The sequence below is a fragment of the Ylistrum balloti genome, unplaced genomic scaffold (assembly GCF_031769215.1).
Source record: "Ylistrum balloti isolate Yb309-2 unplaced genomic scaffold, AGI_CSIRO_Ybal_v1 Utg369658, whole genome shotgun sequence".
Classification (NCBI taxonomy): domain Eukaryota; kingdom Metazoa; phylum Mollusca; class Bivalvia; order Pectinida; family Pectinidae; genus Ylistrum; species Ylistrum balloti.
This window is the reverse complement of record NW_026781910.1, coordinates 692591-836769: the sequence shown is the minus strand read 5'-3', so window position 1 is coordinate 836769 and position 144179 is coordinate 692591. Positions and strand designations below refer to the sequence as shown.

The window sequence follows — 144179 nt, the reverse complement described above, 5'->3', positions numbered from 1 at the left end:
CTGATTAACGTAAATTTAAAAAAAAAACGAGAATAAAAACAAATAAAATCATAAATTTGAAAAAAAAATGGTATTGCATTCACTAGATACGTTGATATTTGTAAGATGTTGATTATTGATTATCTTTCGGTTTATCCTTCACGTATACCATGACGTTGTGACTTAAGCTATGGTTTTCATAATTTTTTTAATGATTTCGAAATTTTAACATGTATTCAAGATCTTATTTCTCTTGACGTGTATCTATTTTGATTCCACTTTGCATTCAAGTCGTTATCAGTTTAAATAAAGTATCACCGGAACCTTGTTACAGTATTTCTGGTGTTGTGTTTCAGATTGCTGTGACATTTCATTCATTATGGCTATTTCTATATCGGACATTTATATCCTTCATTAAGATGTGATAAAAGTAATGAGATTTAACTTGTTTTTACATCTTATAAAGTAGGAGGGCGTTGCCTTTGGAGTAGTCCATTAATTTCTATCAAAGATATAAAATAGACGAGAGGTTAAGTTGTGCAATTGTGAATTTTTAACTGAAACATATCAGCAAAATTTAAAATGGTGAATATTCATTCTACAGTTAGCAAATAATGGATCATAAATGAGTTTTTATTTCAAATATGGTTTTATGAAACGAGTCTTATTTTTTGGGGGGTTTGTTTTTGTTTTTTGCTTTTTATCTTTTGTTTCATGTCTTATGGAAGGCAAAAGTGAACAAAGGCATGCGTCATTGCCCATATCGTGACATCACAATCGATTCCTGCTAGCGCAGTAAACATCAAGGGGTACGTGTATATTACCCTAATGATATTGTAGTCATGTATATACTAAAAGATTCGACGGTCGAATTCACTGGTTAACAGGCGGATTATGTGATAGAAGTAAATTGATATCAGCAAAATAATCTACTGATTTTTAATTATTTATTCATTTATGGTTTTTTTTTTTTTTTTTTTACTTTGTAAGAAGCAAACATAATTAAGACGAAGTAGATTATCAGTGCAGGAAACAGGACCCGACCCCACTACCACAATATCCCTTGCGTGACATACATCACGGTGATGTGACACATGCACCTCCTATCTTTGATATCTCTTTGGGTCGAGAATCGAGATATGGTATTGATTGTACTGTAAATTTGCAAGCGGAAATGTATCTTACAATCCATAGCTATCCTCACTCTGTCCTCGATACTCCATAGGTTACACTCACTATCGCTCTCTGCACCCCTGAAACATATCATACACGAGGGTCTAAAATTAAGCAAAGTGGAAACAATCTATAATAGCTGCGCGGAAATAACTAAATATTATAAACGTTTATTTGAGAAAAAGAGAAACATTTTCATAAAACTGAATCCATAGCATAGCTTAATTTACTAAGATTCAACATTAAGCTTCATTTCCGACATTTTTTTAAATTGATAAAGCTTTAATTTGGTAAACTGACCAACCGGGAACACTAGAAAATCTCATTTTAAACGTTTGCTGAGAGACGTAGGACGAACGTATTCGGTATTCCCATGTAACTGACCTCCCATTTATCGATTAGGCATTTACCAATTGCTTTTCAATTGAAGTTATTATCATAAATGTAATTGATATTTTTCATTTAAACAATAGCTTATAAGCACAAGAGTTATCAATGGTGATGATGTTTTAACAAAAAACAACTTGTTACTTGGAATTGAAATAAAGAACTAAATAGGAAACAGCTGGGAATTATAGGATTATATAACAGAAAGTAAGACATGAACCCCCACAATTTTATGAAGCAGAAAGCAAACATACAAGTTGTATACTCATGTCGCATTTTAGTCCTATCTCTGTAACGGGTAGCTGATAAGATCAGTTAGAAAATGCATGATGGTTAAAATAATACAGAAAATCTCAGCCATACGGCATTTGTATTTCTACTATCGTCTTTGTGTTGTTCCTGATTATACAAACTATAAAACACTCTTTTTATTCTGAATATAAAACACAACACCATCTTTATATTGTTGTCTATGTAAAACATTACACCATCTTTATATCGCTGTGTATATAAAACATAACACCATCTTTATATCGCAGTGTATATAAAACATTACACCATCTTTATATTGTTGTGTATATAAAACATAACACCATCTTTATATTGTTGTGTATATAAAACTTTATATTGTTGTGTATGTAAAACATAACACCATCTTTATATTGTTGTGTATATAAAACATAACACCATCTTTATATTGTTGTGTATATAAAACATAACACCATCTATATTGTTGTGTATGTAAAACATAACACCATCTTTATATCGCTGTATATAAAACATAACACCATCTTTATATTGTTGTGTATGTAAAACATAACACCATCTTTATATTGCAGTGTATATGAAACATAACACCATCTTTATATTGCAGTGTATATAAAACATAACACCATCTTTATATTGCAGTGTATATAAAACATAACACCATCTTCATGTTGCAGTGTATATAAAACATAACACCATCTTCATGTTGCAGTGTATATAAAACATAACACCATCTTTATATTGCAGTGTATATAAAACATAACACCATCTTTATATCTTGTAACATAACACCATCTTTATATCGCTGTGTATATAAAACATAACACCATCTTTATATCGCTGTGTATATGAAACATAACACCATCTTTATATCGCTGTGTATATAAAACATAACACCATCTTTATATTGCAGTGTATATAAAACATAACACCATCTTTATATCGCTGTGTATATAGAACATAACACCATCTTTATATTGTTGTGTATGTAAAACATAACACCATCTTTATATTGTTGTGTATGTAAAACATAACACCATCTTTATGTTATTGTGTATATAAAACATATCACCATCTTTATATTATTGTGTATATAAAACATAACAACGTCTTTATATTATTGTGTATATAAAACATAACAACGTCTTTATAGTATTGTGTATACAGAATGTAACACAATCTTTATATTATTCGAGTGAATATAAAACATAACACCATCTTTATATTATTGTGTATATAAAACATAACACCATCTTTATAGTATTGTGTATACAAAATGTAACACAATCTTTATATTGTTCAAGTTAATATAAGACATAACACCATTATATGATATCTGTATAAAAAAATCAACAGTAAATGACGATCTTTAGTGTCTAAAGGACCCATTGTATATAAACTGTTGATCAGCTATCGTGAGATATACGCTGTATGATACATTTAAATTTGTGTAATAATTTCTATACTGTGATAATCTGTTATGCCGATTACAATACAGGTATGTACATTGTACATGTTATCTGATATAGTTTTACGTCACTTAATATTCATGGTTAAAACAAACAGCCAAATACCGTACCTTATACTTACTTAGCGATACTTAGCGATAATTTCTGGTACAGGATTTTAAGTCCTCTACACCAGACTCCTTATTTGTTTGATCTGGCTGTGTTTCTCTCACACCACCTCCGATGTTTATATTGGCTCTATAGTTGTCATAAAGGAGTTCTTGGTCTTCCCAATACTTGTCCAGTCTGTTCTTGAATGCATTTATAGATGGTGCTGTCACAATATGTTCGGGTAGGCTATTCCATACTGGCGCACTTCTGAGAGTAAAGTAGTTCCTCCTCATTTCTGAATTGCTTTGCTGGGGGTATATTTTAAGTGAGTTCCCTCTTCTCCCTTGACGTAGTGTCTGATCTTTCCATAATTTCACACATTTTGTGGCTTTGGGGTCATAGTACTCATGTATGATCTTGTAAAGCTCTATCATATCTCCCCTTACTCTTCTGTAGGCCAGTGTTGGTAGTTTTAGGGTCTTTAAACGATCTGGGTAGGTCATTCCTTTTAGACCAGGTATCTGCTTGGTTGCTCTCCTCTGTACTCCCTCTATCTTATCTATATATTTCAGCTTGTATGGATACCATAAAAACCGTATAAAAACGAGATAAATTCACAAAATAGATTCAAATAGCGAAAATAGTGGTAAAAGGTTATATGTACCCATTAAACTCCAGAACATTCTCTTGTGTATATTTGGTACTGTACAGGTGTATGACAACACGGAGGTAGATCTTTAGATCGAACCATTTTCAATTTAGCCATGTTTCAATTTTGATATCATTGTTGTTTTGATTTATTCATGGACATGCTACACTATTTGCGACAGGCTGTGAATCTAGATAGATGCGTTAAAGCACAGTGAATACTGTAAAGTCCAAATTTTGGTATTAAATTCTACTTTCGTTTTCGATTTATTCCAGAGTGGCCTCCCCTGTTGTGACACGGATTGCAAACCGGAAGAAAATAATTTGTAATGTAAGTAGTTACGGCTTCTTGAAATTAGAATATGTTATGGGCATTCTCTGTCGTTTCTGCTCCACTTCAATGTAGACGTGGTTTTGAACATTACTACATAAACAAAAAAGAGGTTTGTATGGTTTTCAGGGTTGGTTAAACGTCACGGTCTGTGAATTGTCGAATGTTTACATTATGCAAAGGTCAGAATATTAGGCAAACATAAGCAAATCCAGATATAATTTTTGGAGGATTATTTGTTTGGAATTTCGGATATTGTATAGGGAATCGTTTTGTAGATATGATCGGATATCATCTGATCAAATGTTTTGATCTATCATCTATTTTCAATCGCTTAACCTGATAATTCCATTTTTATTGTCATATCAAAGGTTAAAATTTACAGAGACACCTTCAACTTTCTGTTTAACTTACCTGGTAACCAATTCAGAGTAAAGTTGTGTCATAACAATATCATATGCAAGAACTATATCACATGGATTTTAATTAGAAATATATCGAAAATAAAGTTATTCTGTTTCAAACAATGACTCAATTTTGAAATTTCTTGATTTATTACTTGAAATCGGTTTTGTAACATAAACCAAGCAGAATTATTGATTATAATTATATATATATCTGATCATTAAACCAACACTGATAAAGGGATTTTGAAACAAAGTACCAGTCGAAAAAGCTTGTCAGACATGTTCTGTAATTGTCAATTCCAGTGGGTATATTTGATGTATCTTTATATATGATCATATTACATATGTAATAGGACGAGTAGTGAAAATCACTCTGTATCTGCTGGGATTGAACCAGCAACCTTTTAGTCGTCAGCCAGACACCGTATACTGCTTGGTCAGAAGGAAATTTTAACCAGCCATGACTTTGAATGCTGATAGACCTGTACCTTTTACTACTTCCTCTTTCTTTGTCTCAGGAGATCAAATTCTTCAGTGACAAGGAACCATCTTAATTTCCTATAGCTTCTACTATTGGAATGATCAGTGACACAAAATCTGTAATAGGAAACTAGAAGAAGTAATAAAATTCACCCTCTTACTGCAGGAAAAGCAATATTGTGGTCTTCAGCTAGCAGCAGGACATTCCATTATTTGACAATAGCAAAATTTCCACAAGCCAACACAAGTAAGATGACCAGTGCTCTCAATATCTACACTACTAATAATAAATATTTAATGTTTCATTCAGGTAGTAACTAAAGTTCCCTACTGTACTTTTCTCTTTATATATACATATATACCCCAGGCTTAGATCTTAGTGTTGTGCTGATTGGTCACATTTCAAAAATTGATTGAAAAGGGGTGCATAGGGCGACAGTGAGTGTAATTCCTGGTGTATCAGGAATGAGGTGAATCTAACAGTTATGAGTTAATCAGTTAAATGAAAATTGTAATCAGAATGCTAACAGATAATAATTATGTAATCTAAACTGATTGCAATAAAACTTATCTATCCATTTCAGTGATATAACATACAACACAATTTGTTGTCAAATTGTATATATGCAGAATCAGAAATCTGAAATTTATGTATCTACTTTACATGTATGACCAATTCATTGTATACAGAGGTTGTCATCAACTATATTAAGTGATGTAAACATAATTAATTGAAAATATGTAACCTTGGTAAGGTACTAGCTATTATTGTCTACCAACTCCTCAAGGGAGAAATATTAGAGTAAGTCAGAGTTCTTGAGTTCAATCCAAACTTGAGCCATTGGAAAAATAATTGCCTCTGTTACCTAGTTGTCATTTATATGTGTGTCTGGCTTAGGAAATAGTGGCACATAGTGACAGCAGAATTCCTGCAGACTTAGTTTAAGAGAATTTCTCTTTTGATCACTGGGTAAAGTGTTTGGCTAGCAAATTGGAGGTTCTGAGTTTTATTCCATAACGAAGATCAGGAAAAATAGCTTCTTCTTTTTATTTATGGCATTAATGACAATTTATCACATGTTTCAATGGAATTGAGTCATGAAATAATGTTAATGAAAAAGAATTGTATGTATTGAAAGTTTACATGGCATGATTGTTATACAAGTTAATTTGAAGAAGTGTACAGCAATCTGAAAATATGACAAAATCTAATGGAAAATGGTTCTTTCTTGATAGAAGCAAAAAATTGAGATTTACAGACTTTGATATTGTAAAAGGAGAAGTATGCAAAATAGCATCTTTACAAACAGTTATTTTTATAATGTACTTTCTTTTGACAGTATCAAAGATTTTCCCAGCATATACATGTAGACCCCTACCATCTTGTCAATGTCGGAATCTTCAAAGGAAACATGAGATGTGTGTTTTGAGTTCCATCTTTGTGAAATATTCACATATGAGTGACAATGGCTACAGATGCAGAAATCGCCCGAAAACTCCAACTAGAAGAGTTCCAGCAAGGGGACAGTACTGATCCAGATGCACAGTTGGCATGGCAATTGCAACAAAGTGAAGTTTCTGAAGTGGATGAATTGGACTCTGGATCTCTACGCCTCGACCAGCTTTCACCAGAACCTGTGTCACAGTCTTCGGACACAATAGGCTATGATCACCCAGTATTAGATGTTTTGAGTCCCGATTGCGGACGAGTTGAGATTGAATTTGAGCAAGCTTCTGCTCAGAGTGTACCCCATGTGAATATGTATAGTGTACAGGATGATGAGAGATTTGCATTTCAACTGGATGAACAGCTAAAACTTTCTCAGGAACAGGAGGATGCCGTTTTGGCACAGAAACTTTTTGAAGAAGAGGAAAACCATCACTCACTGAGTAGGGTCACACGACCCCCTACATTACCCCGCAGGGAACCACCTCAGAGAAACCGACCCCCAAGACATTTCCTGTTAAATCCTGTACATGTAAGTTCAATATGTATATATCAGGTGATGTATGTTAAGTATTAATCATATTGATAAATCCCCTTCATTTTGTTTTTCAAGAAGACGATAAAGAGTATGATTTTGCAGGATGTTTGTAGGTATATCTGAACAAGTGTGCATTCATATTATGATATCTGTGATAAATGTCAATTGTTGACAGACAAATTAACATGGCAGAGTTTTAAGGGTTGTGGTGGATAAAGATGATAAGGATAGGAGATGCAGATTCCACTATCTATATTTCACTGGGAATGTTTTATTTCCTTGTGCAATATACAACTCCAGTCTTTCCTTTTAAATTGCTAGGTTTCATGACTTGCAGTTTTAAGTTACCATCCTATTCTCTTTTTTTTGTTCTTTTGTTTTTTTTATACATTTATGGGACTTCCTTTATACATTTCTTTACTTTTGGCTCCTAACATTACTTAAAAGATGACATAGTTGTGTATAATGCAATGATGTTCTGTATAATACCTGCACACATGACTTTTATACAAGCATTTGTTAGAAAGCCTACCAGGATTAACTTTAAAAAAGAAAAAACTTGTGTGAGTCAGTTATCCATGAGTAACAGTGAGTCAGTTATCCATGAGTAACAGTGAGTCAGTTATCCATGAGTAACAGTGAGTCAGTTATGCATGAGTAATAATGAGACAGTTATCCATGAGTAACAGTGAGTCAGCTATCCATGTGTAACAATGAGTCAATTATGCATGAGTAACAGTGAGTCAGTTATCCATGTGTAACAATGAGTCCGTTATCCATGAGTAACAGTGAGTCAGTTATCCATGAGTAATAGTGAGACAGTTATCCATGAGTATCAGTGAGTCAGTTATGCATGAAATGTTATGAAGCATGGAAATCCCTTAATCACTACTCTTTTTTTAACATGATAGTCAGAAATCCTAACTGACAATAATATGCAATATATTTCTTTTTTTTTTTTATGCTCCTCAAAAATGTTTGATGGGTGGGGGGAGGGAAGGGGGCATGCCTTGTCCGTCCATCTGTCTTTCCATGCATCCTTTCATGTCTGGAGCATAACATTGGCCACAGTTAAAGGGTGGTGCAGTGTACAAAATTTAGGGCCCTTGACCTCTCAGTTATAGTGGTACTGCCCTTTCTTAAATGTTCGTGTCCAGAGAATATCTTTGTTTGCATATACACTAGGATAACAATACTTGATATGCACATTGATCATGCTAAGACGATGTGCACTGTAGCAAAATCAAGACCCATGAACCCTGAATACAGAGTTATTGCCCTTTGTTCAAATTTTGTGCCATGAGCATGGCTTTGTGTTAAATCTAGTGTCATGAAACTTTATGCCCTTTTGGTAAAACTTTGTGTTCAATAAAATCACTTTTGGGGAGCATTTATCAGTTTCACCAATACTCTTGTTTATAATTTGTTTTCAGGGAAGACATCAGCTGTTTGACCCTACCTTCAGTCCATCTGAATCTGATATACCATTAAACATTCGTGGTAGGTATTAATTTAACATTCAGTATGCATGCTATCATCTCCATATCAATCTTGAATGAAGTTGTTATAAAAAATATATAAACTTAAAGTAAAATAATTTATTTTGTAAAATTTCAAAAACCGTGAAAATTTAAAAACATAATTTCACAGAAAGATGCAAAATCATCTTCAGAACACAAAGAAAAAGGTGGAAATTAGTTACAAGTTTCTCATTACAATCAAATTTGAAATTTGAAATCAGAAAACTCAGTTTTTTGCTCCCAGCAAAATTGTCTCTTGATCTTAGTAATAAAGACTTCAGAAACTCAAATTTGAAAAGCTTGAAAAGCTCTGATACAGTAAAAAATTAGTGCTGGAAATCAAAACCCTACTTAAAGCACCTCTTAACCTGAAGTTGTAAACATTTTAGACATAAATAACACATTGAACTTCTGACAAAGTGTTTTGACAGATCTCGTCTCAGTACTTTGTTATCATACACCATCCTATGCCCTGTTTATCAAAGACCACTCTATGCCCTGTTTATCATAAACCATCCTATGCCCTTTTTATCAAAGACCACTCTATGCCCTGTTTATCATAAACCATCCTATGCCCTTTTTATCAAAGACCACTCTATGCCTTGTTTATCATAAACCATCCTATGCCCTTTTTATCATAGACCTCTCTATGCCCTGTTACCACTTCAAAATGGCATTTTGAAAATAGCTGTTTTGTTCTCATAAAGCGTCAAATGCTATGAGCTTTATTTCCTGATAACAATATATGATATGGTTGTTATGGTAATAAATAAACCAAGTACAGCACAACTAGCTGTAATGTAAATGAATATTGAATATCAGTCAGTATGTCATATTTAACGCAACATTTTGTTAATGTTTCAACCTTTGTTTGAAGTCACATGCTGTAATTTTTCAGGCCATCATCACCATCATCTACCAAGACCTGATCTACAACGGTCAACAGTAAGTTTGTTTCAGTTACTCTTCACATGGCTTACTATCATATCGCGTCCTCATTCCTAATCAACGTCATATCTCAAGAAGCTCACAAAAGATTTGGTTTGTATTTACACTGCATTATCATAACATAACTTCTACACTTTATCATATTAACTTGGTCATCTGTCAAGGTTAAAGAGTCAAAGGTCACATATGATAACTTTTGCAAACTCATCAAACAATGAATGCATGCAGGGAGCAAGACATTTTCTAGTTTTTAACAATCGAATGGAAATTAAAGAAATCTTATTTTTTTTAAAAAATAAATGCACAAATTGATATTTTTTGTTCAGCAGCATGTATGCATGTAATGTGAAAGGCCAGTGGCATTGCACCACCCAACAACCTGTAGATTTAACTGTGACAGAACCCATATCTGTTCAAATTGATGCTTTTTTTTTTTTAATAAATTAAATGCTATTTTATATAAAGAATGTTTTTAATAAAAGTTATATTGAATGGTGGTCTGAAAATAGTCAATATTAAGTCTTATAGATGCTCTAAAACTATGATGGTTAAAGAAATTTTTTAACAGCACAAAAATGTGTTTTGGTGTTATGTTTTTTAAACCTATGGAAAGATTATTGAATTCTGATTTACTAAAGAGCAGACAACTCTCTATTTTGAAAACACCCTTATGGCATAACCGACATATCTGTTGGTGGAAACTCTGTTTTTGACAAACTGGTATGCTAAGAGTGTTAGTGTGAAAAATGATATGTCGGAAAATATTTTCTATTTTTACCTTGAATTTACACAGAAATAAAGTACATCTACAAATTTTCTTCATTTTCAAGGTGTGGTCAACTCAGTTCAATTATCTATTTATACACCAAAGATTCAGGATACACCTACTCCCCTCATTCCTTTAAGCATTGAACCTTTTTTCCAAAAAAAATTCAGGGAACAAAATATTTTCATAAAATCTTTCTTACGTTTTACTTTTTGTAAATCTGAGGCGGACACCATACCTCATATATTTTGGGAATGTCTAAAATTTCAAAATTTACTACAGAGCTTGGAAATCCTCTTAGAAGCACTTCTGATACCTTTCACTTCAAATAAAGAATCAGTAATTTTCAGTTTCTGATCAATTAGAAATGAGGTCAGTAAAATTGATAATGAAATTAACATCATTATTAAACACTACATTTACAAAACTAGATGTCTTTACACCACTTTCAACATAAGTGCTCCAATCAGTTTATTAAAAGTCCGCCGCAATGTCAAAATACATAGCAACAGCTAACGGTGATATATCTCTTGAAAGTTACAACAGAGAGAAGGGAAAATGGAAAAAACTGTTACTTATTTAGACTAAAATTGAATAGAGCTCTGTCATTTCTCTCTATACCCACTCATATCTGTTAATGGTCTTTTGAACTCTGTTAGCAGGTTTAGAGCAAATGATTTCAATAAAGCCATTTAATTTTATACTTTTTTATTGGAAGGCATGTCTGTCTCTTATCTGTCAACACTTGTCCCTGTGTCACTTTTTGTTTAGATGTCTCTGTGATGTCTGTCTGTATGTTTATCTAACATTACTTGCTTATGTGTTTGTGTCCACTACTTGTTTTTGTCTGTCTTTGTAATGACCTGTCTGTCTCTATTTCCTTTCTTTCAGAAAAAACACAACACTATTACAACTAGTTTTATTTCTGTGTTCTAAACTGACATCTTGGATCAATTGAAATATTATGCATTAATTAATAACTCTCATACTAAGGTATTTCTTTGTGTATAATAGATTAATTGATAGTGTGAGAGGTTTTTATATACATGTATAAACACTTCTTTACATGTTCATCATGTAAAGAGAGCAATATTTGTATATTTCATACACTCCCTCGTCTAGCTATTAGTGTCAACATATATATTCTAGCTGTAATCTTATTCCACTGTATTTCGTATTGAACTCATGCTAATTTCAGTTTCATTATTTTGTTTATTAATGTGGATGTGCTAAGAATCATTGCACCAATTTCCCAAAAATGGATAATGTACTGAAATTTGATTGCCGCAACTTAGATATATCAAGAATTGTCATATTTTGTTTATGAGTAAGTCTTGGGATAATGAAATGTTACATACACAGGTATCAAAATCAGGTCTAATGATGCAGTTGATAGAGAGCTTTTACGTTTTTTTCTATTTTTAGGATGAAATGGTTTTGTCTCATTTTACATATGTCTGTATTTTGCAGTTTGGTGTTATGATGAGAAACAATATATTTCCAAGGAATATGCTGCCGCCAGAAGACGTAGATTTAAATGACTATGAGGTAGACTGCTTTTTTTTTTATTGATGTTCTTTTTCAAAATTTGAATTTCAGTATCACACAAAGCTTTTTGATAACTGTAATAACATACATCAAGGAAAAGATGTTCAAAATGAAAAAAAAAACCTACAAGTACTGAATGTTTGAATTTTATTGTATTACATTGTATACTGAAGAAGTAATTTACAAACGATTTTTGTCCACTGATATTCATAAATAAATGTATCCACTATAATTTAACTAAAAAAAAATTGTCTGATTAGTTTATGATATTAACCCCTACCTGATCAGTTTATGATATAAACCCCTGTCTGATTAGTTTGTGATATAAACCTCGGCCTGATCAGTTTATGATATAAACCTCGGCCTGATTAGTTTATGATATAAACCCCTGTCTGATTAGTTTATGTATAAACCCCTGTCTGATCAGTTTATGATATAAACCCCTGTCTGATTAGTTTATGATATGAACCCCTGTCTGATTAGTTTATGATATAAACCTCGGCCTGATTAGTTTATGATATAAACCCCTGCCTGATCAGTTTATGATATAAACCTCGGCCTGATCAGTTTATGATATAAACCCCTGTCTGATTAGTTTGTGATATAAATCTCGGCCTGATTAGTTTATGATATAAACCCCTGCCTGATTAGTTTATGATATAAACCCCTGTCTGATTAGTTTGTGATATAAACCCCTGCCTGATTAGTTTATGATATAAACCCCTGCCTGATCAGTTTATGATATAAACCCCTGTCTGATTAGTTTGTGATATAAACCCCTGCCTGATTAGTTTATGATTTAAACCCCTGCCTGATCAGTTTATGATATAAACCCCTGCCTGATTAGTTTATGATTTAAACCCCTGCCTGATCAGTTTATGATATAAACCCCTGCCTGATTAGTTTATGATATAAACCCCTGCCTGATTAGTTTATGATATATATAAACCCCTGCCTGATTAGTTTATGATATAAACCCCTGCCTGATTAGTTTATGATATAAACCCCTGCCTGATTAGTTTATGATATAAACCCCTGCCTGATTAGTTTATGATATAAACCCCTGCCTGATTAGTTTATGATATAAACCCCTGCCTGATTAGTTTATGATATAAACCTCGGCCTGATTAGTTTATGATATAAACCCCTGCCTGATCAGTTTGTGATATAAACCCCTGCCTGATCAGTTTATGATTTAAACCCCTGCCTGATCAGTTTATGATATAAACCTCGGCCTGATCAGTTTATGATATAAACCCCTGCCTGATTAGTTTATGATATAAACCCCTGCCTGATCAGTTTATGATATAAACCCCTGCCTGATTAGTTTATGATATAAACCCCTGCCTGATTAGTTTATGATATAAACCCCTGCCTGATTAGTTTATGATATAAACCCCTGCCTGATTAGTTTATGATATAAACCTCGGCCTGATCAGTTTATGATATAAACCCCTGCCTGATCAGTTTATGATTTAAACCCCTGCCTGATCAGTTTATGATATAAACCCCTGCCTGATCAGTTTATGATTTAAACCCCTGCCTGATCAGTTTATGATATAAACCTCGGCCTGATCAGTTTATGATATAAACCTCGGCCTGATTAGTTTATGATATAAACCCCTGCCTGATCAGTTTATGATATAAACCTCGGCCTGATCAGTTTATGATATAAACCTCGGCCTGATTAGTTTATGATATAAACCCCTTCCTGATCAGTTTATGATATAAACCTCGGCCTGATCAGTTTATGATATAAACCTCGGCCTGATCAGTTTATGATATAAACCCCTGTCTGATCAGTTTATGATATAAACCCCTGTCTGATCAGTTTATGATATAAACCTCGGCCTGATCAGTTTATGATATAAACCTCGGCCTGATCAGTTTATGATATGAACCTCGGCCTGATCAGTTTATGATATAAACCTCGGCCTGATCAGTTTATGATATAAACCTCGGCCTGATCAGTTTATGATATAAACCCCTGTCTGATCAGTTTATGATATAAACCTCGGCCTGATTAGTTTATGATATAAACCCCTGCCTGATTAGTTTATGATATAAACCCCTGTCTGATTAGTTTATGATATAAACCCCTGCCTGATCAGTTTATGATATAAACCCCTGCCTGATCAGTTTATGATATAAACCCCTGTCTGATTAGTTTATGATATAAACCCCTGCCTGATCAGTTTATGATATAAACCTCGGCCTGATCAGTTTATGATATAAACCCCTGTCTGATTAGTTTATGATATAAACCCCTGTCTGATTAGTTTATGATATTAACCCCTGCCTGATCAGTTTATGATATAAACCCCTGCCTGATCAGTTTATGATATAAACCCCTGCCTGATTAGTTTATGATATAAACCCCTGCCTGATCAGTTTATGATATAAACCCCTGTCTGATTAGTTTATGATATAAACCTCGGCCTGATCAGTTTATGATATAAACCCCTGCCTGATCAGTTTATGATATAAACCCCTGCCTGATCAGTTGATGATATAAACCCCTGCCTGATCAGTTTATGATATAAACCCCTGTCTGATTAGTTTATGATATAAACCCCTGCCTGATCAGTTTATGATATAAACCCCTGCCTGATCAGTTTATGATATAAACCCCTGCCTGATCAGTTTATGATATAAACCCCTGCCTGATCAGTTTATGATATAAACCCCTGCCTGATTAGTTTATGATATAAACCCCTGTCTGATTAGTTTATGATATAAACCCCTGCCTGATCAGTTGATGATATAAACCCCTGCCTGATCAGTTTATGATATAAACCCCTGCCTGATCAGTTTATGATATAAACCTCCGCCTGATTAGTTTATGATATAAACCTCCGCCTGATTAGTTTATGATATTAACCCCTGCCTGATCAGTTTATGATATAAACCCCTGCCTGATCAGTTTATGATATGAACTCATGCCAAACTCTAATTGAATTGAACACAGCTAGACAGTTATAAAAATTGTATGTAAAATCATTTAGAAAATATTTTTATATGATGACATTTTTTTGTTGGGACAGAAAACATTCTGGTCACATTTTTTTTTATTTTAGATAGTTTTTTTTGTTTAAACTGTTATAGCACCAAGCAGATTACTCATTAAAATGTTAGCTCATATAATGGCATTCTGTATACCTAATTTGCTATAATTTGTCCCTATTAATGCAGGCACTCTGGGAGCTAGCAGAACAAATTGGTGATGTCAAAGGTAATGGAGTGACACAGGAAGTGATCGATGATCTCCCCTCTCATGCATTCAAGAAAGACATGCATGGAGCTACGTCTCAGAAAACTGATCATGAGTGTCGCATATGTCTGTCCACATTCAGTGAAGGAGAGGCTGTCAAAACTTTACCATGTCTGCACATGTATCACCAATCCTGTATAGATAACTGGTTAAAGGTCTGTATGTCAATATGTCTGCCTTGTAGTGATTTAGGGGAGAGTGTCAAAATTAAATAGATCTTGTATCAATACTAATTACTGCATACCTGAATATCAGTACATACATGTATACTGCATTTAGATATAAGAAGAGTATCATCAGAAAATAAACCTTTTCTCAATATGTACAACACATACAGTACTGGGTATTAGATGATGGTGCCATCATAACACAGCCTGACATCTTCTGATCATTGTGCTTTGTTACGTTTAAGCTGTATTTATATATGCCATCTGGTTTTGCCCCACGGTGGACTTTATTAGGGCAAATACAGTAATTAACAGAGTATGTCAGGTTATGTTGTAATTGTGCCTCCTTGTTCATATATCTAAGTCATATCACATGCAATCTACCTGCATACTTAAAGGTATTTACACCTTAACAACAAACCTGAAACTCTACCAAGAACAAGCAAGGAAGTGGCTTTTCTCTCTCATTTCTGAATTCTTGAAATTAAAAGAAATATAAATGAACACATCTGTGTCTTGGTGTATCAAAATCCATTTCAAAACATTCATATACTGACTAATGATTTAAACATGCATGTGTCCATTTGTATCAACATGTCTGTTGTGTAGACGTTAAACTTTTTGTATCCATCTAAACATAAAATCTTCATTCACATGCTATTTTAAGGAAGTCTTCATATAAATGAGCCCCAATCTATCTGTTACTGTTAGCAATATTTGTTTCATTTACTACTTACAGAGAAAAGGAGACTGTCCCATTTGCAGGGAACATGTGAAAAGAGAGTCCTGAATGTGATTTATTACATGTCTCAATTTCTTCTTCATCATCGTCAACCCAGTCATGGTACAGTGCAGCTCAAGATGTCATCTTCATGATCAGTTATATCATGGTGCGATATTACCACAGAAGTTCAAAACTTCATACTCTTCAGAGAATACAACCAGAGACGTGATTCACTAAGATTTCTGAGGACTTTGTTATAGATTATAAGCCTTTAGTATGATGTCCGCCCATCCTGATCTGTTATATTAATTGTATGAATTAACATTATCCATCATCAAATGGAATGTTAAGCATGAGCCAAGCAACTAAACTAAGCAAATGGTCTGTTTATATAGATAAGACCTGATTGCTGTTACTGATGATTAATAATTGTATACTGTGTTTATGGCATTGTCTTTTTTGTGGGTCTAATATGTCTTAGATGACACATGTTTTACCAAGAATCCAAAATATTCAAAGATACATTTTGTGTATGATTTTTGACTGATGTCATGTTGATTTGTAGAAAAATGTTTTATGATATATTCACCTGATGTCATATTTGAGTATGGAACATGGTTGACATGGTTTTATTGTTAGAATTGGTAAAGGGTCAGATAAACATAAAGTTATGTATAACAGCTTTAGGACAATCAATCAGAGTTCTACAAATGATTTTTAATCTGGTCACTTTCAAGAGATTTATGTCATAAAGATTGCTCTTATGTTTGTTTAAATATATGACCTTGACCTGAAAGTTTCAAGAAGCCATAGTTCAAATTTTCATTTGAAATTATTTGATATAATTCATTGAATTTATATGAAAGTCAAAATTTAAACAAAACAAAGAAAACTGGCTGAAGTATGAATTCATGTCAATGAGATTAATAAGCATAAAAAATAGCAATAACCGTATGTCTGTGGCAGTAAGCCCATGTCTGGTGATAAGCCCATCTATATATATTGCTTTCAGTAGAACCATAAATCAATCTTATTGTCCTGTGATAAGTCCATCTTCTGAATATCAGTGAAAAGTGATGTGTTGACCTCCTGGGGTCCTGTAATATGCCCATCCCCAGATTTTGAGTAAAAAGTTGTGTTAGACCCCAGGGCTTATCATATATTTAGAAATAATAGCGTAATTGACAAAAGTGAATAAAGAGTAAAAACCTCTGTCATTGATGATCTAATATGCTGTTATTTACAACACCTCATCCTTATGTGACAAGCCTGTGTAACAACATTTACCCAATCAGATCTGTGTAAATTGTTGATCAGTTTTTAACCATGCCAGATGAAATGCTGTTTACAAAATATAGCAAACACGGTCCGATCAAACAGTTTAGTTCTGTGATAAATGGTGGTGACATTAGATAACTGCACTTTACATGTGATGTTGTCCTGTATATTAGGAGCTTTGCTGAAGTTGACCTTCAATTAGTAATCTTTGAGTTTGTTTCATGTGAAGATATGCTGTAAAATCTGTTTTTTTTTTTTTTGTGGAGGGTGGGGGGGGGGGGGGGGGGGGGGGGGGTGGGGTGAGTTTTTTTTCAGTTAATTTGTGGATATATTCAAAGTCCACAAAATTATGAACAGATAAAAGTTGACATGTGCTAGTGGATTTTGCAAGCAAGATTTATCACATGCCAAAGAAAATGTTTGTTTTTCAAAATCCAATAAATTTGAGCTACACAAAAATGTATCATTTTACTACAGATAACAATATTTTCTGAAGTTTTTAATGAGTTGACAGTATACAGAACTAGAAACATGTGATGTATGTTTAAGTTTTTATTTATCTATGTACAATGTCAACATTTATCAATACATACATGACTGTATTTGTGTATATATATCACACAGTGTAAAACCTTCATTAAATGGTTTTTATGAAACAATATGAATGTTTCACTGAACATCTCTAAAAAAGTCGTCAAAATCTCTCTCCATCATGTTCACCAGTTACAGAGAAATCTATCTGCTGCATATTTATAACTTAAAGTGAAATCTTCTTACAGTGTATTTACCAGTTACAGAAAAATCTGTCCATTGTGCGATTGTACCATTATACAAAAAATCTTCATACTGCATTATTACCAGTTAAAGCTAAATCTCTGTGCTGCATGTTAACCAGTTATAGATAAATATCCCTGCAGTATATTTACCAGTTCTGGAGAAATCTCCCTACTCTGTGTTTACCAGTTATAGATAAATATCCCTGCAGTATATTTACCAGTTATAGAGAAATCTCCCTACTCTGTGTTTACCAGTTATAGATAAATATCCCTGCAGTATATTTACCAGTTCTGGAGAAATCTCCCTACTCTGTGTTTACCAGTTATAGAGAAATCTCCATACTCTGTGTTTGCTAGTTATAGATAAATATTCCTGCAGTATATTTACCAGTTCTGGAGAAATCTCCCTACCCTGTGTTTACCAGTTATAGATAAATATCCCTGCAGTATATTTACCAGTTATAGAAAAATCTCCCTACTCTGTGTTTACCAGTTATAGATAAATATCTCTGCAGTATATTTACCAGTTGTGGATTTATCTCCCTACTCTGTGTTTACCAGTTGTGGATTTATCTCCCTACTCTGTGTTTACCAGTTGTGGATTTATCTCCCTACTCTGTGTTTGCTAGTTATAGATAAATATTCCTGCAGTATATTTACCAGTTCTGGAGAAATCTCCCTACCCTGTGTTTACCAGTTATAGATAAATATCCCTGCAGTATATTTACCAGTTCTGAAGAAATCTCCCTACTCTGTGTTTACCATAGATATATCCCTGCAGTATATTTACCAGTTATAGAGAAATCTCCCTACTCTGTGTTTACCAGTTGTGGATTTATTTCCCTACTCTGTGTTTACCAGTTGTGGATTTATCTCCCTACTCTGTGTTTACCAGTTGTGTATTTATCTCCCTACTCTGTGTTTACCAGTTGTGGATTTATCTCCCTACTCTGTGTTTACTAGTTGTGGATTTATCTCCCTACTCTGTGTTTACCAGTTGTGGATTTATCTCCCTACTCTGTGTTTACCAGTTGTGGATTTATCTCCCTACTCTGTGTTTACTAGTTGTGGATTGATCTCCCTACTCTGTGTTTACCAGTTGTGTATTTATCTCCCTACTCTGTGTTTACCAGTTGTGGATTTATCTCCCTACTCTGTGTTTACCAGTTGTGGATTTATCTCCCTACTCTGTGTTTACCAGTTGTGGATTTATCTCCCTACTCTGTGTTTACTAGTTGTGGATTTATTTCCCTACTCTGTGTTTACCAGTTGTGGATTTATCTCCCTACTCTGTGTTTACCAGTTGTGGATTTATCTCCCTACTCTGTGTTTACTAGTTGTGGATTGATCTCCCTACTCTGTGTTTACCAGTTGTGTATTTATCTCCCTACTCTGTGTTTACCAGTTGTGGATTTATCTCCCTACTCTGTGTTTACCAGTTGTGGATTTATCTCCCTACTCTGTGTTTACCAGTTGTGGATTTATCTCCCTACTCTGTGTTTACTAGTTGTGGATTTATCTCCCTACTCTGTGTTTACCAGTTGTGGATTTATCTCCCTACTCTGTGTTTACCAGTTGTGGATTTATCTCCCTACTCTGTGTTTACTAGTTGTGGATTTATCTCCCTACTCTGTGTTTACTAGTTGTGGATTTATCTCCCTACTCTGTGTTTACTAGTTGTGGATTTATCTCCCTACTACATGTTTAAATATCAGTTGTAAAGAAAAATACCTATAACAGAAATATAAACACTAGTACTGTAGGAACCATTCTGATTGGTGTGGTTTGTTTCCAATTTAAACAGGTGTGAAGCCATTGTGATTATTTATACTGGTATACATTGTAAGTGCATACTACTTTTGTCTCCTGCAACTTTCAAATTTTATTTTAAAAAATCACATTGTATACAATGTTTCTTTAACAGAAGCAATTTTTTAAATTTGAATTGAATTTGAAAGAACAGATCATTCATTCATGTCAATGTGTCACAATTTAAAACTCAAACTACAGTAAACATTCATATATTTTATGTTTAAGATTTTTATTAACTGCATTCTGTTTGAAATTTTCATATTTAACTTAAAATTTGTAAATCAGTTACTCTAAACATACATATTTTGTGATAATCTTATTTAAGCTCTCTTTGCACTGAAAGTATATATAATTACACTGAAATATGACTATGTTAATTGCAGTTTCTATATTGTGTTTAAAAAGTAATTATTTTGGGCACTAATTTGCCAAAAAGTGATAATGCACTATAATTTATTTGTACTATATTAAGTATGTTTACAATATCTGTCGACTCTTTAAAAAACTGTATGTCAGGCAATATTTGTGAGGGATTTCTTTTTGCGGTTGTATTTGTAGAAACTTTTATTTTCCAAATTTTCATCTTTTAAAAAAATCAATTAAGTCATTTATAATCAATATCAATATTGAAGTATCAGCAGCTGAATTAAACATTTGTGAAATAAAGCATGTTTGTTAATTATCATTCATAAATTTTGGTAGCTTCTGGTGATTTGGATAGAGGAAAGAATGTTGTGGAGTTGACTATATAGTAACTAAGGCTAGAGGAAGGAATGTTGTGGGGTTGACTATAGTAACTAAGGCTAGAGGAAGGAATGTTGTGGGTTGATCACTGGTAACGAAGGATAGAGGAAGGAATGTTGTGGGGTTAATTACTGGTAAGTAAGGATAAAGGAAGGAATGTTGTGGTGTTGATCACTGGTTGTTGTGGGGTTAATTACTGGTAAGTAAGGATAAAGGAAGGAATGTTGTGGTGTTGATCACTGGTAACTAAGGATAGAGGAAGGAATGTTGTGGGGTTGATTACTGGTAAGTAAGGATAAAGGAAGGAATGTTGTGGGGTTAATTACTGGTAAGTAAGGATAAAGGAAGGAATGTTGTGGTGTTGATAGCTGGGGTTGATTACTGGTAAGGGATAGAGGAAGGAATGTTGTGGTGTTGGTTACTGGTAACTAAGGAGAGGAAGGAATGTTGTGAGGTTGGTTACTGGTAACTAAGGATAGAGGAAGGAATGTTGTGGGGTTGATTACATAACTGAGAAATAAGTTAGAGGAAGGAATGTTGTGGTGTTGATCACTGGTAACTAAGGATAGAGGAAGGAATGTTGTGAGGTTGGTTACTGGTAAGTAAGGATAAAGGAAGGAATGTTGTGGTGTTGATCACTGGTAACGAAGGATAGAGGAAGGAATGTTGTGAGGTTGGTTACTGGTAACTAAGGCGAGAGGAAGGAATGTTGTGGGGTTGATTACATAACTGAGAATAGAGGAAGGAGTGTGTGGGATTGATAACTGGTAGCTAAGGATAGAGGAAGGAATGTTGTGAGGTTGGTTACTGGTAACTAAGGATAGAGGAAGGAATTTTGTGGGGTTGATCACTGGTAACTAAGGCGAGAGGAAGGAATGTTGTGGGGTTGATTACTTAACTGAGAATAGGGGAAGGAGTGTTGTGGGATTGATTATTAGTAACTAAAGAGGAAGAAGGTGTGTAGTGGGGTTGGTTACTGGTAACTAAGGCTAGAGGAAGAAGAAGTGTAGTGGGGTTGGTTACTGGTAACTAAGGATAGAGGAAGAAGAAGTGTAGTGGGGTTGGTTACTGGTAACTAAGGATAGAGGAAGAAGGAGTGTAGTGGGGTTGGTTACTGGTAACTAAGGATAGAGGAAGAAGGAGTGTAGTGGGGTTGATACAGTTTTACAACTTTCTAAAATGGCTTTGAAATAGAGGCTGGTATTGTATTCCAATTTCACCAACAACATGATACAACTCAAATTTCTTCATCTTTTTATTATGTTTCTTTATTCTTAAAAAACACAAAATACATTGTATAATCATTTTCATTTCAGCACACTCAAATCTTACTACATTACACAATTTAATGAAGGAGAACAATGGTGAATTGATATGCTCACAAAATATATTAAAAAAAAAAAAAGAAAAATCACAGCAATTACAATTATGAAGCAACAAGAGTTTTGATAAACAAAAGCTCCATATCAAATCCAAGTACACATGAAATCAAGGTTCTATCAGCTACTAATCCTTCTCTCACATCATTTAAACACATAAACATAATCTTAAATAACATTTAGTAATCAATGAGGCTGTTTCAAAAACATCTACAAGGAATCTCCTATTTTTTAAGTGCTCTTTTGATTAAAATTCACACCCTACCATGTACTTGGCACAGTTTCCAGATTGTACTAGATTGTTTAACAGGACAGTAAATGTGTACCTCAAAAGAGTATGCATGTCCCTGTGACTGCTTCATATGAATGAGGTTGGTGACAATTATATGCTGACAATGTAATGATTATGCACATCTTACATACAGTCTCCATGATCAGTGAGTTACTCTGGTGAGCAAGTACATTTCTAATGCTGACCTTGACCTTCATCATACTGATGTTTGATGTTTTTTCCCACTCCATACACAGACTGGGTTGGGTCATTTTGAGATACAATTTCCAAATAGGAGCTGGTTACAACCTCATTAAACATCTTGCAGGAGGCTCACCATGTGCTTATATCCAAAAACAACTGGGGTGAAAGTGTTTTGCCCAAGGACAGCAAGAGTGATCTGTGACCTATCTTTCTGAGAAACATGAACTATCCTAAGTAGATCATCACCAGAGGCTGTAAAGTCTGATGCTCTATCTACCAGGCTATTATGGATGACAGTGATGTACAAAGTATTCCATTTAATGTTTAGCTGAAGTCACTTTACTGGTAATATCATTATTTTATCTCTATGTACTGTATATACCTAACTAGTTTTATATCAAGTGATTCTACATGTTTCCTTAATATCACACATTATTTCTACTTTTTCCAAAATGGCTAGACGATAGTAAAAATATGATAATATGAAGCTTGAAAATAATGTGTTCTTCCAAATTTTAAAGAGAGACTAGGGAGCTGAAGGCTGACTCAGGTATCTGAATCTCTTCCATAAGGAAGGAAGATCAGGAACAACACACATGGTAAAAAGGTATTAGGAACAACACACATGGTAAAAAGATATCTGGTAACAATACAGATTTGATGACACTCAATGGGACTCTTGAACGTCTTCAGTGACTTGGTCTTTTACAGCAATCCAAATGAAGCAGTAGTTCTAAAAATTTAAAATTAATTTTAACTAATTGATTCAATGAATTGTACAAAGACAGTAGTCTGGATATCAGATTTTATAGAAAGAGGAATTACTCTGCAAAACATGTCTTTTTAATTTGAAAATATATTGCATAGTTGACAATTATGTCATCTGTCAATCAAGTACAAACTTGAAATCCACGCCCTAGTTTAAGAGAAATAGTCTACATGAACTTTTGTCTAAGATAGATGGATGGACACCCAGATTTTTCTTTAAATTGTTTATTTTATTGCAAGAAGTAGAATTATGTAGACCAGTTAATAGAGGAAAAGAACAATGGATTTACAGAAAACCTTCTCAAAACAATATCAATCATGGTACAATGATAGGATTCATTATGTTATCTTTGATTTTTTACATATCATTAAGGAAAATAGAATGCATGCACTGAACACAATAGAGTATTTCTGATATTTAAACATAGTTAAACGATGTTCACACTAACACATAAATGTAAATAATATGTAGCATAACTTCTTAAGTCAAAGGTTAAATCAGTGGAAGTAGTTTAGGAAGAACACTGATACTGATATCATTTATATGTTCTAAAAATAATTTTACTTTGATTCATAAAGTAGAGAGGTTGCTAAATTATCACTTTTTTTTTCTTTTAATTATATTAGTATAACAAATATTTTTTACTTAATACTTAAATTTTCTCATTAAAATAAGAATACCAGATATGTCGTTTCATACATTTGCTAAAAGCTCAAGTGCAAACTTAATCATATACCAATTTTGAATATAAAGGTTTCAAAGTAACTACCTGGAATATATGAGGTATACCAGAGTATGCCTTGGTACTGGTGAATCATCAGCTTTTGTACCGATGTGGGTTAACTGATTGGAGAATCATGGCTTAGTTACATTGTATCAAGTTTTTAAGAAAATATTGGCTAAACAATGAAAACAATCACAACGGATAACACAAAATCTATATGCATAATCTGACCGACAAAATTTTAAACTGATTTCTATTTTACTTATAACAAACTGATCAATGATCAGACTTGTGTATTAAACCATATTTGATATGCATTTCACCATTTCTCTTTTTTTCCAGTCATTGATGTATTGACGTACTTTGTCCTCTACAATACTTGTAATTAAGATGCTGATGGGAAACCAGAAAATAATTCCAATGTAAAGCAGGGTCTCATCAGGTGAAGAACTTGACGTTATGATACAATGGGTACATATGAAGTAAATCTGTGGAGAGGATTTTAAATATACCAAACATGCATAACAGCAGGACCCCCTCCCCACAAAAAAGGAGCCATAAAAATATATAAACTATTGACAGTTACCACCAAATACAGACATATAAATCATCCAATTAATCATTATAAATAAAAGAACTTCATATACAAACAGGATATAAGGGGTATCTTTCTTTAAAATTTGACTTTAGATTGATCAAAATAAAAAAAATCAAAGACGTTATTTACCTTCCAAATCAAATAAAGAATACAAGCAGCCTAGATTGTATAACATTTACTTGTATAACATATACAGACATCAATACATCTTGGATAAAGCAGCAAAAACACAAATGGTCCTGAATCTGTAGAAAACAAATTTGATTGTTGCAAATCAAAATCTTAAAGGAAAGACTCCAATTATTTTTCACTGAGGGAAATATTAGGTTGCACAACATCAAGATTAATTTTTGGTAAAGTAATTTTCATAATTCTCCAAAAAGGTATATCATTTGGGGTGGTCCTGGATAATCTAGAGTGCATGACACCGGCAATCTGGTTTTAAAACATTTTATCTTTTTTTGTATAAACAATTTTTTATTTTTATGGATTATAACATCTTTTTCTATAATGTTACCAAGAACAGAGCCAGCCAATATTTATCGAGACCATAATATAATAAAATTTCAAATGCCGCATTTGGATGTCAAATATGCCATAAATGTTACATAAACAACGTAATGTATTCTTTATTGAAATACGATTTGGTAATGGGCCATGTTGTGAAACCACAACAATATGACCTTGGAGGTATTTACTAGGTATCATGGCAGTGCTAAGATACTCATTTTTGCTACTCTTCAGTGTTAATAAAGATGAATATTGGCAAATAATAATTGGTACATTTTATGTCAACAATTGTAAATATGCATCTGCATTTAAATTCTGATGTCATTAATGAATGATCATTTCAACAACAATTCCACACTGTATTATTTTTATTGTCACTGGATTTATTGAAGGACAGCAGCAATCAAACAGCAGGCTCTGACCAGGGTCAGGCTGACCTTAAAGATTTTATTACATACCTGCTGAATCATGAAACAAACCCAAACAATCGCAAAGGAGTTAGAAATGATACAAACAGACTAGAACTCATATCCATGACCTCAGACTAGAACTTATATCCATGCCCTCAGATTAGAACTCATATCCATGCCCTCAGATCACTAAAAAGGATACTCAGAATGTTACAAATCCTTATTAGAGGCAATCAACTTGCTTCATATATAGTTCAAGTATATATGTAATATATGATATTTGTACAAAGTATATTCTATTATCAACAACATCTTCATCCTCAAAGACATATCTTATCTTGCCCACCGTGGGTAGGTTTAGTTGGGCACCAAATTCAGCAGTAGAGGGAAACAATAAAGATTAAACTACGACTTGAACCTAGGACCTCTGAACTATAATCCAACACCATATCAGGCCATCAGTCAAAAACACACACTTGTTATGCTTCACTTGTATGACAGTATCAAATGCCAAATACACGAAGTTATAACAGGAAATCAAAATTTTTCTGACAAAACTTTCTTGCACAGAGATAATTTCGAATACTTCTGGAGAGACATAGACAAACAGCACAATTACACTATAAAATCAGTATATTTGTACATACAAAAATACTACATACAGGGAGTGTATTGGTATACTACACATCACAAACGTACAGATAAACATGTATATCACAATGTCGGCATAATAGTTGATCATACATCCTCACAAAGCAGTGTTCTGATTAATCATTCAATGAATATTCAGCAAGTTAACTTATTTAACTTATGTTATTTCACTTTACTAACATTCATACTCAAGTCTTGCTGGAATAACTAAGGTAAACAAACCATTACAAAAAGAATCAATCAACATGTCTCTTCTTTATCAATGTCCTTTGCCAAATCAAAACAAATTTGTTCAGTCTAGTTACACATTACACAAGCAAGGTAACACCTACATGTTTATTTTGCTAGAAATACATCTCATAATTTAGCATGTGAATACATGTTCAATATTCACATGCTAAATTATGAAAAAATGGTTTTCCATGAAGAGCCAAATATGGCCAAGAGAATATTTACATCTGTTAAATAAAAAAAAAAAGAAAGAAAAAAGTCGCATGGAATCTTCATAAAAAATCCAGATAAAAAGGACAGAGTGAAAATGCTGTACACGTTTTGGTATGGGTGCTAATATAATCTTCACCTACAAAATATGATATCACTTATTCAATTATATATCACTTCATACTAATAAATTTAAATAAGTTTTAACAATAAATTGATTGAATTAAATTAATAAATTGAATTGGTCTGTGATTACTCTAGGCCAACATTTTATCAGAAAATTTCTCCCCAGATATTTCATGAAAAAAAATTTCCCCTAATTTTAAAAGATAACTTCTTTTTGTAAAAAGATTTCTCTAAAAATGAATTTATGGTGTAAAATTGTGTAAGAAATTTACCTAAACATATATATATGTGTTGGTATTACAATTGTTTGTCAACTCATTAAGAAATATTTAGAGTTATGTCAATTTCATTTTTTCACTTTCATTTACAAAACAAAAATTAGAACAGGGAAATCTCCCCTCAATCAAGAAAATATTTCATAAATTGATCCCTGTTAGTGATATCAATTATCACAAAATAACTCATTGATGTCTCTAATTCATATCATTATATCATTTTGTGATATATCATTTATCTAAAAAGGTCGTTTTGTAGCCAACCACTAAAAAGGATCTACATTTTACTTAGTGATAATATCTGTTTAATAAGTGACATCACATTGTTCTAAAATGCCACTGAATATTTAAAGCCTAAATAAGTTGTAATAACACCTACATGTACTGTAAACCTTCAATATATACAGCAGTTCAACTACCAACAATCAAATACCCATACATGTCCCCTGAAGAAAAGTCACGTAGAGAAGTGACCCATCCATGTCATCATAAAGATTCATCAATGTTGAGTTGATGAAACAGGAAATTGCACTATAAAATATCTAGACACCTTTTCATATGGTTCAATTTTAAATTTCTTTACCCAACACATTTTCTTTCCCAACATTGAACTTCCTGGATAAGAAACCTTATTGCACAATTCTTGGTATTAACAAATATTTTCAAGACTTCTATCCAAATGATATTGTAATTATAACTTAAACACAGTGCAACAATGACAAACCCTACTACACCAGATCAAGGATGTAACAAATATAAAGTATTTATTCGAGAAGAAATGGCTATACTTAATGGTCACTAACCATTAACAATTCCTATATCAGGGATGTATACTAGGGGTGTTATGATACGGCTAAAGTGCATCGTGGTGTATCATGATACATTATGACTATATCACAACATAATTAATCACCTTTCATTATTATTAGTTTTGCCATTAACTGTGCATCTATGTTCTTAAATGGATTACTATCACAATCTTATGTTACCAATTGATTCACAGTTTCAAAATGCAAACACTTCATTTTTACAAGCACTTACAGGGTCACACAAACACTTCATTTTTACAAGCACTTACAGGGTCACACAAACACTTCATTTTTACAAACGCTTCATTTTTGAAAGTGTCTAAGTTATTAATGAACATGCAGGGCCATTTCATGTTAAGATAAAGGTTTTACTTATAAGAAACTTAACAAATTAATAAATAAAAAATGTTGAAAATGTGATATTATGTGATATACCAATATGTGTTTTTGTAGCATGATATACATAATTTATACCAGTATATCAGTATATCATTACAGCCCTAATGTTAACACACTCCCTTCACTTCTTTGTGAAACAAGAAAAAACATAAGAAGGTAGAAAACCGGGACATAAAGGGTAGGGATGATTTATAACATCTAATGAAATTAATCTGCACCTGTCTAAAATATTAGTTCAATTCATGTACATTATTAGTGGGTCAAGATTTCAAGTAATGGGTGAACAGTCATTGTTGTTATGTCTTCAATGGTGGAAACTAGGTAGGATTCTGCACCCCTCATCTAGTTATTTCAAAGTATGTAAGGTGATTGATGGAAACATTTTGTGTGTGCCAAACACATTATTAAGTTTTAGCATAGTGAAAACAATGGTTAAGTAAAACTTTGCTATATTAACATCATTGTACTACAAAACTGCCATTTGTCCAGTAAAATCTTGTTACACTCCAAACATTCATTAAGTAAAACCTTGTTGTATTGAAAACATTCACCCAGTAAGGCCTTGTTATAATGCCACCAATTGTTCAGTAAAACCTTATTATACTGCCAACACTGTACTAAAAAAAACTTGTTATACTGCCAACTTTCATCCAGGAATACATTCTCATACTGTCCCATTTAGCCAGAAAAACACTGCTCTACTACCCATTTTCACTCCAAAATCTTTTTATATTGCCAATATTTGCCCACTGACCATTTTGGGTTTCAAGAGTGAATACACTCGGATTACACGTAGAAAGGACATGAAAAAGGAAACCATGGGACTTTGATAATATTAACATTTTGCTATACACATATCACTTGAAATCTGACAATATCGTAATTCTCTTGGGAGTAGAAATGAGAAAACTATGAGCATACTGACAGGCTTCCATGGAAGGAATTTCCATATCACATCATTTACATGGAAGGTGATTTGTTCCTGAGGATAATTGTTTAATTATCTAGCTGTCCAACATCTACAGGCGAATTTTACCACTACAAATGTCCCTATACACCTGTGATGTGATTGGTTCATAGCTGCCACTCTTCGAGTTCATATAAAATAGTCTGTCCTTCAACTTGTTAGGGTCAAATCCTTCCTGTCGTAACTCCACCTTTTTCAACTTAAATGTCCCTGTAAAATCAACAAAGATATTCTCAATTCAAAATTCTGTACATACTGAAACCACAATAAGAATCTACATATATTGAGAAAGCTTTAAAGGGACATATCTGATGTTAAATAGCAGTATTAGTAGACAATCTGTTTCAGATTTTTGTGGTTGTTGACTTATCCAGCATCCTATAACATATGAACTACAACAAATAGTAATCACCTTAACAACTCTTACAAATCGCCCTGCCTAATATTACCAAATTACTTCCTACTAAAACATTTTTCTATGTAGTGCACTTCAAAATAACAGTACATTAAACTTATATAACATAGATACAATTTTATCACATCACTATAATGTAAACATAAATTGTCTGATAACAAGAGTACCACATGGTCTACACAAACACTGCATATTTAAACAATTATGATAAAATAATGTCTTCAAAAGTTAGGTTATATTGTAAATAAATGTACATCTTTTGGTTAAGACTCAAAAAAATATACCTGTGTATTTATTTAACAGGTTTTTCCTTTCACTATTAAAGTCTTTCAGTCTTTCAGTGGGTGAGAAAATCTAATCCTGTCTCATATATATATGTCTTATCTCTAAATACCCTGAATATACATTCCTAAAGTAGGTGTATATACACATGCAACCTGTGATCCTGGTAGCATGAGTATATTTTATGTAATGACCTTAAGGCTTTACCATCCTAATCTTTACATATCAATTACATCAAAGTCAATCATGATCCCAAGAGAAACAGACCAGGCTTTGAATGGAAAGACCAACAGACACCATTTCAATATGGCAACCAGAGCTTTGGTTAATAAACAGACACCATTTCAATAGGCAACCAGAGCTTTGGTTAATAGACCAACACCATTTCAATAGGGCAACCAGAGCTTTGGTTAATAAACAGACACCATTTCAATAGGCAACCAGAGCTTTGGTTAATAGACCAACACCATTTCAATAGGGCAACCAGAGCTTTGGTTAAAAGGCAGACACCATTTCAATCGGCAACCAAAACGTTGGTTGACAGACAGACACCATTTCAATAGGGAAACCAGAGCTTTGGTTAAAAGGCAGACACCATTTCAATCGAGCAACCAGCACTTAGTTTTACAGACAGACACCACTTCAATAGGCAACCAGAGCTTTGTTTGATAGACAGACACTATTTCGTAATCAAAACGAATATCACATCTCTGATGGACAGACAGACATCATTTCATAATCAATAGGGTAACCACATCTCTAATGGACAGACAGACAAACATCATTTCATAGTCAATAGGGTATCCACATCTCTGATGGACAGACTGACATCATTTCGTAATCAATAGGGTAACCACATATCTGATGGACAGACAAACACCATTTCATCTCATGTGACATAAAAATGTCATAATCATTCGTCCTAATATGTAATTTGTGGAGTAGGCCTAAAGTGACTTCTGATATATTACAGGACACTTACCTGTAGTGGCGACAGTTTTTAACAGACGAACAAACACAGGCCGAGCATATGAGGCAAGACACTTCTGTAGTTCTGTCTGTAGGTGACGTAAATCTAAATTGTCATTTTGATCCTCAATAGCTACCATTCCTGCTCTTCCTTCTACGCCTGAGGAAAATCAAAAATGTTAACACCTTGTTAAATTATTTCAGATCACTCCGATGTAATATATAGTAGTGATGAGATAAATACAATCATCATTATTTTGTAACTACCCAGGCATGTGACAGTGAAATTGTATCAAATATTTATGTACATACATATACTTTATATACTTACACAAATCCAAAAAATAATATTCAAGTGTTTTGTTTATATATTCCCATGAGACAGAATCAAAAGGTTTTCTTCAAAGTCTATGATAAGAAGCACTTGTAGTACAGTGTATACTGTTTTCTTCAGTAAAGTTCATTTATTATGTCATAAATGAGTCTAGTATTTTCCCTATGTAGCACCCTGTTAAAAATCATGTTTGACCTTGTACATGTTTACCTAAAACAGACTTTACCCTATTTGCCACAACCCCTGATGCTATTTTGTAAATAATATTTGAAATGTTATAGGTCACCAGTTTTAAATATAATGTCTAGGTTTATCTCCTTTTGGTATGCAAGTAATAATACCCTGTCTATGTGTAATAGAAAGTTTGTTTTATTATAACCAATATTCAAGGACCTAACAACAAAGTTTCTCATTGTTTCCAGAAACATCTGATAGAATTCTGCAGTAAAACCATCCAAACCTGGACTCTTATCATTTTTCCTTTTACAATTGCATCTCCGGGTATAATAATACCCTTTTATCTTTTAATTCTGGGGGTCAGATGGGGTCAATATGTGCATAACATTGAAATGTCATTGTATACTAACAATTCTAACTAATGTTTAAGGACGGACAAGTGTCATTGGACAAAAGGGTATCACAATAGATCACCATGAGACCTTTCTTAGGTGACCTAAAAATCTAAACTAACCTGTTTAAATGGATTACTCTTTCACCAATATATCTTAAATATGCTCATGATGTTTCCGAAATATATCATCTATCACACACATTTTCTCTAGCTTTTGAATTACTTATGTTTATAATTACTATGTCTGGTTTCAAAACTAGATTAAAATCAGCACAGTAGTAAAAAGCTGGGCTATCATGATTAGGACCATACAAAGTAATTAGTGTTACTCTTTGAGCCTCCAATACTAACGTCAATAGCTAAAAGATTACCAGTACCATCTTCCTTTTCCTTGTAATTTTAAAAATAAAAATCATTGTTCATAAATATAGCTAATCCCTAAGCATTAAAGTCAATAGCTAAAAAATCATTAGTAACATTCTTCTTATCCTTTAAACCTAAAATTCAAAATTATTGTGCCTAAATATAGCTACTCCCCTTATGTTACATTTATATAAGTTATAACAACATTCAAAGCCCCAATCACTTCTATTAATGTTTTTTCCCCCCAATTTTAAGATGAGTATCCCGGAGACAAAAAAAATATTACACCATTTACTCTTCGAATATGAAAATAATTCTTTCCCTATAAAGTGATCCTCCAGGCCCTGACAGTTTTAACTGAAAATTGTGATACCATTAGCAGCCTGCAACAATCATAAAAAGTTGAACAGTGTAACAAAAGACGTCTGAGAGAGACACTTAACTGAAGAGGGTCAGTGTACTACAAGCAATTTTGTTTACAGTAAAACTTCACAAAAAAATCTCATGTTCGAATGTTATACAATTAGTGACAAGAAATATATTTTTAAGAACATTTCAAAAAAATCTTGTTATAGTTATTTGAAATTATCCTGTAAAATATGAAGATGATAACAATATCCCCATACCTGGTACTTCTACTCCATATACAACCGAGTCACAGAGTTTGACGATGTTACTGATGACAGCTTCCACCTCCGTAGTAGACACATTCTCGCCACGCCATCGGAATGTGTCGCCAGTGCGGTCCTGGAAGTAGAAGTAGCCAAATTGATCCATGATCAACACATCTCCTGTGAGGAATGCCAAATCACCTTTCTTGAAAACATTGGCACAAATCTTCTTGTTGGTTGCTGTCTTGTTAATGTAGCCATCAAATTCTCGTAAAGCATCACCTTTCACAATCTTCCCTACCAGCTCTCCTCGTTCACCTACAAGCAGATTTACATTTTACAACATAAACCAAATACCTATGATACACCTCATTTGTCATGTTTGTAGAGAGTTCCAGATAATAAAGAATTAATGGCCGTTTTCACTCAGAATGAAAATCTCTGCCTTCCAAATTAGACAATGTCCTATTGCCAAGTACCTGTTTATGATGTGTGGAATTTCAATAGATTACAATTGTTATTTACTTCATAACTATATTTATCACCTAATTGCTCAGTAAATATACTCATAAAGTAATATGTGTATTATCTCATGTAACAAAGCCAGTTGAGAAGTTAGGACTATCCCAATATCTATTTCTGAAACGATGTCACACACTCATAAATTAAGCTTTTACATAATACTGACATAACAATGGCCACCATATATATATATGTATATAAACATGAGAGGATTATTTAGTTAACAAGGAAAAGTACATTTTCTGCAATATCTGTCATAATTGTTGTTCATTTCCTTAAAAGGAAAACAGTTGTTTTCATCCATTTATATGTGACATATGTAACACATGATAATTTCTCGTTTATGCTTGCTAAAGACTCAAAATCTTTTTTTTTTAAACTTCTTTCATAATCCACAAACCAGTATGAAATGGAAACTGATGTAAGATACTGTAGTACTGTATTGTGGGCAATCCCTTTACACAGATAGTTGTACTGTATTGTGGGCTATCCCTTTACACAGAGAGTTGTACTGTATTGTGGGCTATCCCTTTACACAGATAGTTGTACTGTATTGTGGGCTATCCCTTTACACAGATAGTTGTACTGTATTGTGGGCAATCCCTTTACACAGACAGTTGTACTGTATTGTGGGCTATCCCTTTACACAGAGAGTTGTACTGTATTGTGGGCTATCCCTTTACACAGATAGTTGTACTGCCTTTACACAGAGAGTTGTACTGTATTGTGGGCTATCCCTTTACACAGATAGTTGCACTGCCTTTACACAGAGAGTTGTACTGTATTGTGGGCTATCTATTTACACAGCGAGTTGTACTGTATTGTGGGCTATCTATTTACACAGATAGTTGTACTGTATTGTGGGCTATCCCTTTACACAGATAGTTGTACTGTATTGTGGGCTATCCCTTTACACAGAGAGTTGTACTGTATTGTGGGCTATCCCTTTACACTGAGAGTTGTACTGTATTGTGGGCTATCTATTTACACAGAGAGTTGTACTGTATTGTGGGCTATCCCTTTACACAGAGAGTTGTACTGTATTGTGGGCTATCTATTTACACAGAGAGTTGTACTGTATTGTGGGCTATCTATTTACACAGAGAGTTGTACTGTATTGTGGGCTATCTATTTACACAGAGAGTTGTACTGTATTGTGGGCTATCTATTTACACAGATAATATGAATGAAATAATGATTATTCAAATTACTGAAATATCACAACATGTACAAAGCATTTTACCTGGCTTCGCTCTGATGCAGACACCGTTTCGGTCACGAATTGGTTCGCCCTGTTCATCTACTCGTATGAGTGTGATGGGGTACAAGAATGGAGCTATCATGGTGGTGAAACCCACAGCTCCTACCTTATTGTCTGGGTTTACTGTTAATCAACGACAACAGAATATTATAACAAGACATTAATTACATAACTGTATATTATGTTCATTCTTTTTATGGCAACAGAAAAACCCTGAAAATAAAATGCTATGAATAAAACTTCAGCTGAAAGTACAAAAATTATTATCTTTGAAATAAATAAGTTGTAGATTTAAACCACAAAGCCAATTTCCTTATAATTTTTAAGTTATATAGTGCAGTATTGGAATTTTCCTGACATTAATGGAACTACATTGAAACCATTGTGTAAAGTTTTTAGAAGAACTTTAAATAATTATGTGACATCATGTGGCCAGAAGATAAAAATACATGTGAAAATGGAAGAACGTTTTGGATTTTGCATCTTTCACTTATCGTTTAGAAAGTTTTAATCTATATATAATACTGTCCACAGTTTGTCTTGTAGTTCTGACACAGGTTGAGTAGGTCAAGAGTGAAGATCACCACGAAATTGACTTCAATCTAAAGTATACAACACTTACATGTGTTACAGTTGCCTTCAGTGGCACCATAGAACTCTCCCATCTGTTGAACACCAAATCGATCTTGAAATTCCTGCCATATCTGTGGGCGCAGACCATTACCAAACATAAGCCTCACTTTGTGTTGACGATCAAAGTTACGATGTGGTTGAGCAAGTAAATACCGACATATTTCACCTATGTACTGAGCAGCCTGCAAAAAATGAAGATAAAAATTTTACAATAATATAAAAAACACTGAACTATAATGGAAATCAGTACACAAACACACACTTATTTACTTACAGTGCAGTTATATCTCACACAGTCCTCCCAAAACTTGCTGGCAGAAAATTTGCGACGGATAGCTAGAGTGGTTCCACCCAGGACAACCTGCCCCACCCCCAGAATGCCTCCAGCAGTGTGATATAAGGGAAGAGAGGTGTAAAGTGTGTCTTTCCCTGATAGACGGTACATCTGCTGGATGGCAAAGGACATGTAGAAAAACCTGTCAATGAAATGTAAATGTAGAATTAGGGGCCAGTAATCACATTTTGTTGATCTTTAAAAGTCTGAAGTATGTTTATTATATAACAGTAGTATCCCAATAACTGAAGCATGTTTAGTGATATGGTTTAAGCATACCTGTGTAATTAGTAATTACAATCTACATCCTCTGTTCATTAAAAGATTTAAACATTCATGGCAGCTTTATACTTTTCTGTTTGTACATTGTTACCTTGTGTGTGTGATAACAGCAGCCTTAGGTAGTCCTGTTGTTCCTGATGTAAACACTAGAAACAATTTCTCTGTAAGATTTAAAAACAATACCATTACATACTACTGACCACAGGGACCAAGGAACTTGTTATACACATGTCAGGTAAGGTCCAAATAGGCTTGTAACAATTTACCCAGTACCTGTGCTGATGACTTTAGACAATAGCTCTCACTATCAGACATACATGTACTGACAAAATTGTTTCAAGATATTAACATTTAAGAGTAGATTATGAATGAATCTTCATAAATGTGCATGATTTCTAAAATCTTTTATTTCCATAAGAAAGAGCAACTAAATCTACACATATACATTATTTTTATTTAGAGATATTGCTTTGTGAAAAGGAAGCCTTCAAAAGTGCTTTCTTTTTAGGCTTGATGTTTTGAAAGAGTGCTGTCTGCCTGCCCTTGGAAATTATAAATAAAATAAATAGAACACAATAAGATAAGCAATCATTTATATGCTATATTGGAGGTTCATAAATTGTATTACCCCAGTTTTCATTCACATTTCTAGAAAACAATAAGTTGTTAATTGTTCTCAATCAATGAAATGTTAATAATTCAGCTTATTTGTTAATGTTTTTATGACAAAGTCAAATTTTTCTCACAGGAAGGACAAAATTAGACAAAGTAAACACTATCTTACCACTGAAATTTCCAGGAACAGTTGGAGGATTAAATTTTGAGCTCTTTTCAAGTAATGGGTCCAGACATGTTATCGATGGGTCATTTAAACTGTTGGTTCCAGTAACATACAGTTTTAGCCTTCCAATTCCATGCACTGCCTCCTTTATATCTAAAAACAAAATTTTAGGATTAACTTTACAATATTCACAAATATAATTTTATTCAACAGAAACAGTTTCAGGTTTAAAGTTAGAGAGGTTCATGATCATATATCCAAATCTGTACACTATGATTTATCCCCCTTTCCCAATAAATCGCTTTACCATTGATCCATTCCCAAATAGCCTTATTGATCAGAATGACATTTATTCCTGTTTATGCCCACATGTTAATTTCATATGCATATGCTTAGCATCTTTTCAAGGCCTGCATATATTACCAAAAGAAATTTGACGGGTTTCTTTACCTTAATATAATTTATTTCTTGTATATAAATTCCTATGCAACCTTGAAAACTTAAAACATATAACGAAGAAAAAGTGGTAACCATTTTGGAATGAAAATTTACCATCAGTGAACTCTCTTCCAAAGATGACTGCCCTAGATTCTGCTGTGGTTATCGAGTGGGTGAGTTGCTGCTTACGGAGGTTGTAATTGATCAGAGCAGAAATTACTCCTATCTTAGACAATCCAAGCCAGAGACAGAAATATTGTGGTCTGTTATCCATATATATAGATACCACATCTCCCTTCTGAAATCCTGCATTGTAAAAATAATTTGCAATCGAGTTGGAGTATGCCTCAACTTCTTGAAATGTCCAGACTTCATCCTCAAACAAGATGCAGGCTTTGTTTGGATACTTGTTTGCAGACTTGGTAAATAACTTTGCTATTGTTGTTCCTGATCTTAAATGGTCTCTTATAATAAACTTTGTTTTCAATAATACAGACAACCCCCTGAAATGTAAAACAAAGTAAGATTTCAAAATTCCATAATATAAAGTATACAAACAACCACAGAATACCTGTATCTACCTAAAGTTGTATTAATGACTTATCTTTCTGTCAGAATGTAGATGTGGCTAGTTTTAGTATGTATCACATTGCAATTAATCATAGACAGGGTTTAATCTAGAATTCAGGGAATACTATGTATTATGAAAAAGGGAATATCTAGTATCTGGATAGCCCATTTTGAAAAAACCAGGGGTGGGGATTGACCTTGCCATCCACCATTTCAAGATCTCTTCACATCCTTTAGTAAATAAAACTTCCAACACTATACAAAAGACATCTTAAACCCTGTCATCTTCATCTTCAATCTTCATTAGGTTTTATGAAAATGTACATATCATATTAATTAAAAGTCATAAATTATGTTCTTGAAATGATCATCCAATAGATGTCCTGACAGTTTTTGCATTTACCACGTGAACAGGTGGACTATTCTGTTTGTCAATAAATGTATAAGAATTTTGCTTGAATCTGCATTATGATGGTATACAGTTTAAAATCATGACCTTGAGTTCTTTCATTAGTATCAAAGATAATCAGGTTTAAAGAATTGTTTATCAAACTGTTTATCAATTATTTCATTGTCAGTTATCAAGCCTCATCTCATTCTTTTATACATCAGAGTAGGGAGCTGTGGTTTCTGTAGTCACTTCCTCAAATGATATACTTCTTAAAATCCTGGTATTAATTTGGTGGCTCTTCAGTGTATGTTTTCTATCATCCATATGTCTTTTGTTTCATAGAGGTTCCAAATACATGCTGCACATTTTAGATGTGGCCTAACCAATGCTTTGAATTGATAAAACATGGTTTCATCAGGGCTTATAAAGGATCTTCAGAGAAGGCCCAACACTGAGTTTGCTTTGTTGTCAGAATTTTGCATATGGTTTTGAAAATTTTATCCATTATTTACCATCACACCCAGGTCTTGAACTTTCTAAAATTTCATGTCTATCATTCTGTTCTTTCATGAGTTATGTTCTTTTTACCCTGATTTCCTTATATATAGTGCTTTACATCTATTAGAGTGAAATTTTAATAACCAATCATTCCACCATTTCTGCAGCTGATCTAAATCCTGTTGTAGAATATTCATGTCATCCTGATTTCCAGTTTTTACAGTGTAATTTTTGTGTCATCAACAAAAAGGGGACATGATGACACAGTATTCTCTGACATATCTTTGATATAAATGACAAATAAAATTTGCCCTTGTACACTTCCTTGTGGAATTCCACGGAGTATTTTGTGATTTTTGATGATGAAACATTTATGACTATTTTCATCCTAGATACTCCAGGGATTACAATCACTTTTGTTATCTGTACCTCTAGAACATGTCTTTGCAAAACAGAAGAATACATGTGCAACACATTGTGGACAAGACGAAAAACTAGTTTGATCCCTTACGTACATCAAGCAAATCTCGAGGTCCAATAATGGTATATATTATTCTGGCTTTTAAGTTGGATATTGCTTCGTAATCTTCAAAAGCAGTGTATAACCCTATGATTGGTCAGTTTTTGTTCTCCAGGAATGAATCAAATTACTTCACTTGTGCCTACAATTTTGCCACAAGTTTCATGGGTGCAGAGACCCAAAGTGGTTGCAACCCCTGGAGTTTCGAGGATGGACTACTCTTTCATGTCTATTATTCAAAAGTTCTTTAGATATGACCCAATTCTATATTCGTGAAACTTAAGTTGTGTAAGAGGCAACGATGAGAACCTTATCAAAAGCCTTTATTAAGACTATTTAGATAAATATCACATCAATATTCCCTCTTGGATATTGTCATCTTTAAAAGTTATACTGACAGCCATACTCACAAATGACACAAAACTTTTCAGCAAATTAATTATTTTTTTTTTAAGAAGTCAAAATCTGAGAAATCAATGCATAAGATGAGGTTTTTTTTTTAGTTTTCGTTTTATATATACATTATTTCCTTTTTTTTAAAGATTAATTATTTTTCTGGAAAAAAAAACAAAAAAACTCATTTGGTTCGAGAATGATGGCCAGTTCTTCTGAAAAAAAATAACCTGTGTATTAGCACAAAGAGACATTTTCATTGAGTTAGCTAGCCCCTAATTGATTAGTCTAGTCCTCTGTTGTATGACTAGTGCATGTAACGTCTGATTCGGACCAGTTGGTAATCTCGTGATAGTTGGTAAACATAGTGCAAAGTGACGGGTAACATTACCTGAGATCTCTTGGGAGAGTGTTTATAACGACCCATGTAAAACGCCAGCCGCCTGTGACAAGGTAAACACCGAAGACCAGCAGTGTTGTCAAGGTGCAGGATAAACCTATGCCATACGACAGAGCAGCTCCCAAGCCGAAAAAAGCCGCACATTTAACTAACACCATGTTGTCAATGAAAATGTATGTAACGTCTCTGACTAGCCTGGCGATAGTCAGTGTAGACTTTGACCCTGACATCCTTGGTTGTACACCCGTGGCGTTATCACTAGCTGAAGAATGTCAACTTCCGTTTCTTCCACTAAAATGAAAACGGCATACATTCCGGAATTTTCAATCGCTGTTGTTTCGCTGCCGCTTCTTTTATACTAAGTGAGATTTACGAGGCTTTCTTCGTTCATCTTGTTTGATTTGGTCACAATTTCGAATGGACCCATTATCATTCATATTGATTTTCTAATAAAAGTTTACCCATTGTTCATTTTTATATGCAAGTGATGCATGTGGAATTACTAAGTATGGTTATTCCCTTAAGCTTTCAGTTTTATGTAAAGATAGTAACAGTAACACCATTCAATATGTACTACATGTAGTGTTATTTTTTGTTCTTTTTCAATTCCGTAAGATCATAAAAAAAAGAAAAAAAAAGGTTATAAATAAATGAATCAAAATAGTATCAATAAAACCGCGACCAATAATTAACTTACACTGATATTAAGATAAAATGATTAAACACGGAAATTAAATTTTAAAAATTCAAAACGGATGTTAAGGGTGATAACTATACCAATTTGATATAAATTTTCTCCACTTCTCTTGCTTAGTTTTTGTAGAAAAATCAGATAGGTGGTGGGTTCATGAACAGAACTTGTGTGGGCAATGAACGGCATGATGTGTTTCCAGGGAAAGGGACGTGGGTTTTTTCATATAGAGATGAAACTATCAAAGTTGAACATTTCCTTTAAAATCAAAGGAGGATTATCTATTTCAATTTGCAGCTGCATTTTAAATTTAGGAAAACAAAACAGCTAAAATTGTGGAGTTCATTAAGAGATGAATTTCAGTTATAAAACTAAATTAAATACCTTTTTTTATATCGCTAAGCTTGGTGCTATAGAAAATACTTCTGGTGCTAGAATTCATAGGCTGAACAGGTAACAGTGGAATGTTTAAAAATAATTTCAGTGGTATGGCATAAACCTATGTCATATTTTCCTATGTTTAAATATGTATTTTCGCCGAACCACTCCACAACTCCGAAGTTTATCGAGTTCTATCACTCAATAGTTCCTCTAAAACTCTTGAGCACTCTAGTTTGACATTTTGTGATTTTTCTAAAGCCTTTGACAGAGTATGGCATAAGGGTCTTGTATATCAACTGAACAACTTTGGAATCTTGGGATCACTTCTTCACTGTCTTTATTCTATTGTATAATGAATAACTGTGCACCTAATTTTCTTTCAGACTTATTGCCAATGGATGTTGGAAATTTAGGTTCATACAATCTACAAAACACACAGCTATTGAGACAACAACATTTCCACATACAACTGTTGTAAATTCATGCTTTCCTTCTGCAAAGAAACTTTGGAATGATTCTAGTTTAAGTAGCAGTATTAGAAACTCTCCTTCTTCAAGGTCTGTCAATGCTTCTTCATTATAGTCTGAGAGACTGAGCAAGCATTAAATATCAATTCAACTCAGTGTCAATGCATCCCTGAAAATTCTTATCATTTTTTTTTATTTGTCCTATATGTGACAATATTCGAATTAAAATTCAAATGGTATGAATGAGATATTAATGTTGATATACTTTGAAATGGTGATCTAAAAATGTCACTTAATGACAAAATATGAATTACAAAAGCTACACATCATTTCCTGGGAAGGTTGGGTTTACATCAAACTCAGGTACAAAGAGGAAAATCCAGTAACAAAAGAAATTTTAAAATATGGATGAGGAGGGCATCCAGCCCCATAATTTTTATATAAATTTTATGATTTCAGAAGAATGTCAAGTACAAACTAATTAAAATGGTCATCCAGTTGAAGATTGATCTCACTTCTTTCTGCATGGTCCTCTTTTCATAAACCAAAGACAATTCCTTTTTACCTCTGTTTCTTTCTGACTTGAGTATTCATATTCCTCTAAACAATCAAACATTTGTCAAGGGTTGCCATGAGCTAGATACAGTTATGAATAAATAAAAGGGTGAATAAATTGGTTTTGCATACTAATCTGGCAAACACCAAATTAAAATGAGATCTCAAAAAGAACGTATTGTTGCAGATGCACTTTTATGTGTGTTGGCTAAAACTACCATACTGGATGACAGTGCACATTTGAGGGATGTGTGATACCCTTGTATATAATTCTACCTTGGCGATTGTTCTCTTTGATTAATTGAGACAGTTTAGTGTGACATATAACATTGTGTATTTGTGCTGTTTATGGGTACTTTTTATCTTTTACAATGTGTAATCACGTGGAAGTAAACAAATACTTTTTGTTATGATGATGAGATCTTGTCCATCTTACAGTAGTTATTCACAGGACTTAGAACAACGTTTAAAATGAGATATGTGTTAGTGTTTGAAAATATACTGACACCGTTGACATTTTGCTTGCATTTTATTCTGCTTCTATAAATTATAAATAAGAGGCTCAAGAGATCTGCATCTCTCATTTTGCTAATTCAGCTATTCATATACTTCACAAAGAATTTCAAATATGACAAATCATTTTTGAAATGATATCTCTTTATTGGGTCCTAGCCTTGTGGTCAAAGTGAAGTCAGATTCACAATCATAAAAATTGCTTTAGACCAAACTTACATTTCCCCTGTTGGGCCCCAAATCTCAGATATGTTAAACTCCAGGTTGATACAAAATAATAATTCTTTTAACTAGGTATCCTTCAGGTGTTGATGCTCCATCCTTATTCTACTTGTTAATTTCTACAGGATGAGTAGGATTTCCTCTTTTCCCTTATTGGGCCCCGCCCCAGGGGGCCGAGACCTGCTATTTATACAAAATTGATTCCCCTTTACCCAAGACTGCTTCAGATTAAATTTGGGCAGTACCTAATCATTCTTACAAGAGGAGTAGGATTTTAAATTGGGTCCCATCCCTCCAAACCCTTGGGGCCAGAGATCTAACATTTATACAAGATGGATCCCAGTACATGCTTATCTGGGTCAGTGTTCCACTTAAAGAGATGCAACTTTTACATTTTGATGACAACTTTAAATGATAAGCTAACATGTTTTCATTACATAATCTACACATCATATGCTTTTCTCCATTATCAAATTAACAGCTAGAATGCTTAATGAATGAAGATTAATCAAGTCTCGATCAAAGTACAGTGTCATTCCACAATGTATTGTATGCATGTTTCAGAGCGTGAGGTAGACAAACAGAATATAGTTTGATCTTGAACAGTCTTGAGCAGTCTTGCAAACTGTTTCACACACAACAGGATGACAAATGGCCAAACAAACAATCACTGACAGCTGTTCACTATGTATATACAACTAGGTAATTATCTCCCTTGGGGCATGGCCATCCTTTAATAAAGTGTTTAAATACACATTCTCTTTCTTTCTACGTGCTTGAAGTTTCGTCATCTGAAATAAAAAGAATAAGAAAAAGGATGAGATGATTACCACAAACCTGGTATTTATTTATTTCTTTTTTTTTTTAATTATTCATTTATTGAGATTTCGCCAAAAAGTCATAATCACAATATAAAGTTGAACTATTTGGCTCATTAGTTAAACTTAAGCTGTCTAGTACCAGACACTTAACATCTACTTATACCTAGGTCTATCCTGGCACTGATAAAAAAAAGTGACATTTGTTTCAATATATTTATATATGACACTGGGTGTATAACCCTAAACCATCTTTAGTCTTTACCTAATATTAATTGCGTATTACCAGAAAATGAATGCATGCATGAATGTGTATTTAACCATTAAACTTGACATCATAAAAGCACTAGTTTCAGATAAAATTATGTTTTTTATGTAAACGAAAAAAATTGTGGGAAATAAATGAAAGCTCTTCCTAACCAAACTTCAAAACCAAATACCATCAAATTCAGTTGATTTTGGACTACTAGATGAAGATGGCTGTCTAGTCTTGTTTAACTGGGGATAGTCCTTCAGCACTTCTTTCCTACATTTGAGATAGATGTTTATAAAGAAACCATAAGAGGCTATAAAAGCTGCTCCAAATGGAAGTAACCATCGGTTTCGGCTCTTTACAAAGTTCTTTGTTCTGTACATATAAATTTCTTGTGAAGCATAAGCTGCACCCAGTGCTGAAGAAAAATAGAAAAACCTTAAAAGATAATAATTTGTAATTAATTTCAGTAAAATATCACATAAAATATTACATCCAATGAAGTCAAATTTAAGATACTTTTTATCACATAACATAGAAATATTATGTTAAGGAAGATTTCAAATGGAGGCAGCCATTTTGTTGGGCCATGTTTAGTTCATTACCTAACATCATTGTCCATATATCATGACATCACAATCACTTTCTGATTAGTGCAGCCAATGAAAATTGCTCAATGTTATAATACACTGGTGATATATGCAAATAAATGGCTGGACACAAGATAAATTTACTACTAAATATGGGTATTGCTTCATGGTCTTTACCTTACTTTTTTCAGTAAGAGGTATGGGCATAGATGTTGAAATTTAAAACTCACAATTTACATAAACATAAAAGATATACTTCACATTGAAATTGGATAACTGATGTTACCCAGTCCCCCTAAAACCTTAACTATTCTGGCTGTAATATTGAAGCCCAGACAACATTATGATTTTGACTGGGTAGGTGGAAGCTGGCATTCAGCATTAATATTTGTATAATGATCATTTCAATGGATTCAGTATTTTGAAAATTACAGAGTAAGTCAACATCGTATAGAGCACAAATTGTCTTGACCACACAGAATATGACTCACTTGTGATGAATACTCCGGCGCACAAGTACTTTCCAGGTTTCACACAGGCCAGGAGATCGTCACGCTGTGTATATAGAGACGTAGTCAATATTAAAAAATGCTTGCACAGAAGATATTCATTCCATCCCAAACAACAACCATTCAAAATTAATTGTTTCCCATTTTATGAATATGTATCTTTTTGACTGTATTGGAACTAAATTCAGTGCCAATTCACCATTCACTCTGACACTCTGACTGGAACTTGTTTTTCCTTTCCAGATTTCTGTCATACATAACTGGATGGGGGCTGGGAGGCAGACTGTTAGTTAAATATATACACAAAAGTAAAAGTATGTGTTTTTTTTTTTGGTTTGAGAATAGTCTGAAGGAGATGTAGTAAAACTGGATTTGGGTATTTGCCAACCACCTTGTACAATGATAAGTTTTGTCTAGGGTTCAGAGTTGGTCAGTTCAACTTCTAAGAATGTACTTGTTACAATACTATTACCAGGGATGTATGGTGGACTTGTTACAATTACACACAGTGAGCACTGACAAATTCAGCATAGGAATACAAAGGAGACAACTCTTTCTTATTTTTTTTATCTCAGATGAACACTTCATAAAGTTGAAAGACATGCATTGATTTTGAAGCTTGAAACTAGATGGGCTGGTGAAGAAAGATCTTTGTCAGGTCGTGAAAAATACGAAAACTGGTCTACCATACACCACTTGGGGTATGCATTTGTTACTGAAAATAACTAAAATTGTTTAAACAATATCTTTTGCAATATATTATTAAAAGTCACATTAATTTATGACAAAGTGAATTTTTTCTTACAATGGATGTTTACTGAAAGTGCTAGCTTCTTAGAGACTTGACGTACTATTGTAATATGAGCAGGTTGGTGTATATAGTGTTATTCTTCAGCTCAGTTGGTAGAGCTGGTTGATTATCATGTTAAATATCTTAGTTCAATTCCTTTCCGAGGCACTCGACAGGAACATGTGATTTTCCTGTCCTATTAAACTATAGTAACATAAGCCATATAGGCTGAAAGTACTGCATCTATTTTTCCATAGTTTTCCACATGCAATTTTATTTTTATTTTTGCAGTTCTATGATGTCTTGTGACTAAATTAATGTGATTTGGGCAACAATTTTTGATAGGCTATACAAGCTCAGTTTAAAGCGATTATGGCTATGTTCATTAACAAATTAATACCCCAATTGGCGTATAATAGGCCAATTTGCATTCCTAATCCATATTCATTTGTTCTTTTCTGGTTTTTAGCTCGGTCAGACATGTATATATATACTCTGGTTCGATGTTTAAAAAACTCTATACACGTCGCCAGAACACTGACGTTCGTCAGTGAGACGATACCGGGACACTGGAGGAGTCACGGAGATGAAAACCCTGTCAACCAACCAAACAAGTAAAAAAACAAATAAACTCAAGTTTAACTTTCAGAGTGAAGATGAGATCCGCTCGAACTCTTACCGTTTGCTGACGTTTTGCGTATAATTTTTTCAAACGATATACTTACTGCATCAGTTATGTCTATCTCTTGTCTTCTGTCATTTGAGAAATTACTCATTTTCCAAACAGGACTCAAACCGAGTTACATGAACGGACGCAGGTAAAGTGAAAGTAAGAAAAAAGTAGGATCATTAATGCGTTTATTTTCAGCAAGAATATAGAGTCTCATGCCAAGCATGGGAATGACAAAGACTATGGAGATAGACGGTAGAAGTTCAACGACGAAATCTACTGTTTCTACGGAATTAAATAATCGTATGACACTAAGGGATGTGATCACTGCAGACACTGGTTTCATGTGGTATTTTTTTTATAACGAATTCTCATAATCACCAAAGGTAAACACACGCATTTGCGGTAGTGCATTCAATCAGAGACGTATATGATTCAATTTCAGATAAAACATACAACTCGAAAAGCCAAAAAAAAAAAAAAAATCTTCGTTCGACTTTTAAAAACAAGGAGTTTTTGGGATTCGATGATTAATTAGTTAGAGAGAGCGAGGGCTTGTGCCGTTACTCCGTCACTTCTTGTCAAATACTACACGTATATAGTGGATTTAGAGCCATGATTTATAAATAGAAATTTGAATCCGACGCGCAATATCGTGTGAAATCATTGACAAACAGTATCTATCACAAGTCCGTGGTGAAATATAGCGACCTTATGTCTAGTCTGGTGTTCCTCTCTATGCTAGATATGTTGTTTTCCTGTCTGACGATTCTTCAGATTCCTCCTCATGAATCCTAGGGTTGAGTTAGCCATTTTGGTTAGCTTGGCTTGTCTTGTTTCCGGCCTTTATCACTACAAATTCAAATACGCATGTTGCTGCTCATTATGCGTATAGATTTTTGTAATGTATATGTTCTAATAGTTTATCTGCATTTGTAAAGAACTAAGAGGAGGCGGGTGTACTTTCATTAATATGACTGAATTCTTAAACAGTTGTCGGTTTGCAACATATAGATTAAGGAATGGTCATAATTTCTAGAGATCAATTGGATTATACAAAAAAGTATAACATTTACAGTCACTAGATTCACAAATTATGAAAGCATATCAATCTAGATAGCATCTGCGTGTGTTCAGACATCCACATACTGTACATTGCTTGTCTACTCAACAGGGAAATAATAATAATAAAAAGTCACTTTTCTATGTATGTAGCACTTTAAATGTAACCTACAGAAGTCAGTGTCAATGGAATATATCACATAAGTAGTTAAAAAGCTTGCATATCGAACACATGACGGAAGCTTCCTGGTATGTACCTATAGGCTGTTTCAATAGCGTTATACTTGTGACGTCACAGATATGGGCTACCCATATTGAGGCTATTGCCGTTGAGTCAAAGGTGTGCATGTCAGGTCAATCACAATATCTCGGAATCAGACTTTCACATTTTCTTGGTCTTTTATTGTATAAAATAAAGTGTTTAGTAACAAAACATAGCAACCACTCAAGGTACACTTTAAGTATGGTTAAGAAGAGGGCCATGAATGCAGTCTGCAGAGCATTGTCTTACACAGCCTCAGGTATCTGACGTGTGTGGTTCAATACTCCCTATCCCTGGTGGTTTGTGTTTCACAGGAAACTGAGAAACAGATCAGTCTGTTATGTACTGATTGTGCTGTAGGGCTAGACACTTTATCTCAATTGCTATGGACAGTATGTGACTGATAGATTAACATCAGAAGACAGTGCCCAAAAATAACTTGCTGTTGACCTAAAAAGACAAATCCAATAAGCTAAACAGTTTTAGAATTGCCTGGAATGCTGATATGTGAACAAATGAGAAAGAAGGATGGATGGAAGGAAATGTAATACTAATCTATCCTGTATCTTTCATGTAGGTCAACTGTCAACGGTATATTGTAAGGAAAGATCATTTTATGCTGAAAGGAACTGCTATTTAGTTGTGAAACAACATATACTAAAGGTGATCCCATAGCTGTTCTTGCTAATTTAGGCATGATCTTCAGACCACTTTTCCCTATACCATACTCACAGGCAGCAGGGCATGATATCTGTTGGATCATTTAACTCCCCACCAACGACCACAATTTGGTCCTAGCAGTGACTTTTCCTTCAACACCAAAAACAACAATTTTCACCTAGTGTTGTCAAAGCAGAAGCTGTTCAGAGCTTATGTTAATTATTGAACTTGTAAATTACATAAAGTATAGGTTGATTTTAATTTTATGGAGAGGAGTGTGAAGAAAGGAACATGATCTCTACACACCTGTACAATGATTATTGTCACATCAACTGGAACAATATTTAACATACCAAAAGGGTACAAAATATTGTCTACCAATAGAGTTTCTCAAAACAATAGTCATCACATCATAAAAGGTCAAGGTTAATTACATACAGCGAGTCACACTATTTTCATTTTAGAAGATATTTCCATTTTGCTAATGTGACTAATTTGAAGACCTAATGTACTTAATTCATTTAGAATAACAATCTGGAAGCCCTTTCGACTTGTAAGAATATGACTTGGTACCACATAATTGATGTGTAAGGATCTGACTGCTTCACATAACTGATAAATGAGGTTACGTGCCTCAATACATCACTTAGTTGTAAGGGAGTCTTAATGTATTTCACATAACTGTTGCGAGAATGTGATTTCATCACATGACTGATGTATGAGTGTGTGAATATGCTGCACATATGTGAGAAGTTGAATTAAAGAAAAGAACATGTCTAAAAACAAAAGGGCAGATTGAAAAAAGGCTTTTGTTGCAGAAAAGTGTTTATATTCTTTTCCAATTAGAGTTGGATTTTGATAACTCACGACTACATGTTATAAGCTGAAGAGTGCTAATTGTACGGCAATTAACTACATATTACAGTTATGTACAATTATCAATTATTAAACATCACAATAAAACAGATCCTCGAGGGATCTTGATGCCAACCATTTTATGATCTTTATTGGTTTTATGTAAGACAAGGGAAACTGACAAATTAAATTTTAGAACGAGAGATATTTTTTTGTTTTCCTGTCTGTCCCCAAAATAGAAAATACATAACTCACATGTTGGTCTTTCTGATTTCCTGTTCTGCAAAGGAAATTTGAGAAAAATCCATCCACAATTTCTCTAGTAAATAGCGATTTAAAATTATAATAGTCAAAAATTAATTAGGCATTTTGGTTTTCTGATCTGTCTAAAAAAAATAGGCAATGCTCAACTCAGGATCAAGGGGATCTATTCCCCTTGAATACTGCTTAAGAAATAGTTATAACAACTTTTTTATGAACAGGTGGACAAGTGATTTTCAGAACAGTCAACCATGTGATAAAGATGAACTAAGAATAGACAAAGTAAACAGATCATTGTATCTTAATTAACATTGAGAAGACAATAATTATTGAGGCTTGAGTCATTCACTTTCCTGTGATGAGTACTTTTAAATCAGCTTAATCCAACACTATGTAGGTAAATTAATCCAGGAAGATTAGAATGGAAATCATTTGAGGACAAAAATATCCTAGAAGGATTAGAAATGGAGTCTGAATATGCAGTTTATGGTTTTAATTAGAAATGGAGGGTGATAACACTATCAAGTTGAACTTACTGAAACAAGTTCAATTATATTAAGGTAAAGAATGACAGACTAGTAGAGAGCACTGTAGAGTAAATGTTCACTTCAGACATGTTGGTAATGAAATAATGGGGAGACAACCTATACCTAACTATACCTGTGGTCAAGAGAGGCTTCCAGTGACTTGTTTACTGAAGTAGGTATAGACAACAATGGCTCATGACCTTTGTGGCTATTGGTCTCACCATGGTCTCTGAATATATGAGACAGTTTAGGGCCTTGGTTTAGGGTTAGGGTAATAATTTTTGGGTTGTATGGGGTCAATAGTGGCAGACATGGCTCCATGTGTCAAATCAGATTTATGTCTCTGAAGAAGAGCTCCATGATGAGAAGTGGAATTCTCAACAATTGTGTGCTGTGATTGTGATTTAACAACAGCTGATGGTTTTACATTGGGTTCAGGTTTAATGATGTTTGCCTCAGTGCTGGGTACTACCTTGGCTGCTGAAGCCTCTGGTAGGAGCACTTGACATGAGGAAATGCTGGCAGTGTCTGTCCCAGAGTCATGGTCCTCTACTTGGGGAAGTTCCTGGACTGGATTTCGCTCAGTTCCACTCTCCATTGATGCAAGGTATGCTTCAATTCTACGCCCCTTTGGAATGGTTTCATAACTACTGATGACTTTGGTAACATTATCCACATCTAATTTACCCATGATCACACTTCCACTTTCAGCATTTAGTAAGCCTCGCCCTCTTATGAAATGGGCAGACTCCAATCGTTGCACATTTTCAGAGGAGTGTTTTCAGAGGAGTCCCTTTCTAGGGTTTCATTTTCATCATACTTCCCCACAATGGTAGAACTTTCTATCTTAGCGTTCTGCAGTATCAAATTTGCTTTCAGTTAATTCTCCATATCTTTGGGATTTTCCGGTGTGTCCTTACACGATGTAGTTCGACGTGGTGGGGCAGGAGCTGGGCCTCCCTTTTTGCGTGATTTGGACAAATACTTGCTGATTTGTCGTGGCGTCAGTTCCGTGTCCTCTGTCACGTAAGCATGTATATTTTGTATACACTTGGGGTAAGTCACCTTAATGGTAGGGTACCGCTAGGCGGAATTGCGTCACGGGTAGGTGTGCACGGGGTGAGATTCTCATGACAGGTATTGTGTCATTGTTACCGTGCACCCGATATGGATTTATCGGCATTTAGTGTCATGTGAGACAGGCACAGGGGACTCACTGTGGTAAGTAATCTTTATCTCTTTTTCTTTTCTATATTAGTTGGTATTGTTGTTTTGTACCAGTCCATATATCGGGTCAAACAATCTAAGTATCTGTGCGCTCCAGTCAGCCGTGACCATTGTTTATTGTTTGTATGTTGATAACTTTCATTTTTGTTGTTTTCGTACTATAATTGAATATATTATGTTTGTTTTCCTAAATATGCACATGATATAAACATATTGGAGTGTTGTACATGAAACTGCATAGTCTATGTCATGTTTCGGGTCGATTTTAAAATCTATGGAAGCCCTGATCAATTTATTAGTGCCGAGCGTAGTGCGTACGCGAACGAGTGGAAAAAGTATGGAAGCCTTGAGGTGTCAGTTGGTGTATTTCGTAATTTTGTTTTATTTTGTTTGTAATTTGGAGCCGCACATTATTTCGACGCTAATATGAACGTATTTCAGTATTTTCTAATTATGGTTCATTCTAAAGTTGAATAATTATGGTAAATAATAAGTATTTTGTACCATGTGTTTTGTTAGTATAGTATGGAAGTGTGAGTGGAAATTATAACTATTTGTGTTAATCATTATAGCTTCACATGACGGGTTGGAACATTTATTGAGTCAGGACCAGGCAGGCCTCTCCTTTACATTGCGACCCAAGCGTCAGGACCGACCAGAAGTAACGACTTTCATTCAGGGTCAAGGTCAGCGAGGGAGCATACTTAGAAGTTACACTGCCAGGGTCGGCGACTTGAATTCAGCACTTAATCAGCTGTCATGTCATTGACATAAGTGCGTTGCCTATTATGGTGATACAAGCGTGGAACTGCTTGAGGACGGTGACTGAGTCACGGTGATTCAGACTATGGAACTCTATTGAGTTTGACAGGAACACTGTTCTGTTTCGTGAGCTAGAAGCTACAGGGACACTTATCATTATTTGGTTTATGAGTGTATGAGTTAGCGAGTGTGACATCTTTAAATATATAGTTTATTTGTTTCATTGTAAATAAACATCATTGTTATACTGTGATCGGTTCTTCCAGCTTTCTTTTCCCGGATCACCAACCGTCGCTCGTCCCACGTTAACATCCTCCGTAAGAGGTAACACACGTCTGCCTGAATGGGGTGTTGGACCTGTTGGAAAAAAATCAAACTTTCATCATTTTGTGGTAACATAAAGATCAATTTTAAACGGCGATTTCTTCAAATACCTCACAAATTTTAAATCAGACTAAAATTTTCTGACTTTAAAGGGCGATTCTGTAACTTTTGTAGCCTTAATTCAAATGATTATACAGCGAAGTTGTTGTAAGTTGTCCTAACAGCTGCCGTTATATCAGCCTTTATTAGACAGACATATTTCTATGATTTGTTAAATACATCATCCACTTCCACAGAGGTGAAATTATTTTTTCAGGTCCGGGATCTAGACCTGTGTGATGTCTTTTCCCGTTCGTCTCGATTTTAGCAAACCGGCGCTTATTTCCAGATATATCTAATTCATGCGTTTTTACAATTCTTCTTCAGGTTTACAACTAAATATGTTTGTTATATTGTAAAGGCATTTTACAGACTGAAAACTCATTTACATCAATTCTGCAGTATTTTTCAAGAGCGAGTGGATTGGTCCTCCCGGAATATATTATTCTATAATGTATCTATCTATGTGGAATTGTAAAGAACAAAACGTTAATTCTCTTATAGTACGAAACACTTTTGACCAAATGGGCTACAGGAAAAACATTTAATGAATTGCACCTTTGAATACAATACCAATTTAGAAAACAAGTTACAGGCAAAATTTACGTCATACAGTAGAAGTGTACCGCTTAGAAAAATAAAGAGAGATAGCGCAAAGCCTGTAACTGAAAAAAGAAAAACCTAAGAAATAATAGCAATGATTGAATCTTTTAAGAATAAACATATCTTAGTGGTTTGGCTTAATATTGCTTAAGCTTCTATTATCAGCTATCCCCTTTTTTAGCTGCGATATATTTGAAATTACTGATTTTAATGGGTTTTTTTTTTTAAATATACAAATTTTATTGTCAGAAAAGATTTATCAGTTTTGAAAGAACTTGATATAGGCACAAAGCATGTTTTCCCATCCTATATGTAAAACACGTACATGTATGTGTAATATTGTTGAATATAAAAATGGTTGCAGTGACTTTTAATTTTAGTAATTAACAGAAAGTCTTAGTTTTGTAACATACTATTGGAAAATAGGACGTTTTATATCGTTTTCTCGTAGTTTTTTTTAACATTATAGTCGCTTTAAAGTGCATTTTAAATATACGAGGTTTTAACTAATACTATACGTTTAAGGGTGTTCTAATTACATGTATAACTTTTAAAAAGCTAAATAAGGGTGTATTTATATAAAGCGCTTGACAATTTTTGTAACATTCCAAATTTTCTGAGATAGACTTTGAAATATTTATTAAATTCCTCTAGAAATTGACTGTATAATGCCGTCTATCACACACTTTGAAAGTTTGAGAGAAACAATAACAGAGTGCCTCGTCGGCTTTCCACATCATCCTTCAATGTTATTGCCCTCGATCTAAAATTGTGATGTAAAATTACTTATCCATCGTCTAATCACAAATCAGAAAATTAGGTCATTTGTAGGGAAAAATTTCGATCATCTTAAAATCATCCCTTCAGTCTCGTCAGACGCCAACGTTTCATATGAAGAGATCTGATTGGTCAGCATATATAGACAACACTAGCAGAGTTATTTTTAGATTTGATCAACAACACCGGAGACAGGATGTGAAATGCGATGTAAATAGTTCCTTACCGTTTGACAAGTTCTGAAAGTGCCAGGAGTCGGTTACTGTTAATATAGACACAAAGGTAAGTTTGATAACCCTAATTGTTTTCCGTAGCAGTGTCCTTCTTGCTACTGGTACGCTGCAAATGACGTATGCGTAATGCATGACCTCTGAGAGGCATTTATTATCGGAGATTTTTATTTTGTACACAGAACTTCGTGTTTCTCCTAACAGGAGTTTAGTTTTTACTCTTGTTCTGGAATTCGTCTTATTGATTTATGGCGTGTTTTGAAACAAAGTACAGTAATCAGTCACTTTTGTATGAAATTAAGCATGGTATTTAGACTTTCCCTAGAAAAAATAAAAACAAATTAACACATTTTTTCACTTTTCAGAATTCTTATTGCTTGTTTGTATGTTCAACTTCTGTTGTACAAAAAGAAATTATAAGGCCAGCCACACAATGTTTGATTTCTCATTACTTAAATATTATTTCGGTCGTTAACTGTAGAGAGAGTGTATTTTGTCTTTGATACTACTTACTAACGCATTGCATGAAAACAACAAATTTAACTTTGTATTGAACTTTGCCAATTTATGGTTTGGGTGACTTTTTACAAAAAATCTTTTAAGTTTACCACAAACTCAAATTTAATCAAACTTAAGCAAAATATGAACAAAAGAAAAAAATACACGGAGACTTCTGAAAAAGTATAAAGAGAAGAAGACCAAGTGTTCCGGAAGAGTAAGCGTTTTCTGCTTCATCGACGACACCCGCCATGTTTACCAGGTCAATCCAATCCAAGGAATGTCACGTTCTCCGAAGAAATGTTAAGGAATCCGAATCCACTAACCCCTCCTCCAACCCCCCCCCCCCCCCCCCCCCCCCCCCCCCAAAAAAAAAAAAAAAATAATAATAATAAACATATATTTAGAATGGTAAAGAAACTCTATCAAAGTAACCAGATCAGTTTACAAATGATCTTCATTGTGTCACAACACATTATCATGTAGCTGCAAGCGATTTTTATGCCCCCAGATTGAAAGATCGGGGACATATTGTTCGTTGATGCTGTCGTTTTGTCTGTTTTCAACTTTAACCTTGCCCATAACTATTAAACCGAAAAAAGTTATGGCTTATATATTTAGCATGTATAATTTCCAATCTGATGGTACCATTTGACCTTGACCTGCATTTGAAAGAAAAGAAATTATCATTAACATAATGACGACATGATCGTTTCACAAAGTGTGCATGCAGTTAGCACATGCCTTACACAGTATAGTTTTAATGTTATACTTTAGAATTTTGTTTGCAACCGTAGGCATAGTGTTTTATTTTTATACATTTTAGAATCTATCTGTAGTTAATATCTATCATATATGTAGACTCACTATCAAATTTAAGAAAATTCCTCATACGTCATACTGCAATTTCTTCCCTTCGTCATATTTTTGGTTTATCATCAAATCCATATTTTTTGTAGTAATGAATTAATAATGATAAATCGTTTATTAAAAATAATAACAATACGTTGGTAACCGTAATTTTTGTCTTGAACGTGAATAGGTGCAATGCCATATGATCTAAAGCTTGTCACGGTTGGAGATCAAGCCACGGGGAAGACTTGTCTATTCATTGCCTATGCAAAGAATACATTCCCCGAGACATACGTTCCTACAGTGTTTGAAAATTACGTTGAAGATGACATGGTCTGCGGAACACCTGTCAGTGTGTGTTTGTGGGATACACATGGAACTGTAAGCCAATCACATTTTCATATTTCAAAACGATGAATATCAGTCTTCAAGCATGTTAATTAATTTTATCAGATGTAGCAGAGTTACTCCCCGTTTTTTATTATTATTCTATCAGTGTAGCGATAATAGATTCAAATCAAGTCAAGTCAGGTTTCTACTAACATCATAATTTAAAAATAACGAGAAGCAAATTTACACTAAACGGATTTTTCTGTCAACATCAGCCGTTGCGTTAGCTTAAATATTATCTTGAGGGCCAACACAGGTGTTATCATAATGACCTCTTTATTAATTTCAGGGAAGAAGTCGTTCTCTTCTATGATAAATCATTAGTTACTGTACTCAGTGATGTGTTAAATCTGATATTTCAGTCGGAGGAGCAGAACTTTCTGAGGCCGCTGTCCTATCCTCTTACAGATGTATTCCTTGTCTGTTTTTCCATTGACAACAGAGAATCTCTTGCTAATGTGAAGGTTAAGTGGGTTCCAGAGCTAAGACGGTTTTGTCCTAATACGCCAATTGTACTCGCTGCCTGCAAAGTAGGTAAGAATTTCAACAGTTTTAAGATATGTAGAATAGAAGGATTTGTTATTTTTGCTTTTTCTGCCCTTACTCTGAGTGAAGATAAATATTTAGAGTAAATCTTGTTATATCACACAATGAATTAAGTGTAAAGATACAAGCCACTTTTTCTAGGAACAGTTGAAAAATGCTAGAATAATTCTTGTCTATCTTATAGATTTGAGAGATAAACCAACAGCTGATTTGGTGACGCGTGAAGAAGGGTCAAAGTTCGCCAGTGATTTAGGATTATGCTACATAGAAACTAGTGCACGAACACAACAAGGAGTAAAAGACGGTTTCCATACAGCAGTGAGTCTTGTTCTGTCAATAATATCACGAAGCTCATGTTTTGGTAGATTACTTATTCCTTTGCTCTATACCAAATCAAATCAGTATTAGGCGAAGGTAATTGTGTGAAAGATGCAATTTCGGACACCTTACGAATGTCAGATAACGATGCACCCGCTTATTGTGATAGTTCATATATTCCTGTATCTATTCAATTTTATTCAATCCTCGAATACGGTGAGCAATATTATTCCACAGACAAGTAACCTTCATAGTGATTTAGTAAAGCACATACGTAACAAGTGATATATGATTATATACTAATGTAGATATGATGTGTTCGTTTATTGTCAATCGCGGTATTATGTTTTAGATCAGGGAAGCGTTGCTTAAGGCGACAACAACAACGATTCAACCATGGTTCTCTTGTGGCAATAGAAAACGGATACCCCCTCCTCCTGTAATGCCTTCCGCAGGCAAGTTAACACGAGCGTGGTTTTGTTAGTGTATCAATTAGGAGTCCTGGAAGGCGGAAAGAACTAATAACGTAGTTTAATTCATTATTTGGCTTACATTTTTCATATATGCATTGACTTTCCTCCGCTTTATCCATTTAATAATTTATTTAGATGTGAAATTTACTTATTTTGATGTAGAAGAATGTACAGAAAATGTTGGAACTTTTTAACGCAAATTTAGAGCCACATACAGCAGATAGTAGACACAAGTAGATAATCAGTTTAGAGCAAAGTAAATATTATAGGTCATTTATAAGATCGAAACTTAACATGTAGGTGTAGCTCGATTCTGCATTTAGCACATTTAGAACGAAACAGAAAAGTGTAGACTGTAGTTGTAGATGTACATCTTGATGGTAGCTTGTCGAAATACTAGATTTTTTTCATTTTCAATTGCATTAATTAGGAAGGTAAAATTACATAATGTCATTGACCTTTTTTACTCTTCATTTCTTTAGTAGGGAAATAATATAACAAATCGCAATCTGTTATCAAACGAATTTGTGTATGTATATTGTATAAATATACGAATCGTTATACAATATACATACACAAATTTGTTTGATCTATTCCTAATATGTTCTAGGTATGGCCCCGAAAATTGAAGTTGAAACATCAAGGTTTGCAGACGATTGGCTGGCTATGCACGAAAACCCTGTTCATGCAGACGTTACATTCATATTGAGAGGACAGCTCAACCTTGACGCACATACGATAGTTTTGTGTTCATCTTCCACATACTTCAGACGAGTCTTTGGAATGATGAGGTCACATATGGTAACTTGATTATTGTTAGTGAAATATTGGATATATTGTTTTGCGAGTCATTGTATCTTTTGAAAGATTTGAGGATAAGAAGAATTTCTCCTTATGAAGAATTTTATTCAGTGTTTCATATTCGTGTTGTTCCAAACGTTTTAAAACTCTTTCTTTTTCGTTTAACTCTTCAGAGGAAGAGAACGAAGTCCGCGAGTAACTTCACTATGTATGAAATGAACTCTGAACAAATAGCGGGAATAGTAGCTGTATATGGCAAGGACGAGTTAACAAAGGATACCCAACGTAAAGGTCATCGTCATACAGTGGTTGAACTTAGTCCAGATATCAAACCCAAAACATTCGTCAAAATTCTGCAATTTCTGTACTCTGGTAAGTTTTATTCATACTTGTAATTTATATCTTGTTATCATAACACGAAATATTTACTATTTAAGAAAGGTAAACAACACTGTTAGAGAACGTGGGCATTAAAATTACTTAAAGAATTAGACGAATCGATATATTTGCTGTTCGTTCATGGGAAAATTTGACTTGCCTTCCAAACAATACGTACATGTTAGTAACGGGAAAATCATAATAAATAGTAATAGGTGCTGGAATACAAATACATACCGATATATCGCGTTTCCTCAGGTGTTCCCACTCTAGCTAACGACCAGGATCAAATTGACCCGGAAGAACTTGATGACATCATTAATCTAGCTGCCACTTTTGAATTGCCGAAACTGACGGAGATTTGTCAAAATTGTCTCGCTGGTCAGGCATTTCTTAATCCAAGTATAGGTACCTCCATGACTGACGAAACAAGACGGAATATGAAGGATCTGTATTTCAACACACCTGAAACGGCTGACGTCACGTTTAATGTGGAAGGTGAGCTTCAGTTATTGTGAATGGCTTCATAGAGTAAAGTGTATATACATGAGAAGCTATTACATATATTATCTGATTAAATAATAAGAGTATTGCCTAACAAATGCTCAATTCTACTGCAGCTGTTTGTATATCACGCTGTTACGAAAACGTACTGAAGGTAAGAAATAATACCTTGCTTCCAAACGCTTTGAGTTTAGCAGTCTTTAAGTGGCAACCCTTCAATTTTAATACCAAGTTAATGATTTTTAAGAAATCCGTCAAATTGCTTCATGCTTATTCTGATCTTTTATTTTCCCAGAAATCGACAAGCATTTGAAAAGAGATCCATCTTCGTGTTTTTGTCTATTTCTGTACTGTTACTTATTACCTGGCTGCTGAACTTAGCTTTGGAAATAACAATTTTAAATCAATCGAGAAGGAACAAAGCAATATCATATATTACATAGTGTGAAAATGAATTATCATAAATGACACTTGTTTCTTTCAGGAAGAAACATTTATGCTCATAAAAGTGTCTTAACTGCCAGATGCAAAAACATGGCGGTTACGATTCAAGATAGCTGTGTGAAAGACCAATCAAGCTTACTCGAGGTAGGTGTAATTGACATCAAAACCTCAAAGTCGTACAGTTAAAATGCTTATAACTGCATATAAATGTTTGAGCATGTTAATACAGTAAATGTTTCTAATACATTTTGTTGTTTTAATGGTGTAGATTGATATCCAAGCTACAACGTCGGAATGTTTCTTGGCTCTTTTGGAATATCTCTACACCGACCAGGCACCTATTGAACAGACTGATGTGATATCACTCATTGTTCTGGCGGATAAATACGGTCTTAAACGTCTCACGAATCTGTGTGAATTACATATAACTAAGGAAGTCAACAAAAGTGTGATAAAGACTATAGAAAAAGCAGACATCGATGTCATCGGACTTTTACAGTCATCACAGGTAAAGATATGATGATATATGTAGTTAGCTGTAAAATATTTCCTTTAAAAGGCATGATCATATAGAATTTTCCTCCTCTATTTTATTCATTAAATGCACTAATTTCGATTATACGATTTGTTATGAAAATGAAAGATCTGGTATATACATTAATGAAACCTATCATTGAAAAAAGTCCCGCGGTAATTCTGTTTAAATATCAATATTTGTATGTATTTTGACAGGATTACAATGCAGAACAGCTGTCCAGATGGTGTCTTCATTTCATTTCTACAAACTATACAGCATTCAAGAATCGGGTGGAATTATCGTCGCTGAACGAAGAAAATAGAACCTTTATTGAAGCGAATCAATGGCCGCCGCTATCGTACATTCGTGATGTTGAGGAATACGAGCGGAAGTGGAAAATAAGGCATAGGAGATTCTCGTCCAAGTGTTCAATCATGTAAAAGCGTATGTTAGTATATAAGGTGCGTTAGATTAGTGTGATTCAGAAATTTTGTCATTAACCAGAATTAACAACAATTTAAACTCCTGTCGGAATCGGACAAATTGTACATATTGATTAAGATGGTATAATGATTGTCATTTCATTTTAAATATTTTATTATTATTATTATTTTTAATTATGTTTAATTCCTTCATTCTGCATTTTAATCAATCATATTCGTTGACAATATAAGTGTTATAACCTGGAACATGAATCGTCATGAATGGGCATATGGATAAAGAGAAATGGGAGAAGAGAGAGACGTTATGTGAGTGTGTATTGCTGTGTTTAACATTAATTAAGTACTTCATCAACTATTTAATCAAGAGAGATTTGCCATTGCAAGAAAATGCAAATACATGTGTAAATCGATATCATCACTTGTCAATGTTATGTATAATGGCGGGTTATTGTCAAAGTAATATATCACTTGTTACATTTCATGTTAGTGCCATTGTGTATTGAAGCTACTGTATATATAAAATGCATAGTTCTCATGTTTTATTTGATCTTATTCTGTCACTCAGTTTTGTCATGACGAGAGTACAATATAATATTACTTACACACATCAAATTCGCAGATTTCTGAAATGTTTTACAGATATCTCAATTTCTAGTCAGAAACTTTTCGTATCAACTTCGTGATAGATGGCATTTGCAAACAAGTCTTATAATCATTATGACTGCATGGTAAATGGAATGTTGACATTAAAACGTATTTGCTTCTTTGGAATATAACTACAATAATAACCTTCGGAACATCAAACATCAAATTGAAAAAACATAATTCAAATTGATTCTATGATAACACTATGTATCTTCTCATAATAATGCGTCCTTCTTTTGGCGGTCTTGGCTTTGTCATACGATCTTGAAAGAATTTTCATACGATGTTGAAAGACCTTATCAAGACACGTTTCAAAGACCTTGTGAATTCCTTCAGTTTCATTTATAGACATACTGATATATGAACTATGTCCATCATTTATATACACCAGGACTGAGCATCTCGTCAGACGTTCTTCATCGGTCCCTTATCCAGATCGTTACTGAAACGTCACCGAAAGGGTTTTCACCTGGTTGTATGATAACATAGAAATGTCCTTGCTTCCCCAAACAGCGATGATTACTGTTACCCCGCTATGTTGTACTATCCTTATGTTATACAAAAGACCAGCAACAACCGTTCTCAAGTACAAATGTTGAGTATTAACACAAGTTACAACAATGATAACATGTATGGCCTGAGTATCGAGCTTAACAAGTTACTCCTTCCCCGGCCACACCAGGACTGACTCTATTTGCTGTGATCTTACAGTTTATCCTAAAGCAATTATAATCTAATTCTGATAGGGAAAGTGTCTTCTACTGATCTACAATTAAACCGTGACCAGTTGATGTCTCCATGGTGGAGAGCATGTCCAGCCAATGTTTCACGGCATGATTCTGACACTAAGGTGACCGCAATTAAACTATCTGTCTGATAAGCCAGCCAGTCACATTAAGATTTAACACAAATTATGTTCTACACTTGAGTGACAAATTTCACTATTAACATCCCCCTGCCTAAGAAAACTTTTACGGTCTAAAAGTTCATAGATAGCAAACTGCTCATGATACTCAGGCTGAGATAATATTTAGTATGTACACAAACACTGGTAAGTTTACTTGAACAACAGTTAATTCTAAATTCTACAATATACTGTTAACTTCCTTGGATAAGGTACTTCTGTTAGACTGTCACTGTTTGTTCTTAAGGTATACACATCACAACCTTATCACATGTTCACAATTGATGATACATCCAGAGTCAGTGTTCGTCTCCTTTTTTTTAAAATATATACACTATTTATTCAATTGTGGATAGTCCATCCGCATTGGCATTTTCCTGGCCCCTTCGATATCTGATTGTATAATGAAACTGTTGTAATGCCAGTGCCCATCTTAACAGTCTCTGATTCTTTTGCTTGGTCCTATCAAGCCATTTAAGTGGATTGTGGTCAGTCAAAATGGTAAAGTGAACACCACTAATATAATAGGAGAATGACTCAACACTCCAAACGATAGCTAAACATTCCTTCTCCACTGTAGAGTAATTTTGTTCCCGCGGCAGTAACTTTCTGCTGATGTACGCAATAGGGTGTTCCTTATTGTTGATATTCTGACTTAAGACCGCTCCAATAGCCACGTTGCTGGCATCATCTGAATGACGCTCTTTAAAATATTTGCTATCCTGCCTTGGTCAAGTTGGTTGAATGCATTTACAGTGTCATCCATTCATTTGGGTTGCCTTGGTTTGTCTTTCCTTATAATAACCAGTGAAACATAATAATATACCTAGAAATGACCTAATCCCTTTTTTGGTTTGTGGGAGGGGGAAGTCAACCATGGCTTGAACCTTCCGACTATCTGGTTTAAGCTTTCCTTTCCCGACAATGTGTCCCAGACAGTAAAGTTCCTCTTCACCAAATTGACATTTTGATGGCTTTACTGTTAATCCACTTTCCCGAAGTTTGTCCAATACAGTCTTGATATGTTCAAGGTGTTCCTTCCATGTGTCGCTGTATACCACTATATCATCAAAGTAAGCGACCACATGTTCTACTCCTGCTAACAGTCTGTCCATCATTCTTGCAAATGTAGCAGGCGCTGTTTTCATACCAAAAGGCATTACCTTGAATTGGAAGTGTCCAAATTCAGTTACGAAAGCTGACTTTTCCTGTGAATCTGGAGACAGAGGTATCTGCCAGTATCCCTTTGCTAGGTCCATAGTGCTGAGGTATTGAGCTTTGCCTAGCTTTTCAAATATCTCGTCCACCCTGGGTATTGGGTACCCGTCACATACAGTTACGTCGTTGAGTTTCCTGTAATCCACACATAGCTGAGTTGTAGTATCCTTCTTTTCCACCAAAACTATCATTTCATCCAACGTTTTCTTCACCTCTTGTTTTTTGGCTCGAGGAATTCTGTATGGCTGTTGTCGGATTGGTTTCTCACACGTTGTCCTCAGGCTGTGCGTAACTAACGATGTTTTTCCTGGATTAGGATTTATGACATCACTGTATTCTTGACAAAGCTGACGTATTTCTTGGCGCTGTGACTTATCTAACATTTTGCCAAGTGTAACATCCAGTGTTACCTCCAATGTTGAATTAGAACCGTCAAAATCAGAATAGGCGATGTCAACCTTTTCGACAAACATGACGTTTTGGACAGCTCTATTGTACTTCCGTAGTAGGTTGATATGATAAACAACTCGTTTACGACGTCCTCCAACACTGACCTCATAGTTGACGTCGTTGACTTTCCTTATGACCCTATATGGTCCTTTCCATTGGGCGACCATTTTTGATGTGTCTGATGGTAGTAATAGTAGAACCTCGTCCCCAGGTCGAAGTTCCCGTTTTGTGGCGCTCCTGTCGTACCACTCTTTGATCTTTTGCCGTTTGATTGTCAGGTTTTCCTGTACTGTTTCTCTAACCATTGCGAGCTTTTCTCTCATCTGAACAACATGGTCAATGACAGATTTTCTAAGCTCTCCTTCACCTGTCATGGCTTGCTCTAAAATCTGTAATGGTCCTCTGACCGGCCATCCATATAGCATCTCAAATGGTGAGAATCCCGTTTCCTCATGGGGTACTTCCCTATATGCAAACAATGCATATGGCAACAGCTCGTCCCAGGCTTCCTGATTTGACGTGCAGAGTTTCTTTAACACAGCTTTGAGAGTTGCGTTAAATCTTTCTACCTTCCCATTAGCCTGTGGGTGGTATGGCGATGTTGTTATGCCCTTGATTCCCATCACACGGTAGAGTTCTTGTATCATTTTTGAGGTGAAATTTGTGCCCTGGTCTGTCAGAATAACACGAGGCACTCCTACCCTACTGAACAGTTCCACCAATGTGTTAGCTATGGTTTCTGCGTCCACATTCTTTAATGCAAAAGCTTCTGGGTACCTTGTTGCGTCATCCATAACGGTAAGAATAAACCTGTTCCCCTTCTTTGTTCGAGACAGTGGCCCAACAACATCCATAGATATTTTGTAAAATGGCTCACTAATGATCGGTGGTTGTCCTAATGGAGCTTTCTCGTCACCACGTCTTCTGGCGGTCTTTTGACATACGTTACAAGTACTACAGTATTCCTGTATGTCCTTAAAAATCCCTGGCCAATAGAACGAATTAACGACACGCTCTTTGGTCTTTTCTATCCCTAAATGTCCCGCAAGTGGTCCATCATGTCCCAATTTAATGATATTGAGACGTAGTGCCTCTGGTAGTACTACCTGGACTCCATGTTGGGCTCCATCACTAGACTCCCATTTCCTACGGAGAATCCCATTTTCCCAGTACAGGGCATTCCTATCTTCCTGCACAGATTCCTCTGAACTTGCAGCTTTTCTCCGAATGTTGGCTAAAGTTGGATCTTCCTGCTGAAGCTTACTAAGCACTTCAGCATTTACAGCAGAAAGTTCAAGCGGTTCCTCTGTTGTGATGTTAACTGTATCATCCCCATTGCTGTGGGATACAGTCTCACTGATGTTGTCAATGTCCTCACCAACGCCATCGCCATGGTCCAGGTCCACATCGTTCGCCTGTCCAACATCACTTCCCTTACTGGCATCCACTTGGTCCGTGTCGGGGTCCATTCCAACTTTTACATGGCATTCCTTTTCCTTGTCCTCAGCTAGCCTTTCTTCAGCAATGTTATTACGATGTTGTGCACGCGTAACAACATTCACAGCCTTTGATTGTCTCTCTATGATGTCTACCCCCAACAGGGCTTCAGCGACAAGGTCAGGCACTAATCCGACCTGAGCATGTCCCTTATAATATGGCGTGTCCATATCAACGATAGCCAGTTTGGCTGAAAACGGCTGTCCAGTCGCTGTACACAGCGTCTCCCGCTGACCCTCCAATACACAACTTGGGTCCACCAGGTCTTCCCTAATCAAGGTCATCGCTGACCCAGTGTCTTTCACGAAACTAATATCACGGCCATTGACCTCTCCTGGGACATGGATAAGTCCTCCCGTGTATTGTCGCACTAAAATTTTTACCTTCTCTGTTTGTAACACTGCACACTTTTCAATTGCTCTGTCGATTGCTCCTTTCTCTGGTCCCGATCAGAGGTAAAAGTTTTTCCATTTATACTTTTACCTTGCGTTGATTTGTTTATATTCCGTTCAGGTAGAATATAATCCTCTGCGGCTTCAACCACACTGCTTGACCCTTTGTTACGGTGTATCCATTGTGCTTGTGACACTGGCAATGCACTAAGAAAATATTCCTCTTTGAATTTTTCCATGACATCCTCTACTGAGTCCACAAATCTAGTAAGATATTGTTCAATTCTTGCCATAAGTCCTCTGTATGTTTCCTTAGGTTCCCTTTGGGCTGTCTGTAATAGCTTGAAATATTGGTAGGGCCTTTTCCCGTACCTGTCCATTAGGGCTTTACAAAGTTCTTCAAATGACCCATGTGCTTGAATAGCTACCTCTCTGGCCTCACCTGTTAACAAGGCTCTCAGCTGTAGCATTTTTACTTCTTCTGTCCATCCAGCCTGTGTTGATAAAGCAGTAAACTCTGATAAGAATGTCACTATATCCTCACATTCAGCATGAATGTAAGGTTGCAGTTTCAGTCTAAACGGCACAGGGTTAGAATTTGTGTCACTTCGTTCCTTTTGAAGTTTTGCTTTTTCAATCTCTAATTCCAATTCTTTCACTTTCCTTTGATGTTCTCTTTCCTTTTCTTCGGCGTCCATCCTCTCTTTCGAAATTCATTTGGCGTTCTTTTTCCTCTTTCTCTGCTTGAAGTTTTTCTCTTTCGAAATTCATTTGGCGTTCTTTTCCCTCTTTTTCTGCTTGAAGTTTTTCTTTTTCTAAGTTCATTTGGCGTTCTTTTTCCTCTTTCTCTGCTTGAAGTTTTTCTTTTTCTATTTTTTTCCTCTTTCTCTGCTTGAATTTCGAGTCTTCTTATTTCCAGCTTTGTTTGTGCTTCTGTCATCTTCGCAGTTTCCGTTTCTTCAGGCGTCGACATATTGAACAGTTCTAATAAGCTTTATATCTTTGATAACCGAGTCCTTCTCCTTAGAATGATCCCACCGCTGCCACCAGAATATGTAACACAAATTATGTTCTACACTTGAGTGACAAATTTCACTATTAACAATTACATTTTATATTTTTTTTTGATATTCCAGTTTATCTTCTCAATACCCCGTCCTTCACAAACACACCTCTCAGTCTACAGTCTCAAGAATAGACGATGTGTCTAGAAACAAATATACGACTCTCATACTACATTGGTGACATCTACAACTCAACGCCGTTTTGGGGAACATCTAAGGAGCACTAAACAAGCTGAAGAACGTCTTTAAAAACGTCCTCCTTATTCTATTATACTGATAAAGAGCCCACACACGTATTAAGGTTCTAGAGTCAGTCGACTGTATAAATAAAAATCTACATGCAAATATTGTATGAAGAAATTAGATATTTGCAAGATAAAGTATTCTCTTCGATCGGTATGATGCAAGAAAAGGAAATGTGAAGTTCATTTAAAAGAATCCAATAATTTCACATTTTTTCTTTATTTTTGAAAATGTAATTGATATGCAACTACATATTATGATACTTGTTAACAAAACTAGATTACAAGATTCAAGATGGAGGTAAGAAGACAAGAAACTAATACCTTTACTCAGATTGTCTTTGACCTCATTTCGATTAAATGTTATCTAATATTATTTGATACTTAATTACGTCGGAATACAGGACTTTTCTGTGTAATATGATATAATTTAAAAGTATGACGTCATTCATGCTGAAAGAAGAATTTACACACCTATTTTATATGCATACAAATATTATCAGAAAAGATTAGTTATTTACAGCGGATTTTAAATGTGTTTAAGCCTTCGCAAATTCAATACCGAGCTCGAATTTAGTTTAAACTTTATTTCTTTCTTATTACATAACATATTACAGAGTACTTAGGTATACAAAAGAAAAGGATTCAGAAACAAGTGATGAACACGTATATAAATCTGTCTCCTTGATGTGATTCTACTTAACAGCACTGTAAGCATTTATCAATGTTTAAAGAAATAACGTCATATGGATATCGAAAAACAAGAGAAATCATGTTATCAGTTCAGAGTAGAGGGGTAGAGAGAGTAGGGGATCAAGGAAAGGAGTTAGTAAGTAGACGTATGTCGGATTGATATTCAACCAGCTGGTGACGCGCCGATACTGATACTATATGTATATAAATATTTAATTATCATACAAAAATAATGTAACAATCATTCAAATCTTTTAGTGCGTAAAATGTAATTTTGAACACTTTGAAATACTATTTCGTTGGTATTTCTCGGTAAGTTAGCTCGAATTTTACAGTGTGTACTAAAAAAAAGGTTGATGTATGCACTCTTGAAGTCGTTCTTAATAGTTACTTGATCTTATTAGAAGATAAAACATTTCACGTGTTTTGAAGCATAGATAGCATATAAAGTTGTCAATTTTACTTTTTAATATCAACAATGTTGACTTTGCAACCAAACTCCACAGAATTATATATTATATTAAGAAAAGCCAAGGTCTACTAACCACCGACTACCTGAATCCTTCTGGTCATCAATCACAATATTTATTTCTTCTCTAACGTTTTGCTTAATTTTGTTCCATAATTTAAAGTCATTTTCTAACTGTTTAATAGTAAAACGATAACCGTTTTATCAAGCTTAGAATTAGAGCATCTATGAACATGTCTGACGTCAGCGTCTCAGATGAAGATATCTGATTGGTCAACAAATATAGCAAATGCTCGCTGAACTATTTTTAGATTAGATAAATAACACTACTGTGATGCGAAGTGAGAACAGCTACAGATTCGTTTAACAGGATTCTGTGAAGTCTATAACGGAGACCATCGTTAAGGTAAGTTAGACAATAGACAGTAATTTTGCTTTGCACGTGCAATTTTCGATACGCCAACATTGCTACTGTTTGAGAAGAATATATGACGTAATACAGGAACTTCTGCGAGGCATTCAGAATGAGTTTCTCTTGAAAAGAATTTATCGATATTATGATGTGTTGTGATATATGAATGGATGTTTAGAACACGTAACTAGAGAGCGTACATCTATAGATTGCTTTCCTGGCATACAGTAGTATGATACATGAAAGCTCATGGAGTTACAAACACTAATGCTTTATATTTGTATTTGTACACGAGACACACAAATTATAAAACATGAATGATAAATGAATGGAGCATTCCATAATTTCTCAAAGAAATCTCAGTAGCGAGTACCTTTGCTGTAAATAAGTCTACTACGGTGAAATATGGCTATAATTTGGAATGTATTAGCACGACATTACAATCACTATATGGCAACACTTTACATAGAACTCGTGAGCATTTACAATTAGATTTAGAAAGTGGTGTGGTGAAATCTTTAAATTCTTAAAATAAAAATACATACTGACATCGATGATATCAATTTATTTGGATATTTTCCATCTTGAAGTATCTTTATATGCATTTGTTTCTTTAAAGTGTTATTACTTTAACAGGACATTTTACCACATGCATAATGTTTAAATGCTATTTTTATAAAATTCGTTAAATGTGGCACAGAAACCCCAAAAGTTTTTCATAAGAATTACAGTTTAATTATCACTTTAATTATATATATATATATAAAATGCATGATATATATATATAATTGAAAATATGTACATTTACAATAATCTGGGATTTTTTTTTACATCAAGGCACAATGCCACAGGATCTGAAGATTGTGACAGTAGGAGATCACGCGACAGGAAAGACGTGCCTATACATCGTCTATGCAACGAATGCTTATCCAGAGACATACGTCCCAACGGTGTTTGATAATTACGTTCACGACGAATTAGTTGACGGAACACCTGTTAGGTTTGGTTTGTGGGATATACACGGAACGGTAAGCCGGGCGTTTAATTTCAACCATTGAATCACATTTAACGTACCATACTTTTAGTAAAATATTTTCATGTTTCCAAGAGATAAATAACGGCTAGAATTATAATTAATGATGAACGGATAGAAATTCAAATATACAAATGTATGTATTGTAATCTTTTAATACCATGAATTACCAAAAAATCATATATAGGCACTTTACACTAATTGGTAAATGTACATGTGTAATGTACATATTACTTGACATTGTTCTGAAATAATCTGTGGTATGAAAATCACGAAATTCATTACATAATGGGACTTGTGCATCTCCGCGTTTAGATTTTCACTTCTTTTCCGATCATTTTGGAATTTCCTCAATTGTTGCCTAGCCTTTAGAACTAGGGCCGTTAGCATCACAGACTAGTCTTAGAAGGATGAAACGTTTAATTCATTGTTTGGCTCTACTGTATCTAGCTCTAAACTTGTGTTTTAAACAAGCAATTCACTTGTGTGGCTTTTGTACCATCTGTACCGGAGTTGTCATTTCTTATACACGCGCATTATGTAAGGTACCTTAATGCACTCTTTTGGAGATTGGAAATGGGGAGATGCAAAAAGATTGTCTCCATCCGAGTTGTAAAAGTTACTGTTGTAATACCATGGACTTTTGCTCCTGAATGTTTGATACCGATAAAATTAATATATTCTACCTTGGATATATATCCAGTTTAATCAAATGTGATTTAATATTTCATTTTTACTAGCCATTTGGGTGAAAGGATTAAGTACTAGTTATAACAAGTTATTGGGATTTATTTATCCAAATTTTATTTATCTTACAACAATTGCGAAACAAGATTATATCAGTCACTTCTGTCTGCCCGAATGGAAGCGCGGGGGTGGGGGTCTTACTGTGGTAGGAAACCAGAGTAGCTGGGGCAAGCACATGTGGTCGGGTGACCCCACTACTTTTTACGACCGTTACGGGATTCGAACCCCGGACGGCTAGTTAAAAGGCGAGTGCGTTACCCTGCGCCACCCGACCACCCATTTCTATTTAATAATAAGTTTTTATTTCAAAAGCTATCTATATTGTGAAATTCTTCGTCAATCCCGTTTCGATGATTTCGCTATCTTATTTCAGTCGGAGGACCATGACCGTCTGAGGCCGCTGTCCTATTTTCTTACAGATGTATTTCTTGTCTGTTTTTCCATTGACAACCGAGAATCTCTTGCTAATGTGAAGGTTAAGTGGGTTCCAGAACTTAGACGTTTTTGTCCTAATACGCCAATTGTACTTAATGCCTGCAAAATCGGTAAGAAAATTCAGCATTTTGTGTTTCTGTTCCTCCTTACTCTGAATGAACATATTTTTAGTAAAAATCTTGTTATATTTGTAAAGGTTTTTATATCACAAAATTGATTAATTGTATTAATATATGCTTATAAAAACGTTACTTTTGACATTATGGTAATACCATCCTGATCTTTCTGAACAATTATCAAAACATTGTTTTTTCATAATTCTAAAGTGTTACCTGTATCTTTTTGAATGTTGATTCTTCACAAGTCTTACGGTGATGCATAAATAAAATGAAGACATTAAAAATGGAAAAGAAAACACAATCATTTCAATAAACTATTGCCAATTTCACTGATTATTTACCATCAGGAGACAAAACTCCGTATGGTAATAATGTACATGTATATTATTTGAAACCTATTGGAATAATTCTTCGTATTTATAGATTTGAGAGAGAAACCAGCAACTGATTTAGTGACGTATGAGGAAGGATCAAAGGTCGCCAGTGATTTAGGATTATGTTACGTAGAGACCAGTGCGCGAACACAACAAGGTGTACAAGAATGTTTTCATGCAGCAGTGAGTTTTTTCTGCCCAGTTTTTAGAGGGAGTGGGGAGGGGAGGGAGGAGAGAGAGAAAAGGGGGTCGGGGTTTGTGAGTTAATGTTGCTGATTTTATCGGGTTTAAATCATTAATTGATTTTTGTGGGTTCATTTATATATGTACTTATAATACCTATTTATAGATTTCTAATCCACTTTGTTTTAGACTAATTCATTTCGATCGCAGTTTCACCAAAAATGGTGTATTTTCAAGAGAATCATTAAACCATTATCAGAAATCCACGAAACCCTGATATATTGCTCAAACAATAGAGCAGAGTCACGTGGGTTTCTTTCTATTTTTTCTATTTTTTTCAATCCTCGAATATAGCGAAAAATGTAATTCCTCAAAAAATAAACTTAATTGTAATTGGGTAATGTATGTAATATGTTATTATACCTGATTCAATATGAATTTAAATATATGTGTCCTTTCATCGTTCACCTCGGTATTATGTTTTAGATCCGGGTAGCGCTGGTAAATGCGACAACAACAACAATCCAACCATGGTTCTCATGTGGCAATAGAGGACGGATTCCCCCTCCTCCTCCGATGCCTCCTGCAGGCAAGTTAACATTTGCTAGAACATCACTGACGATTCTTAGAGAGAGGAAACAGCTGGTTGTTGGGGTTTCATTCATACTTTTGATCTGTTACATATAATTCCAGTTTTGGTTGGGAGTGGTAGTGCATGAACCTTCACTTACATATGCTTGAATAGACCATATGTTTAACTCGAGTTTTCTTGAATCGTGCATAAAATTATGTAGGTCGTCTCAATCATCGGAAGACAGTTTGAATTACTGAACAACTCAGTTTTCAGTATTTACAATACCATTTCAGTGTTAAATTTTCACCATTTGATAAATTGAAGAGATTTTCACACATTTATTTTGTGTGGTTTCTAATGCAGCCAAAAAGAGAAATGTCAAAAAGTGCATTATATTATGTTTATAACATAGCATTCATCATGTTTAAATCCACGTATGAAAAGAACCTGCTATGGTATCGGAAAAATTCAATTCTAAACAATAAAACATTAGAGGACATGTCGTTTATAAGAACGAAATGATATGCATATATGAAGTTCGATTTATCAAATTTACACTTAGGTTCTAAGAACAAAACAGAAAGGTGTAAACTGTAGTTATAGAAATAAATCTTGATAGTAGCTTGTCAAAATACTATATGTTTTTAATACTTAATTTCGGGGTTCCAAATCTATTTGAAAAGTAAAATTGGCCCTAATACTAAGTAACAGTTCACTATACAATATAGGTTGACTCGGACCCCTGGCCGTCTTTATCACTAGTCCTTTATCTCTAGGTCACGGGTTCGAGCACTACGTGACGCAGGTAGTGGCGCCTGGTTTTATCGTGGGGAACACCAACTTTCCTCCATCACCTGGAGCGTGAATATGTTGTAAAACACTAAATTTCTCGACGTTTCTTCAGTAGGAAAATTCTATAACAATACGCAACTACATTATCTTATATCAAACGAATTTGTGTATGTGTATTGTATAAATATACGAATCGTTATACAATATACATACACAAATTCGATTGATCTATTCCTAATGTGTTCTAGGTATGGCCCCGAAAATTGAAGTTGAAACATCAAGGTTTGCAGACGATTGGCTGGCTATGCACGAAAACCCTGTTCATGCAGACGTTACATTCATATTGAGAGAACAGCTCAACCTTGACGCACATAAGATAGTTTTGTGTTCATCTTCCACATACTTCAGACGAGTCTTTGGAATGATGAAGTCACATAAGGTAACTTGATTATTGTTAGCGAAATATTGGATATATTGATTTGCGAGTGATTGCATCTTTTAAAAGATTTGAGGATAAACAGGATTTCTCCTTCAGAACAATTTATCTAGTGTTCAAGACAAACATCCATATATGTTTTTTTCATATTCATGTTGTTTCAAAAGTTTTTGAGCTCTTTCTTTTTCGTTCAACTCTTCAGAGGAAGAGAACGAAGTCCGCGAGTAACTTCACTATGGATGAACTGAACTCTGAGCAAACGGAGGGAATAGTAGCTGCATATGACAAGGACGAGTTCACAAAAGATATCCAAGGTCAAATTCATCGTCATACAGTGGTTGAACTTAATCCTGATATCAAACCCAAAACATTCGTCAAAGTTCTGCAATTTCTGTACTCTGGTAAGTTTGATTCCTGCTCATCATTTATACCTTGTTATCAGAAACAGTTACTGTTTACGAAAAGGATGAATAAGATTGTTTTTATGAAATGGGCATTAAAAACATTATCATCACTATTAAACAAATTGTTATATTTTCTGTTCGTTCAATGAAATGTTATTTCCCTTCTTAATTATCAAAGAAATGTGTACATGTTTGTAACGAAAAAATCTTAATAAATCCTAAAAAGGTAAAATATATAAATACAAATATATACCTACACATCGCGTTTCCTCAGGTGTTCCCTGTCTATCTAATGACCAGGATCAAATTGACCCAGAAGAACTTGATGACATCATGAATCTAGCTGCCACTTTTAAATTGCCGAAATTGACGGAGATTTGCCAAAATTGTCTCAGTGGTCAGGCATTCCTTAATCCAAGTATAGGTACTTCCATGAATGACGAGACAAGGCGAAATATGAAGGATCTGTATTTCAACAAACCTGAAACGGCTGACGTCACGTTTAAAGTGGAAGGTGAGCTTGAATTATTATAAATATGTGCTTAAAGTAAATTGTCACGGAAATGAAAACTTCTATATAAAACATTGAAATTTGTTTTTACCTCAACATAGCAATAAATTATACGAATATTGCCTTGTTTAAATTTAGTGATAATGCAGACTCCTGTGTAACATTTTTCATACCTCGCTTCCAAACTCTTTACCGTAAGTCACAATGCTGCTTCCTGAATGTTATTGTTGAATCGGGGATTTTTAAAGAAATCTTTGAATTTCTTCCTGCCTTTTTTTCTTTTTAACTTCGTCTGCCAAACATTTCAGCTCTAAATTCGTGAATTATATTTTGCTATACTAATGCCCATTACTGGTCTATTGAAGTTTGAGATGAAAATAAGAATTGCTTATACCAATTGATATTGTACAAAAGACACGCAATTGAATAGCGTCTTTCAATACAAATTTAGAGTTACATACATTACAGCCAAACAATGAATTAAACTGCATCATACAGCTGTTTCGTCCTTCTAGGACTCGTCAGTGATGCTGCATCATACAGCTGTTTCGTCCTTCAAGGACTCGTTATTGACGAAAAGGACCTAAATTTTGAAGCCTTGGAGGCGACTGAGGAAAATCGAAAGTTGTCCAAACAAAAGTCAAAATGTAGATAGGGAAGTGCAGCAGCCCGATTATGCAACAAATTACGTTGTTTCCATATATCAGATGATTTTATAACAACATTAAGTACAAGTTTATATTCTTAACCTTGCTACTATCCTAATGAAACCGAAACGTGGCATACTGGGGACGGGGATCTAAAGTCCAGTAACATTGTCAATTACATAATGTAAGAACAGATCGTATATATCATATTGTTTCAGGAAGAAATGTTTATGCTCATAAAAGTGTCTTAACTGCCAGATGCAAAAACATGGCGGTTACGATTCAAGGTAGCTGTGTGAAAGACCAATCAAGCATACTCGAGGTAGGTGTAATTGACATCAAAACCTCAAAGTCGTACAGTTAAAATGCTTATAACTGCATATAAATGTTTGAGCATGTTAATACAGTAAATGTTTCTAATACATTTTGTTGTTTTAATGGTGTAGATTGATATCCAAGCTACAACGTCGGAATGTTTCTTGGCTCTTTTGGAATATCTCTACACCGACCAGGCACCTATTGAACAGACTGATGTGATATCACTCATTGTTCTGGCGGATAAATACGGTCTTAAACGTCTCACGAATCTGTGTGAATTACATGTAACTAAGGAAGTCAACAAAAGTGTGATAAAGACTATAGAAAAAGCAGACATCGATGTCATCGGACTTTTACAGTCATCACAGGTAAAGATATGTTGATATATGTCGTCATTAGCATCAAATTTGATGATATTTCATATAAAAGGCGCAGTTTTAATGTACTATTTTAAGTTATCATTCTTTATTTCGATCTAATGAAACCCCTCATTAAAAATAGTCCCGCAATAATTCTGTTTAAATATCAGTATTTGAATGTATTTTGACAGGATTACAATGCAGAGCAGCTGTCTAGATGGTGTCTTCATTTCATCTCTACAAACTATACAGCATTGAAGAATCGGGTGGAATTATCGTCGCTGAACGAAGAAAATAGAATCTATATTGAAGTGAATCAATGGCCGCCGCTATCGTACCTTCGTGATGTTGAGGAATACGAGAGGAAGTGGAAAATAAGGCGTCAGAAATGTTCATTCAGGTGTTCAATCATGTAAATATATCTGTATCTAAGATGTGCAGTTCCATCAACACTTGACTGAAAAAACTGCTGTCAGAAACATTAAGAAAACAAATAGTGATGAATATTATAATGTTTGTCCTTTCATATTAAATATCAAAATCTTCCGTTTCGCAATTTTCAGTTTTATTATGTTAATTGGTGTGAGAACAAGACAACAGAGAGGTGTTAAATGTGTGTATGCTTTATCTACAATTACACAAGGATCACCTCGACTACATCAGAACTTATCAGATTTACTCTGCATGAGAACGTAAATAGATAGAATATCGATATTATGTTCTTTCTATAAATTTATACTTTTACTTCATTGTAAATACATAACAGAGGGCTACTATCATTGTTTTATTGGTATCATGTTTTACACTGTTTGGTGTACCGGATATTGTTTTTACATTGGTAAAGGAAGTGTGTATTGTAATAACTGTGGCGTGATTGTGCGTGACTGCGTATATCCATACCTTCGTGTGCATTGCCCTACCAAGGCTTACACCAGACAAAATTTCGGTGGTCATTTGTGCGTGACTGTGGGTAGCCATAACTTCGTGTGCATTGCCCTACCAAGGCTTACACCAGACAAAATTTCGGTGGTCATTTTTGCGTGACTGTGGGTAGCCATAACTTCGTGTGCATTGCCCTACCAAGGCTTACATCAGACAAATTTCGCTGGTCATCAATGTTTAAGTCATTTGTCGGTCTCGGCTGATAATGATTAAAACGCCTTATGTCTGATGAACTCCCTTGACAGTTAACTTTATATTTAATTATGTGAATATAGTCAACAATTCAAAATAAAAATGTTTAAACAATAGTCACATTTAAAATTTTATTCTCTATAACCTTATTAAATACGAAGAAACCTATTTGATGTATCTTGTGAAATGTTTGAATGTCTTGATTTTTGTTTTATTTTGAATGTAATATTTATGATAATTTTAAAATTTAAACAAATATTTAACGAATCATAGATTATTGGCTTTATTCACATATACATTGTACCTTGTGTTTGTGTACACGTGATGTATTGATGGACCCATGGGCCAAAAGTTAATCAAATTAAATGAAACTGAAATGACTATTAATCATTTCTCATTGATAAATTCTTAGACTTCATAACAATTACCAGAAAAACTACACGTTCTTTACCAATATTTGACATTTTTTCTCTTTGTTTAAAATTCTCCAGTTTTATTTCAGGTACATTTGTTTTTATTTGAAATACTCTAGTTTTATTTCAGGTACATTTGTTCTTACTCTAGTTTTATTTCAGGTACATTTGTTTTTATTTGAAATACTCTAGTTTTATTTCAGGTACATTTGTTTTTATTTCAAATACTCTAGTTTTATTTCAGGTACATTTGTTTTTATTTGAAATACTCTAGTTTTATTTCAGGTACATTTGTTCTTATTTCAAATACTCTAGTTTTATTTCAGGTACATTTGTTTTTATTTGAAATACTCTAGTTTTATTTCAGGTACATTTGTTTTTATTTGAAATACTCTAGTTTTATTTCAGGTACATTTGTTTTTATTTCAAATACTCTAGTTTTATTTCAGGTACATTTGTTTTTATTTCAAATACTCTAGTTTTATTTCAGGTACATTTGTTCTTATTTCAAATACTCTAGTTTTATTTCAGGTACATTTGTTTTTATTTCAAATACTCTAGTTTTATTTCAGGTACATTTGTTTTTATTTGAAATACTCTAGTTTTATTTCAGGTACATTTGTTTTTATTTCAAATACTCTAGTTTTATTTCAGGTACATTTGTTTTTATTTCAAATACTCTAGTTTTATTTCAGGTACATTTGTTTTTATTTCAAATACTCTAGTTTTATTTCAGGTACATTTGTTTTTATTTCAAATACTCTAGTTTTATTTCAGGTACATTTGTTTTTATTTGAAATACTCTAGTTTTATTTCAGGTACATTTGTTTTTATTTGAAATACTCTAGTTTTATTTCAGGTACATTTGTTTTTATTTCAAATACTCTAGTTTTCTTTCAGATTCTTTTCTATTCTCTTCATTTTATAATGAGTTTAGAAATATGTTAGAATATAGTGCTAAATCGTCCAACATAATTATTTAATTTATTTATATGTATTTTAGTGCTAAGTGAAGTCAGATTATTCAGTATTTTTCATCAAATGAAATTCATGTATTTAGTTTAATATCTCAATCATATGAAGATGGGTTGTGAGAAACACATGTAAATCTCAGGTAAAAATCCAGGTTAGAAAAGGACAGCTTATAGGAAATAGCATATAATTGCCTTGCCATTATTTCCTAAAATAACACCATCCTGCGTGAAAACTCGATCTGGGATCTTTTTCAACTTTAAATATTGAACGGGGGAGGGCGATTTATCCTATAACACCTAATTTTTTGTGCTGACCTATCTTTGCAATAGATTTCCAGCAAAATCAAGCAAAAGTGTATGAGTTACCGTATGCAAACCATAACCGAGAGCTACTTTAATATCACTCTGGCGATAAAAAATACACGAGTTTCTTGATAGTCATGTTCTCAATATTTGGGTAGCAGCTGAGCGTCGGGTCCCTTGTCAAATGTAAAGGTTTTTTAATAGTAGGAGTTATCTCCCTTATCACTGAATGATTGATTTTTTTATATATCAGTGATACATTGAAATTACTACTTTATTGATTTGATATTTCCATTTACTCATATGCGTATTGTAACGTATATACTTTACTGAGAACATGACAGATCATCTAAACAACTCACTAAAAACATCCAAAATATATAGTAAGAATCATACTAGCAGACGGGAAACCCCCATATGATGTCACATGATATACCACGTGATTTTGTGAGAAAGTAAAATGGCAGCAAGTGTGTTCGTCGATGATAGCAGTGGGTGGGATGTGTCGGATATTAATAGCCTTACAGCTGAAGGCTCGAGCGAGCAATACACCATTGGTCTACGTAATGAACGCAGCATTAGGCCTAAGACAGGCGTATCACACAAAACGACTGTACACTCCGTGAGTAACAGTTCTCTTGAACAGCATGAAGATGTAAACAAGCACGAGTCCGAAATTGGCCCATTTGTAAGTGCCGCATCGAGCGAGCATATTGACTCTGATTTCAGTGCGGATCCTTACATACAAGAAGGACAACGTATTGACACAGCTTTATTAGACAGAAATAACCGGACGTGGCCATTCGAAGTTGCCACTTATCCTCCAAATGATAACAACTTGTCCAGTATTGGCAATAACATACAGACGACACCAAGGCTTCAATTTCCCTCCGAGGTTTCTATTCAGCAAAACACACATCAGGACTTAAGATCGATGTCTGAGGACTCTCTGTTAGCTATTTTAGAGGAGTTTGATGCCACAGATATAAACAAACTCGATCTGGAGCTTAATATGATACCAGAAACCGATATGACTCAAAGTAAAAGGGTACTAGAAAATTTCAAGCGTGCCCATGGTACAATCTCAAATCATGTACCGAATGGACACCTGAAATCGGATAATGTTAGTGATAAAATTCGAGTAGACAATTTACATATGAATGAAAGGCCTGATGAGTCTCAGTCTGAAACACATGTGAGAAACAACAACAGAACATTAAGATCTTTTAGTAGTGATGATGATCTGGAAGCAGATCTGGGAATGTCCAGTTATGCTGTAAATGGAACAAGATCTAATTCTGAAATATCAGAATGGCACTGTCATACGTTAGTCAAACCTGAGTATGATAAACTTGCCAGGAACCAACTTATTGCTGTTTGTGTTCTGTGTGCATTGTTTATGATCGGTGAAGCTGTAGGTATGTATAAGCTGTACGTATAAAATATTTGCAATGGTGTTATATTACCAAAGTCGGATGTATTAATTAACAACTCATGATCTATCAGCAAACTAGGAGTACTGCAAGTAGTGGAAGTAAATTGATGTTACCTCCCATGATAACAAGATTAGCATGGAATTGATTTTAGTTGGATGGTGTGAATGCCATTTGGATAATTTTTTAAAGGCACTGGCATGCATGCTTCATTAAATTATGCCCTTGAAATATCTGGTTGTCATTCATAGATCACATAAATGTCAACTCAAATTAATGTACCAGCACTACCTATAAGAGTACTTTATTATCAAATTGTTGTTTTGCAAAGATATTTGAACAGTAAAATCTGTTCTTCAAAGATATTGAACTTGTATTTATTTGAAAACTTCTTTTAAGTTCAGAGCTGTGTATACAGTGTACAATTGTGTATGCTTTATGATTCAGAATAACTGCTTGGCATTTACTAATGAAAGACAGTCATATACAAATTATTTTTTTCACATTTGAAATTGAATGTAAACTTATGAAATATCTGTCACACTGCAAGTTGCATAACTTAGATTGCTGCATTGATTCAGCCAAGTTAAGAGAATTGTAAATGTGTCAACTAGTGTGACAAACCACATCTGAATGTGGACATAACTAAAAGCGACATATATGTTGAATAAGTATTTTGTGAACAAGAAAAATGCAAACAAGTTAACAAAATCTTTATCTAAACTAAAAATTGATGGACAAGGGCAAACAATTATGTTTATATTTCTTTAATAAAGGCTGAAAACTCAGAAAATGAAACTTTAAATAGTGACAATTTTACTGTTTTAGAAAAGCCCTTCTTAGACCATTTTATGGTTATCATCTTCATATGATCACAGACTTGGTTCGAAGTTCATGATGTGACTCACTAATTGGATGAGCTGCATGATCATAGGATTTACATCAAAGACTTGTGTATAATTGTCTAAGCAGTGTCTCCAGGGGGATGGTAATTAAATAAGCCTTTGGTTCTACAGAATACATGTACATTTTAATTTGTACTTAAAACATCCTGATCACCTTATTGATTTTCAATTTTGTAATTAAAATATCTAATGTATAACAAAGCTAAATCATCTCCATAAATGTCAGCAAGCACAAGACCAGATAGATGAAGTTTTAAACATTAATTAGTCATTGACTTCATGATATTGTTGAACAGAGGTGAATAATGATTAAGTGTGAAATATGTTACCTGTTAACAGACTTGTACTTATGATTCATTGTTATTTAGGAATATGTATGTAAAGTACGGTATTATTTTCCTATAAATTTTCTGATATTGAATTTTGTGAACAGTATAGCTTACTCCATTTTAAGCCCACCAACATCAGATGATGGGCTATTCAGATTGCTCTGCATCCGTGGTCCGTCCGTAAGCAATTTTTATTATTGCTATTTCTTGAGTTCAGGATGGATCTTTTTCAAATTACATTTGTATGTTCCCCTTGGTCCCCAGTTGTGCCCATTTGATATTGGGACTGATTAAAAAAAAAATGGCTTACAGCCATCTTGAATTTTTTCAGTGAAATTTGTTGTCGCTATTTGTTGTAAAGGAAAAGATGGATCTTTCTCAAATTCATATGTTGGTTTCCCCTGGTCTCCAGTTTTGCCCATGTAATTTTGAGACTGATTAGAAAAACAAAATGGATGACAGACAGCAGTGTAGGATTTTGACTTTGAAAGATTGTTATCGCTATTTCTTGAGAAGCACTTGATGGATCTATCTAAGAATTTCAAATGTAGATTCCTTTTGGTCAGTAGTTGTGTCATTTTGATTTTAGGTCTGATCAGAAAAAATGAAATTGCTGAGAGGTGGCCATCTTTCATTTTGACTTTGAATGTTTGTTATCGCTATTTCTTGAAAAGTCTGTGAAGGATCTCTGATAAATTTTGTAAATAGGTTCCCCTTGGTCGCTAGTTGTGACTGTTTGATTTTGGGTCTGATAAGAAAAACAAAATCGCAGAAAGGCATCCATCTTTGATTTTAACTGTGAAAGTTTGTTATCGCTATTTCTTGAGAAATGCTGAATCAAAGTTTTTTTTCAAATTTCATGTGTATGTTTCCCTTGATCCTTAGTTGTGTCTGTTTGATTTAGGTACTGATCAGAAAAAAGCAAAATGGCCCACAAGCGGGCATCTTCAATTTCACTTAGTAAAGATTGTTATCTCTATTTCTTAATAAGTGCAGAATGGAAATCTCACAAATTTCATATGTATGTTCCCTTTGGTCTCTCCTTGTGCCTATTTGATTTTAGGACTGATCAGAAGAAGCAAAATGGCTTTCAGGCAGCCATTTTGAATTTGGCAGGTAAAGATTGTCATCACAACTTCTGAATGTTCAAATGTCTTATCATTAAGAGCAAAAACAGAGATGTGAAGAGAAAGGAAGGGAAAAGATGTAACTTTCAAAGAACAAATAAAGATCAAACAATGGTGGACACCAAGTTCCCTCTGTGATCTCCTTGGGGTTTTTTTCATACCATGTTTTCTATACTTCTGTAGTATAAAAAATGAATGAATGTATTTAAGATATTTGAATTGTCAATCAAATAATTTTCGTGCTTAATCAAAACAATTGTTTTTATATTTCTGCATTGTGCTGCATATATTTTCAACTTAAGTGTTGGCTTATAAAGCCATCATCTGCCTGTATACATTAGTACAACTTTGGTTTCTACGTCAACATTTTGAATGATGTACATATTTGTTACAGTTGTGGTTTACCTTGAGGAAGGTTAATTTGTATTTATGCACATCATATATATCTTAAAAAGTTAAAAGGAAATTGTTGATATCAGAGGTATGATTAATTTGATATTAATGTGTCTAGCCTTAGGAAAGATATTTGTATAGATACATAAATACTACGTAAATGATACATGTACACCCACTTTTCTAATTGAAAGGATTTCAGCTCTATCATATTCTGGTCAAAGACTTTTGAACTGTTTAATTGATATATATATTATAGGTAATGGTGATGTTTTATATGTGTGTAAATTGTGTGAAATAAAATTTTGTCACAGATCTAAATCAGTCAGCTACAAGTCTACTAAAAAGATGTGTATTATATGTCGGGAGACTAACTTTCTTTCACCATAAATAGCTACTGATGTATGTGTAGATTGGTATGAAAGCCACAATAATGACAAATTTATATATACTAGACTTCTAGTTTAAGCTCAACTAATCCCAGTCTATAATACCTTAGGAGTTATAATTGTGGGGGAGTTATTTCCCTTCTCTGAATCTTGTATGCAGGGGTTCAAAAGACTTTAATTCTATCATTATACCATAAAGTTTTGGAAGCAAATATGTCTGAAGAAAGAAAAATCAAACGTTTCAACTATTTCAACTTCCACAAGAATTTTCATGATGAAATGCTTTCAAATTCTACACGTATTCTCATATGAGAAAACCCAAATAGTGAAAACCAACACTCTAGATGTCTAGGAAATGTCCCTGAATGGACACCATGTTATATTCAATAGAGATCCTTGCTATGTAATTGACTTATACATAAAGGATTCTCGACATCCAGTAAGCACCACAAAATGATACCTCAGAAGGAGAACTAAGCCTTAAACAAAATGTACCCACTGCACTAAAAAGTATGCAGGGAAAACAGCATCAACTGGACTACCTAGCTAACTGCCTACAAGATGACGCACTGTAACTAGATGTGAAACCTGCACATTTTATTGATGAAACTATTTCTGTATATAGTTTTTATGACAATTTTAAATCCTCTAGATAATTTTACTTAACTTTCCAATAAGATAATTTTCACTCCTATATATTGTCCATTATGACATCATGTTTTGTTAACTGCAGATTGTTCCTTAGTTTAATGTATTTGTTTTTGTTACCATCATCCTAATGATGGCTGCATTTAGTGGTTGAAACATGTCGATGATACACTTATAGGAATAAAAGGACAGCTTCTCGGATGTTGAGAATCCTTTATTATACCCATAAGTATTCTCATAATGAAAAAGTACCACGATGGACATTTTTTCATTGTTTTTATCAGTTTAATTTGCAATGTTGCTAACCTCTTGTCAAATACTATCTGGTCATTGCCTTCAAAATCAAGGGTGACAGTGTTTTAAAAGGTCATCAGTTAAGAAGATCTTATAATCAGTTCATTTGTGTAGTTATCACATCTGTATATATTTAGATGATGGACTATGTTTGAATATGAATTTGAATATATAACTGTATTCAAAAAATGAATTTGAAACTTTAGTTACTGATCACTTGATCAGGTCATGATATGGCAAATTACCGGGTATATATGACATTGACCAGCTAAAATCCGGAAAGTTGGCGACACTTGGAATTTATGTCCCAGACATTGGGCAGAAAGTCATGTATTGTATTCTTAAATTTTTTTTAAAGAGTAACTTTTCACATAATATTCATACATTTGTGATATATATAATGAAATACTTCACTCACACCACTAGTAAAGTGAAAACCTGTAGCTGAAGTTCATTGATCATGTACTTGAGTGAAGTAAATGGTTCTAGATTGACATATTTAAGGTGCATGAAGGGTGATACCTTGGCCTGGAGCACAAAATAGTACAAAATATTTCTGTTGTGAAAATATATATATTAGCTATAGTTGAATATAGTTAAATGCTTCCTTCGAGTAACTTATGCTTGTTTTTTCAATGTGACAAGTATCATGAGTTGACTTAAACAAAAAAATTTACTAAGACCTGTTTTGCGTAAAACGCTTGTGTAAATATTCATGTTGTTGTAATAGTATAGAATTACAGATCCCATTGACCTCTTCTTTTTCTACAGGACACACTGTACATGAATAGCATGAATGTATGACATAAACATTACAGCTTACATTGTGAGTTATGAAGGTTTACAAGAACACTTTTTTTTCAGTTAAATGAATTTTACAGTGATGAGACTTGGATGGTACAAGTAATTACAGTAAGGCCACTGGTACCTGACACCTTTTTTTTGTATGTCCATGTCCATGCATAAAGGAGACTGCATGATCACTATGTGAAAAATGTACATTATGAGGGTTTCCTCACAATAGAATGATAAAAATGTTGACTTAAGCCTATAATACAAATAATATATAGTACACCAATTTCTGAAAACCTAAACTATGGACTCATTATGGAGTACTATCAGATTCTGCCCATCTGTCCAGATCTGTTCATAAGGTTTTGGGCAATTGGGTTTTTTTTTGTTTGCTGGGTTTAAGGCCCTGTAAACATGAAGACAGGGTTATTTTGAGGAGGGTGGGGGTGGATCTCTTTGTAGTAGCTGGTGGCCATAGCTACCTCACTGAACACTAAAGTGCCATCGCTTGCTATCCAAAGCAGTTAGAGTGATGTGTCTTGCCCATGGACACAATTACAACTACACAGACTGGTCCATTTCTCAGCTTCTTGTCAAACAAAATACTGCCATGGGTAGGAAGTGTTGAACCACGCACCTCAAACTATGCACCTTGAACCATGCACCTCAATCCATGCACCTTGAACCATGCACCTCAATCCATGCACCTCAGATTTTTATCGGAGATGATATTCTATTATATGCCAAGGGTTTAACCATTTGACATATCTAGGCCCCATTTTTGGGGCAAGTTTCTTCAATAATCTCTATTCATAAAAGATTGCTTAATTTTGTTCTGATTTCTTACACAAATGTTGAAACCAGATTTTTGTTTTAATTGGAGAATAACGAAATGTTTTCAGGATACCATTGTCTGTGACATATGAAGTAGCACTGGTAATGATGAGGTCATTGGTAGAAATAGTGACTTTATTTAAATGAATTAAGTACTACTTATAGTAAATCCTATATTGTTGTAAATAAAATACCTGGTTAGCTAGCTACAAAACCAACAAATGAGCTGGCACGAGTAACATATCTTGGTATCTATTTATGCTCCAGTAGAAGTCTGCATGTCTTTGAACTCTCACAGTAGGTGAATGCAATAAACATGATTAAAGTGTCATAGATAAGATAATATACAAACCCAGTTTGGGAGGATCCCCCTGAAAATAGTACACATTTTCTGTGATTGGACAAGTCCTATCTGTTAGAAAAGGGATAAGATTTCTAAAAATATGAAATACATGTAAATATATTCTGACCTGTTCTATAACAAACTACAGATAATTAAACAGTGACGGAATCCTGGTCCTGATAGACTAGAACCATCTGGTGTGTGAAAATATATCCCAGCAGTGATATATCTATATCTCTTTAAAGTCCCACTCCATTTGGAAGAACTGTCATCCTCGATCATTGTTTCGTGTGATAATGCTGGAGTACAGAGATACAAGTAATACTCCTGTCTTATCAGGGTATAAGATAGACATCTAAAATTCATAAACTTATGAAAAAAAGTCTGTAGGCCCCACCCAGCATCTTTACCATCTTGTCTTACAAATGCAGGTCAGTCCAGGGATACCTAGTATTTGGGATAAATTAGGCGAACACCAACATATCTGCACCATTAATGGAAGGTACTATTAGGATGGGGAACTGTCTCCTAAAATACAGATGGTTCCATCAACTCTATGCAGACACCTTATGTCACAAAAACAACAATACTGATATTCCTTGGTGAGACAACACTTAGCAATAGGAAGAATCACAGAGGCAGAGAACCTGTAATAAACAACAAACAATCCATTAACAAAGATTAGAACATCAAGGTGTAAGAAAGAGTCGTGATTCCTTAAGCCAGGCTTTCAAAAAGACCTGACATTTTCCTGGCACAGATTGGATCAGTATACAGAGAAAATAAACCGATATAGATCTGCTGCAAGGAATAAAGCATCTAGCCATATGCTGATTATCAACTTAGGTGTATAATGTGCAGCTGCTGGTCTAAATCAGGCAATTTCCACCTCTCGTTCAAATGTATGATGTGACACCTCTGCTCCAAACTTTTTTTCTCAGTATGAGTAAACTTTACTTTAAACTTTGTGGCACCCTAAAGCTAAATTTGGGAAAGAGCTTGTGTTATATTTTTATGATGTCTCTTTCAATCTTAGCTGTGCAGCTGCTTTTATTTCTTTTCCATTATCTTAATCACAAGACTTCAGTGTACAGGTGCAAAACTTCTAATTTTAAAATCTATGATACCTACACGCCTGATAGACAATTTTAGACATATTTGCTTTTAATCCAAACTCAGTTCTGCACAAAATCTGCTGTCATAATTTTAATCATGGTTGAAACAATTCAGGTTTGTAATTAACATCTCACTTGTATAGAAAATGAATAAAAGAAGTTGTAATTTATTGATAATGGTAACCTCAACATGTTGTGTCACAGGGTCTGCATTATGGTTATATAAGTTTGCTATGAAAACAAGTGTGATCTAAATACTATTAATATATTACCGTGTGAGTAATTTCCTGCATCTTATTACTTAATGATTATACAGAGTGTGCTTTACTGTGGTTTAAATAGTGGAGCTACATAATGTATATATGTACAACTACCTTGTAGAGTTATATAGTATTTGTGTGCGTTGTTTTATGTTCTCCAATATAAAAATAAATGTGAAATGTTGTTTCCTTGTTCAGGCATTTCTATTGCCCTCAATGTGTCTGATAAATTTTAGTGTTTTGGGTATTTTTTTTACATGGAAACAATATCTAATTTCAGTAATTAATTGATAAGTACTTCTGCCATAAATTGTAAAAAATTCTGCATGGAATTTTCAAAGCAAAATTTTGCCAGAACAGTAATTATGCCTCCAGGTTGTGACAAATTTGCTAATATTTTGAATACTGTGTCAACTTGTTTTTAGGTTGTTTCGTTTAAGTTCAGATTGTTATGGCCCTGTCTAAAAATGTGTACATTGTACATAGTGAAATAATTCTTGTTAAATGAAACACCTTTAACTGTCTTATAAATACCATATAACATTGCACTCATCCCGCAACCCGGCCCAATTGTGGCTTTGCCCCATTTTTTCTGCTAATAAATACAGAAATCATCCTTTTCAATAATATTCTGGAAATTTTCTAGGCTTTACAGTAATCTGCAAATTGGCAACATCATTATATTATCTACTGACTGGTAAGTGACAGTAGGGAATATCGGGCTCATGGTTTATTTAACTGGTTGTTTACATTAGCTATCATTATAGGGACTAATGACTTTTCTGCAGCTGAGGGAACTGCATAGCAATGTGATTATTTTAATAATGGATGCAAGTCAACCTCACAACTTTAAGTACAAGGATATATGTTGCAGTCAATAACTATACACGTGTCCTAAATGTGTACAATATATTTCAGATTTAATGAACTTATATAAATGTGTTAATTTTTTAATTTAACAAAAACAGGTTTTGCAGGTACAAACAACTTTTTGTAAAGAAACACCTAGATTGAAATTCAACTGCACTGTTTCAGATTAACAATGCACAATGCCATGAGACATGTCAATATATTTCCGGTGTTAACTTTATACAGAAATATGTGACATGCATACATTTAGGTATAGTTTTTAAAAAGTCAAATGGAGTGTCTCGGTAAATCTAATGAATTTCTTTTCAACCAAATGTTTGAATATGAGCCTATTAAGTTTAAGAATATAGGAGTAACATCTTTATGTGGATGTCTTTCACTGATAACAAACTTTTGCAGTCTTTCAGTCTGAATTACAAAGTAGGAAATCTTAATGCACTTCAAAATGGCTGGGAGCATTACTCACAAGATCAGATATATACTCTGTGATCTGAAGTCAAAAGTTACCCACCTATTGATGACTATATATATGCTAATGTTACATACAGTTTACTGACCGTATTGATTCTACAGTAAGCCCAGGGGCCTCACATTACGTCATATCACTCAAAGTTAGGGAGTGAACTTAATACAGGAGAATGAAATAGCATGATAGCATACAAATGATGGTAACAACAATATGATATGAATGGCTTTTAAATAATACAAAAACTTAGGCCTACAATTGCCAGAATTATGACGTTATATAATTATTTATGACCAATAAACACAACTGATTTTTGTTTTTGAACTGCTTTGAAATTACCATTGGCAAGCTTTAGGATCATCATGATAGTATGTCTATTTGTGTTGATCAATACAGGACAAAATAATACAGAAAGCTATTTAAACTATATTCAGTATATATTGTACTGAATGTATTTCCCATTATCTGAAGATGATACAGAAATATGATATATTCTGTAGTATCTTCATGTTTATGTAGTGACACATTGATATATCAAACCCAGCCTGCCGCAAATAATGTCAGTCCTGTTGTAGGTGTAAACGTTAGTCATTATATCAGGAAAATTAAAAACAATCGGAGAAAGCAGCCATCTCGATGTGTACGTCATGATATTGACAGCATCATTATGATAAACTGTGACAGTCCTCAACAATCAGGGTTGCAGTGAGATTAATTTAGAAAGATAACGGCCTGAATGATGATTAAGCTTGTACAAATGACACCTATACTTTTATATACTTACAACTGACATGTTCATCATATTCATGTATTTTAGTTTAAATCTATTGGGAGAAATACATGTTGTAATACATATATAATAGCATGGTAATTAATGAATTTGTCTCTCCAATTACTTACTGTTAAAATTATAAATGAAAAACATACATTTCAATGGAACCCTGGATGCTAATTAATGTAATGTGATAAGTACCTTTAGTGAGAATGCTGGTGGACAGTGCCACTGTTCCCAATCTATATATACACAAGCTATTGAAATATATTTCTCCACATTTATCGGTCCTGTGTGGGGTCACTGACATATTGCTGATGACATGTCTAAAATAAAATAAAAAACAAATAAAACAAATTACATATAACAATATTAATAGGATAGTTGATAGCTAGAATGTCGGTAACCATTTTAGATTAAAGTCAAGGTTGTATGATCAAAAACAAAATTTGTAATGTATAGCCAATTAGCTGTTTATTAGTGCCCTAATAAATTCTGAATTCCCTAGATGCAAAGATTTTTCACTAATTGGCACAGTAATGTTTATGACCTATCAGAGCAAACATGACAGGAGTTTTTCTAATTACTTTGCTGAAAGAGAGGTCATCAATTATAATGGAAAGAATTTTCCTAGATATATGTAAACAAGTGAAAAAGGTACACGTGGCTCTTACAAGTAGACCTTAGAGAATGTGTTTTGACTCCAAAAATAAATTTGGACTCAGTCATGATGGAATTTTAATATCTGATTATGTGTTTCAACCCTCCAGCTTTCTGAGAAAATGTTTTGACCTCCAAAATTATTAAAAATCTAGTTGTTTCTATTTCTGAAAGATGCTTTCTGACGCTGGCAACATGCCAAACTACTGACTGGTTGATGCATCAGAAGTTTTCACTGTTGACCACCTTGCTATGATTTTCTTGCAATTTTCAAGGGGAAACCGGGGAAAATACTTAAATTACATTTAATAGAGTCAGATAAGAATTACTTTAGACCAATAATTACACTTTTTATCAATCATACGTTGTCCCTGATGGAAATTCGTGAAGGGTGTTTACTGTGGGTCCAAATGGACTGAGGTGCCATGGAAATCCACATGGAGAGTTGTATATATAGGTGACATTAAAATATCTGGTATGTGTGATTGAGGAAATAAACCACAGTAGTTAGAAGTTGAAATTCTTCCTGTAAATACAAATTATCTATAACATGTGCAAAGAGCTATTTGCAAAATATGACCAGGCACAATATATCAATAAAACCCTTTATATAACCGTAACATGAATTATTTATGACTATAAACAACATAAAGATTCCCACACCTGTCATGTAGTACACTAGACAAGACATCGATTGGGTTTTAGTGTTTTTGGAGTGTTGTACAAACAGGGACTATGATGGTGGTATACCTAATAACGTTTGATGTGGCCTTCACATTAACACAAGATAAAACCCAGAGACACATATCCTAGAGATAAGATCTACTATACAGCTTCATTGTTTACAAATAATTTTGATGCTGATTTCGATACCGTTATGACATCTGACATAGAATGATACCTACACGTATTCATTTACCTGTATATAAACTTTTAACACTGATATTAAACTTCAGACATTTATCTGATCAAAGTCTGCATATCTTCAGATATGACATCTGTTTAAGCAAAAGTGACTATAGTGGTCCAGAGAAATGGATACAAGGTTCTTGTATTCATCCATAATTGAACTTTTCATTAAATTATGATGTCATTATTGATGAGTCACTAGAAAACTTCCCATCGTTTCGGTGTGATCAACAGACAATCAATAAAAAAGACTTTGTAGAACCATGCTATGATGACAATTATCACATTGAAATTTCTCTATATTGTAATTCATCAATGACAGGTTTACTGTATGTTATTTTTAATGTTTTTATTCGTGGTAAATTTTAGCACTACACTGCATTGTTAGGTTAGAACAGCACTAATGAATATTCATGATGACATCAGTCAGTTATTATGATTAAAATTTGAAACAGTTAAAAATTTCAATCCAATTAAACCATCTTAATTTTTTTTAAGATGACAAATTCTACCATGAAATGCATTTCATAATGATCACGATATAAGTAAATTGTGAGGTCCTGTCGTAACGAATGACACATTTTATTAGATAATGCAGATTACTGTTTTCATGAGTCATGTGTTATGCTTAGAAAGAGACTGAGGTTACTGTATAACGCCAACCTCAGGGTATAACTGAACGGATTGCTGTACATAAATGTATTTAATATACTATAATTGTTTTTTGATTGCAGGTGGAGTTTTGTCCGACAGTCTCGCTCTTTTCACTGATGTCTTACACCTGGGTAGTGACCTAATTAGTTTCCTCATATCCCTCCTTGCCATCTACCTGTCAAAAAAACCTGCCACCAAAAACATGTCATTTGGATACCACCGCGCAGGTATGTATTTCCAGTTAAATCTCCCACACCCTCAACCCCTACTAAAACTGTTTCATTTTAAAATGAGACCTCATAGATAATGCAAGATATCATTACTTGAGACAAGGCTCACTTATAAGGACAACAGTATACTGATAATTTCTTTGGTTATCTGTCAGTCTGACAGTGACTATAGTTTAAAGATGATAGTGTTGGAGGTATACCTGTTGATAGGGAGAGCTAGCCACTAAACCAAATAAGATAGCGCTGTGAAGTGTATATTACTGTTAAAGATTATATCGACTTCCTTCACACAAATAAAATCTAGTAAACAAGGAATGTTTTCAATATTATCAGTATAGGACGTTAGGTAGCAGACCAGGGATTCCTATATGTTGTATTCTGATAACTCGGATATATTGTTTACAGTAAAGTACAAAGAAATGTCTTGAAATATGTAAGACAGGTCATAATGTACCAGGTAAATAAGTTTTAGAATCTGATTTTTTGCAAGACTTAGTGAGCAAAAGTTTAAGCTTTGAGACACGTTTCTTAGAATCTGGTATGAAATTAAAACAAATTGAAGGAACTTCCTGTCACATAACTCCGACAGGTTATGAAGGATGAAAGTAAACAGAGGTAGCCATTTAATGCGAGGCCAGTTTCAATTCATTTTGTAATGTCATTGTGCATTTTTAGCCCAATTGATTTCTGACTGGTACAGCCATGAAATGCTCCAGAGTATATTACACTAGTGACATATATATGCAAAAATATTACATAGGAGAATCCAAAAGATAACAGGCTAATTAGGCTGTTTTCCACTGTCTTGTAAGGACTATCCGTTCTGAAATTCTCTCTCCCCACCATATATGGTATAGTCTCTTTGTCAAATCAAATTTGACACAATGAAAATAATATGGCGTAATGATACATCAATTAATATTACTTTTCAAATGATGTCTTGTTACAAACTTTTGTCCAGATCAAAGTAAGAGAGTCATGATTTCCACCATACTTGTGTACTTCTCTGGTATGTTAGAGTGTTTCATAGTTGATTGATCATGATCCCTAGTTAAGCTATAAGGCTGACTCTGGTATGTTAGAGGGTTTCATAGTTGATTGACCATAGCCTCTACATAAGCTATAAGGCTGACTCTGGTATGTTAGAGGGTTTCATAGTTGATTGATCATGATCCCTAGTTAAGCTATAAGGCTGACTCTGGTATGTTAGAGGGTTTCATAGTTGATTGACCATGGCCTCTACATAAGCTATAAGGCTGACTCTGGTATGTTAGAGGGTTTCATAGTTGATTGACCATGGCCTCTACATAAGCTATAAGGCTGACTCTGGTATGTTAGAGGGTTTCATAGTTGATTGACCATGGCCTCTACATAAGCTATAAGGCTGACTCTGGTATGTTATTTCATAGTTGATTGATCATGATCCCTAGAGATGTTAGATGGTTAAGCTTTCATGTGAGAGGGTTTCATAGTTGATTGACCATGGCCTCTACATAAGCTATAAGGCTGACTCTGGTATGTTAGAGGGTTTCATAGTTGATTGATCATGACCTCTAGATTAGCTTTGAGGCTGACTCATGATTGAGTTATGATCTGTCTTTATTGATTCTTGGATTCTCACACCACAATAAAGCGCTGGTCCAGTAACACATTTGTAGCCACGTTTTTTGAGAGTTGCACAACCAGTGATTTTGTGGTCAGTTTTTAGCTCACCTGGCCCAAAGGGCCATGTGAGCTTATGCCATAGCGTGGCGTCCCTCGCCCATCTGTCCGTCTTTGTCCATCCGTCCTGCGTCCATCAACTTTTCATTTAAACAACTTATTCTGAAATACCAAAAGGCGTAGAGTTATCATATTTGGTTGGAAGATCACCTTGGTGAAGCCAAACAAAGTTTGTTAAAAGAAATAACCTTGACCCATATTCAAAGTCACAGAGGTCAAATGTGTTAAAACCTTTAAACAACTTCTTCCAAAATACCGGAAGGCCTAGAATCATTACATATGGCTGGAAGGTTCCTTTGATGAAGCCCAACAAAGTTTGTAAAAAGAAATGACCTTGACCCATATTCAAGGTCACAGATGTCAAATGTGTTAAAACCTTTAAATGACCTTTTTTAACAGACCAAATATCTAGGATAGTGATATTATGCCAAATTAGGTTCTCAATGATGCCCGTTAATATTTGAGAAAAGAAATTACCCTGACCCATATATAAGGTCAAAGAGGTCAAATGCGTTTAACCTTTGAACCACTTCTGCTTAACCTAAAGGCCTAAAATCATAATATTTGGCCAAAAGGTTCCCTTTATAGTGCCCACATAGTGTGTGAAAAAATAGCTTGACCCATAAAAATATCTAAGGTCACTGGGGTTAAATTTGGTAAAATTATTAACAACTTCTGATTGACCAAAGTTTCACAAAGGCTTATATACAAATATATAGAACGTTCCAATGACTTATCAAAGGAATATATTTGGCTGGGTTTTTTTCTTGGCATAATTTGGAATCAATTATAATGACCTTTCACAGTGATGTCACACTGTTCCAAAAAATAGATTAGGCTAAGCCCCCTGGAGGTCTGAGAGGCTTGAGCTAAATAATGTGAAAAACTACATGTTAGCCAATTACTTATGTTCTTTTCACAGCATTAAGTTACAGAAATCATGATCGGGAAGAGAATTGCCAGATTTTCATTTTGATTTAAGATTTTTCATAATTATAGCATAAATAAATAAGAAATTCTAAGTTGATCCCATTTGCTATGCAGTGTTTATAGGCCTACAGTAAAATGTATCAGTATATCTCCAGTAACTAGGGCTTAACTGACCATGGTGACATCACTAATGATATGCATGAAACGTTTTATTATTGGTTTTGAGTTGGGATAATGGTTTATAATTTTATGTACCTTAATTTTTCGTGTCTTTACATTTAATTGTTGCTATATATTGTTGACTTGTGCAAGTCTCAAATATGTTGTATCTGTGTTTGTAAACAATGATCTAAAGGGCAAGTAAGCGTCTGCCTCCTTGGTCATCCATCCAGCTATAACTTAGAGTTTTTCTGCTATATTGTTTGACCATCTTCTTTCCTTGATTTAAAAGAAAGCTATCAATTATATTTAACTGGAAACATCATAAGAAAGTCTCAATTCAACATTGCACAGATGAGGGGGCTGACTACTAAGGGACAGAACCCATATGGAGTAATTTGTCATTGCTTTAAGCATCTAAAGTGGAACATATGCACAGATATAGTATTGTTGGTCATAAAGATCCAGGTGAGCGATACAGGCCCTCTGGGCCTCTTGTCTTTTCTACAGATAGCCTGTACCAGTCATTGATTTGACTTTTATATATTGACAGCATTAATGTGATGAACCAAAAAAAAACCATCATCTGGGTCTGAGGTCCAATAGGGCAATTACTGATGGCTCATGGACCGGAATACTGTGTCAAGTGGGTGCAGAGGGGAGGGGGTAACGAAAGGAGACTAAGGATTAAAGATTTTGTGGAACATGTATCTACACATTTTTCCTGCTGAAAAATGTTATTTATGAAAAAATCTATTAACTGAAGATGTTACGGATATCTGATACATTTATATTAGTTTCCTTTGCCCAATCTAAATGAAGTCACTGTACTTGGTAATGATAATAATGATGAAAATCATTTAATTTTACACGAAAAATAATTGGGATGAACATAATTGACCAAATTCATGTAAAACATGTTTGATACAAAAAGAAAAAAAGAGATTTAATTACGTAGTTCTGTTGTGATCAATAAAAGTGTCATCATAACAGTCATTATAAATGAACTCCATCCCCAGAAATTCTAATTTAGCACAGTCATTTTTTTGCACATCATCAATTTTTAACAAATTAGCAGATCAATGAACTTGCACATTTTAATAATTGCTGTATTAGCAACATATTGAGACTGTGATTAGAGCAGTAATATTTTATCACTGCAGCTGTGAATACCACTAAAATCAGATGATGATGACTTCTAAAATATCTACATTTACTGTTTATAGATTGGAGAGAAGTTACAGACAAGCTGAAATTTTGTCACATTACTGGGATAATATATTATAACAATATCTGTTCTTACAAAAACAATCAACAAACATCAGAAGTAGATTGTTTATGAAATATCGTCAGAAATCATCAAGTATTGACAGAAACCTGAGATAAAACTGTTCGAGATTGATGGGTTTCTTAGATCACCTGCTATTCCAATACAATGAATTTCAATGGAAATAAAGCATATTTCTGCCTGATGACAGCTAGCTATTAAAGTTTCACACTGACGTCATAGGCTTGTGTTCTAATATATATTTTACAATAGAAAAGTACTTTAAGATTAAAAAAATGTGAATGAGGATAAAAAATGATATAATTATTCTTTAAAAAAAAGTATGGCTGCTGTATAAATGTTGTAGAATATGATTCAATGAGTCATACATTCTGCTATATAATGGTAAGACAGTTAAAGTCTTACATATGGAATTTGTTACCTATCCTCAGATATTTTCCATATGACATCACATTAAAATTTAAAAGATGAGACGATACAGCTTTTTTGGTCAGATAATTGTATGTGCATGTCTTGCAGTATAATTTAAGCATCAAGTAATGTACATACCCGGTAATACCTGTTCTTTCGTGTTTTCCTGAAAACATCTGAGACATTGTTTTTTTCAGTCTTCAAAATTCTGCCAAAGTGAAAACTGTTGTGGGGCTACTTTCAATGATTCTCATCTGTCAACACTATTGATTGATATGATGCAAACAGGAATATAATAACCTGATAATAACTTTTTCTGTAATAGATTTTGGAAAATTTTGTAAAATTATTCTTCACAAACTTAATAGTTTATGTTTTTTATCAAAATTTGCAAACCAATGCAGGTTATGCTAAGAGCATTTTCAATGCTCTTCAGCATGTTGCTATCGCCCCTGAGGCTGAGTATCAGTACTTCGTTTTCATTGGTTCATAAATCGAAAGTTTACTCCTACTCCATCTGCCGGACATTACCGTAATCATTGGATTATCGCCCCTACAAGTTGCTGATGCTAGTCATTAAATGAAACAACCTTATCGACATTTTCTTCATTACCTGTACATCAAGAAAATGTTTTGTGTTGTGTATTAATGATAATCAGACATCGAAATTTGTAAATACAATGACAAAGACTCACGTTTATGGTGGTAAATTTTGCGAGGCGATGCCAATATGGCGGCTTAACTTTCTTTTCCGCGCGATGCATTGTGGGAGTCATATACATTTGTATATCTTTCTATTTTTCTTTTTTCGAAAATTTACTTCCCGTTTAATACTGTTGATAACTATTAAAAATACTGATATATGTAGTTGAAAATAAAAATGAAACTAAAATAAGAATGATTTAGAGTAGCATAAAATTTTGACGGAAACAGCCGGGGTGCTCTGTGCTGCTGGACCCTGAAAGAAGACGGCGGCTGAAAGAAGATGGCGGGTAATTCATGTATGTAAGTATCACTATATATATATATATATATATATGTTAGCTGAATTTGAAGTCAATACTTATACTGAACTATCAATTGCATTTTTTGCAACAATTCATTTGGAATGAGCCTTCGCGTCTATTGAATTTAGGCTTGACGGCGACGCGCAAGCTGGGCACTGCCGCCATAGCACTTTTTTTTCAAAATATTTTCAAGACTTTTCCCTTGAAGCAGTATGCATTTGAAAAATGTTATGTAAGCATCTAGCACATTTTTGTTGCTTCCGTAAAGTATTTCAGTATTTTGAAACGGATTTATTTTGGAACGATCGTTTCATAATGGTCTCATCGCAGTCACTTCTGTCAGTGGCCCAACATATCGGAAATTAACCAGAAAAAACACTTATCCATAATATTGTACTGTACTACTTACGCTACCGTGAATAGATCTAGGAATCTGTCTGGGTAATATATCGATTTTACTTTAAAATATCTGTCACTGTCCGCGCTATTGTAGGTCTAGCTCTTTCAAATTTCTGATCGGAGATAATTTATAAGTACCCCAACGGCCAAAGGCCAGAGTATGAAATCGTACGGGAACTCTACAGCTATGCTAATTTTAAGGTTTACTTGTTGTTGTTGTTGTTGGCAGTTTTTCGTCTCCGTGATTCCGCCCGTCGCCGGGCGGAATCCAATCGACGTACGTCGATTCTCTGGCGGTTTACATGTGAAGTTAATATATATAGTTTTAGCTTAATTTTAGTTTTTGTCTTTCTGACATGATGTCTCGTTGATTCTGTTGAAGAGTGATGCATGTGAACGATTACAATATGAAGATTAGGAATAATGAAGATGTCAATTAACATCTGATTCCCGGAAAGTATTTTAATAAAGATTAGGATAAACCTAGCAAAGTGTTAGGTCCCAGTGTGAATGTGTAAAGTCCCAGTGTGAATGTGTAAAGTATTATTGGTACAATTGAACTTTTTGATATATGTACTGTATTTGTTCATCTCAGAAATTTCAGTATTATGTCAACTGCGTCCACTTTCAGTTCAACACTTTTGATTCATCAATTTTACCCAGCCCTAGGCTCAATATTTGTCATTAATTGTCGACTGTTTTTTAGAGTTTTGTTTTCATGGTGAATGGAATGAAATGAGATAAATAGTCTAACCAATACCCCTCGAGAGCTAATTAAGACATTGCAGTATTATCATTTTGGGCCTTATTAAAAGTCAAATTGCAATTTTTAAGAAACTCAAGTGACTGTAAGTACAACAATAAGATGTCAATAATCAATGGAATTGATTAATTGAGAAGACATTTTCTTAGTACAGTTAACCAGGCTTTGTAGTGGTTTGTTCAGAACTGTAGTTCTGGTTAAGTAACCATTAATTGTGTCCTTTCAGTTACAATGACATACATTTTTGAAATACCTCTACTGTAGCTAAATATGGCATTTGTAATAGACAGCCAACATTAATTTTGTGATAGACATAGCCAAATTTAATTTTAGGATCAGTTAGGACAGCTACTGTTTGTAACAGGCATGGGTTCAATTACATGATGATGTAATTAATGAAATTACAATTACATTATGAAAATGGCATTGCCATTGCATGACGGTCCAATGTAATTAATTAAATTACACATTACCTTTCAAGTCATAATAATTTTTGAAATACAAACGTCAAAATAAATTATGAATTTAACTTTATGATTCAATCTCTGTATGACCATGGTCAAGATATTCTTATTTTCTAGCTGTCCATCACTTCATAATTTGACAGTCCTGAATGTCAAAACAATTAATTATATTTAATATAGACTCCTATTGGGAAGTTCAAGACTATAAGCTTATACAGAAGTGTATATTTCTTGCACATAATCATAGCAATAAAGAAATATAGTTATTTATTTGCTTTACTCTCTTTCAGCAGGTGGATGTCCCTGAAGAAATGAAATCTGGAATGGTAGAAGGTATCTCTTGATTATTCTAACTTGGAATTGGCCATTGTGACCAACAATGGATTTGAGGACCTTATGGTGGAGAAAAACGTCCTTCTAACCGACCTCCAATTAGATGTTGAAGATGGTTAATCACTTGAGGATATGCTAACAACCATGTTGCCTTTTAAGGTCACAGTACTCTCTAAAGGCGGCAATATAATTACCATCACAAAAGAAGAATCAACAAATGGCAGAAACTAAAAAAATGTGGAAAAGATCATTGTATGCTGCATTTGTAGTAAATTTCTTTACAATCTTCAATTTACTTAAGTAGAAAGATTCACTAGTTATACCAAGTTTATGTAGAAAGGATCACTGTATACTGAGTTTGTAGTGTACATAGAAAGATTTACTTATTTTTTTTTTTCTGAGTTATGTATATACAATATATAAAAAAACTTTTTGTAGAAAAGATCACCGCATACTGAGTTTGTTGTTTACAAATGTGTAGAAAAGATCGCTGTATACCGAGTTTATAGTTTACAATTGTCTAGAAAAATCACTGTATACTGAACATAATACAACTTCTGTTTAAAACCTTCATTTAAACTTAGACATGTATTTTTTTTATTTGTCTTAAAAGTCTACCTACAACAATTTTGTGTATGCAATCTTGTACTAGGATATTGACATGACACGATTACATTGCTGATCAAAGCATGGAAAGTATACTGAATAAAGAAAACAAGATATAAGCATCTTTATCATGTTTTTATTTTTATTATTATCATTATTATTTTTCCATGATGTCTGTCCACATGGAATTTGTAAGCACTCTTGTGCATTCTTATACCACCAAAAGGGTGGGTAAATCGAATCAAGTTGTCTATCTGTCCATCCATCTGTTTGTCTGTCTGTAGACACATCTTGTCTAGACAACTCCAATGAAACTACAGTAATATTCGGGACAATGTGTAGATGTGCATGCACCATTTTCCCCTGGAAATATTGATTGCCATGGCATCTGGGCAATATAGACAGGTTTTGCATGTCGGTCAACTTCTAAACCTGTGGACCAATTTCAACAAAACTCCGCAGGAATATTAGGGAACATGTGCACATGCCGCTGTGTTTCAGAGGATTTTTTTTGCAAAAGGTCACCATGGGGAGATAACTAAGGCTGTGGGTGATGGGGGTATTAGTTATCATTTGGATTACAGTTTCAGTTATCCCTGGGCAATGTGGAGAGGATATAGTAATGATTTTGAGGATTGAATGTAGAGGTCACAGTACTTGCATAAGTACTATATGATTACCTTGTAAACGCATTGAGACCAAGACCAGTTAGTATACCTTAATCAAATTTGGAACATGTATCCCTTGTGAGGAGAAGTCGGTTTCTTTAGAAATTCAGGGTCAGATATCAAAGATCAAGGTCACAGTCAAAAAACGGATAGTTGCATGTGGGTGTTTTTCCATTGTATTACCCTTGTTTTTCTATCAAATTTCACAACCTAAAAGATATTCACATCTTGTAAATTTCAAGGTTCAAGGTCACTGTAAGGATGTTAAAAAAAATGATAATACAAGAGGAATGAAATATCTTGTGACAAGTTTTAGAGAACAAAGAATATATAAACATGAAAAATTGGAACAAAGTCAATATCTACTTGAAGATTCCCAGAAAAAGTACAAGGAGAATAAGACCAGGTTTTCTGGAAGAATAGGCATCTTCTATTTTAAGTTATGGTGACAAGTCATGTTTGTTTTAGAAAATTGGCACTCTTATGCAGTCATTTACAAACAATCTGGAAAATGAAGCTGTCCAATATTTGTATGTAGCATGTTATTTGCATGATGGTCTAACTAATGGTCTTAAACCAATAGGATACACAGTCTTTAAAGTGATAATATGGTGTCCATGATCAACATTCCCTACAATGTATCCAAAGAAATGGACAACTTCCCTATCATTGCATCTTGGAGCCTACTTGGGACATGTATTACATAAGTAATACTACTATGCTTGTTATTTCTGATATCTGCTGGTCATTTTTTATGGGCTGCAATGATTTACTGATTGCATATAGTTGGTTTCAGTATATAGCAAGCTAATAACAAAGAATTTATTTTTTAATGGTCTTAGCATACCAGTACTTTCAGTACTTTGATTTCTTTTTACAAAACACGTGGAGGTGACAAATTTAGTAAGTAACTGTTTAACTTAACTTAATTATTTGGCCTCTTAATAAATTGATGGGTGTCATTTAAATCATGTCCCTGCCTAATGGCTTTTGTTTAGATGTGGCAGTAGTATTACATTCCAAGATTAATAATCATGCCCACAGCGTGTTTGGCCCAGTGTTGATTTTTGTTAAAGGCTCCAATAAAATGGTTTATCACCACAGTTTTGGTGCCAAAGTTTGGAAGGATTTAACAACTGTTGATTACAGACTGAATTGCTCTGTCATTAATAGAATAGTTTAGATATGTCTTAAACTAACATACACATATGTTAGAGTCCTTATTGTACACTTATATCATGATTTCAGTTTATTTAGTTTTATTTCTTTGCACATGGTCCTGTATCAAATGTTGCATTATCTTATTGCGTGACAATGTCTTCCATGGAAAGCATGAAATGGAAATTCTGGTGCATAGTGTTTTGTGACATTGAGTTACACTGCTCAGCATACCATTAGGTAGTCTTCATAGAGACATAATTTTCTGATATTTTGATTAATTTCTGGTAGCATTAAACAATGGTATGGCTGATGGAAGTTTAGAGTGTCCATATTTGGACTATAGAACGTCTTGTTAGACATCTAAGGGAAACTGGGTGGGTTGCTGACAGACCTAGGTCTGGGCATCCCCGTACGACGTCACAACGTCAGGACAGGTTTATTTGTCTTGGGCAATCGGCACCTAACTGTCATTGAATCGCCCTTCATACTATGGGTACTCCTATCCTATCCATGCAAAAACTGTAAGGAAATGATTGTGGGACGTTCGTCTCTGGTCATGTCACCAGTTTGTAGGCCTGTCCATTACCACTGCTCCTCGCCAGCTGCGTATGGCTTGGGTGGCGGCACATGCCCCCAAAATATTCCCATTGAGGCAGTGGAGGCGGGTCTTGTTTACTGATGAGTCCCAGTTCACCCAGTTTCCAGCAAATGTTGATATTTTGTATACCAACATTGTGGAGAATGTTTTGCCGACTGCTGCGAAGTAGAGAGGGATAGGTTTGGGGGTGGATCAATTATGGTGTGGTGAAGAGTCTCATATCGAGTAAAATCACCACTGGTTGTGGTAGGGGATAAGTTAACTGTCACTGGGTTTAGAGATGAGATCCTCTGACCCCATGTTGTCCCATTATTGCAGCAAAACTACCTCACATTCAAGTAGAATAATGCTCTGCCCCACAAGCGAGGGTCTGCAGCGACTTTCTCACTAACAACAATATCCACCCACTGGACTGGTTGCCATACAGTTCTGACCTATCCCCTATTGAGCACATGTGGGACCAGCTGGATGGACAGGTTCAATGACGCCAGCCTCCCCTTGTTCCTCTGGCCCAACTAAGAGCAACCCTCATGGAAGAATGGGCCAAAATTCTCAAGAGGAGGATAAACTCATTCTTGAACTCCATGCCTAGGAAAATCAGGGCTGTGGAAAGAGAAATGGGGATATACACAGTATTGAGTAGCCAGCTCCAACAATCAGTCCTCTTTCAATTTCCTTGAATTACTCCTAAATCACTTACCTGATACAAATCGTTGATTTTGCAGTTTATTCTGTATGGATTAATCTTCATTCTTACTTTAAAATATTGAACATTATACTCAATGTCTTGCCTAGAATCAGTTTCAAAGTTTACCCTGTGGCTCTTTATCCTTTGAGTATATATTCCAGAATTGCAGTTTCACTTGATACTCAATAATTTTTTCCATTTCAGAGGTCCTTGGTGCCTTATTCAGTGTGTTCATCATCTGGTTGGTGACAGGAGTCCTGTGTTATATGGCTGTGGAAAGGATAACAGGAGGACATTACACAAGTGTCAAACCTGACGAGATGTTGGTCACAGCTTCTTTAGGAGTAATGTTTAATGTTGTGTAAGTCACAGCTTCTCTAGGAGTGATGTTTAATATTGTGTAAATCACAGCTTGTCTAGGAGTGATATTTAATGTTGTGTAATGTTGGTCACAGCTTCTTTAGGAGTAATGTTTAATGTTGTGTAAGTCACAGCTTATCTAGGAGTAATGTTTAATGTTGTGTAAACCACAGCTTCTGTAAGAGTGATGTTTAATGTTGTGTAAGTCACAGCTTCTCTAGGAGTGATGTTTAATGTTGTGTAAGTCACAGCTTCTCTAGGAGTGATGTTTAATGTTGTGTAAGTCACAGCTTGTCTAAAGTGATGTTTAATGTTGTGTAAGTCACAGCTTGTCTAAAGTGATGTTTAATGTTGTGTAAATCACAGCTTATCATGTTTGACAGTATTTGAGTCATGTTTGTCACTCTGAGAACTATTTCTTCCATTTAAGTAATTTTATAGCATTGTAAATTTAAATTTAAATGGAAAGGTAAATTTACAAACAAAATATCAGTTGAAAATCTTTGTGGACAGCTTAATGTATTTCTTGCAAATTTTTCTTTTTGAAATGAATAATTTATATATTGGTTTGAATAGAAACTTCAATTTTTCTACAGAATGGGTATTGTGCTTCATTCTGAGAAATGTTGTGGATCAGCCTCTGCTCGTGCTTCTTTTGGTCACGGACATTCCCACGGTGGAGGTGGGCATTCTCATGGACACTCTCACAAGCCATCCAATCATCCTAATGATGCAGCATATGAGCGCCTACTTCAGCATGACACTGACCAAGAATTAATGCCACGAACTCCATCCACAGAATCACATACAATCCACAAACACCACCGAAAGAAAAACATCAACGTTCGAGCTGCTTTTATTCATGTGATAGGCGACATTATACAGAGTGTTGGAGTATTGGTAGCAGCTCTCATCATTAAACTGATGGTTTGTACCAGATTAAGAAAGTGTTTCTAGGATTATTACTCATATCTGTCATATCTTGATTCAAAGTTATTACTCTAGCACCTACATTTCTTACAATTTTTATCAAACACTAAAACACCTCAGATGAGTTCATGTGTTTGGGTTCAAAGGTCAAGGTTAGGGTCATCATTATAATTCATAGATAACAATCAACACATTCAGTCTATGGATGTTAGTTATGAAGACAATATGAACAAACTTTATTATATCTGTGTTAACTTTACTGGCATTTAGACACATTGTAGTTCAAATGTTGATTAAGATCATCCCTGTTTATAAAAAAATCATCAGATGTATACTTTAGGAGCAGAATCATTTACGTCTCACAGACATTTTGAAATGGAGTATTTTCTCTTATTCATTACTGTTAAAGTTCTAATTTGAGTTTTTCTGATTTTCAGCCTGATCCTAGCTCCAAACTAGCCGACCCTATATGTACATTCCTGTTCTCCATCATCGTCCTCTTTACCACCGTCTTTGTTCTACGTGACACACTCCAGATAATGATGGAAGGTATGTCTAGCAGGGTACTACAGTATATGTAGTCATTTGTGATTATACGGCAATCCTCAAGCTGTCACAAGTTTGTGACATCAGGACAACAGACAGGTTGTCACAATTTTTTTAACATCAGGACAACAGACAGGTTGTCACAATTTTGTAACATCAGGACAACAAACAGGTTATTACAAATTTTGTTATATCAGGTCAACAGAAAGGCTGTCACAAATTTGTGACATCAGGATAGCAGACAGGTTGTCACTTGTTCTGTGATATCAGGACAACAGATATGTTGTTACAAATTTTGTGATATCAGGACAACATACAGGTTATCACTGGTTTTGTGATATCAGTATAATAAACAAATCATCACATGCTTTGTGACATTATGACGACAGACATGATGTCACATTGTTATTTCCAAGTAATAAGACAAAGGGGGTTCAACTTTCTTTCTCAAAGTATTGAAAAAAAAATTCATGTAAGATTTACTTTCTTTTGAAAATTCATGTATTTCTTAAAGAATCAACCATACTTTTATATTTTTGTCTTCTAAATGTTCTTCCTTATAAAAAATCAAAACTCTGAATATTCATTATAACAACTATCAGAACACAAAGTGATACTGTATAGAGACATTTGTACGGGTGTTTTTCTATCTAACACTGACAGTGATACTGTATAGAGACATTTGTATGGGTGTTTTTCTATCTAACACTGACAGTGATACTGTATAGAGACATTTGTACGGGTGTTTTTCTATCTAACACTGACAGTGATACTGTATAGAGACATTTGTACGGGTGTTTTTCTATCTAACACTGACAGTGATACTGTATAGAGACATTTGTACGGGTGTTTTTCTATCTAACACTGACAGTGATACTGTATAGAGACATTTGTACGGGTGTTTTTATATCTAACACTGACAGTGATACTGTATAGAGACATTTGTACGGGTGTTTTTATATCTAACACTGACAGTGATACTGTATAGAGACATTTGTACGGGTGTTTTTCTATCTAACACTGACAGTGATACTGTATAGAGACATTTGTACGGGTGTTTTTCTATCTAACACTGACAGTGATACTGTATAGAGACATTTGTACGGGTGTTTTTATATCTAACACTGACAGTGATACTGTATAGAGACATTTGTACGGGTGTTTTTCTATCTAACACTGACAGTGATACTGTATAGAGACATTTGTACGGGTGTTTCTATCTAACACTGACAGTGATACTGTATAGAGACATTTGTACGGGTGTTTTTCTATCTAACACTGACAGTGATACTGTATAGAGACATTTGTACGGGTGTTTTTCTATCTGACACTGACAGTGATACTGTATAGAGACATTTGTACAAGTGTTTTTCTATCTGACACTGACAGTGATACTGTATAGAGACATTTGTATGGGTGTTTTTCTACCTTAAATTAGATCTCCCAATTCACTTTGTTTTCTATACTGAAGGAAAGGTTACGAAACAAGAGATTAGATTTTATTGATTGTTTATTTGACAAACGCATTTGATTTCTGATGATTTGATGGACATATTGATGTCTATTACAGGTGTGCCAAGAGATGTAGATTACAGTGAAATCATTGCTGACCTTGAGAGTTTACCGGGAGTAAAGACTGCTCATGATCTCAGCGTATGGGCATTGACCATAGACAAGAATGCTGTTGCAATCCACTTAGGGATAGGTACGTTTATATAAAGGATTACAAAGACTCTGTCTCTTTACTATGGATTTCTAAGTTCTATGTCATCATTATTATTCAATATACTTTGAGTTGCCTTGCGTCACTGCCTGTTGGGGAAAGACAGGATCAAATGTAGATGAAAGCCACAGCTCAACATAAATTAGGTTAAAAACATGATTTGATAACGTGAATTAAAATTTGTGTAAGTTAAGCCAACCTTTCCATTTCAAACAAATGATATAGTGCACAAAACAGAAAAAATGCACAAGATATTTTTTAAATGTTCAATATCTTGATATGAATAAAATGCTGTTCCTGCTTTGAGTCTGCTTAAGCTGGTTATGAGGCAAGGTGCTTAGGTTTTGAAAAGGGATACAAGATCAAATCTGAAGAGATGATAAGGTCTTATCTTGACCCATTTCTGCTAAAAAATGCAAGATAGGTGTTTGTGAAAGCCTCAAGCCTTTGGTTGGATAGTGCATTAGTAACACACTGGTCTTTCATCTGGGTAATTAGGGCTTGGTTTTCAGTCAGACGCGACAAGGCATGGATTCATCTGCTAGTCTGTATGGGTTTTCTATGTGTACTACAAATTCCTTCCACAGTAATACCTTTCACATATTTCAATTGTGGGATACAGTAGGGATTTAAATAAGCGGATTACTTGTTTTTCAATTGTTTTAGGATAATTAAGGAGTATATTTGTACTTTAAAACCCTTGACATTTTTAAGTACTTTATAAAAATACATTTGTACATGTTACACCCTTAGCCATTGAGGTTGACTGATTTTCCTCAATCTATATCAAAACCTTCAAGTAGAAGGCAGTTTACCGATGTATGTAATACTTGTTGAATTATATTTCAGATGCCTCTTCATCTCACCAAAGTGTCTTGGAGGCTGCCAATACAATGCTGAAACAGAAACACAAATTTCTGTTCACCACCGTTCAGGTCGAGACACATGTTCCAGAAATCACAGAAAATTGTCATAAATGTCAAGTCTCCCTAGCATGAGAGATATCAAGTATTTTTTGTAATTAGCTGTCTGTGATGGGTTATTCGCCTCTTCTTTCATGTATATCTATTTTTATATCAATACTAGGGTTGAATCAGAAATGAAATCATCATATTGGTGGTACATTGTTAATGTTATTTTTGTATATATGTTCAGTGGTACATCGTTAATGTTATTGTTTGTACATATGTTCAGTGGTACATCGTTAATGTTATTGTTTGTACATATGTTCAACAGGTTTTTAAGTGGCTTAGATTTGACTCTGTTTTACAATAAGGAACTATGAGCAGCTTTTACTTTATTTTTTTAAAATGTGTTTAGAAGCTCATTTACAAGAATGCCTGACACTTTCCTCAATGTAACTGCTATTTTTTTTTAACAATTTTTACAATTTCAACCCTTAGCTGGCTCGTTTCTGTCTTCCATCTGCTTTACTTTTATTTCTCATACTTGATACAGATTTCAAGTTTTTAATAGATCTGTGATCATGGCTCATATTTTCAAAACATCTGACTGTTTTTTGGTCTTGATACATCTATACAACGGGAAAACTTTCCAAGTAAATTTGTCATGAAAGTATATATAAGTGAGTCCAGTATGAATATGATGGTTCCCTTTTTAATGTTACTGTGAACTGAAGAGTTTTCAGCACATCATTATCAGATGGTGGGATTTTCAAATAGTCCTTCTTTGGGTCCATCTGTAAACAATTTTTGTAATTGCTTTTTCATGAGAAGTACTAGATGGATCATTCTCAAATGACATACTTACATTCTCCTTGGTTCTTTGTTGGTCATATTGGTCCCTAGTTGTGCCTGTTAGATTTTATGAATGATCAGAAAAATAAAATGGCTGACAGTAACCCATCTTGGATTTCCATAATAAAAGTTTGATATCACTATTTCTTGAGAAGTATTGAATTGATCAATCTCAGATTTCTTATGTAGGTTGCCCTTGATCCCTAGTTGTGCCCGTTTGATTTTGGGACCCATGAGAAAAAACGAAATGGCTGAGATGCAGCCATCTTGGAATTTGCTTAGTAGAGTTTGTTATGGCTATTTCTTCAGAAGTACTGGTTCCTAATTGTGCCTGTTTGACTTTTAGACTGAGAAGAAAAACAAAATGGCTTCTAGGCAACCATCTTGGATTGTGCTGTTAAAGATTAAAATCGCAAAGGAATGCTCAAATTTTGTATCATTAGAAGCAAAAACATAGGAGAGACGAGAAAAGAAGGGAAAATATCCAACTTTTGAAGAACAAAAGAAGATCAAACAATTGTCATCATCCCTCTGGTTAATTGACTTTGTATAAATTTGTACTATAAATAAGATAGATAACATAATAATAATAGAGATTAACATACATATTTTAATAATACATTTAATACTATGTTAGTGCTTTTCCTCTAAAGATACAGCACTGTAACATGATTGTGCTAATTACTGTTTCTGTATGTTGTTGATATAGCCATTATAGCTGTCATCATGGCAGCTATTTGTTCTAAATCTTTTGGATAGAAAGTAGAATAATGTTCTGTGATAAAATTTCATTCTTCCGATTGTCCTTGTTAAATCAGATGGTTGTATCACTATCAGTGCACAGAGCACAATAGTGTGACAATTGGTGGTGCTTTGTATATATTCTAAGAGAATATCAATTAGTTATTTAGAAGTTTTATTGAACATTGTAGATAACATTCAAAAGTAATGTTTTGATGTGAGTATGTGATATGTAACTTTTCTAAGGAGGAATTAGAAATCTGGTGCTAAAGATGAGATGATCTTTGAGACTTGCTTTCAGAGAGAGAGGATTGTCAAGTATGTTGTAAGTAGGATATTCCTTGAAAGGTGTTTTCATAAAATTATTGACCTGTTATGGGTGTCTTCATCAAGGTACAAGTTATTTGTACAGGTGTGTTCAAGGAGGCATATTCTTAAATAGGTTTCTTAAGGAATGTGAGCAGTCAATACTTTGTTTTCTTTGTATAGCTCAAGTGCTTTCTTTAAGAAACAACTCAATCCAAAGTCTGAATTAGTGAAAAGTTTTCACATACTCCTACAAGGTTTTGTGTGATATATCAAGTCTAACCCACAAACATAAACCTTTTTAAACTACCTGAAATCATTGGCCCCAGGTTTCTAGATCAGTAATCTGTTTCTACCACTCAAAGAACCCTCTACATCGATTCTGCCTATCATCTTTATCAATTATCACTCTCCATGTAATACGTCTTATCTGAAAAGTTTTCGTATAACTTAAATAGAAATGAAACAGATTACCATAATATAATGGCGACTTTAAAAATGCAAGACGCAGATTAAAAAGTGGTCTGTTTTGTTGCTAGGTATATACAACTGTCCTTGTCATCTGTTGTGATGCATTTTATTCATAGCTAATATATATTGTCATCAGATTTGTAGGAAAAGCATCAAATCTATATAAATATTTGTAGAAAGGAGACACAAACTCCACCTCCAGCCTATCTGTCACATGAATGATAGACAAATGCTACGGCACTCTAAAGCTTTCATTAACACAATGTTCATGTGGTGTCAAAATAGCCGTCGGGTGTCATTTAAATCCTGTATTGTTACAACATAAATATTTTTCTTGCTTACATAATATATTTTGAAAATAAAAGCAGTTAAGATCTGCATTTTAGCTTTTACTGTAGGAAGGCATCACTTCAGCATTATGTGTTTGTAGATACGTATGTATATTTGTGAACAAGGTAAAAATGTGATTGCTTTGACAATCAGGGTAGTGAGTGAGAAATTAGTGTGAAAGGGACAGACCATGTTATCCAGCTACAATAAAAAAGACTAATTTTACCCAGGAAACTATCAGTAAAATATGATTTGTTTGTTAATTGTTGTATAATTTCTTCCTTATTTATATAAAATGGAATAATTTGTGATTATATGAATGGAATAATTTGTGATTATATGAATGGAATAATTTGTGATTACCGGTATATGAATGGAATAATTTGTGATTATATGAATGGAGTAATTTGTGATTATATTGGAATAATTTGTGATTATATGAATGGAGTAATTTGTGATTATATGAATGGAATAATTTGTGATTATATGAATGGAATTAAATTTTTGTGATTATATGAATGGAAAAATATGAATGGAATAATTTGTGATTATATGAATGGAATAATTTTTGATTATATGAATGGAGTAATTTGTGATTATATGAATGGAAAAATTTGTGATTATATGAATGGAATAATTTGTGATTATATGAATGGAATAATTTGTGATTAAATGAATATGAATGGAATAATTTGTGATTATATGAATGGATAATTTGTGATTATATGAATGGAATAATTTGTGATTATATGAATGGAGTAATTTGTGATTATATGAATGGAATAATTTGTGATTATATGAATGGAATAATTTGTGATTATGTATATAGAAAGATAACAAGCAATGTTATGTTTAAGTTTATTCAATCATTATTTTTATCATGTTACCATAGTATAACTGTTTATCTTGAGAGGGCAGTTACTATATTATGAATTTTATTCATCTTGATAGGGCAGTTACTATATTACGAAGTTCCCTTTTACTTTAATTATTTGGGATAGATTTTTCTGTTTACCTGCGAATATTCATACCAAATATTCACAGTCAGGTTAGAACACATCAGTAGTGTAACAGATATAGGTATGGAGTGATTACGAGAGATACTGTGATCCCTGACCCCATCTACATTTATTTTTAATAATGGAGCACTGCACTGATATATCAGTTGTTCTTCCCAACCACCTGTATATACTACAATGATTATCTCCCTTGCTATCAACATACCCTGCCAATCACTCCCACACACCTGGAACAGTTTACCATTCTTCATCAAATTACTTGAATTAATTGTCTAATTTGACTTTCTTGTATTCAGAATTTCGAAGTTCATGCTGTCAACCTGACTTTCTTAAAGACCTGTTGATGCTGCTTAGATTAGATACACTAATTTGAAATCATACCATTTTAACCATATTGGGGAGATTTATACTACATGTGTAATGTAAGTGTCCTGGTTTTGTGTCGAAAGAGATACTGTCAGATGGTAGGCTAAGATTAACAGATAGTGGATGTTTTGTATAAGTTACAGGAAAGTGTTTTAACAGGCATTTAGACATTGATTGTTCTGTCAGGGTAAATATGGTGCTAGTTCACAAAAATGATAAATATGTTATGTGTTGATATCCAGGAGAATTAGGCAGAATAAGAATTTGTTCTTATTTACAAATAAATATGTTTATTACTCAATATATGAAATACCATATAATCAACAGTTCATCCTGTGTGATCAATCATAGTGCAGAGCTACTTAAAATGATTCTAACTTTGATTTCTTTTATGATTCTATATTATCTACACGATACAGTAATTGGGCTTGGTTGTCTGACCTCTTCTTCCTTTCTCTCTTCACATATCCTTCTTTTACTCTCCTGTACTCATTGCCTCTTTCCTTTCACTCTGTCCCCTATCCACTCATTGCCCTTTGTCATCCATTCCATCTTCCTTCTTTCTAATTTTCTCCCCACCCCCTTCCTGTCTTCACTCTTTGCCTAGACTCTTATATAACTATATTTTTATTGTTATCATATATGTAACCAGAATGAAATACAAGACTTAGTTATAGGGTTTATTAAGTAGAAAAAAAAACTGTTTGGTTACTAAACATGATTCAAATTAACTGATCAAACAAAGCATTAAATTAGCACATCTGATTTATGTTATATATTGTACCACATATATATTAACATGTTTTTATACAACAGTAAACATATTATGGTATGGAATCAGGGTTCATTTTGGACAGCAGTCACTGGCCAAATCTCCAGGTGACCAACCAATTTTTCAGTAACAAGCAATTTTCTGTTGCCAAAATTTGTCTGACAATAAGCCCATGTATACGGTATGACAGTTGATTTTAGTTTAGATAACCTATTTAGTGTGAGAAATCTTTCACTAATTCCGTATGTTGAAATGTAACCTATATTAACCCATTATCAAGAACAATTCCTGCAAAAGTAACTTTGGTAAAACCATGAGTACACAGCTACAGTACCAACTGAAATATTCTTGCAAACTCCTGTAATTTTTGCAATATTGTTAATGTAATTACTGCTCTCTTTCTTATGGTTGTGATATCTAACTGTACTTAAAGAAGTTTGGTACGTGTATCATAAGAAATATATTGTTGTGGTAAGGACTTTGTTTTATCAATCATAACACGAGAATTAATGCCCAATATTCATCTATCTGTACATCAAACTTTGACATTTATTTCTAAAAAGTCTTCATTGGTGTCCAGTTATATAAACAAATATCTTCAGGATAACATACAAGTTCAATGTAACTGTTATTATAAGTATCTTTTGCTCCTCTGTTGTGGTCATCAAACCAGTACATATATTTGTATTCACATCTCTGTATAAATGTCAGCTAAATTTGCTTTGGATTCTCTGAAACAAATCTGAGGTTTCCTTGGCCCTAAATTTTTAATTTTGAATTTGAAAACCTGAAGGATTCCTGTGCATTAGTATGTTACCTAGTGTATAACTTATGGCACTATATTGCATAGTTCTACACATCATATGATATATATATTAATAGAATCTGTTATCAGTACAGTAGTATGTGATCGAGATTGAATTATCTCAGTCAAAGGCTAACATTCTGTGATAAAATCTCATTGAAGGTGAAGAATGTAAGCCTGAGACCGAGATTACCTGTAACTGAACGAGATCGGTGTATCTCAGTCGAGGGCTAAGATCCTGTAACATAATCCCAACCAAGGCGTTAACCGAGGTTAGGATGTTACAATATCTTAGCCCTCGACTGAAATACCTCAATCTCACTCAGTTACAGGTAATAGATTTTTTTTCTTACACCTACTACTCTGAAAATTATTCAATACTTCATCAGAGATTGGTGTGTCCCGTGGGAGCCTCAAACTACCAGCACAGCCTCTTCACTTTTAAAAAGCGTCTGGATAGTGCCATGTAAACAATGTAGAACTCCCCCCCCCCCCCCCCAGTGAAGATCTTATTTTATCTACAACATCTTAACAACAAAAAATTACACAACACAGGTAATATAAAGCAGATAGTCGAAATGCATGCTTACACATGGATAAATATACTAATGCATAAAGAGTTCCGCAAAAGCACATGTTAAGGGTACTAGACAGATCGGACGATATAGAAAAATCTGAGGTGCAAAAAAAAGCAATCTGGAAATTTGTGATAGGTTCTCTTTCTTGTATATAACCAAATTGCATAAAAAATTCTCAACTAATTTTATTTCTTAAATAAGATAACCTCTTTCTGGTTAGAAATCAAAGAAAAATTGGAGTATACATTATTTTAGTTATAAAGTCACTTGCTCCAGATATGGCTTTAAGGCTCCTGACAGAATGCAAGTATTTTAAATGGAAAATTTGGGAATCAGCCATTCATTAAGAATGTTTCTGTTAGATGATGTACGGCTAAGCTCAAACAGATTGGTGTGAAGATGGTGTCTGTGTATTCCTTTAAAGCAATAATTCAGTATATATTTTTTTTGATGATTTTATAACGAATGTAATGTTTATGTGTACTTTGTTAAAGTGCCTTACCTCTAACTTATTTTTTTTAATCATCTTTCTTTTTGATATGTGTTAAGCAGGATAAAACCACAGTGGATATCCTGTTATAAATGGACTGGTGGCTTATATATTCCTATTGTTATATCTTTGCTGGTATTTTAGCAGAATTTCTGGTAATCCTGGTGATCCTGTAACATCAATGAGAAGATCTGGACACATTATAGTAATGTTAACCTAGAGTTGCTAACAATTACTGATATTTTCAAATGATTTTTGTTTTTTTTCTGAACGTTATTTAAAATCCTTTGTAAAGTCTGTAGGCAAACACATCTTAACAATACATGAATGGAAATAACCATTGTTTAAATGCTGCAGGAAACAGCCAGATCTAATATAATTTGATAAAAAAGTCTCAAGTTTATTTTATTTTTTTTTTGTATTCATTCTCAGTTTAACATTGCATTGTTTTCTCACTATGTAATCAGTTGCTTGGGTTTCTATCAGCAAATAGAAAAAATATACCAAGACCGAGTCTCATTACAAACCAATATATATACATTACTGATAATAGATTTTGTAATGAGGCTTCAATCCTAGTACATAGATTTTTTTTATTGATTTATTTATTTTTATCTTTTTTTTTTATATAGATTTTACGATATTTGATACAGTGATCTGAAGTTAAAAAATATCTCCACGACTGGTTTAGTTATAACAGTTAATGATCTACATGCTGACAGTGATACAGTATGATGTGGAGTGAATGGAAAGCTTGCCTGTGATCAGGAAGGGAAATATTTTCCTTCAAGACAATCAGCCAGTGTTAATATGACAAAGATTACAATAGAATGTGTAAGAATCCGGTGATCAGTTAAATATCAGTGACAAGTAACCAAAGTGAAATATCTGACAAGTTAGATTTCATGGAACTTTTAAGTAACGGGAAACTTTATCAGTCTAAGGAGTTAATATATAAATATGTGGTGCCTTAAATTTTGTATGTGAAACATCAGAGCCATATAAATTGCCTCAAGAATCTTGAAATTTCAAAAAGAAACAAGACTGAAAATTTGGATCTCTTGGACAAACATCTGATTGTAGAACATAATTTGAAACAATGGGGAGGTAAACAATTGAAAAAAACCATATACTAAAAACTCCCATAAGACTTTAAATATCTTGATGCTTTGATGGTTCAATATGAAATTTCTTACCATTGAAAACATGATTAACCTTTTTCAAGATTTTGTTGGTTTTTGTTTTTCATGGCATTAAACTTTTTGAGAAATTTTCCATTTGAGATGGTCTTGGTCATCAGTGTTTTACTTTGCATTTCAATATTTAAAAGATGTTTTTGTGTTGATTTGTTGTTAAAGTGACCTATTTACATTTCCGTTGCTCATTACTTTCTAACAGATGTTTTAACATCGGAACTCTAATCAATATTTTCTATACGCAGTGTTTACAAAACTTGCTAGTCAGTGTTAATATGTATACAAAGACTTAAGTCTAACACCTGAAATACCCGGGTAGTTCCTTTTGAATCATTGTATGAAATGACTTGAGTACTACTTTATGATGTTATGATCAAAGGGAATAACCTTTTTTATTACAAACATTTGAATTTGTTACAAGCATCATGCATGTTTTAACATGTGTCTATCACTGAAGGCCAAAAATTTAAAATGAAGTTTTTATTAAGGAACATAGGTTTTAAACAAATTGGATATGAAATGAATATAAAAATTCTTATCCTTTTTTAAAAAAGTTTCATGGTTTTTTCTGTCCCAGATGAAATTCACACTATATTATACATATTTATCCAAATAATCACCTAAACAGTTTTCATAATTGATTTGTAAAAAATAATTTTTAATGTTTAACAGCATTTTAAAAAGGATTGATATCATAAGTACTAATATGCTCCCCACTACCATTGGAGCTTAGTATTCTTTACTTGACAACCAGTTTTGTCATTTCATATTCATTGATACTATGATTTTAATAAATGTCACTAATGAAAAAAATATATTATTTTTGGGAAATAAAAAATTATATAACGGATTATCATATAAATGTGTTGTTTTTAATTCTTAAAAATTTAAAAGGGTAGTACAATTACATGATGATGTATGCAACTTTTGTCATGTCATCATGGCCCAGCATCCCTTTATAAATGATATCATGTAGTGGCTGCTCGTCCTCAGTGGACTATGATACAGATCCATGATCTCCAGTGGCATATAGGACGTTTTTCTAAACAAAACTCATACCTTTGTCACATTAAACATGACTGCCATCTTAAGAGTATAGTTTTGGCTACTTCTTAACTGAGTCATATAGTGCACAGGTAGTCCTAATTAAAATAAGGTCCAACTGTGGCCAGTTGACTACCATCTAGAAATCTGTATTTTGCCAACCCACTTGAACAAAAAAATATGGTATAATCCAGGACTTTCACATGTGCGTAGTGCATGATGCACAGATTGCCCTAAATAGCATCCTGAATCATCAGGACTGTTTTAAACTATGGCTGTTATTACATTGCCCAACCAGAAAGTCATACCAAGATGGTATTTTTGCTATGGATGGTCTGAACTTAAATTCAGAACTTTGTCACATTCAAAATGGCTACTATGGTAGCCATCTTGAATAATTGTTGCTACTACAATGTAGGGCGGAGGAGTGATGACCTTTTATGTAAAAAACTCTTTAATTCTTACAAAGTTACAATGACCATCAAACTTGAAGGGTAAAATGTTTAAATGTCAAAGGGCAAAATGTGATTTCATTATACTATATACCCTCCAAAACGTGTATCATAAGAAATATATTGTTGTGGTAAGGACTTTGTTTTATCAATCATAACACGAGAATTAATGCCCAATATTCATCTATCTGTACATCAAACTTTGACATTTATTTCTAAAAAGTCTTCATTGGTGTCCAGTTATATAAACAAATATCTTCAGGATAACATACAAGTTCAATGTAACTGTTATTATAAGTATCTTTTGCTCCTCTGTTGTGGTCATCAAACCAGTACATATATTTGTATTCACATCTCTGTATAAATGTCAGCTAAATTTGCTTTGGATTCTCTGAAACAAATCTGAGGTTTCCTTGGCCCTAAATTTTTAATTTTGAATTTGAAAACCTGAAGGATTCCTGTGCATTAGTATGTTACCTAGTGTATAACTTATGGCACTATATTGCATAGTTCTACACATCATATGATATATATATTAATAGAATCTGTTATCAGTACAGTAGTATGTGATCGAGATTGAATTATCTCAGTCAAAGGCTAACATTCTGTGATAAAATCTCATTGAAGGTGAAGAATGTAAGCCTGAGACCGAGATTACCTGTAACTGAACGAGATCGGTGTATCTCAGTCGAGGGCTAAGATCCTGTAACATAATCCCAACCAAGGCGTTAACCGAGGTTAGGATGTTACAATATCTTAGCCCTCGACTGAAATACCTCAATCTCACTCAGTTACAGGTAATAGATTTTTTTTCTTACACCTACTACTCTGAAAATTATTCAATACTTCATCAGAGATTGGTGTGTCCCGTGGGAGCCTCAAACTACCAGCACAGCCTCTTCACTTTTAAAAAGCGTCTGGATAGTGCCATGTAAACAATGTAGAACTCCCCCCCCCCCCCCCCCCAGTGAAGATCTTATTTTATCTACAACATCTTAACAACAAAAAATTACACAACACAGGTAATATAAAGCAGATAGTCGAAATGCATGCTTACACATGGATAAATATACTAATGCATAAAGAGTTCCGCAAAAGCACATGTTAAGGGTACTAGACAGATCGGACGATATAGAAAAATCTGAGGTGCAAAAAAAAGCAATCTGGAAATTTGTGATAGGTTCTCTTTCTTGTATATAACCAAATTGCATAAAAAATTCTCAACTAATTTTATTTCTTAAATAAGATAACCTCTTTCTGGTTAGAAATCAAAGAAAAATTGGAGTATACATTATTTTAGTTATAAAGTCACTTGCTCCAGATATGGCTTTAAGGCTCCTGACAGAATGCAAGTATTTTAAATGGAAAATTTGGGAATCAGCCATTCATTAAGAATGTTTCTGTTAGATGATGTACGGCTAAGCTCAAACAGATTGGTGTGAAGATGGTGTCTGTGTATTCCTTTAAAGCAATAATTCAGTATATATTTTTTTTGATGATTTTATAACGAATGTAATGTTTATGTGTACTTTGTTAAAGTGCCTTACCTCTAACTTATTTTTTTTAATCATCTTTCTTTTTGATATGTGTTAAGCAGGATAAAACCACAGTGGATATCCTGTTATAAATGGACTGGTGGCTTATATATTCCTATTGTTATATCTTTGCTGGTATTTTAGCAGAATTTCTGGTAATCCTGGTGATCCTGTAACATCAATGAGAAGATCTGGACACATTATAGTAATGTTAACCTAGAGTTGCTAACAATTACTGATATTTTCAAATGATTTTTGTTTTTTTTCTGAACGTTATTTAAAATCCTTTGTAAAGTCTGTAGGCAAACACATCTTAACAATACATGAATGGAAATAACCATTGTTTAAATGCTGCAGGAAACAGCCAGATCTAATATAATTTGATAAAAAAGTCTCAAGTTTATTTTATTTTTTTTTTGTATTCATTCTCAGTTTAACATTGCATTGTTTTCTCACTATGTAATCAGTTGCTTGGGTTTCTATCAGCAAATAGAAAAAATATACCAAGACCGAGTCTCATTACAAACCAATATATATACATTACTGATAATAGATTTTGTAATGAGGCTTCAATCCTAGTACATAGATTTTTTTTATTGATTTATTTATTTTTATCTTTTTTTTTATATAGATTTTACGATATTTGATACAGTGATCTGAAGTTAAAAAATATCTCCACGACTGGTTTAGTTATAACAGTTAATGATCTACATGCTGACAGTGATACAGTATGATGTGGAGTGAATGGAAAGCTTGCCTGTGATCAGGAAGGGAAATATTTTCCTTCAAGACAATCAGCCAGTGTTAATATGACAAAGATTACAATAGAATGTGTAAGAATCCGGTGATCAGTTAAATATCAGTGACAAGTAACCAAAGTGAAATATCTGACAAGTTAGATTTCATGGAACTTTTAAGTAACGGGAAACTTTATCAGTCTAAGGAGTTAATATATAAATATGTGGTGCCTTAAATTTTGTATGTGAAACATCAGAGCCATATAAATTGCCTCAAGAATCTTGAAATTTCAAAAAGAAACAAGACTGAAAATTTGGATCTCTTGGACAAACATCTGATTGTAGAACATAATTTGAAACAATGGGGAGGTAAACAATTGAAAAAAACCATATACTAAAAACTCCCATAAGACTTTAAATATCTTGATGCTTTGATGGTTCAATATGAAATTTCTTACCATTGAAAACATGATTAACCTTTTTCAAGATTTTGTTGGTTTTTGTTTTTCATGGCATTAAACTTTTTGAGAAATTTTCCATTTGAGATGGTCTTGGTCATCAGTGTTTTACTTTGCATTTCAATATTTAAAAGATGTTTTTGTGTTGATTTGTTGTTAAAGTGACCTATTTACATTTCCGTTGCTCATTACTTTCTAACAGATGTTTTAACATCGGAACTCTAATCAATATTTTCTATACGCAGTGTTTACAAAACTTGCTAGTCAGTGTTAATATGTATACAAAGACTTAAGTCTAACACCTGAAATACCCGGGTAGTTCCTTTTGAATCATTGTATGAAATGACTTGAGTACTACTTTATGATGTTATGATCAAAGGGAATAACCTTTTTTATTACAAACATTTGAATTTGTTACAAGCATCATGCATGTTTTAACATGTGTCTATCACTGAAGGCCAAAAATTTAAAATGAAGTTTTTATTAAGGAACATAGGTTTTAAACAAATTGGATATGAAATGAATATAAAAATTCTTATCCTTTTTTAAAAAAGTTTCATGGTTTTTTCTGTCCCAGATGAAATTCACACTATATTATACATATTTATCCAAATAATCACCTAAACAGTTTTCATAATTGATTTGTAAAAAATAATTTTTAATGTTTAACAGCATTTTAAAAAGGATTGATATCATAAGTACTAATATGCTCCCCACTACCATTGGAGCTTAGTATTCTTTACTTGACAACCAGTTTTGTCATTTCATATTCATTGATACTATGATTTTAATAAATGTCACTAATGAAAAAAATATATTATTTTTGGGAAATAAAAAATTATATAACGGATTATCATATAAATGTGTTGTTTTTAATTCTTAAAAATTTAAAAGGGTAGTACAATTACATGATGATGTATGCAACTTTTGTCATGTCATCATGGCCCAGCATCCCTTTATAAATGATATCATGTAGTGGCTGCTCGTCCTCAGTGGACTATGATACAGATCCATGATCTCCAGTGGCATATAGGACGTTTTTCTAAACAAAACTCATACCTTTGTCACATTAAACATGACTGCCATCTTAAGAGTATAGTTTTGGCTACTTCTTAACTGAGTCATATAGTGCACAGGTAGTCCTAATTAAAATAAGGTCCAACTGTGGCCAGTTGACTACCATCTAGAAATCTGTATTTTGCCAACCCACTTGAACAAAAAAATATGGTATAATCCAGGACTTTCACATGTGCGTAGTGCATGATGCACAGATTGCCCTAAATAGCATCCTGAATCATCAGGACTGTTTTAAACTATGGCTGTTATTACATTGCCCAACCAGAAAGTCATACCAAGATGGTATTTTTGCTATGGATGGTCTGAACTTAAATTCAGAACTTTGTCACATTCAAAATGGCTACTATGGTAGCCATCTTGAATAATTGTTGCTACTACAATGTAGGGCGGAGGAGTGATGACCTTTTATGTAAAAAACTCTTTAATTCTTACAAAGTTACAATGACCATCAAACTTGAAGGGTAAAATGTTTAAATGTCAAAGGGCAAAATGTGATTTCATTATACTATATACCCTCCAAAACGTGTATCATAAGAAATATATTGTTGTGGTAAGGACTTTGTTTTATCAATCATAACACGAGAATTAATGCCCAATATTCATCTATCTGTACATCAAACTTTGACATTTATTTCTAAAAAGTCTTCATTGGTGTCCAGTTATATAAACAAATATCTTCAGGATAACATACAAGTTCAATGTAACTGTTATTATAAGTATCTTTTGCTCCTCTGTTGTGGTCATCAAACCAGTACATATATTTGTATTCACATCTCTGTATAAATGTCAGCTAAATTTGCTTTGGATTCTCTGAAACAAATCTGAGGTTTCCTTGGCCCTAAATTTTTAATTTTGAATTTGAAAACCTGAAGGATTCCTGTGCATTAGTATGTTACCTAGTGTATAACTTATGGCACTATATTGCATAGTTCTACACATCATATGATATATATATTAATAGAATCTGTTATCAGTACAGTAGTATGTGATCGAGATTGAATTATCTCAGTCAAAGGCTAACATTCTGTGATAAAATCTCATTGAAGGTGAAGAATGTAAGCCTGAGACCGAGATTACCTGTAACTGAACGAGATCGGTGTATCTCAGTCGAGGGCTAAGATCCTGTAACATAATCCCAACCAAGGCGTTAACCGAGGTTAGGATGTTACAATATCTTAGCCCTCGACTGAAATACCTCAATCTCACTCAGTTACAGGTAATAGATTTTTTTTCTTACACCTACTACTCTGAAAATTATTCAATACTTCATCAGAGATTGGTGTGTCCCGTGGGAGCCTCAAACTACCAGCACAGCCTCTTCACTTTTAAAAAGCGTCTGGATAGTGCCATGTAAACAATGTAGAACTCCCCCCCCCCCCCCCCCCCCCCCCCCCCTCTCTCTCAGTGAAGATCTTATTTTATCTACAACATCTTAACAACAAAAAATTACACAACACAGGTAATATAAAGCAGATAGTCGAAATGCATGCTTACACATGGATAAATATACTAATGCATAAAGAGTTCCGCAAAAGCACATGTTAAGGGTACTAGACAGATCGGACGATATAGAAAAATCTGAGGTGCAAAAAAAAGCAATCTGGAAATTTGTGATAGGTTCTCTTTCTTGTATATAACCAAATTGCATAAAAAATTCTCAACTAATTTTATTTCTTAAATAAGATAACCTCTTTCTGGTTAGAAATCAAAGAAAAATTGGAGTATACATTATTTTAGTTATAAAGTCACTTGCTCCAGATATGGCTTTAAGGCTCCTGACAGAATGCAAGTATTTTAAATGGAAAATTTGGGAATCAGCCATTCATTAAGAATGTTTCTGTTAGATGATGTACGGCTAAGCTCAAACAGATTGGTGTGAAGATGGTGTCTGTGTATTCCTTTAAAGCAATAATTCAGTATATATTTTTTTTGATGATTTTATAACGAATGTAATGTTTATGTGTACTTTGTTAAAGTGCCTTACCTCTAACTTATTTTTTTTAATCATCTTTCTTTTTGATATGTGTTAAGCAGGATAAAACCACAGTGGATATCCTGTTATAAATGGACTGGTGGCTTATATATTCCTATTGTTATATCTTTGCTGGTATTTTAGCAGAATTTCTGGTAATCCTGGTGATCCTGTAACATCAATGAGAAGATCTGGACACATTATAGTAATGTTAACCTAGAGTTGCTAACAATTACTGATATTTTCAAATGATTTTTGTTTTTTTTCTGAACGTTATTTAAAATCCTTTGTAAAGTCTGTAGGCAAACACATCTTAACAATACATGAATGGAAATAACCATTGTTTAAATGCTGCAGGAAACAGCCAGATCTAATATAATTTGATAAAAAAGTCTCAAGTTTATTTTATTTTTTTTTTGTATTCATTCTCAGTTTAACATTGCATTGTTTTCTCACTATGTAATCAGTTGCTTGGGTTTCTATCAGCAAATAGAAAAAATATACCAAGACCGAGTCTCATTACAAACCAATATATATACATTACTGATAATAGATTTTGTAATGAGGCTTCAATCCTAGTACATAGATTTTTTTTATTGATTTATTTATTTTTATCTTTTTTTTTTATATAGATTTTACGATATTTGATACAGTGATCTGAAGTTAAAAAATATCTCCACGACTGGTTTAGTTATAACAGTTAATGATCTACATGCTGACAGTGATACAGTATGATGTGGAGTGAATGGAAAGCTTGCCTGTGATCAGGAAGGGAAATATTTTCCTTCAAGACAATCAGCCAGTGTTAATATGACAAAGATTACAATAGAATGTGTAAGAATCCGGTGATCAGTTAAATATCAGTGACAAGTAACCAAAGTGAAATATCTGACAAGTTAGATTTCATGGAACTTTTAAGTAACGGGAAACTTTATCAGTCTAAGGAGTTAATATATAAATATGTGGTGCCTTAAATTTTGTATGTGAAACATCAGAGCCATATAAATTGCCTCAAGAATCTTGAAATTTCAAAAAGAAACAAGACTGAAAATTTGGATCTCTTGGACAAACATCTGATTGTAGAACATAATTTGAAACAATGGGGAGGTAAACAATTGAAAAAAACCATATACTAAAAACTCCCATAAGACTTTAAATATCTTGATGCTTTGATGGTTCAATATGAAATTTCTTACCATTGAAAACATGATTAACCTTTTTCAAGATTTTGTTGGTTTTTGTTTTTCATGGCATTAAACTTTTTGAGAAATTTTCCATTTGAGATGGTCTTGGTCATCAGTGTTTTACTTTGCATTTCAATATTTAAAAGATGTTTTTGTGTTGATTTGTTGTTAAAGTGACCTATTTACATTTCCGTTGCTCATTACTTTCTAACAGATGTTTTAACATCGGAACTCTAATCAATATTTTCTATACGCAGTGTTTACAAAACTTGCTAGTCAGTGTTAATATGTATACAAAGACTTAAGTCTAACACCTGAAATACCCGGGTAGTTCCTTTTGAATCATTGTATGAAATGACTTGAGTACTACTTTATGATGTTATGATCAAAGGGAATAACCTTTTTTATTACAAACATTTGAATTTGTTACAAGCATCATGCATGTTTTAACATGTGTCTATCACTGAAGGCCAAAAATTTAAAATGAAGTTTTTATTAAGGAACATAGGTTTTAAACAAATTGGATATGAAATGAATATAAAAATTCTTATCCTTTTTTAAAAAAGTTTCATGGTTTTTTCTGTCCCAGATGAAATTCACACTATATTATACATATTTATCCAAATAATCACCTAAACAGTTTTCATAATTGATTTGTAAAAAATAATTTTTAATGTTTAACAGCATTTTAAAAAGGATTGATATCATAAGTACTAATATGCTCCCCACTACCATTGGAGCTTAGTATTCTTTACTTGACAACCAGTTTTGTCATTTCATATTCATTGATACTATGATTTTAATAAATGTCACTAATGAAAAAAATATATTATTTTTGGGAAATAAAAAATTATATAACGGATTATCATATAAATGTGTTGTTTTTAATTCTTAAAAATTTAAAAGGGTAGTACAATTACATGATGATGTATGCAACTTTTGTCATGTCATCATGGCCCAGCATCCCTTTATAAATGATATCATGTAGTGGCTGCTCGTCCTCAGTGGACTATGATACAGATCCATGATCTCCAGTGGCATATAGGACGTTTTTCTAAACAAAACTCATACCTTTGTCACATTAAACATGACTGCCATCTTAAGAGTATAGTTTTGGCTACTTCTTAACTGAGTCATATAGTGCACAGGTAGTCCTAATTAAAATAAGGTCCAACTGTGGCCAGTTGACTACCATCTAGAAATCTGTATTTTGCCAACCCACTTGAACAAAAAAATATGGTATAATCCAGGACTTTCACATGTGCGTAGTGCATGATGCACAGATTGCCCTAAATAGCATCCTGAATCATCAGGACTGTTTTAAACTATGGCTGTTATTACATTGCCCAACCAGAAAGTCATACCAAGATGGTATTTTTGCTATGGATGGTCTGAACTTAAATTCAGAACTTTGTCACATTCAAAATGGCTACTATGGTAGCCATCTTGAATAATTGTTGCTACTACAATGTAGGGCGGAGGAGTGATGACCTTTTATGTAAAAAACTCTTTAATTCTTACAAAGTTACAATGACCATCAAACTTGAAGGGTAAAATGTTTAAATGTCAAAGGGCAAAATGTGATTTCATTATACTATATACCCTCCAAAACGTGTATCATAAGAAATATATTGTTGTGGTAAGGACTTTGTTTTATCAATCATAACACGAGAATTAATGCCCAATATTCATCTATCTGTACATCAAACTTTGACATTTATTTCTAAAAAGTCTTCATTGGTGTCCAGTTATATAAACAAATATCTTCAGGATAACATACAAGTTCAATGTAACTGTTATTATAAGTATCTTTTGCTCCTCTGTTGTGGTCATCAAACCAGTACATATATTTGTATTCACATCTCTGTATAAATGTCAGCTAAATTTGCTTTGGATTCTCTGAAACAAATCTGAGGTTTCCTTGGCCCTAAATTTTTAATTTTGAATTTGAAAACCTGAAGGATTCCTGTGCATTAGTATGTTACCTAGTGTATAACTTATGGCACTATATTGCATAGTTCTACACATCATATGATATATATATTAATAGAATCTGTTATCAGTACAGTAGTATGTGATCGAGATTGAATTATCTCAGTCAAAGGCTAACATTCTGTGATAAAATCTCATTGAAGGTGAAGAATGTAAGCCTGAGACCGAGATTACCTGTAACTGAACGAGATCGGTGTATCTCAGTCGAGGGCTAAGATCCTGTAACATAATCCCAACCAAGGCGTTAACCGAGGTTAGGATGTTACAATATCTTAGCCCTCGACTGAAATACCTCAATCTCACTCAGTTACAGGTAATAGATTTTTTTTCTTACACCTACTACTCTGAAAATTATTCAATACTTCATCAGAGATTGGTGTGTCCCGTGGGAGCCTCAAACTACCAGCACAGCCTCTTCACTTTTAAAAAGCGTCTGGATAGTGCCATGTAAACAATGTAGAACTCCCCCCCCCCCCCCCCCAGTGAAGATCTTATTTTATCTACAACATCTTAACAACAAAAAATTACACAACACAGGTAATATAAAGCAGATAGTCGAAATGCATGCTTACACATGGATAAATATACTAATGCATAAAGAGTTCCGCAAAAGCACATGTTAAGGGTACTAGACAGATCGGACGATATAGAAAAATCTGAGGTGCAAAAAAAAGCAATCTGGAAATTTGTGATAGGTTCTCTTTCTTGTATATAACCAAATTGCATAAAAAATTCTCAACTAATTTTATTTCTTAAATAAGATAACCTCTTTCTGGTTAGAAATCAAAGAAAAATTGGAGTATACATTATTTTAGTTATAAAGTCACTTGCTCCAGATATGGCTTTAAGGCTCCTGACAGAATGCAAGTATTTTAAATGGAAAATTTGGGAATCAGCCATTCATTAAGAATGTTTCTGTTAGATGATGTACGGCTAAGCTCAAACAGATTGGTGTGAAGATGGTGTCTGTGTATTCCTTTAAAGCAATAATTCAGTATATATTTTTTTTGATGATTTTATAACGAATGTAATGTTTATGTGTACTTTGTTAAAGTGCCTTACCTCTAACTTATTTTTTTTAATCATCTTTCTTTTTGATATGTGTTAAGCAGGATAAAACCACAGTGGATATCCTGTTATAAATGGACTGGTGGCTTATATATTCCTATTGTTATATCTTTGCTGGTATTTTAGCAGAATTTCTGGTAATCCTGGTGATCCTGTAACATCAATGAGAAGATCTGGACACATTATAGTAATGTTAACCTAGAGTTGCTAACAATTACTGATATTTTCAAATGATTTTTGTTTTTTTTCTGAACGTTATTTAAAATCCTTTGTAAAGTCTGTAGGCAAACACATCTTAACAATACATGAATGGAAATAACCATTGTTTAAATGCTGCAGGAAACAGCCAGATCTAATATAATTTGATAAAAAAGTCTCAAGTTTATTTTATTTTTTTTTTTGTATTCATTCTCAGTTTAACATTGCATTGTTTTCTCACTATGTAATCAGTTGCTTGGGTTTCTATCAGCAAATAGAAAAAATATACCAAGACCGAGTCTCATTACAAACCAATATATATACATTACTGATAATAGATTTTGTAATGAGGCTTCAATCCTAGTACATAGATTTTTTTTATTGATTTATTTATTTTTATCTTTTTTTTTTATATAGATTTTACGATATTTGATACAGTGATCTGAAGTTAAAAAATATCTCCACGACTGGTTTAGTTATAACAGTTAATGATCTACATGCTGACAGTGATACAGTATGATGTGGAGTGAATGGAAAGCTTGCCTGTGATCAGGAAGGGAAATATTTTCCTTCAAGACAATCAGCCAGTGTTAATATGACAAAGATTACAATAGAATGTGTAAGAATCCGGTGATCAGTTAAATATCAGTGACAAGTAACCAAAGTGAAATATCTGACAAGTTAGATTTCATGGAACTTTTAAGTAACGGGAAACTTTATCAGTCTAAGGAGTTAATATATAAATATGTGGTGCCTTAAATTTTGTATGTGAAACATCAGAGCCATATAAATTGCCTCAAGAATCTTGAAATTTCAAAAAGAAACAAGACTGAAAATTTGGATCTCTTGGACAAACATCTGATTGTAGAACATAATTTGAAACAATGGGGAGGTAAACAATTGAAAAAAACCATATACTAAAAACTCCCATAAGACTTTAAATATCTTGATGCTTTGATGGTTCAATATGAAATTTCTTACCATTGAAAACATGATTAACCTTTTTCAAGATTTTGTTGGTTTTTGTTTTTCATGGCATTAAACTTTTTGAGAAATTTTCCATTTGAGATGGTCTTGGTCATCAGTGTTTTACTTTGCATTTCAATATTTAAAAGATGTTTTTGTGTTGATTTGTTGTTAAAGTGACCTATTTACATTTCCGTTGCTCATTACTTTCTAACAGATGTTTTAACATCGGAACTCTAATCAATATTTTCTATACGCAGTGTTTACAAAACTTGCTAGTCAGTGTTAATATGTATACAAAGACTTAAGTCTAACACCTGAAATACCCGGGTAGTTCCTTTTGAATCATTGTATGAAATGACTTGAGTACTACTTTATGATGTTATGATCAAAGGGAATAACCTTTTTTATTACAAACATTTGAATTTGTTACAAGCATCATGCATGTTTTAACATGTGTCTATCACTGAAGGCCAAAAATTTAAAATGAAGTTTTTATTAAGGAACATAGGTTTTAAACAAATTGGATATGAAATGAATATAAAAATTCTTATCCTTTTTTAAAAAAGTTTCATGGTTTTTTCTGTCCCAGATGAAATTCACACTATATTATACATATTTATCCAAATAATCACCTAAACAGTTTTCATAATTGATTTGTAAAAAATAATTTTTAATGTTTAACAGCATTTTAAAAAGGATTGATATCATAAGTACTAATATGCTCCCCACTACCATTGGAGCTTAGTATTCTTTACTTGACAACCAGTTTTGTCATTTCATATTCATTGATACTATGATTTTAATAAATGTCACTAATGAAAAAAATATATTATTTTTGGGAAATAAAAAATTATATAACGGATTATCATATAAATGTGTTGTTTTTAATTCTTAAAAATTTAAAAGGGTAGTACAATTACATGATGATGTATGCAACTTTTGTCATGTCATCATGGCCCAGCATCCCTTTATAAATGATATCATGTAGTGGCTGCTCGTCCTCAGTGGACTATGATACAGATCCATGATCTCCAGTGGCATATAGGACGTTTTTCTAAACAAAACTCATACCTTTGTCACATTAAACATGACTGCCATCTTAAGAGTATAGTTTTGGCTACTTCTTAACTGAGTCATATAGTGCACAGGTAGTCCTAATTAAAATAAGGTCCAACTGTGGCCAGTTGACTACCATCTAGAAATCTGTATTTTGCCAACCCACTTGAACAAAAAAATATGGTATAATCCAGGACTTTCACATGTGCGTAGTGCATGATGCACAGATTGCCCTAAATAGCATCCTGAATCATCAGGACTGTTTTAAACTATGGCTGTTATTACATTGCCCAACCAGAAAGTCATACCAAGATGGTATTTTTGCTATGGATGGTCTGAACTTAAATTCAGAACTTTGTCACATTCAAAATGGCTACTATGGTAGCCATCTTGAATAATTGTTGCTACTACAATGTAGGGCGGAGGAGTGATGACCTTTTATGTAAAAAACTCTTTAATTCTTACAAAGTTACAATGACCATCAAACTTGAAGGGTAAAATGTTTAAATGTCAAAGGGCAAAATGTGATTTCATTATACTATATACCCTCCAAAACGTGTATCATAAGAAATATATTGTTGTGGTAAGGACTTTGTTTTATCAATCATAACACGAGAATTAATGCCCAATATTCATCTATCTGTACATCAAACTTTGACATTTATTTCTAAAAAGTCTTCATTGGTGTCCAGTTATATAAACAAATATCTTCAGGATAACATACAAGTTCAATGTAACTGTTATTATAAGTATCTTTTGCTCCTCTGTTGTGGTCATCAAACCAGTACATATATTTGTATTCACATCTCTGTATAAATGTCAGCTAAATTTGCTTTGGATTCTCTGAAACAAATCTGAGGTTTCCTTGGCCCTAAATTTTTAATTTTGAATTTGAAAACCTGAAGGATTCCTGTGCATTAGTATGTTACCTAGTGTATAACTTATGGCACTATATTGCATAGTTCTACACATCATATGATATATATATTAATAGAATCTGTTATCAGTACAGTAGTATGTGATCGAGATTGAATTATCTCAGTCAAAGGCTAACATTCTGTGATAAAATCTCATTGAAGGTGAAGAATGTAAGCCTGAGACCGAGATTACCTGTAACTGAACGAGATCGGTGTATCTCAGTCGAGGGCTAAGATCCTGTAACATAATCCCAACCAAGGCGTTAACCGAGGTTAGGATGTTACAATATCTTAGCCCTCGACTGAAATACCTCAATCTCACTCAGTTACAGGTAATAGATTTTTTTTCTTACACCTACTACTCTGAAAATTATTCAATACTTCATCAGAGATTGGTGTGTCCCGTGGGAGCCTCAAACTACCAGCACAGCCTCTTCACTTTTAAAAAGCGTCTGGATAGTGCCATGTAAACAATGTAGAACTCCCCCCCCCCCCCCCCCCCAGTGAAGATCTTATTTTATCTACAACATCTTAACAACAAAAAATTACACAACACAGGTAATATAAAGCAGATAGTCGAAATGCATGCTTACACATGGATAAATATACTAATGCATAAAGAGTTCCGCAAAAGCACATGTTAAGGGTACTAGACAGATCGGACGATATAGAAAAATCTGAGGTGCAAAAAAAAGCAATCTGGAAATTTGTGATAGGTTCTCTTTCTTGTATATAACCAAATTGCATAAAAAATTCTCAACTAATTTTATTTCTTAAATAAGATAACCTCTTTCTGGTTAGAAATCAAAGAAAAATTGGAGTATACATTATTTTAGTTATAAAGTCACTTGCTCCAGATATGGCTTTAAGGCTCCTGACAGAATGCAAGTATTTTAAATGGAAAATTTGGGAATCAGCCATTCATTAAGAATGTTTCTGTTAGATGATGTACGGCTAAGCTCAAACAGATTGGTGTGAAGATGGTGTCTGTGTATTCCTTTAAAGCAATAATTCAGTATATATTTTTTTTGATGATTTTATAACGAATGTAATGTTTATGTGTACTTTGTTAAAGTGCCTTACCTCTAACTTATTTTTTTTAATCATCTTTCTTTTTGATATGTGTTAAGCAGGATAAAACCACAGTGGATATCCTGTTATAAATGGACTGGTGGCTTATATATTCCTATTGTTATATCTTTGCTGGTATTTTAGCAGAATTTCTGGTAATCCTGGTGATCCTGTAACATCAATGAGAAGATCTGGACACATTATAGTAATGTTAACCTAGAGTTGCTAACAATTACTGATATTTTCAAATGATTTTTGTTTTTTTTCTGAACGTTATTTAAAATCCTTTGTAAAGTCTGTAGGCAAACACATCTTAACAATACATGAATGGAAATAACCATTGTTTAAATGCTGCAGGAAACAGCCAGATCTAATATAATTTGATAAAAAAGTCTCAAGTTTATTTTATTTTTTTTTTGTATTCATTCTCAGTTTAACATTGCATTGTTTTCTCACTATGTAATCAGTTGCTTGGGTTTCTATCAGCAAATAGAAAAAATATACCAAGACCGAGTCTCATTACAAACCAATATATATACATTACTGATAATAGATTTTGTAATGAGGCTTCAATCCTAGTACATAGATTTTTTTTATTGATTTATTTATTTTTATCTTTTTTTTTTATATAGATTTTACGATATTTGATACAGTGATCTGAAGTTAAAAAATATCTCCACGACTGGTTTAGTTATAACAGTTAATGATCTACATGCTGACAGTGATACAGTATGATGTGGAGTGAATGGAAAGCTTGCCTGTGATCAGGAAGGGAAATATTTTCCTTCAAGACAATCAGCCAGTGTTAATATGACAAAGATTACAATAGAATGTGTAAGAATCCGGTGATCAGTTAAATATCAGTGACAAGTAACCAAAGTGAAATATCTGACAAGTTAGATTTCATGGAACTTTTAAGTAACGGGAAACTTTATCAGTCTAAGGAGTTAATATATAAATATGTGGTGCCTTAAATTTTGTATGTGAAACATCAGAGCCATATAAATTGCCTCAAGAATCTTGAAATTTCAAAAAGAAACAAGACTGAAAATTTGGATCTCTTGGACAAACATCTGATTGTAGAACATAATTTGAAACAATGGGGAGGTAAACAATTGAAAAAAACCATATACTAAAAACTCCCATAAGACTTTAAATATCTTGATGCTTTGATGGTTCAATATGAAATTTCTTACCATTGAAAACATGATTAACCTTTTTCAAGATTTTGTTGGTTTTTGTTTTTCATGGCATTAAACTTTTTGAGAAATTTTCCATTTGAGATGGTCTTGGTCATCAGTGTTTTACTTTGCATTTCAATATTTAAAAGATGTTTTTGTGTTGATTTGTTGTTAAAGTGACCTATTTACATTTCCGTTGCTCATTACTTTCTAACAGATGTTTTAACATCGGAACTCTAATCAATATTTTCTATACGCAGTGTTTACAAAACTTGCTAGTCAGTGTTAATATGTATACAAAGACTTAAGTCTAACACCTGAAATACCCGGGTAGTTCCTTTTGAATCATTGTATGAAATGACTTGAGTACTACTTTATGATGTTATGATCAAAGGGAATAACCTTTTTTATTACAAACATTTGAATTTGTTACAAGCATCATGCATGTTTTAACATGTGTCTATCACTGAAGGCCAAAAATTTAAAATGAAGTTTTTATTAAGGAACATAGGTTTTAAACAAATTGGATATGAAATGAATATAAAAATTCTTATCCTTTTTTAAAAAAGTTTCATGGTTTTTTCTGTCCCAGATGAAATTCACACTATATTATACATATTTATCCAAATAATCACCTAAACAGTTTTCATAATTGATTTGTAAAAAATAATTTTTAATGTTTAACAGCATTTTAAAAAGGATTGATATCATAAGTACTAATATGCTCCCCACTACCATTGGAGCTTAGTATTCTTTACTTGACAACCAGTTTTGTCATTTCATATTCATTGATACTATGATTTTAATAAATGTCACTAATGAAAAAAATATATTATTTTTGGGAAATAAAAAATTATATAACGGATTATCATATAAATGTGTTGTTTTTAATTCTTAAAAATTTAAAAGGGTAGTACAATTACATGATGATGTATGCAACTTTTGTCATGTCATCATGGCCCAGCATCCCTTTATAAATGATATCATGTAGTGGCTGCTCGTCCTCAGTGGACTATGATACAGATCCATGATCTCCAGTGGCATATAGGACGTTTTTCTAAACAAAACTCATACCTTTGTCACATTAAACATGACTGCCATCTTAAGAGTATAGTTTTGGCTACTTCTTAACTGAGTCATATAGTGCACAGGTAGTCCTAATTAAAATAAGGTCCAACTGTGGCCAGTTGACTACCATCTAGAAATCTGTATTTTGCCAACCCACTTGAACAAAAAAATATGGTATAATCCAGGACTTTCACATGTGCGTAGTGCATGATGCACAGATTGCCCTAAATAGCATCCTGAATCATCAGGACTGTTTTAAACTATGGCTGTTATTACATTGCCCAACCAGAAAGTCATACCAAGATGGTATTTTTGCTATGGATGGTCTGAACTTAAATTCAGAACTTTGTCACATTCAAAATGGCTACTATGGTAGCCATCTTGAATAATTGTTGCTACTACAATGTAGGGCGGAGGAGTGATGACCTTTTATGTAAAAAACTCTTTAATTCTTACAAAGTTACAATGACCATCAAACTTGAAGGGTAAAATGTTTAAATGTCAAAGGGCAAAATGTGATTTCATTATACTATATACCCTCCAAAACTCTTCTGCAGGGGTTTAAAAAGAGAGGACGGCAATTAGAACAAAAAGTACAAAGAAAGCAAGTCTGTGTTTCAGTTGAATAAGTACCCTCTGTTTATGGAATGTTCCAAAAGTGGGAATTATGATTTCTACCGCCTTCTTCCTGATATTAATCAAAATATGCGGGTATAGTGAGCATGTACTTTTTTGGAGTCAGATTCAAAAAACTGATTTTCTACAGAAAGATAAATTGATTACTAGTTACCGCGATAAAACTGTTGATGTGGTTTGATCCATTGATAATTAGGAAACCACAATGAGCGTGACCCTAACACATCTAATTACCTTGTATAAACAAATTCACCCAAGTGCCTGACGTAACAGGCATGAAAGGCATGGCTAATTGGATAATTAACGGTTCTAAACGGGTAACACATTGCGTATGAGGAGATTGATGACGGCTTGGGCTGAACGCGTGCTATGGGTCCGAAAACGATGTTGTTTTAACTGTACGAAAATTTTCCATCCTACCTTGTCCCCATATTTGTACCTACCGCGGTATCCGAAGGTACTTAATTATAGATTGTTTACACCGACTTCGACATGGTGAAACAGCGACAGCGTTTACAGCTAAAGAAAAACTGGACGCCATTGACCGAGAGACTTGGGTTTCGTGCCGCCGGTCGTCAAATCGACATTCCCGAGTCAAATATCAGGGCATGGAAGAGAAAAGAAGAACGGCTGAATACCCAACCACTGACCAGAAGGGCTGACAGCGAAACACCCAGAGATGGAGAGGGAGCTGTTCAACTTCCTATGCGATCGCCGAGATGCCGGCATCGCTGTCAATACAACAGAACCGCACCTGCGGAGTGCGGGCCATGCAGATCAAGAGAGGTCATGGGGTCACCAACATTACGCATCAATGGGATGGACCGTCCGCTTTATAAACAGACACATGCTGAGTATCCTGAAGAGAACGACAATCGCCCTAAAACATCCTGATGACTACGAAGAAAGACTCATTGAATTCCAGAGATACATCATCAAAATGAGGCAGAACTACGAAATTGACCCGTCAAGGATTGGGAATGCCGACCAAACACCGCTTACTTTCGATCTACCTTCAGACACTACTATATCCCCGACCAATAGTAATCCCATATGCAGACCCTTATTTATAAAATCCAATATCAGAAACTTTTTTTTTCATTATAACATCCTGATCTTAAGGTTAACCTCTCTTTTTCCTAAATGTGCTTATCATAGTAACAATTTCTGGACTTCAATTGGTTTAAAAACACCTTCTAATGAATAAAATACATCTCTTTTGCCACATTTTGACTATGTCATAACTTGTTGTTTCGTTGAAAATATGTTGTTGCAATGACAAAGCATCACTAATAACACTGTTTGGATCATTAAAATCCATTAGTTGAAAAATATAGACTGGGGAAGGAATGTTCTGCTTCACTGTTGGAAGACACATTGAAAATACATTCACAGTAGTATAGTTGCCAGTTCAGCCTCTGAAAATGAAATTATGTGAATAACAGGCATTTGCACCGAGTTAACTCGTTGTGTGTGCTCACTGAGCCGTGCAATTCCATTTCCTCCGCTATGGAGATCAGCTGAAAAGTGTACAAAGAGAAAATCCCTGGTACTACACAGGTGTACAATACAGATATTACATCCCTGATACTACACAGAGGTACTACACAGAAGTACTACACAGAAATGTACACAATATAGATATTACATCCCTGGTACTACACATATGTACTACACAGAGATGTACAATATAGATATTACATCCTTGGTACTACACAGAGGTACTGCAGAGAGATGTACTATATAGATATTACATCCCTGGTACTACACAGAGGTGTACAATACAGACATTACATCCCTTGTACTACACAGAGGTACTGCACAGTGATGTACAATACATATATTACATCCCTAGTACTACGCAAAGGTATACCATATAGATATTACATCCCTGGTACTACACGGAGAACAATGTCACAACTCATTGACTTTGTAAGGTCAATCACATGAATTGTTTTGTGACCATATGTGATTAAAATAGATAGCACCTAATGGAGTTGTGAATGGTAACAGGTTCTCACTGTTCAGTGTCAGTTGTGAGATCTTATATTACATTTGATGTATTGTTGCTAGAATCTAACATTTGTTTTCATTTCATATGCAATCAATGATCTGTCACATTTTTTGTCCTTTTCCCTACTGAAGACTCACTAAAGTGAAAGTTTCATCAATCTCAAGATGGTATATTTCTCCAAGATATTTTCGTGTGAGAAATTATTACCTTAAATATAATTTATTCAAATTTATGTTACAGTCAATAAACTCGTTCTATGGTGAATAAATTGAAATGCATGCACCAAAAATTGTCTCTTGTCTGATATGACTACTGATTTTGTTGTCATTATCATAATCTCTCCTTTTTGAACATGCCATAAACAGAGGATACCTATTCAAGTGAAACACAGTCTGGCTTTCTTTGTACTTGAGTAATTTTCTCTTTGTACACTTTTCAGCTGATCTCCATAGCGGAGGAAAGGGAATTGCACGGCTCAGTGAGCAAACACAACGGGTTAACTCGGTGCAAATGCCTGTTATTCACATAATTTCACTTTCAGAGGCTGAACTGGCCACTATACTACTGTGAATGTATTTTCAACAGTGAAGCAGAATATTCCTTCCCCAGTCTACATTTTTCAACTAATGGATTTTGATGATACAAACAGTGTTATAAGTGATGCTTTGTCATTACAACAACATATTTTCAACGAAACAACAAGTTATGACAAAATGTGGCAAAAGAGATGTATTTTATTCATTAGAATGTGTTTTTAAACCAATTGAAGTCCAGATATTGTTACTATAACAAGCACATTTAGGAAAAAGAAAGATTAACCTTTAGAGCAGGATGTTATAATGAAAAAAAAGTTTCTGATATTGGAATTTTATAAATAAGCGTGTGCTTACGGGATTAATACATGTACATATTCTCTTTCTGGTGAGAAATGTCTCTTTCACCTCCCAGGTATGCAATTTGTTAAAATGTGCTAATTGATTTTTTAACAAAAGCATATATTGATTAACATCAGGAAGTAGCTTTATCATTTTCAAAACAATGAAAATTTTCTCTTTATTTGGAAAACGGAAAAAAACCACTAGAGAGCTCTGCCAACATCCGCCAGCATCATACTTGATATGTCCTTTCCTTGGAAATGAGCGAAACTGTTACCCTGTCAATGATATGAAAATCTCGGAATACATATGTGTATGACTTGTTGGTGCATTTTGTAACAGCTGGTACACTACACATTTTCCTGTTCTTGGAATAAACTGACTATGCATCTGTTATGTGTGTGATAATTCTGCCTTGTTTTGAAGCTATTCAAGTAGGTTGATTTGTGTTTCTCATTTTATTTAACACTCCACCTAAACAGTTTGCTGGGGAGGGAAGTACATAGGAGCCTGTCCATTCATATGTCTGCCTGTCTGCCCTGAACCTTTAAAGTACAACCTCTCCTACACCGTTTGCTGGAATTTCATTGAAATTTGACACGTGATAGTACAGGAAATACTACCAGCATACAATTTCTTAAAATAATCAAACAACACATGTTCTGACAGAGATTGTAAAATTCAGGATGATAAACATCTCATAAAATCACTAAAATGGGTACCCAACACAAGCATATGAACCATTCCCTACTCATTATCCAGTACAGAAATGTTAACCACCAAACCATCTATTATAGTAAGAAACCAGAATCCCATATTTATGGCCCAATCTTAAATTATACACCTTTTTTATGAAAACACAAATGATGGACTAAACCTGGCAAAAATAAGTAAAAATGAAATGTTTACACTATTTATCTTCCTATGGTCAAATGATAAAAACTTCTTTTGGCAGAAGAACAAAAAACACATATAAGTAGATAGAGTATGAAAAGGATAATAGGTAGTACAAGGGACGTGTGATACAGATCTTACATCCCTGAAACTACACAGAGGTACTACACAGAGATGTACAATATATATAATATTGTACACAGAGATGTACAATATATATAATATCTATATTGTACATCTCTGTGTAGTACCTCTGTTTAGTACCAGGGATGTAATGTCTGTATTGTACACCTCTGTTTAGTACCAGGGATGTAATATCTATATTGTACATCTCTGTGTAGTACCTCTGTGTAGTACCAGGGATGTAATATCTATATTGTACATCTCTGTGTAGTACCTCTGTGAAGTACCAGGGATGTAATATCTATATTGTACATCTCTGTGTAGTACCAGGGATGTAATATCTGTATTGTACATCTCTGTGTAGTACTTCTGTGTAGTACCAGGGATGTAATATCTATATTCTACATCTCTGTGTAGTACTTCTGTGTAGTACCTCTGTGTAGTACCAGGGATGTAATATCTATATTGTACATCTCTGTGTAGTACCTCTGTGTAGTACCAGGGATGTAATATCTATATTCTACATCTCTGTGTAGTACCTCTGTGTAGTACCAGGGATGTAATATCTATATAGTACATCTCTGTGTAGTATCTCTGTGTAGTACCTCTGTGTAGTACCAGGGATGTAATATCTATATTGTACATCTCTGTGTAGTACTTCTGTGTAGTACCTCTGTGTAGTTCCAGGGATGTAATATCTATATAGTACATCTCTGTGTAGTACATATGTGTAGTACCAGGGATGTAATATCTATATTGTGTACATCTCTGTGTAGTACCTCTGTGTAGTACCAGGGATGTAATATCTATATTGTGTACATCTCTGTGTAGTACCTCTGTGTAGTACCAGGGATGTAATATCTATATAGTACATTTCTGTGTAGTACCTCTGTGTAGTACCAGGGATGTAATATCTATATTGTACATCTCTGTGTAGTACATATGTGTAGTACCATGGATGTAATATCTATATTCTACATCTCTGTATAGTACCTCTGTGTAGTACCAGGGATGTAATATCTATATTGTGTACATCTCTGTGTAGTACCTCTGTTTAGTACCTGGGATGTAATATCTATATTGTACACCTCTGTGTAGTACCTCTGTGTAGTACCAGGGATGTAATATCTATATAGTACATCTCTGTGTAGTACCTCTGTTTAGTACCAGAGATGTAACATCTATATTGTACATCTCTGTGTAGTACCTCTGTGTAGTACCAGGGATGTAATATCTATATTGTACACCTCTGTGTAGTACCTCTGTGTAGTACCAGGGATGTAATATCTATATAGTACATCTCTGTGTAGTACCAGGGATGTAATATCTATATTGTACATCTCTGTGTAGTACCTCTGTTTAGTACCAGGGATGTAATATCTATATTGTACATCTCTGTGTAGTACCAGGGATGTAATATCTATATTGTACATCTCTGTGTAGTACCAGGGATGTAATATCTATATAGTACATCTCTGTGTAGTACCTTTGTGTAGTACCAGGGATGTAATATCTATATTGTACATCTCTGTGTAGTACCTCTGTGAAGTACCAGGGATGTAATATCTATATTGTACATCTCTGTGTAGTACCAGGGATGTAATATCTGTATTGTACATCTCTGTGTAGTACTTCTGTGTAGTACCAGGGATGTAATATCTATATTCTACATCTCTGTGTAGTACCTCTGTGTAGTACCAGGGATGTAATATCTATATAGTACATCTCTGTGTAGTACTTCTGTGTAGTACCTCTGTGTAGTTCCAGGGATGTAATATCTATATAGTACATCTCTGTGTAGTACATATGTGTAGTACCAGGGATGTAATATCTATATTGTGTACATCTCTGTGTAGTACCTCTGTGTAGTACCAGGGATGTAATATCTATATTGTGTACATCTCTGTGTAGTACCTCTGTGTAGTACCAGGGATGTAATATCTATATAGTACATTTCTGTGTAGTACCTCTGTGTAGTACCAGGGATGTAATATCTATATTGTACATCTCTGTGTAGTACATATGTGTAGTACCATGGATGTAATATCTATATTCTACATCTCTGTATAGTACCTCTGTGTAGTACCAGGGATGTAATATCTATATTGTGTACATCTCTGTGTAGTACCTCTGTTTAGTACCTGGGATGTAATATCTATATTGTACACCTCTGTGTAGTACCTCTGTGTAGTACCAGGGATGTAATATCTATATAGTACATCTCTGTGTAGTACCTCTGTTTAGTACCAGAGATGTAATATCTATATTGTACATCTCTGTGTAGTACCTCTGTGTAGTACCAGGGATGTAATATCTATATTGTACACCTCTGTGTAGTACCTCTGTGTAGTACCAGGGATGTAATATCTATATAGTACATCTCTGTGTAGTACCAGGGATGTAATATCTATATTGTACATCTCTGTGTAGTACATATGTGTAGTACCAGGGATGTAATATCTATATTGTGTACATCTCTGTGTAGTACCTCTGTTTAGTACCTGGGATATAATATATGTATCATATGTCCCTGGTATCCTTTTTATAATCTATCTGATTTTGTTCTTTGATCATAGGAAGATAATTATCGTAAACATTTTCCCTCCATCAAACGGTGTAGGAGAAGTTACACTTTAATGGTTCCGGGCAGGCAGTATACTGGGGAAGAAATGCACTGCTTCACTGTCTGCAGACACACTGAAAATACATGCATAGTAATGAACTAAGCGGGTCAAACGAGTGCTCTGTGCGCTTCACTATAACGTTATTCATTGATCCATGATCACATACTTTCGGTTATTCTATTACATTTAACGAAGGTAGAGCCGATATAGAAGTTTCAAAATTAAAACACCGTGAAGAATTTAAGCCGATTGTCTGAGACAAAATTTGTGGAACTGGTTTTTATTACTTATAAACGTGTTTTATATTAATACTGTCTCGGTATCCAGAGAGTGGAAGTGATCGTATCCCCTGGAATATCGAGGATGGTATTAATACAAAGGGGGTCCATGTTTTAAGTTAGAGATAAGCCTCAAACTGTGCCGTAAATTTGTGTGCGAGAGGAAAGATCACTTGCCCGTGATGAACCCGAGCAAACCGAAGCTTGACCTGTCCGCTCCCACAATTATATATCACGTACAGTTTGCGGCCTAACTCCATAGCGGAGGCGAGGGAATTTCACGGCTCAGTGATCAAACATAAGGGGTTCACTCGGTGCAAATACATGTTATTCAAATAGTTTCATTTCCATAGCTGAACTGACCACTACACTCACACACGACGAAATTCATTTATGTATTCTTTTTTAAATTTCATTTAAAAATGTGATAAAAAATGAGGAATTGAAATATCTTTTTATACAACCATTTTTCATTACATTTTCAAATGAATTTTCCATGAAAAAAAAACCTCGACGTGTGCGAGTATGGTGGCCAGGTCAACTTCTGAAAACGAAACTATAATGGACATTTCACTGAGTTAGGTTCTGTGTGCACAAACACAAAAAGCTAATGTAAGAGAAGTCACTAATAGGCCTAGTTTCCAATGTATATTAATAAATAATGGAAAAGAAACTACACAGGAATAGATGGTTCTTTGTTTGAAATATGTTATAAATAACACGTGATAACTGCATGGGAATCAGCCGAGGTGTTCCGACTTCATTGGTGGGCGTCCTCGCATGCGCATGAATTATTCTACTATGAGTCATATCCTTTCGACGAAACTCTAGAAGATTCCGAACGTCATTGTGGAGAACGTGAATCGTGAAACTGGCAGCCATATTTGAATCACATTTTGAGTCTGTGCACACGACACTTCAAAATTGCCACAAAAGGTAAATATTGTACTAAATGGGAAGGCAGTTTGGTGTAAAGCCACGATGTTGATTTACAAACAGTTCTTACCGACCAAAGAGTGGGAAATGATTAAAATTATAGTAGATTTTGATATCAGCGTATATGCATGTACATGTACATTTCTCTTTGAATTGTCACACTTTCGATAGCCGCAAGACAGTCGCGAATGCGAAGCAGGTGCTCGTGTTACCGTCTAAAATGGCCTACATGTAAATGTACGTGTGTACAGTATAAACTTCTATATGATTATTATCGATTAGCAATTAGAGTTTTTTTTGTTTAATTTTTGTTTGTTTTGTTTTTAAGGATATGTTGAATATTTGAAAAAATATTTTTAAGTGATTCAAATCAAGTACATTGTAAACTAGTACAGGAGCATACTTATTGTGGACATAATATAACATTAACAAAAGTTACAGATGTATCTGTGATTGTGAAATCAATTTATATTAATACCTCAGGGATCTATATTACAGAGAGGTAAGAATTGGCTGTCTATAATTCTGATCTTTCAAATAAACACAGTGGTAGAAAGTTTTATTTTTTTCCAGACATTGATCGTCTGTAAATATATGTAGCATTTAAAAGCTGAGTTATTTTGCTATTGTCTTGTGTCATTTTTGTCACTTTGCATTTTAACTTATCATTGTTGTTATGAAAATGATATTAAGGATCATTGGCCAAAAAAATGGTTCTGGCGAGGTTGGTCACATAGAAGTGAATGGAGCATAGATAGGTAAGATTTTAATTAGATGACAACATGTGGAGATGAGGGGATTTCAATGTCAGAGAAGTCACCACTGGGCTTAGTTTCATATCCCTCTAATATCATAAAAGTCCCTGAAATAACTACACAAATGAAATGAATATAGTGTTATTTATGATCCCAATCAGAATAGATTGAAAACCACATTAAAATCTGCTGGCCCAATACCAGTTAGATGTTGATGTGTAAACTTTGCTATTTTTACCTTTCCTACTAATCAATATTACCTTACACCTTCTTACGTAATTGATGTTATTGATGCCGGGCAGTTCCATCTTCAGGTGGATCCTCTATCCTTGGTTGTTTCGGTGTGGTCCACAACAACCACCAGAGGTGCACCAACTTAAGTGATTGAATCCTAGCTTGTAACCATCTAGCCTGTTCCACCATGTACACTGCTGATGTTGTCTCAGTTCTTTTATGATTGATGTTGCTATTAGTATACAAATGCCATATATGTCTGTCCAAATTACAAAGTCTATATTGGAGTGATTCTGAAGAGTTGTACAACACTACTTTGATGCCTACTGTTCTGCCTGCCCCACTTCCTCCACAGCCACATTGATGCTGACTCTGCTTGCTGGCATACTGCACCAATCAGATGCTTTCTGTCTTTCCTGATGACAATTGTAGTCCTTATGGTGCTGCACAAAGATTGGCAAATTTTTTAACAGCCAAACTCCACAGGGAAGGACCATACCCTCCAACACTTCTACTTACAATCATCGACCAGCTCCTGATATTTTGTCTTCTTCCTTTCATGTGTCCCCTCGATATGTTCTTCCCATGGTACTTTAATTCCACATATTATGTATAACTCGCTGAATTGGACCCTGTTGGCCATGACACCACAAGCTCAATAACTGGTAGCAGCTGCCATAGAACATCCATGGAAGGAAAAGGAAGTAAGGGGAGAACAGCCATACTATGAAACATCAGATTGTAAATGAATATTCATTAATTTGTCGAATTAGTCAGAATTTTCAGACAGAAATCCATTTAAACAAATTTATTGTTAACGTTGGAAGAAGGTATGAGACACAAGTTCAGGGATCCAGAAAAGCACTAGTCCGGTCGTCATGGATGAGTGAAAATTGTCTCAGACAACCAGATTTATCTTTGTCAGTTGTATGATGATATTAATGTTACAACTTAGAGTTCAGTAAAAATGCAAAGAAAATTTAAAACAAAGAAACATGTTTACGGTACTTCGAGACTGCACTCTACCTTTTAATTTCACTGGAACTTCCATGACGTCAAATATAGCATAAGGAATACCTTGGGCATTTTCCCGCGGTCATACTGATGTCAGGTGCTCTTGGGCGGTACCAACATGTACCGGTCTGTATTTAGCAGCACCTAGTCAATCGGATGTAAACAAACACTTCGGCTAGGCCAAAGTAGCGCACAATGTCTGACACAAAGCAGCCATTACTGCATAGATTTTTCACTAAAACTTAAAATAGAAACAGAAAAAAAGTCACGTCTCATCCTCGCTGATTAAGTTGCCATTTAATAGCTGAATTTGGACAAGTAAATTTCCAATCCGGACGAGTTAATTTTTCAGCCCACTAGTCCTGTGCCTTGTGGTTTAAAATATTACTCCACCAGACCCCTGAAGTTATTACAACTTAACGCCTTCTTTCAATTTACTTTTACATAAGGGAAATCAATTACCATAATGGTAACATGCATATATCTACAATAGTTATAACTGAATGACTGAAGCAGGAAACATATTTACATTCTTATTTTCCAAGTTTTCATTTGATTTAATGAGCTTTAAACTGCATAGCAACCAAAAACTGAAAATGTTCCACAATGATGCAACTCTAGTATAAAACTTTTCTTAAGACTTTGTTTTGAAAAAGAAATTTTCTATGATACTTTTCATGATTAGAAAAGAGGGGGTCACTGTGCTTTAATTTTTAGGTCATCTGGACCCGAAGGGTCCGATGACCTATAGTCATCATGCTTCGTCCGTCGTCGTGCGCCGTCCGCCGTCCACCGTGCGCCGTCCGCCGTGCGCCGTCCGTAAACTTTTCATTCAAACGACTTCTTCTCAAATACTAGAAGGTCTAGGGGGCTAATACTTGGCACAGAGGATACTGGCATGGAGCTCTACCAAGTTTGTTCA

General features: G+C 34.0%; 7 protein-coding genes across 9 annotated transcripts in view; 5 read left to right on the top strand and 2 right to left on the bottom strand.

Moving 5' to 3' along the window:
- Positions 1 to 4321: 4321 nt before the first annotated feature.
- Positions 4322 to 17691, top strand: LOC132558164 (E3 ubiquitin-protein ligase RNF38-like). Of its 2 annotated transcripts, none has more exons than XM_060222708.1 (7): positions 4322 to 4344; positions 6572 to 7210; positions 8650 to 8716; positions 9635 to 9681; positions 11921 to 11998; positions 15191 to 15424; positions 16176 to 17691. In XM_060222708.1, exons 2-7 carry the CDS (start codon positions 6698 to 6700, stop codon positions 16224 to 16226), a joined length of 990 nt encoding a protein of 329 aa, XP_060078691.1. In that variant the 5' UTR covers positions 4322 to 4344; positions 6572 to 6697; the 3' UTR covers positions 16227 to 17691. The 2 variants fall into 2 exon arrangements, with proteins under 2 accessions (XP_060078691.1, XP_060078683.1); XM_060222700.1 differs by lacking the exon at positions 4322 to 4344 and adding an exon at positions 4386 to 4456.
- Positions 17692 to 28418: 10727 nt separating this feature from the next.
- On the bottom strand, positions 28419 to 40101 carry LOC132558355 (long-chain fatty acid transport protein 1-like). The gene is made up of 10 exons (XM_060222905.1): positions 39863 to 40101; positions 37214 to 37602; positions 36665 to 36814; positions 35972 to 36041; positions 35539 to 35740; positions 35254 to 35446; positions 34614 to 34754; positions 32864 to 33166; positions 30983 to 31129; positions 28419 to 29513 (listed from the first exon to the last, which is right to left on the bottom strand). The coding sequence occupies exons 1-10, from the start codon at positions 40099 to 40101 to the stop codon at positions 29356 to 29358; spliced, it is 1992 nt and encodes a 663-aa protein (XP_060078888.1). The 3' UTR covers positions 28419 to 29355.
- A 2503-nt stretch (positions 40102 to 42604) lies between these two features.
- LOC132558208 (uncharacterized) lies at positions 42605 to 46472 on the bottom strand. Its single transcript, XM_060222746.1, has 4 exons — positions 46386 to 46472; positions 44853 to 44916; positions 43959 to 44189; positions 42605 to 43491 (listed from the first exon to the last, which is right to left on the bottom strand). Exons 1-4 carry the CDS (start codon positions 46434 to 46436, stop codon positions 43469 to 43471), a joined length of 369 nt encoding a protein of 122 aa, XP_060078729.1. The 5' UTR covers positions 46437 to 46472; the 3' UTR covers positions 42605 to 43468.
- Positions 46473 to 53945: 7473 nt separating this feature from the next.
- On the top strand, positions 53946 to 60646 carry LOC132557988 (rho-related protein racA-like). Its single transcript, XM_060222522.1, has 11 exons — positions 53946 to 54031; positions 55520 to 55710; positions 56082 to 56253; positions 56450 to 56583; positions 56936 to 57038; positions 57667 to 57857; positions 58031 to 58229; positions 58494 to 58733; positions 59224 to 59327; positions 59452 to 59691; positions 59916 to 60646. The coding sequence occupies exons 2-11, from the start codon at positions 55525 to 55527 to the stop codon at positions 60138 to 60140; spliced, it is 1794 nt and encodes a 597-aa protein (XP_060078505.1). The 5' UTR covers positions 53946 to 54031; positions 55520 to 55524; the 3' UTR covers positions 60141 to 60646.
- An 8325-nt stretch (positions 60647 to 68971) lies between these two features.
- LOC132558013 (rho-related protein racA-like) lies at positions 68972 to 75477 on the top strand. Its single transcript, XM_060222535.1, has 10 exons — positions 68972 to 69157; positions 70283 to 70454; positions 70887 to 71020; positions 71507 to 71609; positions 72635 to 72825; positions 73025 to 73223; positions 73501 to 73740; positions 74603 to 74710; positions 74844 to 75070; positions 75253 to 75477. The coding sequence occupies exons 1-10, from the start codon at positions 68972 to 68974 to the stop codon at positions 75475 to 75477; spliced, it is 1785 nt and encodes a 594-aa protein (XP_060078518.1).
- Positions 75478 to 78345: 2868 nt separating this feature from the next.
- Positions 78346 to 107062, top strand: LOC132558315 (probable proton-coupled zinc antiporter SLC30A4). Its single transcript, XM_060222865.1, has 7 exons — positions 78346 to 79303; positions 91159 to 91305; positions 102710 to 102866; positions 103462 to 103792; positions 104233 to 104344; positions 105912 to 106046; positions 106914 to 107062. The coding sequence occupies exons 1-7, from the start codon at positions 78346 to 78348 to the stop codon at positions 107060 to 107062; spliced, it is 1989 nt and encodes a 662-aa protein (XP_060078848.1).
- Positions 107063 to 141175: 34113 nt separating this feature from the next.
- Positions 141176 to 144179, top strand: part of LOC132558024 (zinc transporter ZIP6-like) — a 13421-nt gene continuing 10417 nt past the window's right edge. For both annotated transcript variants that reach the window (XM_060222555.1, XM_060222547.1), the window contains exon 1: positions 141176 to 141254. The gene's annotated coding sequence lies outside the window, so the exon portion shown is untranslated. The remainder of the gene's footprint in view (positions 141255 to 144179) is intronic.

Coding starts and splice junctions, on each gene's coding strand:
- LOC132558164 (XM_060222708.1), top strand. CDS start 6,698: ATGGCTACAGATGCAGAAATCGCCCGAAAACTCCAACTAGAAGAGTTC. Junction 9,682..11,920: donor CTGATCTACAACGGTCAACA/GTAAGTTTGTTT, acceptor TGTATTTTGCAG/TTTGGTGTTATGATGAGAAA. Junction 11,999..15,190: donor TAGATTTAAATGACTATGAG/GTAGACTGCTTT, acceptor CTATTAATGCAG/GCACTCTGGGAGCTAGCAGA.
- LOC132558355 (XM_060222905.1), bottom strand. CDS start 40,101: ATGTCAGGGTCAAAGTCTACACTGACTATCGCCAGGCTAGTCAGAGAC. Junction 36,815..37,213: donor TGGAAGAGAGTTCACTGATG/GTAAATTTTCAT, acceptor TTTTGTTTTTAG/ATATAAAGGAGGCAGTGCAT. Junction 35,741..35,971: donor GCTGTTATCACACACACAAG/GTAACAATGTAC, acceptor TTTCATTGACAG/GTTTTTCTACATGTCCTTTG.
- LOC132558208 (XM_060222746.1), bottom strand. CDS start 46,436: ATGAGTAATTTCTCAAATGACAGAAGACAAGAGATAGACATAACTGAT. Junction 44,190..44,852: donor CGCCGGAGTATTCATCACAA/GTGAGTCATATT, acceptor ATTTTTCTTCAG/CACTGGGTGCAGCTTATGCT. Junction 43,492..43,958: donor AAAATCAACTGAATTTGATG/GTATTTGGTTTT, acceptor TTTTTATTTCAG/ATGACGAAACTTCAAGCACG.
- LOC132557988 (XM_060222522.1), top strand. CDS start 55,525: ATGCCATATGATCTAAAGCTTGTCACGGTTGGAGATCAAGCCACGGGG. Junction 56,584..56,935: donor AAGACGGTTTCCATACAGCA/GTGAGTCTTGTT, acceptor ATTATGTTTTAG/ATCAGGGAAGCGTTGCTTAA. Junction 58,734..59,223: donor CGTCACGTTTAATGTGGAAG/GTGAGCTTCAGT, acceptor TGTTTCTTTCAG/GAAGAAACATTTATGCTCAT.
- LOC132558013 (XM_060222535.1), top strand. CDS start 68,972: ATGCCACAGGATCTGAAGATTGTGACAGTAGGAGATCACGCGACAGGA. Junction 70,455..70,886: donor ACTTAATGCCTGCAAAATCG/GTAAGAAAATTC, acceptor TCGTATTTATAG/ATTTGAGAGAGAAACCAGCA. Junction 71,610..72,634: donor TCCTCCGATGCCTCCTGCAG/GCAAGTTAACAT, acceptor AATGTGTTCTAG/GTATGGCCCCGAAAATTGAA.
- LOC132558315 (XM_060222865.1), top strand. CDS start 78,346: ATGGCAGCAAGTGTGTTCGTCGATGATAGCAGTGGGTGGGATGTGTCG. Junction 79,304..91,158: donor TATGATCGGTGAAGCTGTAG/GTATGTATAAGC, acceptor TTTTGATTGCAG/GTGGAGTTTTGTCCGACAGT. Junction 102,867..103,461: donor GGAGTAATGTTTAATGTTGT/GTAAGTCACAGC, acceptor ATTTTTCTACAG/AATGGGTATTGTGCTTCATT.